The sequence below is a fragment of the Giraffa tippelskirchi genome, chromosome 10, assembly GCF_054371585.1.
Source record: "Giraffa tippelskirchi isolate mGirTip1 chromosome 10, T2T-mGirTip1v1.2.pri, whole genome shotgun sequence".
Taxonomy (NCBI): Eukaryota; Metazoa; Chordata; class Mammalia; order Artiodactyla; family Giraffidae; genus Giraffa; species Giraffa tippelskirchi.
In genome coordinates this window covers 111,090,953-111,235,131 of record NC_137284.1, presented here as the reverse complement: position 1 = coordinate 111,235,131, position 144,179 = coordinate 111,090,953, and the positions used below count along the sequence as shown (strand labels likewise).

The window sequence follows — 144,179 nt, the reverse complement described above, 5'->3', positions numbered from 1 at the left end:
TGCTTTCCTGGGTGTGTTTAGTGAAATGCTGCGATGCATGCTGAAGCCTTCTTGAAGTTTTCTCTTTGAGTCATTTGTCTTGTACCCTTTCTGTGTACCAGTCTTCTACTCTTGGAAGAAGAGTATTTTTAGAAATAGACAGGAAGGATGAATCCTGCTGTCCTAATGGCTGCTGCTGTTGGGATGAGTAGGTTAGGCTGTGCAAGAGGACCAGAAGAGGACCAGTTCCTGGAATACTCTGGATTGCTTCTGGCTGCGTTATGATCTTTGTTAGCAATTGTTAAATTCTGTCATACAGTGCTTTATTTCTATAGTTCTTTCCATATAAATTTATGAATTCAGTGTTTATTATTTTATGAGATTTTGAAAAGTACATGACACAAATAATATTTTCCCAATGAAGTCAGTTTGAGATTTAAATGCTTTTGGATTGTCTTGTTCATTTTGTAGCTGGATAACTAAAAGCAGTTGTAGTTGTACAGTATTAGCAATGTAAATTTGTATTTCAGAAAAATATCAAGTTATTGTATGTCATGAACTTTTCAAAATAAATCATTAATAATTGAAATGTTATTAAATCTGTAAATGTTAAAAGGATTCATGTCCAAGTATTCAGAGGATAGCCATCAATGAAGTTAAATGGCGTATGGTTCAACCGTTGTTAGAGCTCAAACATTGCAAAAGCTAAAGGCCTTGCTGGGGTATTTCGGTATCTAAACTATTACCACTTTAGTGTATAATCAGTGTAAAAACTATCAATGAATTCTTTTTTCAATCTTTGAAATTGGGTATATATTTTATATTTATAGCACATCTGTATTCAGAACTAGCCTTATTTTAAGTGCTCAAGAGCCACATGTGACCATTGGCTACTGTGTTATTTAGACACACAGGTCCAGATGACTAGGAGGTTGTTTTTCTATTCTATCTTTAACGTGAATATTTTTGAAAGCCTTGTAATTCTAACTCTGGAGACCTGAGTTTCTCAAAGTTGATTTAGCTACTATGCATTAGCAGAGCTGGTCTTATTTTGTTACCAAATGGAAATAGAGTTTCCAGCCTTTTTTTTTTTTTTAATGACAAAGGCTAGAAATGTCTTGAAAAGGTTGATGGCCTAATGAGTCCTCTTTGTATGCTCTCATAAATGTCAATTTTTTTTTTGCCACTTTTTTTTTAATTGAAGGATAATTGCTTTACAGAATTTTGTGGTTTTCTATCAGCAAGAATCATCCATAGGTACACCCATGTCCTCTCCCTCCCATCTCCCTCCCCATCCTACCCTTATGGATTGTCACAGAGCCCCTGTTTGAGTTCCCTGGGTCATACAGCAAATTCCCATTGGCTGTCTATTTTACATATAGTATTGTAAGTTTCCATGGTACTCTCTCCATACTCTCAACCCTCTCCCACCTCCCCCACACCCGCCACGTGTCCATAAGTCTGTTCTGTGTGTCTGTTTCTCCATTGTTGTCCTAAAAATAAATTCATCAGTCCCATCTTTCTAGATTCCATATATATGCATCAGTATATGATATTTATATTTCTCTTTCTGACTTACTTCACTCTGTATAATAGGCTCTAGGTTCGTCCACCTCATTAGAACTGACTCAAATGTGATCCTTTTTATGCTTGAGTAGTAGTCCATTGTGTATATGTACCACAGCCTCTTTATCCATTCATCTGTCGATGGACATCTAGGTTGCTTCCATATCCTAGCTATTGTAAATAGTGCTGCAGTGAATATTGGGGTACATGTGTCTTTTTTCAGTTTTGGTTTTCTTGGGGTATATGCCTAATAGTGGGATGGCTGGGTCATATGGTGGTTTTATTCATTGTTTTCTAAGGAATCTCCATACCGTCTTCCATAGTGTCACTGACTTTCGTTGTGATTAGTGTTGTGGTGAGCGCACACAGGCTCTGAGTAACTGGGCCAATTGATAGTGAGGAATGAGTGGTGTTTCAGGCAAATGACCAATAGGAATTGTGAGCAGTGCTGATGAATAGCACTTGTCTGAGTTGTCCCCTGTGTGGAGCTCTGTGGGGACAGTTTTGTGAGTTTCAGGCCTTCTAAGCCAGTGGTTGACTTTTTGTCACATCCATGCTTAAACTTCTAAGCTTGTTCACCTGATTCTCATTCACAAAACTGAATCTTCAAAATCCAGCTTGAAAGTCACCCATAGTTAATTCTAAGCTCTTTCAATAAGATATTCTCTAGTCGGTGTGGGGATTCTGTTCTCTTAGTGAGCTGTTGTGCTTCCCCGGTGGCTCAGCAGTAAAGAATCTGCCTGCAGTGCAGGAGCCATAGGAGACACGGGTTCAATCCCTGGGTGGGGAAGATCCCCTGGAGAAGGGCATGGCAACCCACTCCAGTATTCTTGCCTGGAAAATCCCATGAACAGAGGAGCCTGGCTGTCTACAGTCCATAGGGTCACAAAGAGTCGTTCAGGACTGAAGCGACTTAGCACACACAGCACAGCGTAGTGAGCTGTTGAAAGGAGTCAGGGTGGGATTGTGAGGGAGCTTGTCTACAGGGATGGACCGCATCCAGGGAAGACAGATATTACGCCCTTCTGCTTCGAGATGCCCATAAGCAGTGATTCTCAACACTTGACTAAACATGAGATCAACTCAGAAGGTAGGAAGGGAAGGTGGAGGCAGCTCTTTAAGGGTTCCATTGCAAAGATTCTTGAGTTGATTGTTCTGGTGTGATACTCTTGTGTAGCCAGTGTACACCCCTTATCTAGGGTTTTCTCACACCCCCAAAATAAGGGGTCAGCCCTTGAGGAGGAGAATGCCTAGCATATTGCAGACCTCTGCAACTAAGCTGTAGCTTCATCCCCTCCATTTCTCTTTCATGCTTGACTGAACTCTTGACTCTAACTAGAAAGCTGCTCCTTTATCATGCATTCTTCCCAACTCTGTGGTTCATAGAATAAGCTACCTTTTTCAGCGAGGCTCACATCCTTGATTTGCACAGCAGAGTTTCTGGATTCTTGAAAGCCCTTTCTGCCTCCAGGACATGACTGTGACAGATCCAAACAGGCTCTTGTCTTTTCTTTTGGCTCTTAGAAAGTCGACTTTGACATTCGAAATTGAGCAACAATGTCTTTGTTTTAATCCTTACTGTCTCTCCCTACTGAAGCAGCAGCTGCCAGTGAGTCACTAAGTTGCCATAAGCAACCAGGAACTCAAGGAATGAAAAATGTAGCAGTTAATAATTCAAAAATAGCATTTTATTACACTCGCATCAATCACTGGAAAAACCACTGTGGTAACCTTGTGTGGGCATGTGAGTAGCTGTAGTCTTGTATAGTCTTCATTCTTAATGTTGGTAATCTTCAGTCTTTTCATCATGAAGAAGAATGTGTGGGAGTAAATTGAATGCAGAGTAAATTGAAGTGGTTCATTCATTTAGCACATATTTAGTGAATATTTGATAGATACAAGATACTATGCATATATTGAAATAGTTCCTGCCCTTAGGCAGCTATATGGTTCTGTATTCCTGTTAGAATTTGGTAATCAGCTATGGTGTAACAGATATATGACTATAACATGGATGCTTAAAACCTAGTTCTTTTTCTTTCCAGTTTTATGAAGCACGTGTAAGTTTAACGTGTACAGCATGATAATTTGACTTATATGCATCACAAAATGACTACCACAGTAAGCTCATTAAGTATTTATCATCTCATATAGATACAAAATAAAAAGGATAATTGTGATGAGAACTCAGGATTTACTCTTAACTTTCCTATATAATACATTAATATTAATTATATTTTTCATGTTGTATATAACACCCCTAATACCTATTAATCTTATGACTAAGTTTCTAACCTGGTTCTTGAATAAGCATTTTTGTCAGATCTTTCAAAGCATAAGATTATTAAAGTCATTAGAAAACATTTGTGCATCTGGTAACAGTTTTGTACCATGTGCCTGACCCTGGTGTTTGTCAATGCTGCTAAAACAAAGTGAAAACAGATGAAAGTGCTATAAACTTTATGTTTGCAGTAAAGACAACCAGATAGATTTGTTAACTCATTTCCATTTTTAGAGATCTGTTTCCTCAATGAGGACAGTGTTATATTTCTAATCCATTTTTTTCTTCTCACCTTATTAAAGCAACTAATGTAATGTTACATAGTAACATGTTTTGTACAATCTGATGAGTTTGGACACACATACACCTGTGAAACCATCACTACAACCAACATGAGTATATTTCCATCCCCCGCAAGAGTGTCCCTCCTCAAGCCTCTTTACAGTCAGTTTCCCCCATCCACGCTCAGGCCTGGACAGCTGTTAATCTACTTTATGCTGCTATAGCTTAGACAGAAACGTCCAGCATGTGCTTTATTTGTGCCAGGCTTGCTTGGCTTACTTAGCATATTTGTGAGAGGCATCAGTGTTGTTACCGAAATCAGTTTGTTCTTATTGCTGAGTAGTATTCTATTATATGAATATGACTGTCTCAGTAGTGTGTTATCCATTCTCCTATTGGTGAGAGCTATTTCTAGTTTGGGGCTATTATGAATAAAGTGGCTATGAACATCTATATATAAATCTTTATGTGGACATGTGATTTAATTTCTCTTTAATAAATACCTAGGAGTGGATTTACTGAGTTGTATGGTAAATGTGTAACTTCGTAAGATACCACCAAACCGTTTCCAGAGTCGGCTGTACCATTTCGCATTTCCTCCAGTAACACGTGAGGGTTTGTCATGTCATTGTCAGCACATGCTTTTGTCGGTCTTTTAAATTTAGACCATTTTAGTGGATATGTTGTGGTATCTTGTAGTTTAGTTTGAACTGACCCAACCACTAATAATGTTAAACATCTTTTTATGTGCTCATTTGCCCCTCTTATATTTTTTTGGTGAAAGGTCTGTTCAAATTTTCAAATATTTATCCTGTTTCAATAGTTTTGTTGAAGTGTAATTTACAGAACCATGAAAATCCAACCGTTTGAAGTGTATGAGTCCATGGCTTTTTAGTATATTTATAAAATTGTACAATCCTCGTATCTAATTGTATAATATTTTCATCACCGTAAAGAAAGCTTTATTCCGATTAGCAATCACTCTTCATTTCTCCATCCTCCAGCAGGTGAGCAACCACTAATCTGTATTCTGTCTCCATCATTTCCCTTTTCTAGATAATTCATATAAAAGGGGAATCATACAAAATACAGTCTTTTGCACCTAACTTCTTTCACCTAACATGTTTCTGAGGTTCACTCACGTTTTGCAGATGTGAGTAACTCTGCCTAATTTTGCTGAATAGTATTCTATTGTATGTGTATACCACGTTTGTTCATTTACTAATTGATAAAATTTGCATTGCTCCCATTCCTTTGGCTGTTACGAATAATGCTGTTAGAAACATTCACCATCAGGTCTTTGTGTAAACATACATTTTTCATTTGTCTTAGGTAAGTACTTAGAAGTAAAATTGCTGGATTAGATGCATGCAGCCTTCTGTCCCATCCCAGCCTGAGATATGTTGGAGGCTTACTATTATCTCATCCCCATATCACTATGTTAAGTTTCTGCTGTTCTTTTCACCTGTTGCTTGCCACAGCCAGTATCTCATCATCAGGCTAGCTGTAATGTTGGCCTTCTCTGGTTGCCCCCAAGACGATACTGTTTCAGCAGTACTCCTGAGCATGAGTTTTCTCAGCATGATTTTGCCCCAAATCAGTTCAGTGCCCTCCAGCAGATACAGCCTGCGCCACTCTGGTAGAACTACAGTGCCACCAACTTGGGAGATTTCTGAGAGCATGTGGAGCTCCTGCAGGCCGAAGTGCTGGGCTCCCACTGATTTTGCCAGTATTCAATAGGTTTTCTTAAGTAAATGTCGCTGTTTGTTGCATACCTTGGGTCAGTTTCCAATTTTGAAATGACTCTTTTGATAGTTTCGTCAAATTTTGTTACTTTATGGAGAGAAAGTGTGCCGTACTCCTTACCCACTTACACCTGAGGTCTTACAGGGCTGCTTATTTTTAAGTTGTGAAAGTGTTAAGTTGCTCAGTCGTGTCGGACTCTGCGATCTCCTGGACTATAACCCCCTGGCTCCTCTGTCCATGGGATTTTCCAGACAAGAATTCTGTAGTGGGTTGCCATTCCCTTCTCCAGGGGATCTTCCCGACCCAGGGATTGAACCTGGGTCTCCTGCATTGCAGGCAGATTCTTTATCATCTGAGCCACGAAGAGATTATTTTTAAATTTGGTCATGCATAATCTTATTCTTGAGTTGTCAAAGTTCTTTATATGTTCTGCATATAAGACTTAAATCAGATATATGATTTGCAAATACTTTTAGTCTGTGGTTTGTCTTATTGTTGTCTTAATAGTATTTTTGAAAGAGCAACAGTTTTCACTTTTGATTAAAGTTCAATTAATTTTTTCCTGTTCATGCTTTTTGTGTCATAAGAAATCCTTGCTTAATACAAAGCCACAGAAGTTTTCCATTTAGATCTATGATACAGTTTGAAATGATTTTTGTATATGTTGTGAAGGTAAGTATTGAGGTTTATATTTATCCAGATAACTTTCCAGCTTATTTTTGTTGATTCTCTTTTCCCTGTGGAATTAACTTCCCATTTTGTTGAAAATCAAATGGTATGTGTGGATCTGTTTCTGGAGTCTGTTGCATTGAACTGTATGTCTTTACTTAATGCATTATTGCACTGTCTTGATTATTATAGATTTATATTAAGTCTTATATAACTGCCTTCAGCTTTGAAAAAAATTTTGCTGGTCATAGAATTACACATTGTCCTTTTTTGGTCTTTTTGTTTTGTTTTCCTTCAGTACTTAAAGATACTGCTTCATTACTTTCTGTCTTACATAGCTCAGGCAAGAAGTTTGCATCCTTCTTTTTTTTTAATTTTTTAATTGAGACATAATTTGTATACCATAAAATTCACCATTTTGGAGTATACTATTACGTGTTTTTGGTATATTCACAAGGTTATGTGACCACCACGACTATCTAATTTCAGAACATTTGCATGACTCCAAAAGGAAACCCCATGCCCATTAGTAGTCATACCTCATTGTTCCCTTACCCCTGGCGCCTGATAACTGCTAAACTGCTTTTTCTCTCTGTGGATCTGCCTCTTCTGGACATTTCATTAAATGGAATCATAGAATATGTGTTCTTTGGTATTTGGTTTCTTTCACTTAGCATGGTGTTCTCAAAGTTCATTCTGCTGTAACACATGGTAGTACTTCATTTCTTTTTATGGTTGAATACTATTCTGTTGTGTGAATATACCACATTTTTTGGGTGGACACTGGATTGTTTCCATTTTTCACTATCTTGAATAGTGTCACTGCAAGCATTCATGTACAAGTCTTTTTGTAAAAGTCTGTTTTTAATTATCTTTGGTATGAACTTTGTAGAATTGCTGGGTTGTGTGTCAACATATGGTAACTCTGTGATTAACTTTCTGTCAACTACCAAACTTTTTCCAAAATGGCTGTGTCATTTTACATTCCCACCAAAAATGTATAAAGTTTCCAACTTCTCCACATCCTCACCAACACCTGTTATTGTTCATCTTTATTAATGTAGCCATCCTAATGACTTTGTGAAGTGGTATTTCACTGTGGCTTTGATTTGCATTTCCATATCTGTGTTCATCATCTTTTCATGTGCTTATTGGCCATTTGTTGTAATATATCTTCTTTGGAGAAATATCTTTAGATCATTTCCCCATCTTTAAATTACTTGTCTTTTTATTGTTGAGTTTCAAGAATTCTTTTTAATATGTTCTGGATTCCTAGACCCTTATCAGATATATGATTTGTAAAGTTTTAAATATTTTCTCCTGTTTTTTGAGTTGTCTTTTCACGTTTTTGATAGTGACTTTTGTAGCACAAAAATTTTTAATTTTGATGAAGTTCAGTTTTATCTTTTTCTTTGGCTTCTTGTGTGTAAGGTGTCATCTGTGAAACTATTACCTAATCTAAAGTTAGAAAGATTTACACCTCTGTTTTCTTCTAAGAATTTTACAATTTTAGCCCTTATATTTAGGTCTTTGATCCATTTGGAGTTAACTTTTATGTATACTAGGAGGTGTCAGGGTCCACATTCATTCTTTTGTGTGTATGTATCCAGTTGTCCCAGCACTATTTGTTGAAAAGACTATGCTTTTCTCCATCTTTCTTTTTTTGAAAGTCAATTGACTGTCAATATATGGATTAATTTCTCTGTTTTATTCCATTGATCTATGTCTGTCTTTGTGCCAGTATCACACAGTCCTGATAACTATATGTTTGTAATATGTTTTGAAACTGGGAATTGTTCTTGGTTAAGAAATGTTGAAAGTTTTCCCTGGCACTTGACCTAAAGATAAGGTGATACCAGTGTGTAAGTATTCACATAGCTTTACATTTTTGCACACAGTAAATGATGCTGTAATCCAAATGATAGGAAGATCCTTAATTGGGCATTCTTCCACTATTAAAATTGACGAATCTTCCCTTGATAGTATTTTCATAAATATTGTACTGTACCTTGTCTAGCAAGGTGAGACCTCAATCCGTGTTGAGAATTGCTAGTGTTTGAATTGTTAGTTGACAGTCAAGTCAGAACAACTTCTAAAAAATCTTCCTTGGGAGCTTTTCTGAGAGTTCCACATTTGCAGAGTCTGAAGCCACTGGAGAAGTGGAGTTTCCCTGAATGTAGCTGCCTTCCTCTCTCCTGGGTTCCATCTCTTGTGGGTTGTAGAGGCCCTGGAGGAGTCAAAGGGCCTCAAGGGTCCAGGCCCACTCCAGGGTAAGGTGAGGCCAGGCTGGAGGACCTTTGAAGAGAAGACTCACCCAGCTCCCTGCCCCGCCCAGACCCTAAAGTAACCCAACATGACCTCCACATGAGGGAGCGTGGAGCATTGGCTTGTGACACTTCCCGGGGTCCCCAGGGTGTTGTCTCCTAACTTACTGACCCAGAGGTGCTTGCTGCCATTCTGGGAAACCAGCTCGCTGACATTGCTCCCTCCCAGATCCTTTGTGTGGAGGAGTATTTCTCAGACATCCACGACTTTCATTATAAAAGTCTGGGGAATAGGCACTTCTTTCAAGTTGCTGGAGTGAAATACCAAGGCCTGGTGGTTGTGAAGGTCTTTGCAGTTCAGGATCCCACATTGCCTCTAACCAGCTCTAACAAGAGCTTGAGGAACTGAAAATCGGGCTTCGTTCTGCATAGAACTGTCTGTCTTTCTAGAAAGCAGCAGAAAAAGCATTTGAGAAGACAGCCATGCTCTTCAAGCAGTATGTGCAAGACAACCTCTATGATCGCATCAACACTCGTCCGTTCTTAAATAACATTGAGAACAGGTGGGTGCTGATGGGATCATAGAGGTTGTCTAGATCCTCACAGCTGTATATGAAGCACACAAATCTGGAGTCGGTCATGGGGACATCAAGACTGAGAACGTGATGGGTCCTTCTCACTGGTTTTGCCAGTTTTAAATCCACTTATCTTTCAGAGGACAACCCAGCAGATGTCAACAATTTTTTTGATACTTTACAGAGGAGAATTGTTACATTGCTTAACCCACGATGTTGCTACAATTGTTAGACTAGCCTATGCTGGTTAGAGCTTGTGTGTGTGCTCAGTAGCTTCAGTTGTGTTCGGCTCTTTGCAGTCCCATGGACTGTAGCCCACCAGACTCCTCTGTCCATGGAATTCTCCAGGCAAGAATGCTAAAGTGGGTTGCCATGCCCTCCTCCAGAGGATCTTCCCGACCCAGGAATTGAACCCATGTCTCTTGCATTGCAGGCAGATTCTTTACCCTCTGAGCCACCTTATTGTCCATGTAATAACAATGCATATTTTTGAAGTTAGTGACTATAATATCCCTTATTTTTCTGATATCTTTGAGAATTCCAAGGGCGAACTTTGTTCCTTGAACTATTTGCGTATATTTTAATAATATTTATAGCTGATCTGTTCCTGGGACTCAAGCTTTGTGGGTACCTTCATTCTTGAAGTGATCAGAATTAAAGGGAAAGTATATAATACAAGAATCTATGGTTTTACTGAGTGTTTACTTTGGAGTAAGACATGTTTACAAGTATGTGTTTCTGTTTCTCTGAACAAATAACTACATTTGTGTGAATATCAGTGTATAAGTCTATTGCCGTTGACAAAAATAATATTGCTGGTAGTTTGATGTTGAAAGAAACTAGCCTCTTAGGTTACTTAATTTTCAGGTCCTTTCAGCTACTATGATGCTTAGGATATGTGGCTGCTTTGTGATGAGGTAGGTGTGTTATAGGACACACCCACCTGTTTTATTTGTAATTCTCACTCAAAATCAATTGATACAGATTCATATTTTTAGCTTCCAAAATTAATTTGAATGCTTAATTCTGCATGGAAAATCTCATTGAAATATTTACATTATTTCTAAAATGTAATTTGTTGAGGATCACAGATTCTGAAGTCTGTAAATAGTGCATATATGTGGTGATGATATTGTCACCTTTCTTGAAAGATACTGGCTTATTAGTTCATTATTGTATGATTTACTTGTCATCATTTTAATGGAGTGTGAAAAATGCTCTTTGAACTGTGTGTTTATGGCTAGGCACATCCACAAAGTGATTGATGGTTGACTTTCTTAAAAATACATATTTTTTATATTAAAAACTTTCTTTGAAGATATCCCATGCTCTTGGATTGGAAAAATTATATTGTTAAAACGGTCATACTGCCCACAGCAATCTCAGATATAATGTAATCTCTATCGAATCACCCATGTCATTTTTCACAGAACTAGGACAAGTAATCCTTATATGGCACCATAAAAGAACCAGAATTGCCAAAGAAATCCTGAGGAAAAAGAACAAGGCTGAAGGCATATCCCTCCCAGACTTAAGAAAATACTACACAGTTACAGTAATCAAAATAGCATGGTATAAAAACAGACATATGGATTAATAAAGTAGAATAGAGAACCCAGAAATAAACCCACACACCCAAGGTCAATTAATTTTTGACAAAGGCAAGAATATACAATGGAGAAAAGACAGTCTCATCAGCAAGTGGTGCTGGGAAAGCTGGAGAGCCACATGTAAATCAATGAAGCTAGAAGACTCCCTTACACCCTCAAAAACAATCTCAAAATGGCTTAAAGACTTAAATGTAATTCACAACATTATAAAGCTCCTAGAAGAGAACATAGGCAAAACATTCTCTGGAATAAATAGTAGCAATGTTTTCTTAGGTCAGTCTCCCCAGACAGTAGAAATCAAGCAAGAAAAAGGAGGGGGGGGGACCTAATCAAACTTACAGTCTTCCTTTGCACAGCAAAAGAAATCATAAAATGAAAAGACAACCTATAGACTGAGACAGTTGCCAAAGTAAATATGGAAAACCACTGTTAATATCTGGTGAATACATCACTTACTGTCCACTATTGTTCTGTATCCTTTTCCCTGTTTAACTTTCTTTGTTAAGATGTGTGAAAGCAGTTGACTTATCCACCAGTATCTCTTGATATTATAAATTGAAAAGAAGGTAACTGAAGAATATAATTTAGTATATAGTGAAACTGTGGCATCATCTCATGCCAGGGCATAGGTTAGCCACACCTGATGATGGTAAAAATAAGACTATTAATTAAGCTATTGACATCAGCCCATTGATAATTCTTTTATCAAGCTTTTGTGTAATGAGCTTATGCTAATAAAAGCCATATCTTGTATTTTGTAGCACTCACTGTCTGCCACCCATAATGCTAAGTACAGATATCTCATTTAATCTGTACAACAGCCTTTCAGAAAGGAATTTTCAGCCTCATCTTCACTGACAGGAAACTTGAGGAAGCTAAGTGATTTGACCAAGGGAAAACCACTGGTAGTTGACTGAACCAAAATTGAGTATGAATATCAGGGTTCCTGGCTCCAGAAATTTGATAGTGTACCACCAGAAGTTTATAGAGAGGATATAAAAGCAGAGCTTGATAAGATGTTAGTCTAGGATTTCCTAGTATCAGAAATAGCAAACCCTTTTTGTCTCAACGCAGCTGATCACTGAAGCTATCATGGTAAGTAGGTTGCTTGGTTAGTCATGGAATGCCTCGGTAGAGGTTAAAACAGAGAGGACAGATGTGTAAAGACCTTGGGGATCCTCTGTCTCCAAAGGCAGATTGAGTGGAAACCTCAAAGTCCAGATAAGGGGGAGTAGAACTTAAGCTGTAGGGCTAAATGTTGACACATTTATTTAGGCTCTTAATTTGTAGTTGAGCATAAGTCCCCCTCTTAAACCTCACCCAAGTGTGCCTGGGAGCTTTTAACACCTCATATTTGAAACACAGTACTTCAACTCTGTAACGAAATTCTATCTTTTCAACCACATACACTATTTTTTCCATGTACCTTAGTTCAGTTCAGTCGTTCAGTCATGTCCGACTCTTTGTGACCCCATGAACCGCAGCATGCCAGGCCTCCCTGTCCATCACCAACTCCCGGAGTCCACCCAAACTCATGACCATTGAATCAGTGATCCCATCCAACCATCTCATCCTCTGTCGTCCCCTTCTCCTCCTGCCCTCAATCTTTCCCAGCATCAGGGTCTTTTCCAATGAGTCAGCTCTTCGCATCAGGTGGCCAAAGGATTGGAGTTTCAGCTTCAACATTAGTCCTTCAATGAATACCCAGGGCTGATCTCCTTTAGGATGGACCAGTTGGATCTCATTGCAGTCCAAGGGACTCTCAACAGTCCACCACAGTTCAAAAGCATCAGTTCTTTGGTGCTCAGCTTTCTTTATGGTCCAACTCTCACATCCGTACATGACTACTGGCAAAACCATAGCCTTGACTAGACGGACCTTTGTTGACTAAGTAATGTTTCTGCTTTTTAATATGCTGTCTAGATTGGTCATAACTTTCCTTCCAAGTAGTAAGCGTCTTTTAATTTCATGGCTGCAGTCACCATCTGCAGTGATTTTGCAGCCCCCCAAAATAAAGTCAGCCACTGTTTCCCCATCTATTTGCCATGAAGTGATGGGACCAGATGCCATGATCTTAGTTTTCTGAATGTTGAGCTTTAAGCCAACTTTTTACTCTTGTACTTTCACCAAGAGGCTCTTTAGTTCTTCTTCACTTTCTGCCATAAGGGTGGTATCATCTGCATATCTGAGGTTATTGATATTTCTCCCGGCAATCTTGATTCCACCTTGTGCTTCTTCCAGTCCAGTGTTTCTCATGATGTACTCTGCATATAAGTTAAATAAGCAGGGTGACAATATACAACCTTGATGTACTCCTTTTTCTATTTGGAGCCAGTCTGTTGTTCCATGTCCAGTTCTAACTGTTGCTTCCTGACCTGCATACAGATTTCTCAAGAGGCAGGTCAGGTGGTCTGGTATTCCCATCTCTTTCAGAATTTTCCATAGTTTATTGTGATCCACACAGTCAAAGGCTTTAGCATAGTCAGTAGAGCAGAAATAGATGTTTTTCTGGAATTCTCTTGCTTTTTTGATGATCCAGCAGATGTTGACAATTTGACCTCTGGTTCCTCTGCCTTTTCTAAAACCAGCTTGAACATCTGCAAGTTCACGGTTCACGTATTCCTTAAGCCCCAGTTAAAATCATTTGCTGCATCTTCAGTAGACCTCTGTGACAATCCAAAGGAATGGATGTCTAGGTTACTTTTTCCTTACATCCTTGCTTATGAATATTCTACCATTCTATAAGACCTTTCAAAATGCCCTTTCTTAGAGAAAGCTGCCTTTGATTGTGCTAACCTATTACGAACCACATCCTGTAATTTGTAAACACTTCATCACACTTCGCCTAATGCCTTTTATCGGTTATTTATTTTCTTATCTGATTCCATCTAGTAGACTTTAGGACAAAGGGTGGACTTAGTTTTAAATCATGTCCACAAATTCTTTGGTGTTTCCCCAATCAAGAGGTAAAAATCAACTTCATTTGTCTTGAGTATGGGCTGGTCCTACTAATTCTAACTACTACAGCAGGAGTGATGTTGAATGCCTTCCGAGTCTTGGTTAGAAAAGGGAATACTGTTTCTCTCTGGCTCTGTCAGGAAGTTTCCATGCTCTGAGGAAGCCCAGGCCACATCAGTTGCCAGAAATGTGAGTGAGGAAGCCTTCGAGATGATCCCAGCCCCAGCTACTATCAGACTACAACTATAGGAGGGACCCTGGGTGAGAACAACCTAGCTGAGTTCTTTCAGCCCTCAGAATTGTTTTATGCCACTAAATTTGGGACGGTTTTTTACACAGCAGTCACTAACTAGAACAGAAACTCAGAAACTAGAGAGTCAAGGACCATCCCAATAGATGGGATGGCTACTTCTCTCAAGCAGTGCCGTGGCATGTGTTTGCTCTAAGTCTTCTGTTGAGCAGGGCTTCTTGCCAAAGCTTCTCTTTGTCTCAGCATGCTGATGCTTTGGAAATCCTTGCAGTTATGAGAAATGTACAGACAGCTTTCCAAAACTTGGCAAGCGAAGTTAATAAAGTCACTACTAAATTTAAGCAAGAAGGAAAGTAGTTCGAGTTAAGAGAGTTGTTCGAGACAGTTAACTGTATTCTCTTTAAGCCCTTTCTGAATGCAGCTGACATTTGTTAGCCATATACATGCTGCTTAGTTAATACTCGTTTTTGCTTACCATCATAGTTGAAATGGGCTGTGTATGTTTATTTTGAGCTTAACATAAAACAAAGAAAAAGGTCACTTTAGTTGATGGTTCTAATAATTCCTCCTTTAGATGTTTTAAAATAAAAAAATTTCAAGAAAATAATGGATATTTGTTGTAGAAATTTTCAAAAATCCAATTGTAACACAAAGGAGAAAACATCATGTTTTTCCTTTCCCCATTTCCCTAGGGATTTTAACCCCCTTAATTTATTGGTATATGTCATTCCAGACTCTTATTCTATGTCTGTGTATTCATAAGATGCCATAATACATCAGATCATATCATTCCTCTGCTTAAAATCCTCCATGGATCCCATCTTACACAGACACAGCCGGAGTCTTTACCGTGACCTCAGAGACCCTACAACATCTGGGGGTGTTGTGTGCATTCCAGTGGCTCTTTCTAAGTCATTCCCCCCACCTTTCCTCCTGTTCCCTTGTAGCCACACTGGTCATCTGATGTTCCTGAAATACAGCGGGTAAGCCCCTGCACCAGGGCCTTTGCACCTGATCTTCCCTCTGCCTGTGACCTTTCAGGTCTCAAGTATCTTCTTTCACTTTTTTGTTGCTTTGGCTCAGCTGTTGCCTTCCCTATCAGAGATACCTTCCTTAACCATGCAATACAAAGTGGGAATACCTTATGAGCCCACTAATCTCCCCTCACCCTCACATCTCCTGTTTTCCTTACCCCAACTTGCTCTTTTTCTATATCACATATTTGGCAAACTTGGCCCATGAACCTTAGATTGCTGAGTCATGTTCTGAAAGATTTAGTGTTATGTTTATTCTGTGATCCTTTTCCTTTTCCCTTTTTCTTTTTTTTTTTTAACTATGGTACAAAGTACAGATTGAGGCTGTTTGGTTTTTTTTTTTTGCATACGAATGTCCAGTTATTCTAGCACCACTTGTTAAAAAGACTGTTCTTACTTTGATTATATTGTGTCAAAAATCAATCATCTGTTCATGTGTGGGTTTTTTTCTGGATTCTGGATTCTGCCTTTATTTCTACCCTTCCCCAGTACACACTGTCTTGATTGCTGTAGCTTTGTGCTTTGTAGCAAGTCTTAAAATGAGGTAGTGTGAGTCCTCCAACTTCTTTTTTTCCCTGCAAATATTTTAGTTTTTAGATTTTTTTCCCCCTCTTTGTCCCTCCCTCCCTAGCCTCTTATTATACAGGCTCAGATCTCCAGTGTGATGTGAATAGAAGCACTAAAAACTGAGAACCTTGCTTGTTCTTGAACATAAAGGGAAAGCTTTCAGTCTCACTACTAAGTTTATGCTAGCTGTAGTGTTTAGTAGATAACCTTTATAAAATTGAGGAAATTGCCCTTTGTTATTATGTCCTAAGACAGTTTATCATGAATGGATATTGAATTTTATAAAATTCTTTTTTCTCCTTTTCTTTTGAGATGATTATAAGGTTTTTCTTCTTTGATCTGCTAAGATGAGTTTCACTGACTTTTGAATGTTGAGCCAACCTTTTATATATTTCTGGATTCCATTTGCTAATATTAGTTAAGATTTTTTTTACACCTATGTCTGTGAGAGATGTTGGTATATAGTTTTCTGACATTGACAGTATCTTTGGTTTTGGTATCAGGGTAATGGAGGGCTCATTAAAAGAGGTGGGAAGTGTTCCTCTCTTGTTTTCTGAGTTTGTATAGAATGTTGTACATTTTCCTTTTTGTTCTACTTTAGCTGTATCCCATGAAACTGTGATATATTGGTTGAAAACAAGGATGGGAGGTAGTAGACTATATTGGGAGCTGACTCATATTAGACTTGAGTCAACTTTTGTCCCTCGAGGCAGGCAGATTTCCTAAGTCAAAGAATTCTTTCAAATCAGGCTGAAGAGTCTCTGAAGAGAATAGATTGACCATGGCCACAAGGATGGGGCCAGTATTTGTTTCCACTCCTAATGAGCTTGTAATGTTTGTACAATAATGATTTCAGCAGAAGTATTCTGTTGACTCGAGGTTAGGTTCCAGTTTTTATAAGACTGAAGGGTTGGGGTTAATAAATGTGAGGGAAATTCAAATATCATAAAAGACCTATTGTCTGAAGTATAACAGTTGTCACTTTAAACTTTTGTCAGTGAGGTCAGGTTGTGGATGAAAATAATCTAGCAGTCAGTTAGATTTAGAGCAGTAACTGGACTGAGACGAACACACCAGAGGTTTCGCCTTTTCTTGTATCGCAGAGAAGGTGGGAGAATGAGAGACAATGGTGAGAATTGTGAAAGTGTTTTGTTAAGCCATTAGGTGATGACTAGAGGGCACTAAAGTATGGTAACAAATAGGGTTAGCAGTAAAGAAGAAACCCCGAGACATCAGGAAATTCATCTGATTCCACCGTATTGGGTAGAAGCTGTCTGCTTTGTCATCATCTGTTCGATCTGAGGGCCTTCAATCTTCATCTGAAGATCATCTGCTCTGAGAAGATCGTTGAGACTCCAGGGCATAAGGTCTCCTGGAAAGGTCTATTTCATCTGGACTCAAAGGTAATTTTTCACTGATACTAAAACACTTTGTAAAATTTCTCTTATAATTTGTCAGTTTTTATTCTCCTAGTCCAAGTTTTGAAAATGAAAACAATCTCTCAAAATTGTTTTCAGTTAAAATGCAAATCACCAGACAAATTCAGTTATTTCTATTTTCTTTCCCTTTATATGGTGAAGAAAAATCACAAATTACCTCGCAGGCATTGCACAATACCCAAAAAACACTGCATTGTAAAAGACACATTGGAAGTTTAAGCATTCTCAAATTGGGAGAGGCAAAAATAAAGAAGGAGACAAGACAGAAACATAGTAAGAAGTATCTAACTGCAAAACATTTTTACAAGTTGATAATGTAAAAATAGTAGCAGTTGCTATTCAAGTCACTCAGTTGTGTCCGACTCTTTGTGACCCCATAGACTGCAGCACGCCAGGCTTCCTTGTCCTTCACTAACTCCTGTAGTTTGCTCAAACTCATGTCCATTGAGTTGGTGATGCCATCCAACCATCTCGTTCTCTGTCATCCCCTTCTCCTCCTGCCTTCAATCTTTCCCAGCATCACAATCTTTTCCAATGTGACAATGGCTCTAAGTGACAATTATACGAAATTTAATTTTTTCAAAAAAAGGAAAGTTTGTTAAAATAATTTGAGTGTGCCAAAGATATATAGATTTCACAATATTTTTATTTTTTAGGAAGAAACTACTGTCTGGGCACAGAGTAAATTGGGTCATTTTACGGCAAGAAAACCCTAATTTTAATTTGACTTTATTGTACATCACCCAAATGGTGATTCACAGTGACGGCTCTGTCTGCCTTTCATCAACACAACTTTCTAAAGCCTTCCTAAATATTTGTTAAGACATATGTAAACATATAATTTTAAGTTTTAATCCTAAAAAAAAAGTTTTAATCCTGCTTTAAAATAGGATTACCTATTATACTGAATTTCCCATCTTAGTAAAATCATTTCCTTGATAAATAGTTAAACCCTATGCTATGCTTAGTCGCTCAGTCCATCAGGGGTCATTGCTTTGCACTTGGACCACTTTATTAAATAAATGTTCCTTGGTGTGTGTGGTCTGTGCTTAATCTCTCAGTCATGTCCAGCTCTTTGCAATCCCATGGACTGTAGCCTGCCAGGCTCCTCTGTCCATGGGGATTCTCCAGGCAAGAATACAGGAGTGGGTTGCCATGCCCTCCTCCAGGGGATCTTCCCAACCCAGGGATCAGACCCAGGTCCCCCACATTGCAGGTGGACCCTATTCATTATCTAATATATATGAGACATATTATTTTGTAACTATATTATAGTTTCAACCATTTTATTAGTTACTGCCTTAACCAAGATAACCCATTTTATTTCCTCCAAACAGAGAACAAGAATACATGAAACCAAAAACTTTAAATTTTTTCTCCATGGTTGGCTGTATGTTTTGTATCTTTTACAGACCTAAAAATTACAAAAATAAATATTTTCCAAGGCATTTACCCTTACTCTTTAGTCATTCTGTAATTTTAAAAATAGGAAACAAAGATAAATTAAAACTAGGTAAGTGACTGACATTTTTTATCTTTTCTGTCGAAGTGTCCAAAGATAGTTTAGCTCAATTTAATATTAAGCTCTTAACAAAGTTAACAATGGATTGGGAAACTGCAATTTGTTTACATATGAAGTCCCTATAGCTCGTAGCATAAGTATTACACATGACTAAATCAACTTGACCTAAAATGCAAGAGATGTAGAAAAGTTCAAATCATAAAAAACATTAAATCCAAGTCTGTACAAGCTAATACTTTGCACTAGTATTATTTTTATGTGATGGTAAATCTGTGAGAAGATTGAAGGCTGGTTTCATCTCCATCCATAAGCCAAAAATGTAGGTTATGTCAAAAGTTTTAACTTTTCTGCTTTTTTTTTAATTTGATAAGATAACATGCAAGGCTGTTATTTAATCTGACAATTAACTTCTTCTCCTATATTAGTTTTAGCAAGCAAAATTTGAAGAGGCAATGTGTGTAAAGCTTGAGACTTAAAAAAATTATTTGCATTTTGTCTGGACTGGAAGAATATGTGAGTAACAACAGATAGCTTTTTGATTAATTTTTACTTTTTAAAATTAACTTCCAGTTTAAGAGGAAGGGAATAGGGGGCAGGGAGCCAGATCTAGGCAGATGAGATCAGGAAGGTTAAGCTACTATCTGGTAAATGTATAATTCTGTAAATTATAATTTAATATTGATAGAGTTGTAGAATTTATAGTACAACCCATGTCAGTTTGAAAGTTTTGTTTCTGTCCTTCCATCAGAGATAATCATCTCGAGCTATGGGCCATCATTGGTATTTGGCCACTACAGTTTCCTTTAGATCTCCTTTATGATGGTCTGGAGGCTTCAAGTTCTTCCTGTTTTCAGCTAGAATGAGAAATTATTCCAGTGGCCTTTTGGTTGACAGTGTCAAGTGTTTGCATCTCCTGGACCCTTCTAAGGAAAGAACTGCTTGAATGCTTGAATGAAGTCAAGAAGGTTTGGGCCAGGACAGAATTGGGAAGTCCTTAACAGTGGCACAAAGATCTGAATGTAACCAGGGTTAGAAGTTGACATATTAGGGACCTCTTCATATAGAGTTTGCAATTTTAAGCTACTTGGAGTTATGGATCATTCCAAAGATAGAAAAGGAGAGAAGAGAAAGGAAAGACAACAAGAAAGTGTGGAACAGGGTTAAGATGAATCTACAAGTGAGGCAGACTTTAAATTTTGTACATTTTTTGGTCTAGGGAGTCTTTTAGGGAAGTTTTGGAGTCTGGACTGTATTTAGGAGTGTCTCCTACTAATTTTTAGCTGTATTTTAAAATAGCTTTACACTCACAAGGAATTGCAAAAAAATAGGACTGAGAACTAATACCTTCACCCAGAATTCCCCAGATGCCCTGGTGATAAGACCTTATATAACCACAGTTCACTATCAAAAATAAGTTGACAGTGGAACAATGCTTTTAACTAAACTACAGATCTTTTTCAGATTTTACCGAGGTTTACATGTGTTCATTTTTTAAATGTGTAGTACTACGACATTTTATCACATATATAAATTCCTACAACTACCACAACAATCAAGATAAAAAACTTTCCCATGCTAACCTTTTTATAATCATACCTTCTCCATAGTTGTAACCGCTGGCCACCACTGATCTGTTCTCTATCACCATAATTTTGTCATTTCAAGAAGAAAATGTATATATAATTTTTAGAAGTGGGATTATACAGTATATAACCTTTTGAAATTGGCTTTTTTGTACTCAGGTTAATAGCCTTGAGATCCTTTCAACCTATTGCACGGATCAGTAGTTCCTTTTTATTGATGAGTAGAGTGACTTCACTTTCACTTTTCACTTTCATGCATTGGGGAAGGAAATGGCAAACCCTCTAGTGTTCTTGCCTGGAGAATCCCAGGGATGGGGGAGCCTGGTGGGCTGCTGTCTATGGGGTCGCACAGAGTTGGACACGACTGAAGCGACTTAGCAGCAGCAACAGCAGCAGTATTCCATTATATGGACATGCCACAGTTTATCCACTTTTTATAGAACACTTTGATTGTTTCCAGATTTCAGCTATTACAAGTAAATCTGCTGTAAACATTCATGTATATTCATGTACAGATTTTTGTGTGGACATGTGTTTTCATTTCTCTAGGATAAATACCCAAGAGTATGATTGTTAATTCCTAAGGTAAGTTTATGTTTAACTTAAACTGCCAAAATTTTTTCCAGAGTAGATGTATCATTTCATATTCCCACCAGCAAAGTATGAGAGATCCAGTTGCTCTATATCCTCACCAGCAGTTGGTATTGTGAACTTTTTCATGCCATTCTTAAAGGTTTCTAATTGAATTTTTTGCTTTCTCACTCTTGCATTTAGAGAATATATATTCTGAAAAATAGGACTCATGAGAATTGTGGATTGCAAATATATCTCCTAGTTCATATATTTTCACCCTTTTAACAGCATCATTCTCATAGCAAAAAGACTTAGTGTTGATAAAATTCAATTTGCAACTATTTTTCTTTTATGATCATGATTTTGGTGTCATAATTAAGAACTGTGCCCAACCCATTAGATTCTCTCCTATGTTGTCTTGTAAAAGATTCATGATTTCACTTTTCACATTGATATTTATGATCCATCTTGAGTTAATTTTGTTTCAGGTGTGATGATGTTTAGTTAAAGCTCATTTTTATAAAAGCCTAAAAAGGTACAGTTATTATAATACCATTTATTGAAAAGCCATTGTTTCTCCTTTGACTTGTTTTGTCCTTTTGTCAAAATCTATACTGGGTGTGTTATTTCTGGCACTATTTTCTTCTGTCCTGTCCCTCTACCAATACTACATTTTCTTAATTACCATATCTATGTAGTAACTATTAGAAAATTGGGTAGTGTGACTCTACCAACTTCTCTTTCTTCCTGAAATTTTTGTTTTTATATTTCCATATAAATTTAGAAAGCTGCTCTATGTCTACCAACAAAAAAGCCTTCTGAGATTTCAAAAAAAATTGCATTAAGCCTGTAGATCAGTTGGGTGATAACTGACACCTTTAATATGTTGAGTCATTCTTCAATCCATAAATACAGTAGGTTTCTCTATTTAATTAAGTCTTTAAAAGTATTTTCATCAGAGTGTTGCAGTTTTCTTCATACCAATCCTGTACATATTTTGTTGAATTTAGACTATAGCATTTACCTCTCTCTCTTTTTTTTTTTTTTGTGAAGCAATTACAAGTGTGTGTGTATTTTTTATGTGGATCATTTTTTAAAGTGTTCTTTGGCTTTGTTGCAGTATTGTTTCTGTTTTATTTATTTATTTTTGACAGCAAGACATGTGGAATCTTAGTTCCCTGACCAGGGATCAAACTCACAGGCCCTGCATTGGAAGGTGAAGTCTTAACCACTGGGCTACCAGGGAATTCCCATGGTTTTGTGTTTTTAATATCATTTTTTATATATTATTGCTAGTATATAGGAATCTAATTGATTTTTGTATGTGGATCTTGTATCTTGCAGCCCTGTAAAATGCAATTGTAAGTGTTCCTCTCTGTTCTGTTTCCTGGAAGAAATGCTATAAAATTGCTGCTATTTTGTCAGTGTTTGATACAATTAAGCAATGAAACCATCTGGCCTAGAGATTTCTTTATCAAAAGGTTTTAAACTGTGGATTCAATTTCTTAAGTATTTACGAAACTTCAGGTTATCTATTCTATTTGGGTAAGTTTTGACAGTTTGAAGCTTTTGAGGAATTGGTTGATTTTATCTAAGTTGTCGAATTTATGGACATAGAGTTGTTTTCCCTTAGTATCTTTTTAATGTTTGCTGAGTCTGTAGTACTTTTCTTTCTTTCATTCATGATGTTGGTAATTTCTTGCAGACAGAAAATTATTATAAGTCGTAGCATCTGAACTTGTAGCATCTTTATTATGTCAAAGTCTTTTAAATCATGTATAGACTATTTACATGTAATGCAATTTTGGTCGGTCAGTTCAGTTGCTCAGTCGTGTCCAACTCTTTGCAACCCTATGAACTGCAGCACACCAGGCCTCCCTGTCCATCGCCAACTCCCAGAGTCTACCCATACTCATGTCCATTGAATCGGTGATACCATCCAACCATCTCATCCTCTGTCATCCCCTTCTCCTCCTGCCCTCAATCTTTCCCAGCATCAGGGTCTTTTCAAATGAGTCAGCTCTTCGCATCAGGTGGCCAAAGTATTGGAGTTTCAGCTTCAACATCAGACCTTCCAATGAACACCCAGGACTGATCTCCTTTAGGATGGACTGGTTGGATCTCCTTGCAGTCCAAGGGACTCTCAAGAGTCTTCTCCAACACCACAGTCCAAAAGCATCAATTCTTTGGTGCTCGGCTTTCTTCACAGTCCAACTCTTACATCCCTACATGACTACTGGAAAAACAATAGCCTTGACTAGATGGACTTTTGTTGACAAAGTAATGTCTCTGCTTTTTAATATGCTGTCTAGTTTGGTCATAACTTTCCTTCCAAGGAGTTAAGTGTCTTTTAATTTCATGGCTGCAATCACCATCTGCAGTGATTTGGGAGCCCCAAAAAATAAAGTCAGCCACTGTTTCCCCATCTATTTGCCATGAAGTGATGGGACCGGATGCCATGATCTTAGTTTCCGAATGTTGAGCTTTAAGCCAGTTTTTTCACTCTCCTCTCACACTTTCACCAAGAGGCTCTTTAGTTCTTCTTCACCTTCTGCCATAAGGGTGGTGTCATCTGCATATCTGAGGTTATTGATATTTCTCCTGGCAATCTTGATTCCAGCTTGTGCTTCTTCCAGCCCAGTGTTTCTCATGATGTACTCTGCATATAAGTTAAATAAGCAGAGTGACAATATGCAGCCTTGATGTACTCCTTTTCCTATTTAGAATCAGTCTGTTGTTCCATGTCCAGTTCTCCCATCCAAGTACTAAGTACTAACCAGGCCCGACCCTGCTTAGCTTCCGAGATCAGACGAGATCGGGCGCGTTCAGGGTGGTATGGCCGTAGACCCATGTCCAGTTCTAACTGTTGCTTCCTGACCTGCATACAGGATTCTCAAGAGGCAGGTCAGGTGGTCTGGTATTTCCATCTCTTTCAGAATTTTCCACAGTTTATTGTGATCCACACAGTCAAAGGCTTTGGCATAGTCAGTAAAGCAGAAGTAGATGTTTTTCTGGAACTCTCTTGCTTTTTCGATGATCCAGTGGACGTTGGCAATTATGTTAAGATTTAAGTCTACTATTTTATTTTCTCTTTGTTCCTTCTGTTTTTTCATTGATCTTTCCTATCTTGTGAGTTATCTGAACATTTTTTTAGTTTCCATTTAAATTTATTTACAGCATTGATCATTTATCTCTTTGTACAATTTTTAAGTGGTTATCCTGTATTTACATATATAATATATATAACAGTTTACCAGTATCAGCATTATGTCACTTCAAATGGAATGTAGAAACAGATCATTGGTTAGTTGGAATTTTGTTCCCTTTTTGTGCTAAAGTGCCTGTCAGATGAACAACATTGCTCATGTCAGATTTCTCCAAAGTGACCACTGCAATACCTAATTGTCTTTGATAAAATTATGCACCTTGAAGAGATGTGTGCATGATTTAGCAATATAACAGATATCATGAAGAAAAGGTATTTGGCCTTATTAGGGAATGCAAACTTAGACTAAAAAATTTTCATGAGGATTATTGCATTGATAATGTGCTTTTGTAACTGTGTCTCCAGTTCGGTCAAAGACCAGATTGCAGGTGAGGACTGTTTGAAAAAAAAGAAAAAACAGCTAAGAAGACACAACTGTAGAAAGTAAGTCTTAAAATACCTTGAAAGGTGACTGTTGTGGGTTGGATCGTCTACCAGAAAGTCATGTTGAAGTCTAAACTCCAGGTACCTGTGAATATGAAATTATTTGGAAATAGGGCAAAGTTAAAATGAGGTCATACTGAATTAGGGTGGGCCCTGAATCCAGTGACTGGTGTCATTATAAGGAGAGGGAGGTCTGGAGATGCATGAAGAGGGAAGTAGGGCATGCAAAAGCAGAGGCAGAGACTGGAGCGCTGAAACTATAAGGTAAGGAAAACCAAAGATTGCAACAACTACCAGAAACTAGAAAGGACTCAAGTAATACAGTGAGCCAAGGCAGAGTTTATTCCAAGGATTCAGGGCTATTGAGATGAGACTTTCTGAACTTAGAAGCTATCAGAACCAGCCTCATTGGCAATCCATCCAGTCTGTCTCCCTCACTATAGGCTTTTCTTTTATAAAGGAGTGATTGTCAAGAAAGGGGACAACTGGGCAGATAAATAGGAATGTGGAGTTAAATGCCTAGCAGCCAAATTTTACCAAAGATACCAAAGATGATCAGAATTCAGAAGTCCTAGGAACCGAGTATAAACCTAATGTTGAAGGGCTCAACAAATTATTTGGAGCTCACATTTCAACAGCAGTCCTCTTGTAAAAGACAACCTGGAGACTGTGGAGATTCAAGGAGTTTGAGATTCGTTCATGATTTACAAGTCAAGCATGGTTTGTGACAGAGAAGGGTCTAAGCTAGATTCAGGAAGCTCCATTCTTGTCATAACTGACCAATCACAGACCCCTGTGACCACAACTGAGATCAAAGTGAGGTTTCTTTAGCTAGGTGAGGACCTGAAGGGCATCTTTGTAAGACAGTTGGAACAAACTTACAGGTTTGGACTTGTGCTGGGTGATTCAAAGAAGGGTTAACAAAATGGAGGCTGGTAGTGATTTGGGTGCTGTCGGGAGCTTGGGGCTACTCAGTAATTGTATGCCTTGGTAATTTTATCTAGAAGGTAATACATTTAAAGCAGAGCTAGAGTTGTTGACAAAAAGAAAAGTCATGTCAGTCTGAAACAGGAGGTGCATAATTACTTTTGTAGTTGCAAAATGTCTTGTCTCTTGTTTGAGACACGCTCGCTGAGTGGTTGTGCCTGTCTGGGTCCACTGTCTTCACCGAGCTGCCTTGTCTGATCATTGGTATATTGTTGTTGATATATTGTGACCATTGTTTATGTTTAGATAGGGCTGTCGCAGCCTTTCTATTACTTGCCAAGATTTTTTCTTTTTTCTGGGAGTCTGGCCTGGAGACCACATTTATCACTTCTGCCTACATTCCATTGGTTAGGACACAGTCATGTGGCTACAGCTAAGAGGATGGGAAGTAGGTTTTAGCTGTGTGCCCAAAGGAAATGTGAAATAAGTTTAGTAATTATGTGACACTCTCTTTTCACTGTTGTTCTTTTTTCTCTTTATCCCCATCTCCACTCCCATAAGACGTACACTGTAGCATTTAATATGTGTCCTTCTGAGGTACCTTCTATATATTTAATTAATTTATATGAATCTTTGAAAGATACATAGGATTGCTTTGAGTGCATTCTTAAAGTGTAAGTAAATGTTCATTGTATATCATTGTGATAATTTTTACTGTATTTTTGAGATCCATTTATGCTGCTACACATAGACCAAATTCATACCTCCTGATTGCTTCAAAATATTATGTTTTATTCATATTCATTTGACATTTTACTTACCATTTCACCACGTACAAAAAGTCAAAAGCCTTACTAATTTGTCATATTTATTCTTCCAGTTATTTTTGCCGAGTGGAGCACCCCTTAGTGGCTTACGATAATGATTTTATTTTATTCACATGTCTGCGGTTGGACTGGGATTGGCAGAGACAGCTCATCTGTGCTCCATGCAGTATTAGCTAGTGCTGGCAGTTTCTCAGCTGACTGGGGCTGGAGTCAACTGAATGCTGTGTCATCTCTGGTGGATGATGTTGACTGTTGGTTGGGGCTTCAGCTGGGGCTATTTGCCAGAGCACCTACACACAGCGTGTCCATGTAGTTACCTGGCTTCCCCACGGTGTGGTGGCTTGGTTAATCTAGTCCTGGAAGAGGTTTCAGTTTAGCAGATCTGTCTTTGATGTTGAGAGTTACAACCTGTCTTTCTATCCTTCTAAATAAACCCTTCTTTCTGTGATAAGACTGCTTAGTTGGACTTTCATGACTTACGCTTGGAACTGTCGTTGACAATCCTACTGCTATCTGGATAGCTTGATGTTACTCTTTATTTCTCTCCATGCTCTTTGATTTCTCACACCACTCAGTTTAGTTATTATAATAATGCCATCAGCTCCCACTTATTGAATGCCTATCATGCACCAGACACTCTACCCAGTACTTGGCATTTAAGCCTCACAACAACCCACTGAAGATGGTAATTTCCCTATTTTTTGGAGGAAGAAATGAAAATTTACATGGATTAGGTCATATGCTCAGGTTATACATAATTAATAAGTATGGAACCCAAACCCTACTCAGATCTTTCTAATTTTCAGTCTGTTTTCAGTCTGCCATGCTGGAACTGACAGGCATGATTTTTATTTCCTAAAAAGCCAACACAGTTCTGTAGCATCAAGCTGTGAGTTGTTCATCAAACCACTTCCTCCTGTTGCTAGGCACACGACTAGACTCCTTCATTGCAGTTAGGCTTAGCCACATGGTTGGGTTCTACCTACAATGTGTGAACAGAAAAGATAGACCCTATTTCATGGCCAGGCCAAATAAAATGTCCCATTTCCTGTCCTTTATGCTCTGCTTCTGCCATCTATTAATAGTTTATGGTGCCTAAAATGACCTTGGAAACCACACATTGATAATGGCAAAAACTGACAGCCCAGGTCCCTGACAGAGGTCCCTGGCACCAATCTCAAACCTCTTTAAACTGTTTATATGAGCAGGAGATAAATTTTTGCGTATTTAAGCCATTATATATTTAGGGGTCTGTTTATTACAGCAGTTAGCCTTCCTTAATTTTTATGGACTGTTTCAATTATGCTTTTCTGGGTAACAAACCACCTCAAAATTTTAGTGGCTTAAAACCACAGTCTTCACTCATGATTCTGTGAATTAGAAACTTAGGCTCTTGCCTATACTTGTTCACACAGCCACAGCCAGAAGTGGGTCAGCTGGGGGCTGACTGGTCTAGCATGGCCTGACTCGTGTCCTGAGATAAGAGCTAGAGCTGGCTGCTGGCTGGACCGCATGTCTCCAGCAGGTTCGCCTGGGGTAATTCACATGGTGGTGGAAGGATTCTCAGCAGCAAGAGGGCAAGCCCCAGTCTGCAAGTACTTTTAAGGCTTCTACTTGCATGTGTTTGCCAACTTACCTGTATCCAATGCAAGCCACATAGGTAGAGGGAAATGTGATTTATTGGGGAGCGCTCAGAGCAAGCACTCTCCAGACATGCTACAGTACTCATGTACAAAGTAGGCAAATCGTTCACATGTATACAACAGCTCAGTCACACATGTGATAATAGATTCCAGCTTTAAGCTATATTCATAACCTCTGAATCAAGTTGTAATAGCAGGGTTGGTTTTAATAAAACTTATAATGATTTTGTTTTAAAATTACATTTCAGGTCCATATGAAAAAATGAAATATTTTCAATACGTGATACATTCAGGTTAGTAGCACTGGCACTATACCAATGATGTTGTAGTTTATGGCCTAAATTTACCTGATGTTCTATGAATTCAGTTTATCAAGAGCCTATGGATTTGTAACTAAATCCATACTGTGAAGTAATGTTTAATTGCTAGATTTTTAATCTAGATCTTAAACTCGAGATCTTTAATCTCTCGATTCACCCTTATTTAGGATCACTTGTAAATAAATAAGTTATAAGTTCAGTACTTCCTCACTTTCTTTTAACTTTTGCTTCATTAGGCCGCACTGAGCCACCTTCAAGGGCAGAATGCTTTCCTCTCTGCTCAGGGTAAAGTACTCTGCATGCTTGGCCTCCGTGATGATACCAATACAGTGGTTAAGGCCCTGAGTTCTGGAGCCAGAATGTCCAGGGGCATATCCTATCATTTCAGCGGGTTGTGTGACCCTGGGTAATTTAACTACACAGTGCTTCAGTTTTTGCACCTATAAAATGGGGATAATTACCACAAAGTAACTCATAGGATTGTTATGAGATTAAATGAGATAAAGTATAAAAAAAAAAAAAAAACACCATTAGTTCAGTGCCTAGCTGGTTAGAAGAAGTCATAATGATTTTTTTTTAATTTTAGGTTTCTTGAGATATAATTGACAATTAATATTTTTAATTACTCTTCAGACCTATATATGAGAATGAAATATTTACCAATACATCAGAAACTCAGGTTTGTAGGAGACTGCCTATTAGGAGATGCATGCTGAAGCCTCGACATAAAAGTTTCATGATGTATATAAGTTACTTCCAAATGCTGTAGCAAATAGAAAAATTATATTGAAAATATATTAAGGTAAAACAAATATGGTAAGATGTTAATACTTGTTAGTATATGTAGGATATGAATGTTCATTTATTATTTCAAGTTTTCTATAGGTTTGAGACCTTTCCCGATAAAATATGGAGGATGGAAATTCTTTCCCCAGTTCTCTCAACATCCCATTTTTCTTTTCATTCCTCCTTCCTCTCATCTTCCCCAGATTCTCTCCCCAGTCTCTCCCATGAGGGCCTCTTGTCTCTGCTCATCTACAGGTCATCTCCTTGTTACGTACTTACTACTAGCAGCAGTGTATTACCAGTATAAGTGGTTAAACGTACAGCTCTGGAGCCAGACTGTCTGTGTTGGAATATCTGCCATCTCTCTTATTGTGTGACCTTGGGCAAATTACTTTTAAACTCTCTGTGGTGCCTCCAAATGGTTGTGAGGAGTGAAGAAACAATGAGTATCTATAAATAATTAGAAGAGGGTCTAGTATCTTGAGAGCTTTCTGTAGGAATTTGCCATAATGATACTATCCTCCTGGTGTCCCTCACTTCTTTTCTGTTCAGCAGTGATGGGCCCTGGAGTCTTCCTCCTGAGGACAGGTATTTGAGGAAAGATTGCAAATGCTTCTTACTTAATATCTTTTTTTTTTCCAACACAAAAGGAATTGCAATGGGCAAAAATCCTCCTGAAAAATGTTTGCACATTTAGAAGAAATATATTCTACTCTGTTTTGCTTTCCTGTTACCCTCTGAATAGATAATTGTTTAACAGTAAAATCTTGCGTTAACCCTGAATGTGGACAGTGGCATCAACACCTTACCCCTAACCTCACAAGCCCACCTTGTCTGCACTGTCTTAACTTACTCTTGAAATGGCACAGCCCTTCTTCCCGTGTGAGGTCAGTCTGTCACCTATGCTTGGAGATCCCAGCCTCCTTGCCTTCTCAGGAGCCACGCATTCTCATTTATTCCTTATTTCTCTAGTACTCACCTTTCCCTCCCATTCTATCTTTTCCATGAACATTTAGCTCCTTCTCATCTTAAGTTGGGCTTCCCTGGTGGCTCAGATGGTAAAGAATCTGCCTGCAATATGGGAAACACGGGTTTGATCCCTGGGTCAGGAAGATCCCCCAGAGAAGGAAATAGCAACACACTCCAGTATTCTTGCCTAGAGAATTCTGTGGACAGAGGAGCCTGGCAGGCTACAGTCCGTGGGGTTGCAAAGAGTCAGACATGACTGAGTGACTAACACTTTCATCTTAAGTCAGACAAGGAACCCTCCCTAGACTCCATGTCCCCTTTGAGCCACTGTCCCATCTTTCTGCTTCACATATTTCTTGAAAGATATTTTCCTCTTCCAATTATTTCTCAGCCCACTCCAGCAGCTTCCCTGTTGCCAGTTTAACAAAACGGCTGTTACTAAGGTGACCCATAACCTCTGTGTCACTAAATCCATGGGCATTTACTTTGACTTACAAAAACATTCGGCAGCAGTATAATCTCCTTATTGAGACCTCTTTATTCATCATTGGCTATCTGTTGTTCTGTCAATAATAAAGTACTGTATCTTTGACCCAGGAGTCTCAGGTCTCATGCTAGCATCCATGAAACAGTGTCTAACTTATAACTTGCGAGTAGGCTAAAATCCAGTCCCAGACATGACACTGACCATTGTATTCCTAGCAGTTCCACAGTGCTTGGCATGAAGTAGGTGTTCAATATTTGTGGGATGGATGGACAGACAGATGGATGGACGGACTTTCTCAGTTCTGCCAAGATACTGCAGGGATCAGACCTGAAAAGCCAACCGTGTTCTGGATTCATTCTGGGATCATGGGGGAGACAGCTGAGAGAATATGAACGTTAATTTGATCTGCAGTTTCTCTGGGCTTACATGTCTCATTGGAGAGTATTTTGAACAGCCAGCTTCTCTTCTGAAATGTAAACAAACCATCTGACAGAGGTAATCCTATTAGTTCCATTTTATTCTGAATTACTTGAATCTGTGTAATGTTCTAATATTTAGCTGAGTTTAGCAGTAGTGCGTGGGGAGGGTTGATGTGGGAGGTCTGCAGCCTGGGGTGGGCAGAGGCCTGGGTTCTCTTTCAAAGGGGGAATTCTGGATATTCCTGGGTTTCTTGAAGAGGATATGAGGGTGGGGGAACCAGAAAGTGAGAATGAGAAGTGGGTAACAGCAAAGGCACATTTGGTTGGCCTCAGGATCTACCCAGAGCCTGCCGGCAGTCACTGGGGACATGCCATAGAAGTCCATCTCTGAAGCTGCTGGTGCCAGAATGCTTCAGACTGTAATTGTCCCTGTTGGGATGGATTGTTCCCCTTTTACAAACAAAGTAACATAAGCATAGTTTTTGCACATAGAATAAAATCAGTTTCATGACAGATAAAAGAGTGAAAAGAATGAATGAGAAAATTAAATTTATACCTATTAAGATTTCTTGAATTAGACACTGAATAATGTGTAGAAAGGCCAATGGCCTTTAGGTTGACAGAGGGGTTCTTGGAGTAGACCAAGGTGACAAGAATTATCTAGAGTTTGACTATCAACAGGAGGAATATCACCCCTAAGGGGGTAAAAGTTGGTTCTTGGGAGGGGGGGAAGAGTTTAGCTATTCAATGGCCTGCAGGGTTGGGGTACCTAAACAGAAATACAGTATATTTGTGGTATTAAGAGTTTTATGGCAGAAGAGAGGATTAGGTAAAAATGTCTTAAAATTCTTTTTACAGGGGTGGTAATGAAAAAAAGGTGAGAAAACTGGACTAGATGATTCAGATGGAAGCATAATGTTGACCACCAATGGGCCCTCCTCTTGGGAATATGTGTTGACTCAGCAGAAGGAAAAAGATCTCACACATTGTCTAGTGAGTACCCACTGGGAGATCTAAAAGCAGCGGTGGGCAGCTGGGCCATTCCCTGGAGCTGCTCAGTAGGTGATGAGCTGCTGGCTCCGTACAAATGCAGTGCCCGAGATGCCAGGCTGATGGGTCCTGACACATATGGCCAGCTCCTGGACAAGACGCAGCAATAGGAGGGTATGAATCAGGGTGGGAGTCAGGATTCCAGTTGCTAACCCACCCACCTTCCACGCTCCTTCTATTCTGTTCTGACCTCCCTCCATCACTACTCTTCTCTCTAGCTAGCTCTCAAGACTGCCATTATTCATTTCTGCTGGAGGCTGGGGGATCAGTAGCAATGTCAACCAAGTGGATGAAAAGAATGCTAGAAACACAGAACCACATGCTGACATCAAAGACAGAAATGACCTTCAGCCATATGATTTTAGTGCAGAACGCCAGATAATTCACTCTAACATCTGTGAAATCAAATTAAAATGCAAACAGACTTTTAGCTTTCTTAATCCTTGCTTCTGAATAGGACCTGGACAGGCAATTCCTTAACAAAATAAAAATGGAGATAGTGTCAAGTATGTCAAGAATGCTTAGTTCTTGCCTGCACGCTAAGTCACTTAAGTCATGTCCAACTCTTTGTGATCCTATAGACCAGAGCCCACCAGGCTCCTCTGTCCATGGGGTTCTTCAGACAAGAAGAGTGGGTTGCTGTGTCCTCCTCCAGGGGATCTTCCCAACCCAGGGATTGAACTGGCATCTCTTAGGTCTGCCTGCATTGGCAGGAGGGTTCTTTATCACTCGTGCCACCTGGGAAGCTTAGCTCTTACCCCATAGGTATTCGGCCTCCAGCTTCTGGTTTCTGAGCTGCTTAGAAGTCTAGACTCTGCTGTCAGTTCGAAAATGGCAGTGTTGTTTCAGAGGGGCTCTCAAGGTGGGGAAGGATGGCTTAGCACTGCTGCCTCTTTTGCCCTCTCTCTGATGCTCATTAAGGTCGTGCTAGAGGGGAAAGGTCTGATTAGATAACAAATGTTGCTACTTCTAGAGCCCTACTACATGTCAGGCACTGTTTTAAGTGCTTTATAAAAATATTTATTAATTTACTACTCATAACCAAACAGCCCTGCAAAGGGAGCAGTACTATTACAGATGGAAAGCTTGAGCACAGAAAAGCTAAGTCATTGTCCAAGGTCACACAAGTCCTGGTAGCCCTGGAATTTGAACCCAGACCCTCAGTACTCACAGAACTGGCTGTAACTCTGCTATTTCTCTCCCTAACTTAACAGTGTCTTTGAAGTCATGGATGAATGCACTGACAATGAAATTGCTCTTAACACCATGTACTTTGGATTTTTATGTAAGTAGAACATTGGATCAGTATCAGCACCCCCTAAACAGTTGAATCTTTCAGGCCACTTATGTAATGGACTAATCGCTGGATACGTACTGCCCTCTTGTGATGGAAATAATCCCAGTACGACCTTCTCCAGCTCTCTGGAATGCACCTACTTCCTTTGGTCCAGTCCCATGGTTGTGGCTGGCAGAGGACGTGTGGGCTTTGAAGAGTCAGACTGGGGTCACCCGACATTCTCCAGGGTGTTCCTCACCTTGAGACTGTCAGTCAGTGAGACTTGAAAACAGGACTCCTGAGTCTTGGAGCTTTTCGCATCATTGGTATATGAAAATAAGACCAGGCTTCCCAGAGGGACACTAAAGACACCCCACCTAAGTCCTTGGGGAGCAGAATTCATTTTGTTTAACTTGTCCTAGTGGATTGGGGTCAGGTTTAATAGGCTTGGCAAAAAAAGGTCAACTGGAGAATTAACTGGAGGTCACAAACTGTCAAAACGGAGGGAAAATAAAGCCAGCCAGAAGGCCTGTGTTCTAGTTCTTGCTCTACAGATAATGTGTGTGACCTTGGGCAAGTCACTTTTGCTCTCTGAGGCCAGTGTCCTCTCTGGCATGGTAAGAAGGCTGAACTAAGTGAGCTCAAAATCTTAGCTATTACCAAGTCCAACCTTCTACATTTGCCAAAATCCCTTTCCTGAAGGGAAATCCGCCTCCTAGCCCCCCATTTTTATACACATTCTCATTAGTAATTTGAGATACATATCCACACTCACTAGTTCTCATTTTCTTCACTCAGGAAGTAATCCCTACTTCATAGGGTTGTTGGGAAGAATTAGTTACCACTTGACCCAGTGCTGATGGAATCAGTCAGACTGGGTTTGTTTAGACAAAGAGACACATGCATACATACACGTTTAAAATCAAGGAGAACTGATTCTGAAGATACATTTACTCAGTTATAAGTGACTGTCTTAGTGCCACTTGAGAACAGATGCCAATGTAAGGGCCACTCATTAGTCCCTGCAGCTGCAGTTATTACCAGGGCCTGTCTGTGGCAGTAACATCCCTGTGTGTGCGGGCAGGGCCAGGGTGCCATCTAGGGTACAGGTCCAGGGCAGGGAGTCTCATTCCTATTCAAAGGAGATAGTACACTGTTCTCTAACTTCCACCTGCTTCCAAACCATTTATTATACTCCTAAACCTGCTGGATTCATGTAGGTTGAGAAAAATAATAAAAATTCACAGCAAGAATCTTTGACTTGCTAATCCCACTCCAAAGAAATAATCCTAAAGAAATTTTTTACTTCCATAGAAATGTCTATAATAATCATCCCTACAGCCAGTCTGGACACCTGAATGTCTAACACTTGGGACATAATTAAAGCAAATTAACATACCAATAGAATACAAATGATAAAGATTAATAACTGGGAAAATTAATTATAAATGTTCACTGTGATTATAACTATATAAAAAGATGTCAAAATAGTCAACCCTAAAAAAGGAAATTCTGACATGGATGAGCTTTGAGGACATCATGCTAAGTGAAACAGAGAGTCATATAAAGACATTGTATGGCTTCACTTATGTGAGGGAACTAGAGTAGTCAAAATCATAGAGAAAGAAAGTAGTAGGTGGTTGCCAGGAGCCGGGGCAGGGGGAATTATTGTTTAATGAGCATAGAGTTTCAGTTTTACAAGAAGAGTAATTCTGGAGATGGGCATTGGTGACGGTTACACAACATATGTATGTGTTTATACCACTGAAATGTATAAAAATGATTAAGATGATAAATTGTATATTACATGTATTTTACCATAATAAAAGTCTCCACGTAGGCAAAATATGGAAAAATGACATGCAAAAATTAAGTTGCTATTAGCATTATTATAAGCATTATTTTAAAATTTTTAATAGTGATACTGCTTTTGTAATACAAATGTGACAGAGAGGAAACTGTCAAGGAAAAAAAAAATCAAGTTATTTTGATATTTGTTATTTGCCCCAAAAAGCACCTAAGTAGGCATGGGGAAAATCAGAAACTTGTTTAGCATCCTTGAACTCATTTTATAATTTACTGTGGTTTAAAATCTTTTTTTTTTTTTTTTAATTCATTCATTCATTTCATTACAGATCACTGGGGGCCTACAATCTTTTTAGTGCTTAGTGCTTCCAAAAGAGTTTTAAGCTGGTCTGGGTGCAGTAAATTCAGCTTTAAGTCTGAGAATCCCGCTGGGATGGCCCCTGGGCCCTGTAGCTCTGCGGCCAGCCCATCTGTGCGGCAACATGAGCTTTGGCCTCCTTACCAGCTAATTCCGCTTTTCATTAAAATTCCTCTCTATGGACCTGAGATGATGGTCATGCTTTTGCCTTTCAGCTCCAGAGCAAGGATTTTTATTCCTGTAAGTGTGCAATTAGTTACTGGAAATAGACGTGTGTCACCCCTGGAAGTGGACCAAAACACCGAGCCAAATGTGCCTTCCCAGTTGGGGAGCTGAAAGGGACACCTGGCAAAGGCTGGCGGGCCTGGCTTTGTGCCGTGGTGCCAGCTTCGCTCTGTTCTTACTGTGAAGACAAGGATGCGCCTCCCTCTGTTCAGTGAGTGACATGTAATGGTAAGAATGATGACAACTCATGGCTGTGCTTTTCACTGAAGGAGTCAGGATACCGCAGCAAGCTCAGTGTTGAATGTTTCTAGACTTGAATTTGAGAACTTCTAGTCCTATATTTGACCTTGTTGGGAAGTTTCCTAAGCCTAAGAGTGTCAAGGGGATGCCACTGTGAGCAGAATGAGAAACATTGGTTTTATAATTGTTGTTTAGTCACTAAGTCATGTCCGACACTTTGGGACCCCATGGACTATAGCCCTCCAGGGTCCTCTGTCCGTGGGATTTCCCAGGCATGAATACTGGAGTGGGTTACCATTCCTTCTCTAGGGGATCTTCCTGATCTAGTGATTGAACCCGAGTTATCATACTGTGTATTGAGCATTGGGGGCTTCCCTGATAGCTCAGTTGGTAAAGAATCCACCTGCAGTGCAGGAGACCCCGGTTTGATTCCTGGGTCGGGAAGATCCACTGGAGAAGGGATAGGCTACCCACTCCAGTATTCTTCGGCTTCTCTTGTGGCTCAGCTGGTAAAGAGTCCGTCTGCAATGCAGGAGACCTGGGTTTGATCCCTGGTTTGGGAAGATGCCCTGGAGAAGGGAAAGGCTACCCATTCCAGTATTCTGGCCTGGAGAATTGGGTCGCAAAGCGTCAGACACGACTGAGCGACTTTCACTTTCATTGAGCATTGACCCTGCACCAGCATTGTGCTGATCTCCATGCGGCAGCTCACTTAATCCTCACAACTTTGTAAGTCAACACTCTGGGATTTCTATTTTCAAGGTAGAAATTGAAATTCTGACAGTCTTAAGATGTGGCCCAAAGCCCCACAGTGATTTGACATGGCTTATTTTATAAGTTCCAAGTCAACATGGACATGTAGGTTGAAACACGGAAGCTGTGGTTTCTTTCCTGAAATCAACTAACATATCCTGTGGAAACAGTTGTATCCTAAGTTTTGGAATTCCCTTTTTCCCCCAATTTCCTATTATCTTTTTCTTGATTAGGACAAGTCTCCATTTCTCTGCAGAGAAGTTCACCTATGAGCAGTGGAGAACCTTTCCAACAAATTAGGAGTCTAATTTCACTTTTGTAAGAAAATCCATCATTCGCCATCTGGAAGACCAAAGTATTTCCAGGTTAGAATTTAACCTAATACCACACAAATTCAGTTTCCCTTAGAGGCAACAGTTTTAATTTTCCTAGTCTCTAAAAGTAGTAATATTTGGTAGTTTCTGGGTTCATTTTAGACTCTCAAAAGTTTAGTCTTAGCAGTTTATAATAAAATATGAATCTGTCAGCTGGGAAGTGTGGTTCTCTGACTCGACAAGTCTGAAGTCTGTTCTAAGCACCCTTGGCCTTCAGCTCACCAAGCACTCATTCCTTTATGTGATCTGGGCATATCTGCTGCTCAGATATTCTGGAAGAGAGGTCCTCCCTTGGGTGGGGGTGAGGGTGGTGACTGTTAGGCAGATACCCAAATCTGGAGTGGCCAGGACCTTAGGGGAACAGCTCCCATGTGACCAAGTGACTGTACAGGATTTTCCCCTAACTTTCAGGGCTAACTTGTGGAATTATACCCTTCTTAACTGGGGCTGCAGTATAAAGCCAGGCTGGACTTCTGACAACTCCAAGGTACTGTTGAATGGCCCCCCACTTACCCCTGTCAGTTCAGTGCCTCTTGCCACAGTGGGTACAAGCCCACCCTGGTCCTCTACTTGGCAGTGAACAGCCGAGGAGGGTAGGGGGCGGTCCATCAGGAAACAGTGGTGAGGGCCATGAAATCTGGCCATGCCAGCATACCCTGGCCCCAGCCACCAGGGACTCAGGTATTCCCTCCAAGAAGCCGCTTGTGTGGACTGGGAGGTCAGATGGAGAGGCCTCAGATGCTTTCTCTGCCTTCTTCCTTCACTTGGTAGGTGGAGGGACTTGTGAAGGATCACACTGAGGATGCCTCTGACTGTCCCTTGTCTGCTTCTCATCACAGCACGTCACCCCGGGGCCCCACCCAATGCAGTAAGTGCCTCTGAAGGGGTCACAGCATGCTTGCCAGGCTGAGTTCCTTTTTAAAAACCCCTGACTCATACAATTGGAAGGACCGATGTTGAAGCTGAAACTCCAATCCTTTGGCCACCTGATTCGAAGAGCTGACCCATTTGAAAAGACCCTGATGCTGGGAAAAATTGAGGGCAGGAGGAGAAGGGGGCGACAGAAGATGATGGTTGGATGGCATCACCGACTCAATGGACATGAGTTTGGGTAAACTTCGGGAGTTGGTAATGGACAGGGAGGCCTGGCGTGCTGCGGTTCATGGGGTCGCAAAGAGTTGGACACGACTGAGTGAACTGAACTCAATTAGAAATAATGAGTGTTTCAGTATTTTACTAACAAATGAATTGGCAAACGAACAAGTTATCTGGTAAAACCTCCTCCTTCCCCCCATTTAGCATCCACTGCATGCCTGCCATGGTGGCAGGGGTCTAACATGCTCTCCCAGCTGAGTTCTCAGCGACTCTGAGCCTTGTCTCCAACACAGCCACCCTCACAACTGCTCAGGGGCAGGAGCAGACTTCCCTTTCTCCACAGGGTAAGAGAGAAGCTCCAGTTTGGATGCCACAGCTACAAGGGCATGCCAGGCCTTTATTCCTTTTGGAGGACGGTACTGATTCTTCTTCCTGGGGCAGAGCCCATAGCATCAGCCTTCCGGAGGTCAGCCCCATCCCACGAAAGCCCTGAGTGGAGCCTCAGTATTATGAAGACGTTGTCCTGTCCCTCAGACTGGTGAAGAGGGCATCCTGCCATCTTTGTCAGCAGACGGTGAGACTCCAGGACTAAGACAAAAGCCCATGGTGGGTCCTTCCTTTGGCACCAACTCCCTACAGAGCCTTGGAGGAGTCAGACCCCCACACTGCACCCCTTCAGTGTCTACAGTGTGAGGTGGGAATAGTATCAACACTTGGGGGAGGTACTGAGGAGGAAGACAATATTTCAGGTAAAATACTCTCCTTTGTTGAGCACCTTTGCCCCCCAAGAAACATGGTACCAACTTTGCACCGTGTCCTCAGCTTTTCAGTGAACATGGCAGTGACTGACTAGCTCCCCCTACCCTTTGGGCAGGCATTTGTATGAGCTCTAAGTCTCATTCCTCTAGTTGCAGATTTAAATAATCATGGCTATGCATTAACATCTCTTCATAGAATGTTTACAGTCACTAAAATGGCTCATGCTTTTCCTACAGAATTGTAACAGCTACTCAGGGACTCTGCCAGTCAGAGGGCCCACGTGATCTGCATCATGAAGGCAGGATTCCTAGAAGTCCCCCCTCAGCAGACCCTGGATGCCGCCATCCAAGACAGGCGACTGCACAGAGTTGCCCCCAGGGCCAAGACCCACCCACGGGAAAACATCCCCTCAGAAACAGACAATCCGCTTCTCATCTTCAAAGACCTTGACCTCCTCTGGCTTTATCAAGTTTCCATTTAAGCTGTTGGAGAAAAAGAACACAAGTAAGTGAGGGACTACTGTATATGCCTTCCCAACACATGCTCCTAACACACTGTCATGCTTCACACAAGCCTGAAATTAAGGAACACAATCTGTCAGACACTTTTTTCTTTTTTAAATTTGCAGTATTGTGTTAATTTTAGGTGTACAGCATGGTGATTCAGTATTTCTGCACGTTATTTTTCCATTCCAGGTTATTACAAGATAGTGGGTATAATTTCCTGTGCTACACAGTATATTCTTATTATTTTATAATATAGTAATTTGTATATATGTTAATCTCATACCCCTGATTTGTTCCTCACCCTTTTGGTAACCACAAGTTCATTTTCTATATCTGTGAGTCTGTTTCTGTTTTGCATACAGACAGGCATGTGTATTTTTTAGATTCCATATATACCTGATATAATAGTCTTTCTCTCTGACTTATTTCATTTAGCATAATATTCTCTAGGTCCATCCACTTGTAAACAGCAGTATTTCATTCTTTTTATGGCTGAGTAATATTCCATTGTACATGTGTGTATACATATATATTATGCATATATTATATGTACATATATGTGTACATGTACATATATATGTGTGTGTTTATCACATATTAATCCAGTCATCTGCTGATGAGCACTTGGGTTGCTTCCATGTCCTGGCTATTGTAAACAGTGCTGCTGTGAACACTGGGGTGCATATATCTTTTCAAATTAGTGTTTTATCTTTTTCTGGATATATACCCAGTCCTACTGTTTTAAGGAGAATGAAATGGCAACCCACTCCAGTACTCTTGCCTGGAAAATCCCATGGATGGAGGAGCCTGGTAGGCTACACTCCATGGGGTCACAAAGAGTTGGACATGACTGAGAGACTTCACTTTCTTTCTTTCTATAGTTCCTTTTGGAGAAGGAAATGGCAACCCACTCCAGTGTTCTTGCCTGGAGAATCCCGTGGACAGAGGGGCCTGGTGGGCTACAGTCTGTGGGGTTGCAGAGAGTCGGGCACAACTAAGCAACTAACACATACACACACACTGTTAGTTTAAGAATCCTCCATATTGTTTTCCATAGTGGCTGCACCAATTTACATTCCCACCAACAGTGTACGAGGGTTCCCATTTCTCTATATCCTCTCCAGCATTTATTATTTGTAGACTTTGATGGTGGCCATTCTGACAGGTGTGAAGTGATGCCTCATTGGGTTTAGATTTGCATTTTCTAATGATTAGTAATGTTGAGCACCTTTTCATGTGCCTGTTGGGAATCCATAAATTGTCTTTGGAAAAAATGTCTGTTCAGGTCTTCTACTCATTTTTTTAATTGGGCTGTTCTTTTGATGTTGAGTTGTATGAGCTGTTTGTATATTTTAGACATTAACCCCTCATTAGTTTCATCATTTGCAAATATTTTATCCCATTCTGTAAATTGTCTTTTCATTTTTTTCAGGGGTTTCCTTTGCTAGCAAAAGCTTTTAAGTTTAATCAGGTCCCATTTGTTTATTTCTGCTTTTATCCATTTTGCCTTAGAGCTACATTTTTAATTCCTAATGTCATATTTTATATCTCCCTGCTTATCCCTTTATTGTTGTTACAGTCACTTTTGCAATTTTTTTGTTTTTAATCCATATACTGGTTTAAGCAATCTTCAATCCTCAATATATATTTGCCTTTCCTATTGGTATTTTCCCTTTCCTATAGATTCTTTTCCATTTAGAGAAGATTCTTCAACATTTCTTTTAGAGTAGGTTTTGTAATGGTGAATTCTTTGCTTTTTGCTTCTCTGCAAATTCTTATATTCTAAATGATAATCTTCCTGGGATTAAGTATCCTAGGTTGATAGTTTTCCCTTCCAGGACTTTGAATATATCATGCTATTAATACTTCCTCTGGCATGCAAGGTTTCTGCAGAAAAATCAGCTGATAGCCTGATGGGGATTTCCTTGTAAAGGACTGTTTTTTCTCTTGCTGTGGTTCTCTTTGGGTTCATCTTATTTGGGACCTTCTGTGCTTCCTGTTTCTGGATATTTGTTTCCTTCTTTAGGTTTGGGAAGTTTTCAGCCATAATTTCTTCAAATACATGTTTTATTCCCTTCTCTTTTCTCCTCCTGGAATTATTATAAAGCAGATATTGGCACATTTTATATTATTCATCTTTCAGATCATTTGCATTTGTGTCATTTAGTCTGCTATTGCTTTTAGAGTGAGTTTTATCTCAGAAATTGAATTACCTATTTTTGATTAGGTCTTTTTATAGTTTTTGTTAAAATGATCTGTGCTTAGGTCAGTTTTCTTTCTTCATTCAGTTAGCATTTTTATTACCAGCTTTTTGGTAATAAAAATTACCAAAAAGACCAATTACCTGTTTTATTACTTTTTCCAGGGGGTTTCTCTTGCTCTTTCAATTGGGAATAGTTCCTCTGCTTTTTCCTTTTCCTTAACTGTTTCACCTAAATTCACTGAAGAAGAGAAAAGTAATCTATTGTGGTCTTGAGAGGTCTTGGAGAGGTGTTTTTATGTGAGTGTCCCTATGTAGACTGTGTGTGCCCAGTGTCTTTGGTGTGAGGACTGGATTTGATTGTGGATGCCAGCCATGTATTCTTCAGGGTGTGCTGGCCACTATCACCTTGATGGAGTGTGGCTACAACGGAAAGAGCAAGAACCTGCACAGGATGTGATGTGGGACCTCCTCTCTCCTCTGCCCATCACACAGGGCAGATGCTGCTCGGGAGTTGCTGGAGCAAATGCCCTGAGCGTTGGGCTCTAGAGTTGGCTCCATTCCCTGTAAGCGTATGTTTTCCCTTCTCCCTGCCCTGGGGCCTATGCATTTACAGAGGCCTGATGCGCCACCCGTGTAGGCGTCTCACATGCAGCCTGAGGTCATGCTTCTTCCCCATTGTGGTCATGCCAGATCTAGTGCAAGGCTGTGGCATGGAGAGGCTGCAGCATCTGCTTGGCTAGTAGTGGGGGTCCTGGCATTATGGCTGAAGCGGCTGTGTTGCCATCGGACATCTGGGCTGCTTCGTTAGTGCTGTTTTAGCAACAATGGCTGCCACTGCCACTACCCAGCAGGCTCCTGGGGGCCACGTCTGTGTCCCTAGATCAGGTCTTCTGCCAGGACTTGGCTTCTCTAGATCTAGTGCCAAACTGTGGTGTGGAGTGAGTGGGCCTGGGGTGTTTGCTCAGCTCGTCTTCGGGAGCATGGTGAGGTGGCAGCCACTAGGGCAAACCTCTTTCTGCCCTGTCTGGTGGCAAGCAAGCACCCACACACTCCTCCCAAGGGGAGTCTAGGCTCTCCAGCCTTTCTCTCTGTCATACTGGTTCGCCAAGCAGCCAAGGGGGCTTGTCTCCTCTGCACAGGAGCCCAGGCCTGGGACACCCAGTCTGTGGTTCAACCCGCTCTCTTCCCAGGGCAAGTATCCATGTAGTGGTCTTCCTTTTCCTCTTAGTCCCTTCCCAGGGGTGCCCTCCTCACCTGATTCTTTTTTTTTTTTCCCATCCTACCTGATTACATGGGAATCTTTCTTGTAGCCTTGGTTGTATAGGCGTTCTCCTGCCAGTTTTCAGTTTTCCATGAGACTTGTTCTACACTTAGACGTATTTTCAATGTGTTTGTGGAGGGAGGTGAGCTCCACATCCTCTTACTTGGCCATCTTGATGACTTGTTTGATATTAATCCTTTCCAGATGGCCAACACACACATGGAAAGATGCTCAACATCACTCATTATTAGAGAAATGCAAATCAAAACTTCAATGAGGTATCACCTCACACCAGTCAGAATGGCCATCATCAAAACAAATCTACAAATAGTAAATGCTGGAGAGGATGTGGAGAAAAGGGAACCCTCCTGCACTGCTGGTTGGGAATGTAAATTGATACAACTACTATGGAGAACAGTATGGAGGTTCCTTAAAAAACTAAAAATAAAACTATCATAGGACCCAGTAATCCTACACCTAGGCATATACTCTGAGAAAACAATAATTCAAAAAGATACATGTGCTCCAGTATTCACTGCAGCACTACTTAAAATAGCCAGGACCTGAAAACAGCCTAAATGTCCATGGACAGACAAATGGATAAAGAAGATGTGGTATACACACAGAATGAAATATTACTCAAACGCAAAAAGGAACAAAATTTGGTCATTTGTAACAACGTGGATGAACCTAGAGTCTGTCATACAGAAGTGAAGTAAGTCAGAAAAATATATTAATGTATATATATATATGGAATCTAGAAAAATAGTACTGGTGAACCTATTTGCAGGGCAGGAATAGAGATGCAGACAAACAACTGACTTATGGACACAGGGAGGGAAGGAGAGGGTGGGCAAATGGAGAGAGTAGCATTGACATATATGCACTACCATGTAAAACAGATAGCTATGGGAAGCTGCTGTGTAGCACAGGGAGCTCATCTCACTGCTCTGTGATGACCTAGAGGGATGCTCAAGAGGGAGGAGATATATGTATACACATATCTGATTCACGCTGTCGTACAGCAGAAACTAACAATGTTGTAAAGCAATTATAATCCAATTTTTTAAAAACTCCCTTCATGGAGCTACTGTCGCTCCATGGAATGGGTCTGAGGTCACCAATAGCCTCTATAAAACTGAATTTAAATGACATTTTTCAGGCCTTATCTTTCTTGACCTTCACAGGCATTTCTTCCTCCTCCTTGAAACACTACCCATCCATTTCTTGGCTTGATATTTACACTCTCCGGTTTCTTTCCTACATCTGACCACTCCATCTCCTTTTTTATATTCTCCCTCCATATGACCTCTAAATAATGGATTTCCTCCAGGCTTGGGGCCCGGCCCTCTTCCCCAGAACCTCATCTATCCCTGGCCTCATCCGTAAGTCAGTGACCTAGGCGAGACCTCTCTACTCCGGAGCCTCTTAGCTGCTTGACATCTTCATCTGGATGCCTCCGGGCACCTCCGCCCAGGGTTCCCTAGCTCCATGAATGGCACTCTTCCTCCAGGTGTGCAAGTTAGGAACCTGGAGGTTAACCTTGACACCTTCCCCACCTTCATATTCTGTCACGAAGTTTTGTTTTGTTTCCTAAATATCCCTAGCGTGGCTCCCTGAAACCTCTCCATATGTTCCCCACCACTGTTCTGATCTGAGTACCTATCACCTCTTCTCTGGCCTTTCCCAGTCCACTTTCCTACAGGAACCAGGGTGGTGTTTTTTTGTTTGTTTGTTTTTGTTTTTTTTTACAGTGCAGCTCTGAGCACATCCCTCTTTGCTTGAAACCCTTCAGTGACTTTCTACTGCTTTTAGGATAAACACCAAAAATATGCAATAGGACCCATGGATCTTTCATGGTCTAGTCTCCGCCCATCACCTCCACCTCCTGTGGCCCTTCTTCTACACTGTTCTTCAAGGGTACCATGTTCCTACCTGCCTCAGAACTTTTGCACATGATGTTCTCCTTCCTAGGACACTTTCTTCCCACCTCAGCTGATGATCTCCTATTCGTCCTTCATGGCTTAGTTTAAATGCCACTTCCTTCAGGAGACCTTCCCTGAAACCTCCTTTGTATTAGGTCCCCTTCTCAGCTTTCCCCCTCCACCACTCATCATGATTGTCATTAAATAATTACTTGAATAATTTTTTCCTTTACTATGTCTTCCTCACTAGATGTAAACCCATGAGAGCAGGTCCATCTTGCTCACCACTGGATTCTCGGAATCAGCACAGCACCTGGCACTCAAGCACTTGTTATTCAACAAATTAAGATGCAGTGCTTTCCCTGGGGACTCTGCAGTGACCATGACACAGGCCCTACCCTCCAGGAGCTCACAGTCTGGAGGAGACAGCTTCACAGAAAGCTCTTACAACGGAGTGTGGTTAAGTGCTATAATTTATGACACGGGGTCATTGAACACTGCTAATTTCTGTCTTTGAAGGCATAACTCACGGAGGGACTTCAGATCTCAAGTTCTTTTTGAACGGGGCTGAGGCAGACATAAATGTCATTACAGATAAAGAGTCCAAAGAGATGGCCCAAGGTAATCTCTGCCAGGGGTGACCCTGGGCAGAGCCTGACCCCAGCCCTGGCAGCTCATGAAGTGAGACTTCTGGGATAAGCCAGGGACTGGAGTGAAGATACTCCTGGGCCAGCGCCCGAGACTTCCTCCTTGTCCTCTTTTCTAATCCTTCCTGACACCAATGCCTCGTTCAGGTTCTACACAGCATGCCTTAAAGACTGATAATTAGTCCTATACAAATAGTTCTTTGTGTAGGAACAATGGTCTTTGTTAGGCCATTTCAAGCTAGTCAGAATTAAAGCAGCTGCATGTCCTTAAACCATCCTAACCAGTCACTGAGCAGAGTGGAAGCCAGCTGTGGTCCACAGATTGTCCTTCAGCCTGGTCTCCCCACCTCTATCTGCTGTCTTCAAACAACAGCTGCTGCTGCTGCTAAGTCGCTTCAGTCGTGTCCGACTCTGTGCTACCCCACAGACGGCAGCCCACCAGGCTCCCTTGTCCCTGGGATTCTCCAGGCAAGAACACTGGAGTGGGTTGCCATTTCCTTCTCCAAGGCATGAAAGTAAAAGTGAAAGTGAAGTCACTTAGTCATGTCCGACTCTTCGAGACCCCATGGACTGCAGCCTACCAGGCTCTTCAGTCCATGGGATTTTCCAGGCAAGAGTACTGGAGTGGGTTGCCATTGCCTTCTCTGTCAAACAACAGAGTCAGCAGTAAATGGGGTGCTTCTAGGAAAGGATTCCTGGCTGAGGAGTAGGCTTGGCTTTGAAGATGACTTGCCACAGCCCCTCCATCAGTCTGTCTGGAGCTTGGGCTCTCTTCTCAAGCATAATATATTCAAATGTTTTTTTGGCTTTGCCTCCAAATAAGAGCATTTTACATTGTGAACCAGCGTCTATGCTGGTACACATCTATACATACACACCCACATCTGAAATTAGATTACGAAGTATCTCATAGTGTGCACACAGCATTCTGGTGTTCTACTCCATTTCATTCTTTAAATAATGCTAGTTACAACCTACCAAACCACTTTATGATCCTCTAAGGAGTTCTAAAGTTTAAAAAACACTGTTCTAGCAGCCAAGGTCAGGGAGCAAGCTGTACCTTGACTTATATTTTTTGGGCTATGAAATTCTTCTCCCTGGTATGAAGAAAGTACTATAGTTAATGAGTAACTACCCCCTGCACTGAGGGTTTGAGTCATGGCAAGGCTGCTCCATGGATCTCAGGGCCCTGGATGGAGCATGAACTCCTGTGGTCTCTGTCCTCCAGGGGAACCCGGCTCTGGCCCCTGCCAGGCTTTCCATGTAGGTCTGAGCCTCACACTCTGCTGGGCTGTCTCAGGCCAGGCCTGGGGCAGAGAGAAAATTCCAGAGCTCTTGGGGGTCTAGGGTTCAAGGACACAGGGGCCCTCTGTTCTCAACTCAGTTACATCAGTACTGAGGCAGTCAGGGCCCTTTCTGTTACTAGTGGGACACACACATTCCCTCACCCCATTGAATATACTCCAGGCCCAGTCCTACCTGTGGGGGGAGGGGGGGGCTGCATGTGTCCCGTGGGGGGCACGAGAAATGGAAAGGGGTACCACATTGCCATAAAGCAGACCATGGGCTTTCCTTCTGCTGGCAAAAGCGAGTCCTCAGAAGAGAAACAGGAAGTTGGAAAAGAGTACAGTCAGCTCAAATACAGTCTGGAAGCCCAGAGAGGAAAAGAACATGCTTCAGACTCCAGGCATCTCTCAGTGGGAATCATTTCTCAGTCTGTCTGCCCCTGTACAATCTAGGACAGGGGGACTGCAGAAGAGAGTCCTGACTATGAAGTCACAGCCTTGGCTGAATTTCAGCTTCTCCTCTTTGGTGTGACCTGGGTCTGGGCCTCAGTTTCTACATCTGTGAAATGGAAACAGTACTACCTACTTTACAGATTGGTGGAAAGATGAGAAATAAATGCACATTGCCTTACATTGTCCATAGTACATAGTCAATGGTGCTAAGTAAATAATCACTGTTGTTATCACTACAAAAAGTGGTAGATCAGTCTTACCAAATCTCCATTATGCCAGTGTTCTTCTGTAATGCCTCTGCCAACTGGGCAATCCCCTTGGCTGTGATCTGGTTCTGGATAAGCCTGAAAGAAAAACATACCTTTTGTATCAAGTCATACTGGATGAACTCTGTCCACGTCATTAGGGGGTTGGAAGGGTATGATGGAATGAGAGGCACGGTCAGGAAGAACTGAGTCCATTCAACTTTCAGTCTAGCAAAGATTGTCTAGATCAGACTCATGAGAATAAATGACATGTTTTAAAATGTGTAACTTTTCTGATGGGCAGAAGACCTAAATAGGCATTTCTCCAAAGACATACATATGGCCAACAGGCACATGAAAAGATGCTCAGTGTCGCTAATTATCGGAGAGGTGAAAATCAAACCCACAATGAGGTACCACTTCATACCAGTCAGAATGGCCATCATTAAAAAGTCTAAAAATAATAAATACTGGAGGGGACTTGAAGAAAAGGAAATCCTCCTACACTGTTGGTGGGAATGTAAATTGGTGCAGCCACTATTGAAAACGGTATGGAGGTTCCTTAAAAAAACTAAACAACAGAGTTGCCATAAGATCCAACAATCCCACTCCTGGGCATATATCCAGACAAAACTATAAAAAGATATATGTGCTCGTATGTTCATACAGCACTATATACAATAGCAAACACATAAAAACAACCTAAATAGCCATCAGATGAATGGATACAGAAGATGTGGTGTATATATATATACATATATATACACACACACAATGAACTATTACTCAGCCATTAAGAAGAATATCATACTAAGCAGAGAAGGATAAATACCATATGATAGCACTTATATGTGGAATCTAAAATATTACACAAATGAACCTATCTACAAAATAAACTGCAAAACAAATATAGACTACAAAACAAATATAGAGAGAATAGACTTTGTGGTTGGCAATGAGGAGCAAGGGTGGGGAGGGAAGGATTAGGAATTTGGGATTCGTAGATGCAAATTGTTATATACAGGATGGATAAACAACAAGGTCCTACTATATAACACAGGAAACTATAGTCAAAATCCTGTGATAAACCATAATGGAAAAGAATATGAAAAACAATACGCAGGAGACTTCCCTGGGAGTCCAGTGATTTAAGACTTTGCCTTCCAATGAAGGGGATGCAGGTTTGATCCCTGGGTGGGGAGCTAAAAATCCAAATGCCTTGTGGCCAAAAAACCAGAACATAAACAAGAGAAGCAACATTATAACAAATTCAGTAAAGACTTAAAAAATTTTTTTAAATATATAACTGAGTTACTGTGCTGTACAGCAGAAATTAAACATTGTATTAATATATAAATTATACATCAATAAATTTTTTTAATGTTTAACTTTTCTGTATATTTTTAGCATGAGCATAATAGATCTGTATATTCACATGTAGGTACTTTACTACATGAACATATATATGCATGTGTGCTTGACACTTTTCATTGCTTGGAGACTACCAGTCTGAACAACAAATTCTAAGGAACATATCTGGGAACAGGCAGTCTGATATCTCCTTCATATCAGGAAGGAGAAAAGCAAGGCAGCTTTTAAAGCTAAGTATTTTTAAAGAGCTAGGCATTCCCTTCTTTGGGGGGGGAAAGGCTTCCAAAATGGTGCCATGTCCTATCCAACATCTGAGAGGGAGGGAGGGGGAACTATTCATGGGTCCCAGTGGAAAAGCATCCATATTGGCGCCTCTAGGAGTACACCCCATTATGTAGGGTAACAGTGACTCAATGAAACGGTTTCCAATAGAGCTGAGAAGCCTGAGCAATTCCTGAATTGCTCCCCTGAGAGGCTGTGCCTCTAGCCCACCCAGGAAAAAAATGCAGCACAAGTCAGTGATATGTCTACTTTTTTTTTTTTTTTTTATCACAGGTTCACTCCTCTCCTCTGGCTTTTTGTAGATAACGGCTACAAATGCACTTGACCTTTAGAAATTTTGGGCACTGATCCAAGAAGGCAGCTGTATGAGGAAGATGAAGGCCTGTATTACCATGACTGATGAGATTTTAGAAATTAAGCCAATCCCTTAGAAGGAAGCAGTATGGCATGGTTAAAAGTTCTCCTCATATACAATTACACCTACTCCCCACCTTCCAGCTATAGATCCGTGAAGGAGCTCTCTGTTCTTTGGTTGCCTGACCTATAACATGAGAATAACTTTAAGAGAACCCCACAACCCTGAGTGTGTTGAGTTTCAATAGGAGGATGGGTGTGAAGCAGTTCTCAGTCTCTACCACAGTGCCCAGTACAAGTTCTTGTCACCACTCCTGCCCAGGCACACAGGACTAGGCAGCCATGCTGTAGCCAGGATCCAGTGATTGCTGCCACATCTCCCACAAACTGGGGCCCCGGTCTTGGGGCAGAGGTGGTAACCTTCTGGTAAGCATGACCACAGTGTGACTTGGACTTTTTGCAAAAGGAGCAAAAATAGAACCTGGAAGTGGGCACAGAGTTCTGCATTCAGTTAAATTCTGCTATTTCCTAATGACCCCTTCCATGGTTGCGACCACTGGCACCACCTATGCCTTGCTGGAGGTAGGCTGAGCTGCCTACAGCCTAGACGTGGCAAGAGGCTGGGTAGGAGGAGAGGTTAAAAAGCCTGGCAGTGTTCAGGCCCACTGGCTACCTTCACCCTGGCCAGTGTGGTCTGTGCTCACACAAAGAGCAAAGACTCACTCTCTAGCCCTCTCCTAGCTGTGTTCTCCCTGGAGAGGCTGGCGTGACACCTAGGGAAGGGCATAAAAGAAAGTCTACGGGTCAGAAAGAAAAGGGAAAAAAACAGATGTAAAAGTAACACACTGGGTTCATATATACATATAGAAACTGACATGGTGATCTAAAATTCACGTGGAAATGCAAGGGACCCAGAATAGTCAAAACAATATTAAGAAAGAAGAACAAAGTTGGAAACACACACTTCCTGGTTTCAAAAACTTATTACAAAGTTACAATAAGCAGGACAGTATGGTCCTGGCATAAGGATAAACATATGGCTCAACCAGAATAGAAAGTACAGAAATAAACTCACACATTTATGGTCAACTGATTTGACAGAAGTGTCAGGGCCATTCAAAAGGGAAGAGTCTTTTCAACACATGCTGGGACAACTGATTATCTAGATGCAATGAAATAAAGCTGGACCCCAAACCTCGTACCATACACAGAAATGAACTCCAAATGGATCAAAGACCTAAATGTAAGAGCAAAACTGTAACACTTAAAGGAAATCTTTGTGACCTTGGATTAGGCAATGATTTCTTAGTAAGACACCTAAAGTACAAGCAACTAAAAAAATAAATTGGACTTCGTCAAAATTAAAAATTTTGGTGCTTCAAAGGTCACTGAAGAAACTGAAAAGAAATATTTGCAAAATTGAAAAACTCTACAGAAAGGGAGGAAATATTTGCAAATCATCTATCTAGTAAATGTCTAGCACCTAGAATCTTTAAAGAATCCTAACACAACTCAGCAATTAAAAGGCACATAACCCAACCTAGGGCTTCCCAGGCGGCACTAGTGGTAAAGAACCCACGTGCCAATGCAGGAGATATAAGAGACAAAAGAATTTGATCCCTGGGTGGGGAAGATCCCCTGGAGGAGGGCTCAGCAACCCATTCCAGTATTCTTGCCTGGAGAATCCCCATGGACAGAGGAGCCTGGTGGGCTACAGTTCAAAGGGTTGCAAAGAGTCAGACACGACTGAAGCAACTTACCACAGCACAACCCAATTTACAAATGAACAAAGAATGTGGAGCCAGTTCTCCAAAGAAGATATACAAATGGCCAATATGTACATGAAAAGACACCCAACATTGTTAGTGTCAGGGAAATGCAAATCAAAACCATGATGAGATAGCACTTTATATCCCCTAGGATAGTATGACCCCAAAAGACTAATAACCTGTGTTGGTGAGGACGTGAAGAAATGGTGACCCTCATACATGACTGGTGAGAATGTAAATCGCATAATCACTTTGGAAAACAGTTTAGCAGTTAACAAAATAACCATATAACCCTGAAATTCTATTCCTAAGTATATACCCAAAAGAAATGAAAACATATGGTTACACAAACATGCATGAATGTTCACAGTAGCATTATTCATAACGGTCATAAAGTAGAAACAATCCAAATGTCCACCAACTGATGAATGGACAAACAAAACATGGACTATCCATACAATGGAATATTCAGCCATAAAAAGCAATGGAGTACCGATACATGCTACAGTGTAGAGGAAGCGTGAAAACTTATGCTACTGAAATAACAGAAACAAAAGGTCCCATATCGTATGACTGCATCTCCATGAAATGCCCAGAAAAGGCAAATCCACAGAGACTGAAAATAAGATTAGTAGATGCTAAATCCCACGGACAGAGGAGCCTGTTGGGCTATGACGGTCCATAGAGTCACAAAGTCAGATACAACTGAGGTGACTTAGCACGCATGCAGGAACCAAGGGAGGAGAAGGAAGGGGAGTGATTGCTTAATGCAAACGGGTTTTGGGGGAGTAGGGGAGGTGGTTAGGTAAAATGTTCTAGAGTTAGAGAGTAGTGTTGGCTGCACAACCTATAAATATGCTAAGAATCACTGAATTGTACACTTCAAAAGAATGACTTTTATGGTATGTTAATTTTATGTCAGTTTTTTTTTTTTTAAAGCACAGTGTTGAAATCTGAATTACCATAAATGTTTCAATGTCTGGTTGACTTTCAACATCTCTGCAAAGCTCTCTGCCACTTCATCATCAAGTTCATTTTTGGTGAGCCTGTAAGAAAAAGGAAGAGTGGACTCAGAGCAGTCAGTCCTACCTGGTACCCTTTCTTCATCGTGTTCCTGGCCCAGGCGTCTCCAGCTTACACTGCTAAATAACAGCCAGGCTCCAAACCCAGCCTCTGAGCCCCAAAGACAATAAATGGAGGTTCATTTTTAGTGCAAATCCTTCACCCAAGCTCCTACTTCTTAGCCCTGCTGTTGTTGGGGAGCCCATACTCCCTTCCATCCTTGCTGAGCTCTTGGATTTCACAGAAGACAGGGGCCCACAGAAAGCAGGGGACCAATGCTTGCTTCTCTGGTCTCCTGCAGCCTTTAAGATCCCTTGAACACCACAGACAGTCTGTTACTAAATTCAGTCTGATAAAGACCTAGAAAAGCCTGCCAAATGCACGTTAAAATGTGATCATCACTGTGCCAGTTATGAAGGACCTAAGGACTGTGACTGAAAGTTCCAGTAGTCTCGCAGTTGTTCTTAAAAGCAGAAAGTGACCTAGATAAAGCACAGAGGGCGAGAAGCTCCTGGTTGTAAAGAGGATTAAGCCCTGTTGTGCCAGTGGATGAAAGAATAAATGAAGGAGAACAGAATAGAAAAAAAAATTAAAAAATCATTCCTTGAAGGGCAATTTGGTAGTGTCTATCCAAATTTTAAATGTTTCACTTTGGACCAATGATTAGACTTCTAGAAATTGACCTTACGGTGTGCAAAGACATTACACACAGGTTTCTATACATGCAGTATTGATTGCAGTCTTTTTTGGTCATAATGTAAGATGTGAACAAATTTCAGTATCAATAGAGGCAACTGGGAAAATAAGTTGTGAGTGTGCAGCCTTTAGAGAGACTGAGGTAGGATGAAGAAAGAGGCTGAAGAGCACAGCACTTAAGACACTGAGCCAGATAGGCCAGCTGGGAATTGCTTACTAGCAGAGTGACCGCAGCAGGAGGTTGAACTTCTCTGGGCCTGAGTTTTCCCATCAGTAAATGTTAACAGTAATGGTACAATGCTCCTTGCATGGTTGTGAGGATGAGTTACTGTACAAAAAAGACTGAGAACAAGGCATGATGTTTGTATGGTCAGTACTCAAGAGATTCTGGGGATGGACATTATTATCCACCTAAAGCTGTGAGTCTCAACCAGGGTGAGTTTCCATCCAGAGACACTTGCCAATGTCTAGAGACAATTTTGATTGTCACAATTAGGGGTCACTACAGAGTATCTAATGGGCAAAGACCAGGGATTCTGTTGAATATCTTATAATGCACAGGACAGCCTCTCAACAAAAAAGAAATATTTGGACCAAAATGTCAAAACAGTGTTGAGACTGAGAAACCTTGACATAAAAGGACATATAAAATATGTACAATATATGGTTGATATGTTTTTTAAGCCACTTGCTAAATTCTGTTTTGTAAGAAAAGGGATATTTATTTGAATATACATTCAAATGCTAGAAATAGAAGATTATATTTAGGAAACACAAAGGGGGAGGTACTTTCACTTCCTACTTTCCAGACTTCAGTGTCATATTTTTTTTTTCAAAAAGCATGTTTTTTACTTTTCAAAATCTTTTAAGAGATTTTTTGAAGAGAAAAGGAGAATGAACTTACTGGGCAGCAGGTCTAGTGTCAGAATTCTCACAATGATGACATTTACATTAACTAATTTAGCCAATATCTCATGAGGAGGATATGGAGACATGTAATATGACTTCCTCATCTGGAAGCAATTTATGATACAGGCAAGTAAGTAAAATACAGTAAAATAAAAACCAAAAAGAAGAACCAAAAAAAAAAGGAGCACTATCAGAAGGGAACACCCACTTAATTAGTGGCCCTGGAATGCAGAGAGGAGTGAGGACTGTGGACTTCCCGTGACAGATGAGCGGGAGCATGAAGGTCAACTCCTGATGTGACCAGCTGGGAAGGAGGGGGCTGCATGGGAGAAAGGCAGTGTAAGAGGAAGAAGCGAGAGCACTGAAACAAGTATGTGAAAGTTGGACCCTTCAAGGCATATCTGGGGGTGTTCCAGAAATATCCTGACAGAATGGCTAGCCTTCTGCTTACCTAAGGCCCGCAGTGGCCAAGAAGGCTAAGGTCTCAAACTCAGGCTCCTAGGGCCCATTCCACCCATTCTTACTTGTCTGTGCTTCTGGGAATGACTATCATCTTCTCCAGGAGGAAATTAAGTTATAAACTCTCCTTTGAGGAAAGGCCTAGAGCCTTTTCAATTTTCAGGCTTCCCTGGTGACTCAGATGGTAAAGAATCTGCCTGTAATGCGGGAGACCTGGGTTTGATCCTGGGTTGGGAAGATGCCCTGGGGGAGGGCATGGCAACCCACTCCAGTATTCTTGCCTGGACAATCCCATAGACAGAGGAGCCTGGTGAACTACAGCCCATGCGGTCGCAAAGAGTTGGACATGACTGAGCGACTAAGCACAGCGCAGAACCTTCTCAATTCAGAGGCAGCCTTTCAGTTAAGATTCTAGGCTGTGCACAATCTTTGGAAAAATTCCCAAGACCCAACCTTTCAAAATGACTCTGGTTATTACCAGAATATTCTCAGAGATGCATTCTGCTGCAGGGCCCATGCGAGGCTCTTTCCTCCTTCTGTAGAGATGCCGTTGAATGCAAGACTAGGAAGGAAAAACATTTGGGGAAGGTTATTAAAAACACGTCTACATTTGCCTTTGGCCTGGTAGCTCAGATGGTAAAGAATTTGCCTGAAATGCGGGAGAGCCAGGTTCAATACCTGGGTGGGGAAGATCCCCTGGAGGAAGGCATGGCAACCCACTCCAGTTTTCTTGCCTGGAGAATTCCATGGACAGAGGAGCCTGGCGGGCTACAGTCCATGGGGTCACAAAGAGTCGGACACAACTGAGAGACTAATACACTCAGCAACTAAAGCAGCTGGAGTATAGGAATGCGAGGGATTTCTGTGTGTTAATTTTATATCCTGCAACTTTACTATATTCATTGATTAGCTCTAGTAATTTTCTGGTAGAATCTTTAGGGTTTTCTATGTAGAGGATCATGTCATCTGCAAACAGTGAGAGTTTTACTTCTTCTTTTCCTATCTGTATTCCTTTTATCTGTTTTTCCGCTCTGATTGCTGTGGCCAAAACTTCCAAAACTATGTTGAATAATAGTGGTGAAAGTGGGCATCCTTGCCTTGTTCCTGACTTTAGGGGAAATGCTTTCAATTTTTCACCATTGAGGATAATGTTTGCTGTGGGTTTGTCATATATAGCTTTTATTATGTTGAGGTATGTTCCTTCTATTCCTGCTTTCTGGAGGGTTTTTATCATAAATGGATGTTGAATTTTGAATCGGTTCTATTGAGATGGATGAAACTGGAGCCCATAATACAGAGTGAGGTAAGCCAGAAAGAAAAACACCATTACAGTATATTAATGCATATATATGGAATTTGAAAAATGGTAACGATAACCCTATATGCGAGACAGAATAAGAGACACAGATGCATAGAACAGTCTTATGGACTCTGAGGGAGAAGGTGAGGGCAGGACGTTCTGGGAGAATAGCATTGAAACATGTATATTATCAGAACACCATTCCAGGTTCAATGCATGAGACAAATGCTCAGGGCTGGGGCAATGGGATGGCCCAGAGGGATGGGATGGGGAGGGATGTGGGAGAGGGGTTCAGGGTGGGGAACACATGTAAACCCATGGCTGATTCATGTCAATGTATGGCAAAAACCACTACAATATTGTAAAGTAATTAGCCCCCAACTAAAATAAATAAATTTATTTGAAAAAAAAAACAAAGCAGCTGGAAAGACTCGCCAGGAGGTGGCCCCTGCCTGGGCTGACTCAAAGCAAAAAGCAGAAGTGCTCAGCTGTGCTAGCAGCCGCTCAAGCTTTGTTGCTCCAGAGCCCAGGTGTCCAGAGCCCAGGTGTCCAGAGCCCAGGTTCAGACCATGAGGACGGGCCAGAAGGGAAAGGAAACAGGGGCCAGATCTGGTCGCAGTGCCCACAGCGGCGGGCTGAGGAGACTTGGCAAGCTCTGCTTCGGATGCGGATGCCTTACAGGCACACATCAGTGAGGCCTAGGGAAATCCCTGTTCTCATAAGGGAGGAACTCTGCTACTCCCCCTACCCTAGAAGGAGACTCTCTGTAAGTGACAGCAAGAACACAGGCAACCAAGAGACACCCAGGTCTCAGGGATTCAGCCGCAGGTCTAAAGGAGGGCTGGGGAGGACCAGGTCTGTTTACGGAGATGAAAGGTCCCCTCTTGTCCCAGCACCATCCTGAGAATGAAGAAGGGGTAGAAATAAGCTTCCCAGTGTCCCTTTCAGTTTTATTTGGACTGAAGAATTCCTCGCCAACCCCCAAGGGGCACATACAGACTGCCAAGGGGCTGGCAGTGTCCCATGTCTGATATGATGGGTGTGTGCACATGTCACATTACGGAGCTGAAAACTTAACCATGATGTACTTGACTGTATGCCTATCCTCTATGTCAATAAAAACGTTCTTAAAAAGAAAAAGTAAAACCATACACACATACCTTCCCTGTTAGGAATGCCAGCCACCCTCTTCCCCTTGGTTCCTCCCCTGGTAAAACAAGAGGTGCACCAAGTGACCAGGTTGGCCCTGAACACAGTGGGTCTCAGAAAGCAGCAGTTACCTCAGGTTGGTCAAGCTGGGGTGGTTCCTCAGAGCCTCTGCGAAGGCCTTTGCTCCTTCATCACCAATTTGATTGCCCCACATCCTGAGGGCAGAGGCGAGACAGTAAAAGTTACCTCATGCTTATCCCCTTATTTTCTGCTCGTGGCCACAGGAGATGGCGTGTAATCTCAACAGGCAGATGTCTCTGCTCCATCTCCGGAGCTGCGGCCTGGAGATGAGTCCCTCCACCAGCCCCTTAGTGAGCTGCTCTGGAGGAACAAAAGCAGTGGAAGCCTTGTGAACATAAGTCAGATAGTGGCACAATTAGAAACCAAGTCTGACCCCTGAGTTTTTGGAGAGCTGTCAGATAGAGCCTAAGCTCACGACTGTCCCTGAAATGTCACTCACAGGATATTCAGGTTGACAAGAGCTTGAAAGGAAGGCCTGGGGAGGTGCCAGGTCCCAATATCCGTTTGACTCTGAGCAGGGGTGACACGTGTTCCTGAAAGCATAGTCAGTCTTGCATAAAGCAAATATCAAGAAACACACTGAGAAACTTAATCAGCAACTTTCCTGGTATGTAAAGAGGACATGACCAAACCATGCTGTTCAGATTGTTGTAGTTTGGGTGGGGAGTTGCAATGACAAACCATATTCCCTTCCCCACAGCAGAAAACCTTAAGAGGATCTGGCTAAATCAAGGGTCTGTATGGTAAGACATTGGGTTCTCAACCTGGCCCTGCCCCCCACCACCTAGGTGTGCTTGGGTAGTGTGTAGTCTCTTAGGTCTTAGTCTCCTTGTCTGAAAGCAGGCATAAGGAGAGCATTTCCTCACAGAGTTGTGAGGATGAAGTGAGTTAATATATGCAAAGCATTCAGAACAGTGCGAGCTTATAATAAGAGTCAGCTATTTCTAAAAGGCTGAGGGCCACTGCCTACAGAAAGCAAGTCTGCTGGGCCCACCACAACACAACCAAAGCTGCCTCAGCCACACGCTTTCACCAGGCAAGCGGCCTGCTGATGTCTCTGGCAGTATGGCCTGTAAAACCCCAGAATGAGAGTTTTCAGCATTTTGCATGAAAAGTGTGTGAATACAACCGCAAAGTATCAAACTTTTAATAAAGTGGAAAACTACTCATGACATGAGATTAAGTGAAGAAAGGTAGAGTAAAATTCTGTACAGATAGTTTGATGTCCACAATATTAAAATAAAACAGCATAGAGAGGGCACACACTGCATGAGAGAGACCAAGAAAGCTTAACTGACATCTAGAGTTGATAACAATTATTTTTGAGAAGATGATCTCTATTATACTTTTAATATTTTCCACAGTTTACAAATAAAATTATCTATGTTTCTTTTAAAATCAGGGGAAAATTGTAACTATGAAAAGCTTTAGTCTCCTGAATCAAAACCATAATGAGGTATCACCTCACACCCATATGAATGGTTACTATCAAAACACCAGGAAATAACAGGTGTTGGTGAGGATGTGGAGAAATTGGAACCCTTATGGACTGTTAGGCGGAATGTAAAATGCTAAAGGTGCTGTAGAAAACAATACGGTGGTTCCTCAAAAAAGTAAAAGTAGAACTGCCATGTGATTCAGCAATTTCACTTCTGGGTATATACCCAGAAGAATTGAAAGCACGGCTTCAAAGAGATATATGTACACCCATGTCAATAGCAGCATTATTCACAAGAGCTAAAAGGTAGAAATAACCGAAGTGTCCACTGACAGATTAATGGATAAACAAAATGTGATATGTACATAGAATGGACTATTATACAGCCTTAAAAAAGAAGTAAAGTCTGATACATGCTACAACATGGATAAACCTTGAGAACATGATGCTAAGTAAAAGAAGCCAGTCAGAAAAGGACAAATACTGTATGACTCCACTTACATGACTACCTACAGTAGTTGAATGCACAGGCACAAACAGTAGAAAGTGGTTGCCAAGGGCTGAGGGGAGGGGAGAATAGGGAATTATTGTTTCATGGGTTTAGGGTTTCTGTTTTACAAGATAAAGAGAGTTCTGGGAATGGATAATGATAATGGTTGCACAACTATATGAATATTCTTAATTTTTAAGTGTATCAAACTGTACACTTAAAACGGTTAAGATGGTAAATTTTATGTTACATGTTTCAATAAAAAATTGAATTAGAAAAGCCTCCAGAGAGGGGAGGCAGAGACAAGATGGTGGACTAGAAGAATGTGAACTTACCTCTTCTTATGAAAACACCAAAATCACAACTAAGTGCTGAACAACTATCAGCAAAAAATGCTGGAACCTACCAAAAAAGATATCCTACATACAAAGACAAAGAAGACATAACGAGACAGTATGAGGGGCGTAATCATGATAAAATCAAATTCCATACCTCCCAAGTGAGTGACCCACAAACTGAAAAATTTTATCACAGAAGTTCTCCCACAAAAGTGAAAGTTCTGAGCACCATATCAGGCTCCAGGGGTCTCGCAACAGGAGGAGGAGGTCCCAGAGAATCTGCCTTTGAAAGCCAGTGGGGTTTGATCACAAGAATTCCACAGAACTGGGGGAAACAGAAACTCTACTCTTGGAGGGCACACACAAGGTCTTGTGTGCACCAACCCAGGGGAAAAGCAGTGACCTCATAAGAGCCTAGGCCAGACCTACCTGCTCGTATTGGAGCATCTCCTGCAAAGGCAGGGTGACTGTGGCTTTCCGTGGGGACAAAGACACTGATGATGGCAGTTCTTGGGAGTACTCACTGGCATGAGCCTTCCTGGAGGCTGCCATTTTTTCACCAAAATCTGGCCCCACACAATAGCCTGTAGGCTCTAGTGCTGAGTCACCCACCAACCAACAAGGTGGGAACACAGCCCCACCCTTAGCAGACAGGCTACCTAAAGTCTTCCTGACCACACAACTGCCCACTAAACACACCTCTTGACACAGCTCTGCCTACCACAGGGACAAGATCCAGCTCCACTGACCAGTGGATGGGAACTAGTCTCACCCTCCAGAAGCCTGCACAAGCCTCTCAGACAGCTTCATCCATGAGGAGGCAGACAGAAGCAAAAAGAACTAGAACCCTGCAGCCTGTGGAATAGAAACTGCAGTCACAGAAGGTTAGACAAAATGAAGACTGCCACAAAACAGAATAAAGAAAAAAGAATGAAAAGAAATGAGGACAGTCCAAGAGGCCTCTGGCATAACATAAAATGCAACAACATTTGCATTGTGGGGGTCCCAGAAGTAGGAGAGACAGAGATAGGACCTGAGAACATATTTGAAGAGATAATAGCTGAAAATTTCCCTAATACAGGGAAGGAAATAGTCACCCAAGTCCAGGAAGCACAAAGTCCCAGGCTGGATAAATTCAAGAAGGAACATACTGAGAGACACAGTAATCAAACTAACAAATATTAAAGACAAAAAAACGTTAAAAGCAACAAGAGAAAAACAACATACAAGGGAACTCTCATAAGGTTAGCTGATTTCTCAGCAGAATCTCTGCAGGCCAGAAGGGATTGGCATGATATATTTAAGGTGATGAGTGGGAAGAACCTACAACCAAGAATCTCTACCCAGCAAGGCTCTTGTTCAGATTTGATGGAGAAATCAAAAGCTTTACAGACAAAGCAGAAGCTAAGAGAATTCATCCTCACTAAAGCAGCTCTACGACAAATGCTAAAGGAACTTCTCTAGGTGGAAAAAAAAAAGGCCACACTAGAAACAACAAAATCATGAATGGAAAAGCTTACCAGTATAATCAAACATACATAAAGATTGGATATCATCCACACACAAATATGATATCAAAATCAGCAACCATGAGGAGACTATAAATGCAGAATACTGGATATGCATTTGAAATTAAGAGATCAGAAACTTAAAACAGTCTTGTTTATATACAGACTGCTGTATCAAAACCTCATGGTAATGACAAACTGAAAATCTACAATTGATACATACACAAAAAAGAAAGAGGAATCCAAACACAACACTACACTTAGTCATCAAGTCACAAGAGAACAAAAGAGGAAGTAAAGAAAAAAGACCTACAAAAACAAATTCAAAACAATTAACAAAATGGCAATAAAAAATATATATTGATCATTACCTTAAATGTGAATGGATTAAATGCCCCAACCAAAAGACACAGACTGGCTAAATAGGGTACAAGACACACACACACACACACACACACACACACACACACACACACAGTCTACAATGGACCCATTTTAGATCTAGGACACATACAGACTGAAAGTGAGGGGATGGAAAAAGGTATTGCATGCAAACACAAATTAAAAGAAAGCTGGAGTAGCAATACTCCTATCAGACAAAATAGACTTTAAAGACTGTTATAAGAAACAAAGAAGGACACTGCATAACAATCAAGGGATCAATTCAAGAAAATATAACAACGGTAAATATATATGTACCCAAAATAAAATATAGGAGCACCACAGTATATAAGGCAAATATTAACAGCCAGAAAAGGAGAAATTAACAGTACCACAATAATGGTAGGGGACTTTAATACCCCACTTACATCAACGGACAGATCATCGAGAAAGAAAATGAGGAAACATAGGCCTTAAATGACGTATTAGACCAGATGGAGTTAATTTATAGAGCATTCAATCCAAAAGCAACAGGATATACATTCTTCTCAAGAGCACACGGAACATTCTCCAGGATTGATCACATGCTGGGCCGTAAAGCAAGCCTCAGTAAATTTAAGAAAACTGAAATCTTGTCAAGCATCTTTTCCAACCATAATGCTATGAGATTAGAAACCACCTAAAGAAAATAACTGTAAAAAAACACAAAATGTGGAGGCTAAACAATATGCTGGGCTTTCCAGGCGGCTCAGTGATAAAGAATCTGCCTGCCAATGCAAGAGACATGGGTTTGATCCCTGGGTTGGGACGGTCCCCTGGAGAAGTAAATGGCAAAATGGCAAACCCACTCCAGTAATCTTGCCTGTGAAATCCCATAGACAGAGAAGCCTGATGGGCTACAGTCCATAGGGACGCAAAAGAGCTGGACACAACTTAGAGACCAAACAACAACAAACCCTATGCTACTAAAACAACAATGGATCCCTGAAGAAATCAGAGAGGAAATAAAAAAAATACCTAGAGACAAATGGAAACAAAAAGCACAACAATCGAAAGCCTATGGGATGCAGCAAACGTCGTTCCAAGAAGGAAGTTTACAGCAACAGAATCTCACCTCAGGGAATTAGAAACATCTCAAATAAACAACCTAAACTTACACCTAAAGCAATCAGAGAAACAACAAACAAAGCCCAAAGTTAGTAGACAGGAAAAAAATCATAGAGATCAGAGCAGAAATCAAGACAAAGCAATAGCAAAGGTCAATGAGACTAAAAGCTAGTTCTTTGAAAAGATAAACAAAATTGATGAACCTTTAGCCAGAGTCATCAAGAAATATAAAGAAGATACAATGAACACTACAGAAATACAAGGGATCATAAGAGACTACTACTAGCAACTATATGCCAATAAAATGGACAATCTAGAAGAAATGGACAAATTCTTAGAAAGGTACAAGCTCCCAAGACTAAACCAGGAAGAAATAGAAAATATGAACAGACCAGTTGCAAGCACTGAAAAACTCTTCAGCAAACAAAAGGCCAGGACCTGATAGCTTCATAGGCAAATTATACCAAACATTTAGAGAATAGTAAACACCTATCCTTCTGAAACTGTTCCAAAATATTGTAGAGGAAGGAAAACTCCCAAACTTATTCTGTGAGGCCACCATCACCTTGATACCAAAACCAGACAAAAATACCACAAAAAAGGAAAATTACAGGCCAGCAAGCAATCCTATACACAGAGCAGGTCGTATACAAACACCCACGTGCATTCGCCTCTACTCACCCAACTTCAAAGATGGATTTGCTGTTCTTCACAGCCAGAGCAAGACACTTGCCTCCTTCGCTTGTTATTTTGTTTTTTCCCAGTCTGCAGAGAGAGTCATGCACACATCAGCTCCAGCTGTGAGGGAACTCCAGCATCAGCCACCCTCATCCTTGGCACAGAGCCCCCTGGGGCCCTCTTACGATGGATGGTCTTTCTCCTGGGACCCACAGCAGCCTTCCCTGGGCTTCCCCTCAGGAAGGGGCCTGAAGCTCTGAGGAAAGTGAGTCAGCATTCCTCTCCAGGAGACACAATCTCTGCAGAAACCAAGGGACCTGAGTTCTCCCTGAGATTCTTTAAATGACCTCCGAGCATCACTCCTTAACATCAGCAGACCAGATGGTTCCCACTTCAACTGCAAATGGTCAAGGGGTAGGGTCCCATCACCAGAGCAGCACCAGGGGCTCCTCCAAGCCTGGTGCTCTGACATCTTTAGCAGGACATTTCCTATGACACAGCCAAGGTTCAAACTGTCGCCTGCAACTAGATGGCTGTGGCCTGAATGTTTGTCTCCCTCACCCCACCAGAATCTATATGTTGAAATCCTAACCCCTAGATATTAGGATACTAGGAGATGGGGTCTTTGGGAAGTGATAAGGTCATGCATCACAGCCCTCACCAATGGGATTAGTGACTTCTAAGTGAAGTCCAAGAATGCTCCCTCTCCCCCTTTTCCACCACCACGTGAGGACGCAGCAAGAAGGCACTATCTAAGAACCAGGAATCGGGCCCTCACCAGGCACCTAATCTTCTGGCACATTAATCTTAGACTCTCCAGCCCCCAGAACTGTGAGAAAGAAATCCCCAGTGTTTATGCATGCATGCTAAGTTGCCTCAATTGTGTCTGACTCTTTGAGACCCTATGGTCTGTAGCCCACCAGGCTCCCCTGTCCATGAGATTCGGAGGCAAAAATACTGGAGTGGGTCGCCATGCCCTCCTGCAAGGGATCTTTCCAACCCAGGGATCAAACCTGAGTCTCTTTTGTCTCCTGCATTGGCAGGCAGGTTCTTTACCACTAGTGCCACCTGGGAATGTTATTCTGTTACAAAAGCGAGATGGACTAAGATAATGAGAAACTTCCTCAGGGGAAAAAGACCTCCAGAAAGGGTGACAGTTGTGGCCTTTCTCCTGTCAGGAGTTAATGAAATCAAAATGCCAGGCTCTCCCCCTGCCCACGGTAGGGCTTTCCCCTCAGGATCTCCCCACACCCTTCCAAATTCTGAGCCCCACTCACAGTTCACCTCACAGATGTCCTGATTTGAACTATATGGCCCTGGGGCAAGCAGAAGGCAGCTCTAGGGTGACATTTATTCTTTGCTTGAACAACAACGGGTGACCAAGAGAAGCTGCTGAAGACCCCGTTTTATCCACCCCACTTACTTCAGATGTGTGAGGCCTTTGCACTCATCCAGGATTCTGGCGATGTACCTGGCTCCGACATCGGTGATTTGGTTGTTGTATAAGCTTCGAGAGAAAGCACGGCCATGAGAATTTATGACCTCATTTTCTTAAAATGAGTAAGTGCTGTCTGCTGAAGTCCAGAGTCTGGGTCAAAAGGAGAAAGGAAGGGCATGTGGAGAGTTTGGGGCTCAGGGGTCTCACAGGCCGGGGTCAAGGCCAACACTGCCACTTTCCCCAGTTTTATGACCCGGGACAATGTACCCAGCCTCTCTGTGCCTTAGTTTCTTCATCTGTAATACAGGGGTTAAGATTTACAGCTCCTCACAGGATTGTTATGAGGATCATATGAGATCATTCCAAGCTCTTGCATGTAGGTGCTCAATAAATGGTAGGCAGGGGGGCACTTTGAGATTAAGGGATAATCTTGAGGGTTAACATTTTCTGACCATTAGAACCACCTCAGTGTCTACCTTTTAGTCAGTTTACCACTTGATACCAATTCAACAATACAGTTGAAAGTGGTAAGCAGACAGGTTTCCAGTGTTCCACGGTCACCCAGAACTCCAGAGCCAAAAGGCAACCTGGGACTGAGTGCTTCAGTGTCCTCATGTGACGGCTGAGAAAACAGCCCCAGGAAGCTGACGGGCTGGCTCCAGCTCACAGAGTCCACGGCCGCCACGGGGTTGGCCAGGCTGGCCCACAACCCCTCGTCTCAAATTCCAAGATCCCAAAGGCTCGCCAAACCCAAACTTCTCCATAACTATTTTGACAACCAATGTGGTACTGTTCATGGTCTTTATCTCAACTGGTTTGACTGTTTCTACATTTTACTGCAGAAATATTAAAGTATCTGAAAATGGGGTACTGCCCTAGAGCCCACTGGTCATGACACTGCTAGGTAGTAGGAACACTGATTTCTGATTCGTGTCATGCTCCAAGGGTTCTGGACAACAGATCATGGACCCATAGTAGTGAAATCTACCACATAAACAGTATTCTAATGTTCATAAAACATATCCCCAGGTATGCAGCCATTCCATCTCTCAATCACCACCTGTAAAACTATATGCCTATATTAGGATCCCAATTACACAAGGGGGATGAGAGGGCTGGGCTCAGTGAGATTTCCTGACTCGCTCAAAGACTGAGCTGCTGGCCAAGCCAAAAGCAGAACCCAGGATTCCTGGCCCCCAGTCCAGTGCTTTTCCTGGTGTCCGGGGCCATCAGTCTCAACCATCCAGTGATCCATAGGAAGGACAATTTCCTGCTACTCTCCATTCTTACTACATAGCTGTCCCAGTGTTCTTGAGAAATACATACCCTAAAAATGTCAGAATTTTGTATTTGGTCAGCTCTTCATATAGCACCTTCACCCCACTGTCAGTGATCTGGTTCACACTGAGTCTGAAAAAAACAGTGAAGAAATTTAAGAATCAGAGCAGCTTCTCACTGTGAAAGAACATTAATTCCACAAGGTTCCAAAGCTTATAGGTCCTGGAGTTTTCCCAGCTATAAATGCCCCCAGAGAGAATGGCCATAGTAGCCAGTCAAATGGCCCCTATAGGACCTGGTCTTCATGGGGGCTAAGAGACCTACCAGAATCAGCCCATTGGCAAGGCTACAGCACAGCTCCGATACAACACAAGGGCTATGAGGGACACCTGAAGGACACATGTGGCCAGCCCCTCTGATATCCTGCATTTACCAGGGGCCTCTGTGTCAATGTGGCTCTCACTGTTCACAAGGGGGCTATGGGATTTGGAAGCATGTGGAGCTGCATTTAGTGGTTACGAGGTTGGGGGAGAGGATGTTCCATCATCTCGCAAGCGGGGCCAGAGTTGTTAGGGGTCCTGCAAAAGGCAGGATAGCCCCCACGTGGACTGTCCCACCCAAAATGCCAAGAGCTTTTCCATCTGGAAATGCATGTGCTACACCTGCCTTGCCACCTGAAAAGGCTAGTCAAGGGAGACAGCTCTTGTGGTGTGGTTCTGTGTGGGAAGTTCAATGGCAAGGTAGAAACAGTCGAACAAGGCAGGCCTCGGCAGGCACACTCTCCCACTCCTCTTTAATGCCAGTGCTGCTTGGAGCAGACCAAGCTTTGAGAGGGGGCAGGAAAAGAGGGCCTTGGGATGATGGATAACTCCTGGACAAGGGCCAGCTGCACACTGAAATTGCTCTTCAAAAGTGCTATACTAGCCAGATATTATGATTTGGCCAAAATGCAGAATTTTTTGTTTTACTACCAAGGAATCTCTATAACAAACTGCCCTGATCTTCTCAATCCTCCACCCCTTCATTTAGATGAGTCCGAGGGATGGAATGGAGAAAAGAAGAAAAGGAAAGATATACCCATTTGAATGCAGAGTTCCAAAGAATAGCAAGGAGAGATAAGAAAGCCTTCCTCAGTGATCAATGCAAAGAAATAGAGGAAAACAATAGAATGGGAAGGACTAGAGATCTCTTCAAGAAAATTAGAGATACCAAGGGAACATTTCATGCAAAGATGGGCTCAATAATGGACAGAAATGGTATGGACCTAACAGAAGCAGAAGATATTAAGAAGAGGTGGCAAGAATACACAGAAGAACTGTACAAAAAAGATCTTCATGACCCAGATAATTGCAATGGGCTGATCACTCACCTAGAGCCAGACATCCTGGAATGTGAAGTCAAGTGGGCCTCAGGAAGTATCACTATGAACAAAGCTAGTGGAGGTGATGGAATTCCAGTTGAGCTATTTCAAATCCTGAAAGATGATGCTGTGAAGGTGCTGTACTCATTATGTCATCAAATTTGGAAAACTCAGCAGTGGCTGCAGGACTGGAAAAGGTCAGTTTTCATTCCAATCCCAAAGAAAGGCAATGCCAAAGAATGCTCAAACTACTGCACAATTGCACTCGTCTCACACGATAGGAAAGTAAAGCTCAAAATTCTCCAAGCCAAGCTTCAACAGCACGTGAACCATGAACTTCCAGATGTTCAAGCTGGTTTTAGAAAAGGCAGAGGAACCAGATATCAAATTGCCAACATCCGCTGAATCCTCAAAAAAGCAAGAGAATTCCAGAAAAATTTCTGCTTTATTGACTATGCCAAAGCCTTTGACTGTGTGGATCACAATAAACTGTGGAAAATTCTGAAAGAGATGGGAATACCAGACCACCTGACCTGCCTCTTGAGAATCCTGTATGCAGGTCAGTAAGCAACAGTTACAACTGGACATGGAACAACAGACTGGTTCCAAATAGGAAAAGGAGTATGTCAAGGCTGTATATTGTCACCCTGCTTATTTAACTTATATGCAGAGTACATCATGAGAAACACTGGACTGGAAGAAGAACAAGGTGGAATCAAGATTGCCAGGAGAAATATCAATAACCTCAGATATGCAGATGACACCACCCTTATGGCAGAAAGTGAAGAAGAACTAAAGAGCCTCTTGAAGAAAGTGCAAGAGAGTAAAAATGCTGGCTTAAAGCTCAACATTCAGAAAACTAAGATCATGGCATCCGGTCCCATCAATTCACAGCAAATAGATGGGGAAACAGTGAAAAGAGTGGCTGAGTTTATTTTTCCAGGCTCCAAAATCACCGCAGATGGTGACTGCGGCCATGAAATTAAAAGACGCTTACTCCTTGAAAAGAAAGTTATGACCAACCTAGACAGCATATTGAAAAGCAGAGACATTACTTTGTCAACAAAGGTCCATCTAGTCAAGGCTATGGTTTTTCTAGTGGTCATGTACGGATGTGAGAGCTGGATTGTAAAGAAAGCTGAGCACTGAAGTATTGATGCTTTTGAACTGTGGTGTTGGAGAAGACTCTTGAGAGTCCCTTGGACTGCAAAGAGATCCAACCAGTCCATCCTAAAGGATATCAGTCCTGGGTGTTCATTGGAAGGACTGATGTTGAAGCTGAAACTCCAATACTTTGGCCATCTCATGCGAAGAGCTGACTCATTTGAAAAGACCCTGATGCTGGGAAAGATTGAGGGCAGGAGGAGAAGGGGATGACAGCGGATGAGATGGTTGAATGCCATCACCAACTCAACGGACATGAGTCTGGGTAAACTCCGGGAGTTGGTGATGGACAGGGAGGCCTGGCGTGCTGCAGTTCATGGGGTCGCAAAGAGTCAGACATGACTGAGCGACTGAACTGATGGATGGATGGAGGAGTGTGAGGGATGAGGTGAGGGTCAGGAGTGGGTGAGATAACAGACCAGAGCTCAGCAATTTTTTTCTATAAAGGGTCATATAGTAAATTTTTAGGCTCTGAGAGCCATCTGATCTGTATTGTAACCACTCAGCTCTGCAGAATGTAGCAGTCAATATGTAAATAAATGAGTGTGACTCTGTTCCAGTAAGACTTTATCTAAAACACAAGCCTTGTGCCAAACTGCGCCACAAGCTGTCCTCTGTAATCAACAAGAGGCTAAAGTGGTAAAAACTTGATTTTTAGGCCAATCAGAATGATCATGTCAGACACTCTGGATCCTTCCCACTCATGGTACTCATCTTGGTGATGGGGCACAGTGAGTACAAACACTGCAGGACTATCCCAGAGCCCACTAGTCACTCCCAATATTCATGCTTACTTAGAAACAGAATCCCCCATTTTTTAGCTGGGCACACATGATTAACTTCAGCTCAGTGAAATCGAAGCAGAATTCTCATTAGAAGTGGCTGAGAAGTTTTCTTAAAAGAATGGGATGTGTCCTAAACTGTAATTAGAAATATGCCCCTATGTTCAGAGCAGCACTATTCACAATAGTCAAGACATGAAAACAACCTAAATGTTCATCAACAGATGCATGAATAAAGAAGATGTGGTATGCATATACAATGGAATACTATTCAGCCATAAAAATGAATGAAATAAAGCCATTTGCAGCAACATGGATGCAACTAGAGATTATCACACTAAATGAAATGTCAGAAAGAGACAAATACCATATATCACTTATGTGTGGGATCTAAAACATGATACAAATGAACCTATCTGTGAAACAGACTCAAAGACAGAGAAGAGACTTATGGTTGCCAAGGGGAAGGGCAGAGTGGGGTAGGGATGGATTGGGAATTTGGGATTAGCAGATGCACACTATTATATTAATATATATAATGGATAAACAACAAGGTCCTATTGTATAGCACAGGGAGCTATATTCAACATCCTGTGATAAACCATAATGGAAACAAGAAAATGAAAAAAATATAAAACTGAATCACTCTGAATCAATGAATCACTTTGCTATACAGCAGAAATGAATACAACATTGTAAATCAACTATACTTCAATAAAATAAATTTACCAAAAGAAGAATGGGGTTTGTCCTTTGCCTTTTGTTCCTCTTGGTGACTAGAATGTCAACTGAATGGCTGGAGCTTAAGCAGCCATTTTGGGCCAGGAGTTGGCAGTCAGATAGGGAGGACAACAGAGTAGTAAGGCAAAAGACAGCCAAGGCTGGTGGTCATGGAGATATCATAGCAGCCCTAAACTGCCCTCCTTTAGACTTTTTCATGAGAAACAAATAAGCTTATAACTTATCTAAGCCATCAGTGTTTTGATGGTGCTTAGTGCTCAGTCATGCTCAACTCTGCAGCCCCAAGGACTGTAGTCCGCCAGACTCCTCTGTCCATGGGATTTTCCAGGCGTGAATACTGGAGTGGGTTGCCATTTCCTACTCCAAGGGATCTTCCCAACCCAGGGATGGAAACTGTGTCTCTTGTGTCTCCTGCATTGACAGAAGCATTCTTCACCACTAGCACCACCTGGAAAGTCCACCAGTATTGTGAGTTTTCTCTCTCAGCCAAAACTAACCCTCACTGATGCTCTCAGGGAGCTCAAAATGCTTCCTTAGGGTGGTCCATTTCTTCCTGTTTTGTCTTTTGCTGTCTGGAGGCAAACTACGGGACCATCATACTGCTGCAGCATTTCCATCTTATGAAATGGGCACAGGGAGGTACTGAGTGTGAGGTTGCCTGAGGCTGCATACAGAAAGTTGCTGGCTGAGAGCCCAGAGAACAGATTCCAAACTTTCCAATTCCCAGGCCAACACAGACTTGGGCTCCCTACATCCACCCATCCCTGCACAATGTACACTCTGGTGCTGGTGTAACTGGAATCAGTTTCAAATCCCTTCTGCTCTTCAGGAATGCATGAGCCAAGTAGAAGAGAACTGAAACCCCCCGTAGAGATTTACAAGGCGTATTTAACACAAGATGCTAATAGAAGAAAGAAGACTGACTGGCTTTTCTTTCCTCTAAACCATGGGGTCGCACAGAGTCAGACATGACTGAGCAACTTCACTTTCACTTTTCACTTTCATGCATTGGAGAAGGAAATGGCAACCCACTCCAGTGTTCTTGCCTGGAGAATCCCAGGGATGGGGGAGCCTGGTGGGCTGCCGTCTATGGGGTCGCACAGAGTCGGACACGACTGAAGCGACTTAGCAGCAGCAGCAAACCATCAAACAGGAAACTAAGAGTCAGCATTCTTTACTGAGATCCTTTGCTGCTCAGGGCTGCCAGCTTTTTTGGTAGAAATTAACGCTAATAAGCACAAAGTCTTCTTTTTCTGCCTTTAAAAAATTTTTCCTGTGTCAGAAACTTTTCAAGGGTTATCTCTGAGCCTCACATGAATCTCAAAAGGTAGGTTCTTTATGATTCTGGCTCCCCCATGGCCCCCATGTGTGACCTTGAGCAACTTCTCTGTGCCTCTGCTTCCTCATTTCCCAAAATAGAGATCTGGTGTGCTGCAGTCCATGGGGTCGCAGAGTTGGACACAACTGAGCGACTGAACAACAACTCTTACAGAGATGTTAAGAGGATTAAGCCAGGTAATATTTGTAAAGCCCTTTACTCATTCTCAATAAATGCTGATTGTTATTACTGTAATTGCTAGGATATAAGAAACTCCTCTTTCTGAATGAGGACACTGAAACCTCAAAGAAGTTAAGCAACTTGCTCAAGGACACCCAGTTAGGGCCGATTCACATCCATTTAACTTGGAAGCTTTGCGCATTACCCTCTGCCATCCTGAGACAGAGTGGGCTTGCCTTGTGGCTTAGTTGGTAAAGAATCCGCCTGCAATGCGGGAGACTTGGGTTCAATCCCTATGTTGGGAAGATCCCCCGGAGAAGGGAAAGGCTACCCACTCCAGTATTCTTGCCTGGAGAATTCCATGGACTATATAGTCCATGGCGTCCCAAAGAGTTGGACAGGACTGAACGACTTTCACATTCACCCTGAGACAGAGAAGGTCCGGATGCTCCCAGATCCATGGTCATGAGTCCCAGGATAATCCAGGAAATCCAGCTCCAGGATCCTAGTCCTGGGGTCTATCACCTGAGCCCTGGCCCTGCCAACCGCTCCCTGAACCTGGTGGTTTCACCTGATGACAGTGAGGCGGCTGAAGCATGGCTGCAGTTCGCGCACACCGAAGTCATTGAGGTTGTTGTTGTCCAGGTCGAGTGCCAGCCGCTTGCGAAAGTGGTGCAGGACAAAGGAGAGGGCACTGCAGTCAGCAGAGCAGGCGTTGCAGAAGGTCAGTTTGAGGTAGTTCGCACAGATGCCCCTGGCCGCCAGCTGCCCCACCTTCTCACTCTGCGTCTCGTAGATGCAGCGCAGCATCCAGATGAAGGTGGGCAGGGCCTGCACCTGGTTGAAGCCCCCAGACTGAACCCGGGGCAGGTTCTTCAGGTGGGAGCGCAGGCTGGCAAACAGGTGAGTCCACAGGGCCTTGCGCTTTCGCCGCAGAGCAGCGGCAGGCACCAGGTGCCGCAGGAGTTTCTGTTTGCCTTTGGACAACAGCCCGCACAGGAAGAGGTTGGTGAAATGAAAGTGATCCTTGTTTTTGAAGGGGTCTTCCCCGTGCAGGCTGTGGCCCCCCAGGCACTGGACGGGGAGAAAGGGAGGATAGCAGGTCGACGTGGCCACAGCCTCCCCGGGAGGAGTCCACTCCTGGAAGAACCTGAGCAGCTCCCGAGTGCCCACCTTGTCGTCCACCACTAGAAAGAGGGCAGCAAAGAAGGCCTGGAGGGTTAGGTGGAAGAACTCATAGGACTGCTGGTCCCCTCCGAGGCCCACCTCCGGCACGGACCGCAGGAAGCCCAGTTGCAGGTCCCCCTCCCGCACCTCGGACGCCTGCACCTCGTCCTGGTTGAAGACAAAGAGGCTCTTCTCCATGCCCCTGTGAGCCACCCGGCTCAGCGAGCACAGGGTGTCCCGGCCGGCGCGGAAGGTCTCTGTCTGGCTCCGCGTGTTCTGCTGCACCAGGCTGGTGGGCTGCGTCCTGTTCAGGTGGACCTCGGTGACCAACAGGAAGACATCCGTCAGCGTCACCGTGAGATCAGGCAGCTGTGGGGAGCTCTCAAAGGTGTCGTGGAAGTGCTGGAAGCACCGGAAGATGATCCAGCAGAAGAGGGGCACCGCGCACAGGCTGCAGAGGTTGGGGTTGGCCTCCAGTTGATCCAGCAGGCGCTGGCGCACGGCGCGCTCGGGGAACATCCTCCCGGTGTAGGCGCGCAGGTGGCTGGGGGAGAAGCCGCGCAGGAGCACCTTCTTCCAGAGCAGATGCCGTGGAACCTCGACGCCTGTGCGGGCCGTGAGCACCTTGCGCGCCCCCTTGAGCAGCTTCCCACTGAGCAGACTGGCCAGCAGGGCCAGCGGGTGGGCAGGCTCCCAAGGGGAGGAGGTGTCGGGCTCGCTGCTCAGATCGAAGTCTGAGTGCAGCTCGTCCAGGCCGTCAAAGGTGAAGAGGGCCGTGTGGGGAAAGCGCAGCAGGAAGGCGAAAACCTCCCCAGGGTCCTGCTCCGGGTAGCAGTAATGCTTGAAGAGCAGGTCCTGCAGACACAGTGCCGAGCTCTCCTTGAAGCAGCTGAGGGTGCGGCAGCGGAAGTGGAAGAAGAACTTGATCCCTGCGTCCAGCTGGCCCACTGCCCAGAGGCTCTGCAGCCGCTGCAGCAGCATGGACTTGCCCATGCCCGCATCGCCAAACACGAAGATGGTCTCACCCTGCTCGTTGAGGACGCCAGTGGATGCATCCAGCAGGCAGGCCAGGCTGTCCAGGCTGCCCAGGCTCTCGTTGCTGAAGTTGACCAGCTCCACCACCGTGTCCGAGTACATCTGCTCCAACAGCAGCTCCTCTTTCTGAGCGTAGCACAGAATGAACTTGGAGTCCCGGCCCAGTTGCTGTCGCAGCTTCTGGGTATATCTGCTCACTGCAGGGAGAGCCAGTGGGTGAGAGGTGGAAGAATGTTGAGAGACACAGGTGGAAAGGGTATCCAATAGGGAGGTCTCAGGTGAAGAAGCAAGCACACAGACAAACCCACAGCCTGGACACTGAGTCCAGGTGCAAGGACTCCTCAAATACCAAGAGTTAGCATTCCAGAATCCCCTGGTCCTCTGGCCTCCACCCCTCTGCCTGACCTCAAATTTAGCCAGCCAGCAGGGACAGAATCCAACTGGGATCAGTGTCTGAATCAGGCTCCCTACTCCTCTGCACAAGTTGTCATTGAACACCAGCTAAAAGCTGAAGCCCTTTCAAAACAGAGGGCTAGGCTACATGGCTCTGCCGCTCCAGCCCACCCCAAGCGTTCCACTCAAACAGCTCAGGTCAATCTGCACTGAAACTTGTACTGTGAGGAAGAAACTGTCCTAAAACTTCTTGTGCTTATTACACTGCTCTTAAATAGTCTCATAAAACCTAATGCCAAACTTTTTGTGATGACACATTTGATATTAATATGGACTACAAAGGGGCTGTGCCTCACTATAACTGAGTAAATAAAGGACTCCACAGAGCACAGCAGTCCTGGTTCCAAAGCTGAGGCCTGGGGAATCACTGATGCTTAGCACATGCCCTAGGGGGAGCCCTGGGATTGCCCATAGGCGGGTACATGGTTTAACATGCGGATATGGGTGCCGCACTCTGCAGAACCAAGCTACAAAATGACCTTACTCCAGGCAAAAAAAAGAGTATTCCATAAATCCCTTTAAAATACTTTTTGGGTTTTAATGACAACAATAAAAATTGGACACATGTGCATATTTCCAGATTCATCTACAACCCTCTCCTATCAACTTGGTTCTCTGCTTAACATTTGTGAAGTAATTCTATTTTTCTAAGTTTTAGTAAGGAAAAATGTACAGACTATAAATTCACCTATTTTACAACAGGTTTACAATGATTTTTAGTAAATTTTCAGATTTACGCAAACATCGCTATAATCCAGGGGTACAATATGCATTATAGGTGAATTTGCCGACTATCTCTGTCTCACCCTGGCCCTAGGAAACTGTTGGTCTGCTTTCTGTCTCCATGAATTTGCCTTTTCTAGACATTTCCTATAAATGGATTCATACAATATGCAGCCTTTTGCATCTGGCTTCTTATAGAGTGAATTATACTTTAAAATCTGTTACAGTAGCTAGGTAAAGGGCCCAATGGAAAAGTCCTTTTAGAGAACTCTTCATTAAAGGAATATTTTCCTTTTTTCATAGAGAAGATAACAAACCTAGACAGCATATTAAAAAGCAGAGACATCATTTTGCTGACAAACGTCTGTATAGTCAAAGCTATGGTTTTTTCAGTAGTCATGTACAGATCCAACTGGATGTGAGAGTTGGCCCATATAGAAGGCTGAGCGCCAAAGAATTGATGCTTTTGAACCGTGGTATTGGAGAGGACTCTTGAGAGTCCCTTGGAGAGCAAGGAAATCAAACCAGTAAATCTAAAGGAAATCAACCCTGAATATTCATTGAAAGGACTGATGCTGAAGCTCCAATACTTTGGCCACCTGATGTGAAGATCTGACTCACTGGAAAAGATCCTGATGCTGGGGAAGATTGAAGGCAGGAGGAGAAGGGGGCCACAGAGGACGAGATGATTGGATGCCATCACTGACACAATGGACATGAATTTGAGCAAACTATGGGAGAGAATGGAGGACAGAGGAGCCTGGCGTGCTGCAGTCCATGGGGTCACAGAGTAGGACACGACTTAGCAACTGAACAACAACAAAAATAACAAAAGTGAGGTCAGCAGGAGCAGTGAGAGTGAGAAGCTAGCAATGGCCGGTGCTCAAGTTTCAGGACCTCAGAAGCAAAAGCTTGGCCCTGACACTGTCTCTGGGTCTAGTTTCTCCCAAATACACACCTGACAGTCTGGAATATTATCCTATGCTTCTTTTTTCAAGGTCAAACTGGATTCTTTGAAACTCAAGAGTTTGGAAGCTCGGTGCTGCTATGTTGCCAACAACTGTCTTAAAGTGGAGCGACCACAGGCATGGAAAGAAGATTCCCTGGTCCTCAGACCAGACTGTGGCTCCATTATGTTCTCTCTCAGCACCTTGGACTGCTGTGCTCCTTATCAGTATTTGCAAATATACATTCATGTTACTACCAGTTTCCTGTATTAACCTTTGAGCTCTCTGAAGGCAGGAACCATATCTGGGTCTGCTCCCCACAGTACCCCTGGCATCCAATGCCCCCAGCCTTAGCACATGGTGAGCACATCATAAATACCTACCGAACTAACCATTTAACTAAAGGGCAAGGTGGGGGGGTGGGCATGATGTTTTGGAAATAAGGACTGGCAGTAAGGAGTGATAGAAGAATTCTTCGCCTAGAATCAAATTTGGAAAGATTTTTAAGAAGGAAAAAAATACAACCTTGAATTTGTACAACCACTAAAATGTCTAGATATGTCAGAATAGGAAGCCAGCAAGGGGTTCAAACAGAAGTCATCCCGATACCTCCATAGGCCCTTACATAAACCAGACCAGCTACATGTGGGCAGTTCAATCATAGTCCCCTGGGCTGCACAAGGGTGACAGGGACCCAGCTCTCTTTTTCTAAAAGGAACACAGCAGCAGAGCCTGCTGCCTGGGGTGGAAGGCAGGGCTGGCCAAGGTGGACCCCACCTTTACCCCTGCTGGGCCTGCACAGAGAGCATTTCAAAGCCCCAGGGGCCTTGCCTCCTGAGCGGCTAGCGGCTACCTCGTACCTGGGTCCGTGTTGACAACAGCTTTGCTCTGAATGAGCGGGGAGGGGGAGAAGCCAATCTCTGACAGCCAAGGCCTGAGATCCACATAAGCGTCTGTGAGTTGCTGGAGCACGTGGAGGAAGAACTCGGACACCTCCTCACCTTTGCTCTGTACCAGATCCAGAATTCTGCGGACCTAGTGGGGGACAAGCAGGAGGGTGAGGGCCAGTGCTAGGGTTGTCCACCCCCCAGAGGGGCCCACATGCAGGGCTCTGAGCTCTTACAGCCTCGAGCTTGACTATCCACCCAACCAGTGTGAGATGCTACAGCCTGAAGGCCCAGGATCTGTGAAATGGACCTCCTGAGCAAGAAACAAACTGCATGGCTCTAGGAAAACAGAGGCTTCCACGAGCCTAAAAATAAAAAGGTCAGACTCACAACTGGAGTCAGGCCCACCCCTGGAATTTCCTTTACCCACCTCTTCTTTTCCCTCTTAACCTAACACTACTGCTCTCTGGGAATGAGAGCTGAGGGCGGAAAATCAGCCATTAGGTATAATGAGGTGGGTGCTGGGCCACAGAGCAAACAGACAGCAGACTCCTGTGTAAGGTGTACCTTAAGAAAGTTTTCTGTTGTATTAAAAATTCAAGGGAAAAAATCACAACAGTGTCTTTTGTGCTTTTCTCAGAAACCTTCCTGGTCTTTTCTGAGCCCAACAGGTGCTGTTGGTGGTTTAGTCACTAAGTCATGTCCGACCCTTGCAACCCTATGGACTACAGCCCACCAGGCTCCTCTGTCCTCTGTCCATGGGATTTCCCAGGCAAGAATACTGGAGTGGGTTGCCATTTCCTTCTCCAGGGGATGTTCTTGACCCAGGGATGGAACCGGGATCTCCTGCATTGCAGGAAGATTCTTTACCAACTGAGCCACTAGGGAAGCCCCAGCAGGATCATGTTACAAATGAATTCTGTCACTCCTCTCCCCAAGAAGGAGGTTTTGGTCCCTCCATTCTATTTTTCTGAAGATGACACAAAGTTAAAGTGAAACCAAGGGCTGTGAAGACTTCCCACAGTGAAGTGTAAGAAATTCTTTACTGTGGACCTGGGCTACAATGCAGCTATTCCTCAATCAGAAGTGAGGGCCATTCTCAGAGCCATACCCAGCAGTGAGCAGCTCTCCAGGGTTTAACAGGCACGGAAGGGGGTAGCATGGCCAGTGTTTCATGCTCACTGTCTTTCTAAAGAATTCACTAATTTAAAGTGAATTAGAAAATGAGTTGTTTGAGAACCAGTACACACAGCAAGGAGAATGGAGTTTGCTGTGTCATGATCACAGAAATGAAATATGTAATTTCTGTTCTGTAAATAACCACCCAATGTACTGAACTCTCAAAGCTCTTCACCCTGTCTGGCCACCAGAGCTGGCATCCCCATCACCAGCACCTTGTCGGGCTGCGTGGGGCAGGCGCACACGATCTCTGCATCTTCAGTGGAGAAGTAGTCATTCTTCAGCAAGTTGTCCAGCAGACACTGAGTGTTTCGGATGTGAGTGACCAGATGCTCCCGGTTGACTTTCAACAACTTGATGAAGGAGTAAGACTCTGATGGGACTATTTCCATCTCACTGCAGCCCTGCTTTTCCATGGTTAAAGAAGCAAGCAGCTGCTTTCCCCAAATTCATCTTTGGCTGCATGTGTCTTTCTGGCAGAAGGGCAAACAGGATCCAGGGCCAGCCTCTCAGTGCAGCCCCTGAAGAGACAAATGAAATCACCAACAAAGCCAAAGCCATGAGAAAGATTTCCCCACCCCACCATCCCACCTTTCTTTGGTCCTGGAATTTCCCTATTTAGAGCAGGAACAGCATATTAAAAAACAGAGACATTACTTTGTCAACAAAGGTCCATCTAGTCAAGGCTATGGTTTTTCCAGTAGTCATGTATGGATGTGAGAGTTGGACCATAAAGAAGGCTGAGCACCAAAGAATTGATACTTTTGAATTGTGGTATTGGAGAAGACTCTTGATAGTTTCTTGGACTGCAAGGAGATCAAACTAGTCCATCCTAAAGGAAATCAACCCTGAATATTCACTGGAAAGACTGATGCTGAAGCTCCAATACTTTGGCCAGTTGGTGCAAAGAGCCAATTCATTGGGAAAGACCCTGATTCTGGGAATTATTGAGGGCAGGAAGAGAAGGGAACGACAGAGGATGAGATGGTTGGATGGCATCATTGACTCAATGGATATGAGTTCGAGCAAATTTTGGGAGATAGTGAAAGACAGGGAAGCCCGGTGTGCTGTAGGCCATGGTGTCGCAAAGAGTTGGACATGACTAAGCAACTGAACAAGAGCAGAAGGAGTCATGCTTAAGATATTGATCTGAGATGTATTACAGTAAAAATTCATAATTTAGTTGTGTCTGCTTGTGGGTTACATCACCAGAGGCAGACAATGCTTTTGTTTAGCAAAACTTAATTATTATTACTTTTTTAAAAGTGTGCCTCCATGAAACTCTATTCAATGTTATGTGCCAACCTGGATGGGAGGGGGGCTTGGGGGAGAATGGATACATATATATATGTATGGCTGAATCCCTTCACTGTTCACCCCAAACTACCACAACATTGTTAATCAGCTATACCCCAATACAAAATAAAAAGTTTAAAGTTTGGAGGGGAAAAATGTATGTCTCAATTCTAGACTGGAATAAGGATGCAAATATATGTTTTCCAAATTAGCTGACAGGGATCAGAAGTTTCTACACGCCCTGTGAGAGGACAGGGCCCAGAATTTGGAGCCGAGGAGTTGTGGGAGTTGATGGGAGACAGCAAAATGCCCTGAGGAGAGAGCGAGCTGGGATGAGGCACTCATGGTAGCCGTGGATCTCCTGTGGTAGTCAGAGCCCAGGAACCTGGGAACAGCGGCATGTGCGTCATCACTGCCTGATCTGGGTTGTGCTGTAGTCCTCTCCACAGCCCCGCCCCAGCTCTCCTTATATCTCCAGCCAAATCGGTTACATATGAGCACCTGAAGGAATGAAGGAGTGGCAATGGCCATGCTGTAGTGAAGTGAGACAGGAGGGCGAGAAAGAGGTAATGAGGAATTCCAAGCAGTGGATGACCAGGAGACATCATCTCCCTGGAAATCCTCAAAAACCTCATATAGGTGCTGAACTTCCTGTCTTGGTAGGGCCCAAGCTTTTTTATTTGGGTTTTAAGAAAATACCTTGGGTTTATCCGTGCAACCCCAGAATTGTACTGATTGCTTTTTTGTCCCCCCAGAATAAGATCTCTCAGCCATTTAATTTTCCAAACATCCTGTGGATATAAAATGGATCACACTCTTGAAAGCAGAAAGGCCTTGAGCTAGTCTTTCATCTAACCCCACATATCCCAGAGAGATAGGTTTAAATATTTTTTGTTGATTTAAAAAAAAAAAAATTCATAAGAGTTCCAAACATGTATGTTTCACAAACCCACCTATGTTAACATTCAGGTCTCATGGTTCTCACATTTTTTCCCCACAACTAGTCTCCTGCTCTTTGACACATTTTTTTTTTCTTACATTTTTGCATTTTATCATCTTTTACCTTCAAGTTGTGAAATGCAAGCCTTCCAGAGATTCTCAACAGGACCCCACACAATACCCTTCCCTTTTATAACCTGACTGAGCAAAACACAGTACATTCTAACATTCTAAACAACATGCTAAACAAGAAAGGCAAGAGATTCTTATCAAAAGGAATTTGAAGGAATAAAAATGAGTGATTAGCTACTATTCCACTAAAAGTATGCTGATTGATTAGACTCTAATTCAGCTTTTTCTACTGTTGTCAATTCTATGACTCACTTAAGGATTCAAAGCTTTAGAAAATTAGTTCCCTTAAGGATACCAGTTGATGATGTTAAAAGTATATTTAAACTAGTGGTTAGTAATACCTTTTAAGTTTCTGGCATGTGTTCTTTGAAGTAAGTGAGAATACTGTAAAACAACATTCTATCCTTAAATCTTCAACTTCAATTTCTTTCCGGAATCTGCAAAGTCAAAAAAAAAAAAAGAGAGAAAGAAATGTTTCTTTGAAAACACTCTTGTGCTGCATGGTGAACAAATAAATGAATGAATGAATGAATCAAATTGGAGAAAGTAATTTTTAATATAGAACTGTAGGCTCTCAGAGTACTCTTCATTACCTTCTTCCTTTAGGACACTGTTTTTCAAGTCTTAGTCATTCAGGCACAACAGTCACATTTTTTGGCTATAATTGAGTCTCAAAAGCAAAGTTATGTGCTTAACTTTTTCCTTTAAATTGACTTTATTTTACAACTCTAACAGACTAATTTTAAAGGAAATTTTTTTTTCTTTATAAATTTATTTATTTTAGTTGGGGGCTAATTACTTTACAATATTGTAATAGTTTTTGCCATACATTGACATGAATCAGCCATGGGTTTACATGTGTTCCCCTTCCTGGGCCCCCCACCCACCTCCCTCCCCATCCCATCCCTCTGGGTCATCCCATTGCCCCGGCCCTGAGCCCTTGTCTCATGCATCGAACATAGAATGGTGTTCTGTTTCACATATGATAATATACATGTTTCAATGCTATTCTCCCAGAACGTCCCACCCTCACCTTCTCCCTCAGAGTCCATAAAATTGTTCCATGCATCTGTGTCTCTTATTCTGTCTCGCATATAGGAAATTTTATATTACCATTATAACCAAAACACTCACTTGCAATAAATAAAAAAGTAACACAAAAATAAATTCACTAAAGGATAAAACCGTGCTATGGAATTCCAGCTTAATAATGTTGCCCAGAAAGGCTCTTGGTCTGAGCCCTGTTTTCTCTTAGAAGCATTTGAGAGGTGTTAAAGACACAGTAGCATAAGAATGGCATTTTCTCTTTGAGATCATGGTAAATCAGCGAGCTGGAAAGGGAACTGCCTTGTCACTTGGTGAATCAGGGTTTTTTCACACCATGATGCTGGGAAAGATTGAAGGCAGGAGAAGGGGACGACAGAGGATGACATAGCTGGATGGCATCAACCGACTCAATGGACAGGAGTTTGAGTAAACTCTGGGAGCTGGCGATGGACAGGGAGGCCTGGCGTGCTGCAGTCCATGGGGTCGCAAAGAGTCAGACATGACTGAGCAACTGAACTGAACTCAATTCTTATCAGGGCTTGGAATGGGTGTTACACAAGGGCCTTCATTTCTCCGCTCCCAATCCTCATACATCTTCACTGTGGGTCTCATTTCACTCCTGGCTTCTAACTCTTCCAAGCCTGTGATTCCCACAAAACCACTGACGTGCCATCCCAGCCCTTCCCCAGAGTATCGCCCATAGTCATCACCTACGTTTTACTGCCTAAGGCAGAAACTAAGGAAAACCTGATTTATGGCCACCTAAGCAAAGCAACAAATTACACGTGAGCCAGCTGGCAAGGAGACTAGTTTGAAATTTAATCAGATTTGCAAAGATCTGTCAACTCAGCAGGAACTTAACAAGGTGTGGATGGTGAAAGAGGAAACAAAGAAAGCCGATCTGCCCTGTTAAATAGAATCCAAGGGTAGACCAAATCTAAACCATGAAACACTCCAGAGAAATGCAATTGATGGACATTTGGTTACCAGAAATACTGATGCCAGAAAAGATTATGAACCGGCTTTTCAGATTAGAGTTTCTCAGAAAGTCAGTGAGATGGGGGTTAAAGAAGTAAGGTCACTATAAATCCTATAAACTCAGAGACAAAGTAACTACAGGACCTAGTGGTTTAGACTGAATTCCTTTCAACAATTACACTCAATTTTCATGCTTAAAAAGATCAGAAAATAAGCCACAAAAATGGTTTTGGTAGTATGGTGAGGCAAGAACTCTCATACCAGGAATGTAAATTGATGGAAACCTTCTGGAAACACATTTGAAATACATATCAAGAGCCTGTGATAAGTTTCAGTTTAGTAACTTCTCATTCTACATCTCAGCCTTCTGAAAAGGTTCAGCGGGCCTGACAGTTTTGTGGGTTTTCTTTTTAAACACAAGGGGCTTCCACTGCCAGTTCTGATAGCATAGCTTGCTGTTCCCACAAAGGCCAACTACAGGTGAGTGGATGAGCAGATTGGGGTGCTACATGTACTAGTGCACTATTGAAAAATAAGTATGAATGAAACATTAATATGACATGAATGAGTATCAAAGGTGTTATACTGAGAGAAACAAGATTCAAAAGAGTATGGAGTGTATGATTCCATTCATATCATTCTAGAAATCTGAACTAGAAATCAGAGCAGTGGTTTCCTGGGTAGGGGGAATAGGAGTAAGCGAGAAATTAAATGCAAAGAGGAATAAGAGAAATTCCTGGGGTGATAGAAGTGTTCTTTATTTTGCAGTGCCACAAATTCATGTATATCTCACCGATAGTTGTCAATCTTTTTGCCTTTTCATACTGTTCATGGGGTTCTCAAGGCAAGAATACTGAAGTGGTTTGCTATTCCCTTCTCCAGCAGACCATGTTCTGTCGGGCCCTGACCAGCAGGGACATGCCCTTCAGCTGCTCCACGGAGCTAGAGGGCATGCCTGGTGCTCTGGTTGTCCCATTGCCAGTCCTCGTTGAGGGTGAAAACCATCACTGGCCATCGGGTGGCAGTCAGTGTGCCACCTGGGGGCTAGAGAAGTAAAATGGATGAGAACGGGTGAATTTAATTCAGATGACCATTATATCTACTACTGTGGGCAACAATCCCTTAGAAGAAATGGAGTAGCTCTCATAGTCAACAGAAGAGTCTTAAATGCAGTACTTGGATGCAATCTCAAAAATGACAGAATGATCTCGGTTCATTTCCAAGGCAAACCTTTTGGTATCACAGTAATCCAAGTCTATGCCCCAACCACTGATGCCAAGAAGCTAAAGTTGGATGGTTCTATGAAGATCTACAAGACCTTTTAGAATTAACACCAAAAGAAGATGTCCTTTCATCATAGGAGACTGGAATGCAAAAGTAGGAAGTCAAGAGATACCTGGAGTAACAGCCAAGTTTGGCCTTGGAGTACAAAATGAACAGGGCAAAGGCTAACAGAGTTGTGCCAAGAGAACACACTGGTCATAGCAAACACCTTCTTCTGACAACACAAGAGATGACTCTACACATGGACATCACCAGATGGTCAACACCGGAATCAGGTTGATTACATTCTTTGAAGCTGAAGATGGAGAAACTCTATACATTCAGCAAAAACAAGTCCAGGAGCTGACTGTGGCTCAGATCATCAGCTTCTTATTGCAAAATTCAAGCTGAAATTAAATAAAGTTGGGCAAACCATCAGACCATTCAGGTATGACCTAAATCAAATTCCTTATGATTATAAAGTGGAGGTGACAAACAGATTCAAGAGACTACATCTGGTAGACAGAGTGCCTGAAAAAACATGGATAGAGGTTTGTAACACTGTACAGGAGGTGGTGACTGAAACCATCCCTAAGAAAAAGAAATGCAAGAAGGCAAAAGTGGTCGTCTGAGGAGCCCGTACAAATAGCTGAGAAAAGAAGAGAAGCAAAAGGCAAAGGAGAAAAGGAAAGATATACCCAAATGAATGCAGAGTTCCAGAAAACAGCAAGGAGAGACAGGAAAGCCTTAAGTGAACAATGCAAAGAAATAGACAAAAACAATAGAATGGGAAAGACTAGAAATCTCTTCAAGAAAATGGGAGATACCAAGGGAACATTTCATGCAAAGATGGGCACAATAAAGGACAGAAATGGCAACAACAGAAGGAGAAGATGTTAAGAAGCGGCAAGAATACACAGTTCAGTTCAGTCACTTGGTCGTGTCTGACTCTAGCCAGGCCTCCCTGTCCATCAACACCTCCCGGAGTTTACCCAAACTCATGTCCATTGAGTTGGTGATGCCATCCAGCCATCTCATCCTCTGTCATCCCCTTCTCCTCCTGCCCTCAATCTTTCCCAGTATCAGGGTCTTTTCAAATGAGTCGGTTCTTCACATCAAGTGGCCAAAGTATTGTAGTTTCAGCTTCAACATCAGTCCTTCCAATGAACAACCAGGACTGATCTCCTTTAGGATGGACTGGTTGGATCTCCTTGAAGTCCAAGGGACTCTCAACAGTCTTTTCCAACATCACAGTGCAAAAGCATCAATTCTTCGGTGCTCAGCTTTCTTCACCGTCCGACTCTCACATCCATACATGACTACTGGAAAAACCATAGCCTTGACTAGATGGACCTTTGTTGACAAAGTAATGTCTCTGCTTTTTAATATGCTGTCTAGGTTGGTCATAACTTTCCTTCCAAGGAGTAAGCATCTTTTAATTTCATGGCTGCAAATCACCATCTGCAGTGATTTTGGAGCCCAAAAAAATAAAGTCAACCACGGTTTCCATTGTTTCCCCACCTATTTGCCATGAAGTGAATACATTCTATTTGTCAGAATACACAGAAGAACTGAGAAAAAAAAAAGTCTTAATGTCCCAGATACCCATGATGGTGTGGTCAGTCACTTATAGCCAGACATCCTGGAATGTGAAGTCCAGTGGGCCTTAGGAAGTATTACTACAAACAAAGCTAGTGGAGGTGATGGCATTCCAGTTGAGCTATTTCAAATCCTAAAAGATGATGCTGTGAAAGTGCTGCAACTCAATATGTCATCAAATTTGGAAAACTCAGCAGTGGCCACAGGATTGGAAAAGGTCGGTTTTCATTCCAATCCCAAAGAAAGGCAATGCCAAAGAATTATGCAGAAACTATAGCACAATTACATTCATTTCACATGCTGGTAAGATTAGGCTCAAAATCCTTCAAGCTAGGCTTATGCAGTACAAGAACTGAGAACTTCCAGATGTACAAGCTGGATTTATAAAGGCAGGGGAACTACAGATCAAATTGCCAACATCCACTGAATCATAGAAAAAGCAAAGGAATTCCCCCCAAAAAATCTACTTCTGCTTCATTGACTACATTAAAGCCTTTGACTGTGTGGGTCACAACAAACTGTGGAAAATTCTTTGATAGATGGGAATACCAGATCACCTTATCTGCCTCCTGAGAAATCTGCATGCAGGTAAAGAAGCAAGTTAGAACTGGACATGAAACAACAAATTGGTTCAAAATTGGGAAAGGTGTACGTCAAGGGTGTATATTGTCACCCTGCTTATTTAATGCATATGCAGAGTACACCATGCAAAATGCTGGGCTGAATGAGGCTCAAGCTACAATCAAGATTGCCAGGAGAAATATCAATAACCTTAGATATAAAGATGACACCACCCTAATGGCAGAAAGTGAAGAGGAACTCTAGAGCCTCTTGATGAAGGTGAAAAAGGAGAGTGAAAAAGCTGCCTTAAAACTCAACATTCAAAAAACTAAGATCATGGCATCTGGTTCCATCACTTCATGGCAAATAGATTGGGAAAAATAATGGAAACAGTGACAGATTTTATTTTCTTGGGGTCCAAAATCACTGTGGATAGTCACTGCAGCGGCGAAATTAAAAGATGCTTGCTCTTTGGAAGAAAAGCTATGACAAATCTAGACAGAGTATTAAAAAGCCAAGACATCACTTTGCCTACAAAGGTTCATATAGTCAAAACTATGGTGTTTTCAGTAGTCATATATGGATGTGAGAGTTGGACCATAAAGAAGGCTGAGCACCGAATAATTGATGCTTTTGAACTGTGGTGTAAGAGAAGACTCTTGAGAGTCCCTTGGACTGCAAGATCAAACCAGTCAATCCTAAAGGAAATCAGTCCTGAATGTTCATTTGAAGGACTGATGCTGAAGCTGAAACTCTAATACTTTGACTACCTGATGGGAAGAAATGACTCATTGGAAAAGACCCTGATACTGGGAAAAATTGAAGGCAGGAGGAGAAGGGGATGACAGAGGATGAGATGGTTGGATGGCAACACTGACTCGATGGACTTGAGTTTGAGTAAACTCTGGGCGATAGTGAAGGACAAGGGAGCCTGTGGTGCTGCAGTCCATGGGGTTGCAAAAAGTCAGACATGACTTAGCAAATGAACAACAGCACATATATATGAATGTATGTATCACTATGCATAGATATATATTTATATGCATACATCACATATGTGTTGGAGTAGAAAATGGCAACCCACTCCAGTGGGAAGGTTTGAAAATTCCATGGACAGAAGAGCCTGGCAGGATACAGTCCATGGGACTGCAAAGAGTCAGACATGACTGAGCAGGCACACACATCACATGTGTATGCATATGTAACATGTGTGTATGTATATTATGTACGCACACATATATACACATATACCATTAATATCATTAGTGTTAGTCGCTTAGTCATGTCCAACTCTTTGTGACCCCATGGGCTGTAGCCCGTCAGGCCCCTGTGTCCATGGATTTCTCTAGGCAAGAATACTGGAGTGGGTTGCCGTTCCCTTCTCCAGGGGATAGTCCCAACACAGGGATTATATATACACATATGGTTTGTCAGAAGTCTACCTGTATACTTAAAATCTGTGAATGTTACTTATGAAATAATACTTCACTGAAGTTTATTTTCTTTAAAGTCAAAATATATTTCCAGATAAATAAAAACTGAAAGATCGTGTGGCCAGTGTAGCTGCACTAAAAGAAGTACTGAATAGCTTTTTTTAGGTAGAAGAAAAATGATTTTAAACTCATACAAAATTAGAGCAACAGAAAATTTTAATACAAGGTTAAATATCAATGTGTATTGACTGAACAAAACAATACTATCTTGTGGGGTTTAAAATATATGTAGAATTAACATTTAAACAAGGGAAACACTGCAAGAGGGCAGAATGGGAAAGACCCTGAATTTACCTCCTCTTACAGGCACACCAAAATCACAACTATGTGTGGAACAACCATTGTTGAAAATGACTAGAACCTACCAGAGGATTTCTACAACTAGAGATATAAAAATGGAAGCACAGAGAGGCAGGCAGGAGGGGCAGAGTTGCCATATAGTCAAGTCCCACATCCCCCTGTGGGCGATCCACCAAAAGGAGAATAATTAGGACTGCATGGTTCTCCCAAAGAGGTGAGAGATCCAAACCCCATGTCAGGCTCCCCAACCTGGGAGTCCTACACAGGAAGATGAGCCCCCAGAACATCTGGCTTTGAAGGCCTGCTGCTGTTGCTAAGTCACTTCAGTCGTGTCCGACTCTGTGCAACCCCATAGACAGCGGCCCACCAGGCTCCGCCATCCCTGGGATTCTCCAGGCAAGAATACTGGAGTGGGTTGCCATTTCCTTCTCCAATGCATGAAAGTGAAAAGTGAAAGTGAAGTTGCCCAGTTGGCCAGTGGGGCTTATTTTTGAGAGTCCCATAGGGCTGGGAGAAATAGAGACCTCACTTTTAAAGGGCACATACAAAATCTCACGTGCTCTAGAACCCAAGGCAGAAGCAGTAACCTGATAGGTGCCTGGGTCAAACCTACCTGCTATTCCTAGAGAGTCTCCCAGAGTGGCAGAAGGCAATTATAGCTCGCCCTGGGAACACCAACACTGGCAACAGCCATTTTGGGGGGCTCTTGTACCCCATGGACACTGATGCTGGCAAGTGTCATTCTGGAATCCTCCCTTTAGCTTATCAGCCCCAGGCCCCAGCCGCACATGGGGCTACAGGCACTGAGTGGTCTGCAGGGACTAGTGCCGGCACAGCTCAGGCCAAGCAACTAACTGGGCATGGACACAGCCCCACCTACCAACAGAGAGGCTGCTCTAACACCCTTAGATCCACAGCTATCTCTGGACACAGCCCTGCCCAGCAGAGGGCCCGGAATCCAGCTCCATGCACCAGTACATAAGCAGTAGAACCAAGACCATCAGGGCCCTCCAGCCAGAGACCCTGGGACCCAGCTCTACCCAGAGCAGTCTGGAACCAGCCCCAGAATCCCCAAGGCACCAGCCCCGCTCACCAGTGAGCCTGCTCTAGCCTCTCATCCAGCTCCACCCACCAGGAGGCAGACACGAGTCACAAGAAAACTACAGTCCTGCCATCTCCAGACCTGGCCCACTCACTAGCTGTCCAGATCCTGCCCTGGGCCAGTTGGGCCCAGGACCTTCCCATTAACAGGCCAATACAAGATTCAAGACACCCCAGGCCCTGCAGTCAATTGTGTCAGGAACTGGCCCCACCCACCAGTGATCTGACACCTGCTCTGGGACCCTTCGACCCTGAAACCACGGCGCAGCTCTATTCACTAGTGGATGAGCAATGGCCCCTGAGGTCTCCTGAATCCTGACTCCACCCATCAGGACCCCAGCACAAGTATAGACCCCTGGGGGTTCTGCAGGCAACTGCCTCATGAACCAGTCCCACCAATGAGTGGCTAGCAGCCTCTGCACAATGCACGAACTGGCAGCCAAAGAAACCAGGGGTCTACCAAGCTCACTAGACTATTCACATAGTCAGTGCACCACAACAGAAAGACCCATGCATCCCTCATGGGGGAACCCCTAGAGCATATAACTCTGGTGGTGAAAGGGGAAGTATCCTGGGACACATAGGATGCCTATGAAAAGCATCTTCTTCAAGGTTGGGAAATGTAAACAACCCATCTGCTACATAAAAATTAAAAAAAGCAACTTAGACAAAATGAGGCAACATAAGAACATGTTGCAAATTAAGAAACAAGATAAAACCCCAGAAGAAGAACTAAGTAGACACAGACAATCTACCTGAGAAAGAGTTCAACGTAGTGATCATAAAGATGATCAAAGAACTTGGAAGAATCGATGCACAGAACAAGAATTTAGGAGTTTTTAACACACAGAAAATATAAAAAATAACCAAAATAGCATGAAGAATGCAATAACTAAAATGAAATATACACTAGAAGAACCACAACAGACCAAGTGATACAGAGGCCTGGATCAATGAGCCAGAAGATAGTAGCAAAAAGCACTGATGCTTAACATAAAAAAGAAAAAAGAATGAAGACCTCTGGGAAAACACACTAATATTTGCATTACAGGGGGTCCCAGAAGGAGAAGAAAGAGAAAATAAGGCTGAAAACAGCATTGAAGGCATACGGACTGAGAACCTTCCTAACTTGGGAAAGGAAACAGACATCCAGGTCCAGGAAGTGCAAAGAATCCCCAACAGAATCAACCCAAAGGAAACACACCAACACACCTTATATTAAAATGGCAAAACATTGACGATGAAGAGAGAATATTAAGAGCAGCAATGGAAAAGCAACACATTATGTATATGGGAACTCCCATAAGGCTATCAGCTGACTTTTTAGCAGAAACTCTGCAGGTCAGAAGGGAATGGCATAACATATTTAAAATGATGAGAGGGAAAAACCTACAACCAAGAATACTCTACCCAGAAAGTAATCAGGACAATCCCTGTGCTGCTGGAAGGAAGCTGTGAGAGACGAACGTTTCTTGCACCATGGGAAGATCCCTCCCTGGTGGGAGAGCTACAGGGAGAGAAAGGGAGCTTTAGAGCCTTGGAGGAGAGTGCTGCAGCCAGTGTGCAGCAGCTGGAGCAGAGGGAGAACTGCACAGATGATCAGGGCCTCTGCCCTGTGTTCCCCAGTTTGAGACATGCATCTACTGGGGAGGGTGGGAGCTGGGTGCTGGCACTTGGGCTTCGGAGATCAGAACCAGGGAGAGGATTGGGGTAGGCTGTGTGGAAACAGCCTGGGCTGGGGATGGGGCTGGAATCCCAGAGGAAGCCTGGGCCACCTTAAAAGCCAGTTGCCACGGTCTGGAAAGTGTGCAGTGGGAGGGGAGGGACCTGAATTGTAGCCTTTTTTCCTGTGCATGAGCTCACAGACGACAAGACAGTGCCTGCCCAGGCTCTAGGAGCAGTCATGAGCTATCACCACTCCAGGAGTGGTCAGGAACCACCGTTGCCACCTGCCCAGACACCAGTCATGGTTGCAAGCTGCTACCATCCACCTTCACAGATTCCAGGAGTGGTCAAGAATAGCCGCTGCTCCCATCACATTCTCTGGAGGCACACCTGAGCCACCACTGCTGCCAAGAACCCCAAAACAAAGCACCAGACACCACATCTGCATACCCTCTATCAAGGGGATAACAACACACACACACTACGAAAATAGACAACAGGCACCCATACTAAAATTCAACCCTCGCACCAAATATATTAAACCCACACAAGTTACACAGGGATGTCTCCACATAGAAATAGCCCTCCCAGACCACAGTAGATAATTGTTTCTCCTAAACTCACAGAGTAAGAGAAATATAAGCAAAATGAAGAAGCAAAGGAATCCAGGTAGAAAACTAAGAGCATTCCCCTGAAAGGACAAACAATCAAGCAGACCTCTTCAGTCTAATAGACACTGATTTCAAAAAAGAGATAATGAAAGTATGAAGGAATTAAGAAAGGCTATCAACAAAAATGCAGAGTACTGTAACAAGGAACTAGTAACTATAAAGAGGAACCAAGAAAAATTACATAAATCAACAGCAGGGAATCCCCTGGTGGTCCAGTGGTTAGGGTTTGCTGGGGCCTGGTTCAATTCCTGGTTGGGGAACTGAGATCCCACAAGCCACATATTGTGATCAAAAAAGAATAAGGGAAACTCACGTGCAGAGATGAAAGCTGCATAAAGGCAATGAATAGCACAATGAATAATGCATAAAAATAAGTAAGTGACCTGGAAAATAGAATAATGGAAATCACCCGATCAGAACAGCAGACAGAAAGCCAAATGAAAAAAAAAAACAAAAAAATCTATATAAGAGACTATGGGATAACATAAAGCATGCCAATCTATGCACGATAGGGATTCCAGAAGGGAAAGAAAGAGAAAAGGGGGTCAAAAATGTATTTGAAAAATTATCGTTGAAAACTTCCCAGTCCTAGAGAAGGAAACAGATATCCAGGTACAGAAAGCACAAAGGGTCCACAACAAGATAAACAGACTTACACCAAGACATAATAAAAAGGGACAAAGTTAAAGAGAGGATTCTAAAGACAGCAAAAGAAAAACAAAGTTAATTACAAGAGAATCCCCAATAAGGCTAACAGATGATTTTTCTACAGAAGCATTGCAGGCCAGAAAGGAGTGGCAAAGTACATTCAAAGTTCTAAAGGGGAAAAATCTGCAACCTAGGATACTCTACCCAGCAAGATTATCATTTAGAATATAAGGAAAGATAACGAGTTTCTCAAACAAGCAAAAACTAAAAGAGTACAGCAATACTAAACCTATCCTAAAGGAAACATTGAAAGATATTCTCTAAATAGAAAAGAAGAATCTATAATAGAAAAGAAAAAATCACAAATGGAAAATAAATCACTTAAACCAGATTAATACATTTTCTGTGAAAGTGATGATAACCACAATGAACAGCAAAAGGATGAACATGAAGATGTAAAAGAGACCTCAAAATCATAAAATGTGGGGGCAGAAAGTCAGAAAATGTAGATTTCCCCACCCCCCAAGAATGTGTTTGAGCCTATGTGACTACCAATCTAAGGCAAGTAGATATAGGAAGTGGTTAACACATTTAAAAACAGGTTAATCACATATCAAAAACACCCAATAGATTCACAAAAACCAAAAAGAAGAGAACATAAATATAATACAAGAGAAGATCAAACTACAAAAGGATAAACAAAAACAGAAAGGGACAAAGAAGAAATATAAAATCAATGGGAAAATAAGGTTTAAAATGGAAATAAATACATATCTATCAATAATTACCTTAAATGTCAGTGGACTAAATGTTCCAATCAAAAGACATTTAGAGTGGCAGACTGGAAATAAGAGAAAAACAAGAGTCTGCAATATGTTGCCTACAAGAGGTCCATTTTAGGGCAAAGGACACACATAGACTGAAACTGAAGGGGTGGAAAAAGATAATTTGTAAAAAAGAAAATGACAACAAAGTAGGGATTGCAATATTCATGAGACAAAATAGACCCTAAAACAAAGACTATAAAGAAAGATAAAGGACATTATAAAATGATAAAAAGATAAAGAAGATAATTTTGTACTCATCAACATATATGCACCTAATATAGGAGCACCCAAATACATAAAACCATACTAAAACATAAAGTGAGAAATTGACAGGAATATAGTAATAACAGGAGGCTCACGTCGATGGACAGATCTTCCAGACAGATAATCAATAAGGCAACAGAGATCCTAAATGATACAATAGAACAAGTAGACCTAATTGACATTTTTAGGACATTACATTCAAAAAATAGAATACACGTTCTTTTCAAGTGCACACAGAACATTCTCTAGGACTAACCACATAGAAGGGCCTGAAACAAGCCTCAAAAAATTTATGAGTACAGAAATTATTTCAAACATCTTTTCTGACCACAATGAAACTAAAAACTAACCACAGAAAAAGAAATGAATGAAGACTAAACAACATGGTACTAAAAAAAAAAAAAAATCGAGTCAACAATGAAAACAAAATGGTAACTAAAATATACCTTGAGACAAATGACAATGAAAACACAACCATACAAAATCTATGGGATGCAGCATAAGTAGTTCTTAGAGGGAAGTTCATAGTGACACAGGCCTTTCTCAAAAAAGAAGAAAAATCTCAAATAATCCACCTAAGTTACCACATAAGAGATTTAGGAAAAGAAGAACAAAACCTAAAGTCAGCAGAAAGAAGCAAATAATAATAAGATCAGAGAGGAAATAAAATAGAGATTAAAAAAACCAACAGCTGGTTCTTTGAAAGGATAAACAAAATTGACAAACTTCTGGCAAAGCTTACCAAGGAGAAAAGAGAGAGAACTGAAAGAAACAAATTAAGAAATAAAAAAGAGACATAATAACTGATACCACATGCTGGGAAAACTGGTCAACCACTTGTAAAAGAATGAAACTAGAACACTTCCTAACACCGTACACAAAAATAAACTCAAAATGGATTAAAGATCTAAACGTAAGACCAGAAACTATAAAACTCCTAGAGGAAAACATAGGCAAAACACTCTCTGACATAAATCACAGCAGGATCCTCCATGACCCACCTCCCAGAATATTGGAAATAAAAGCAAAAATAAACAAATGGGACCTAATTAAAATTAAAAGCTTTTGCACAACAAAGGAAACTATAAGCAAGGTGAAAAGACAGCCTTCAGAATGGGAGAAAATAATAGCAAATGAAGCAACAGACAAACAATTAATCTCAAAAATATACAAGCAACTTCTGCAGCTGAATTCCAGAAAAATAAACGACCCAATCAAAAAATGGGCCAAAGAACTAAACAGACATTTCTCCAAAGAAGACATACAGATGGCTAACAAACACATGAAAAGATGCTCAACATCACTCATTATTAGAGAAATGCAAATCAAAACCTCAATGAGGTATCATTTCACACCAGTCAGAATGGCTGCTATCCAAAAGTCTACAAGCAATAAATGCTGGAGAGGGTGTGGAGAAAAGGGAACCCTCTTACACTGTTGGTGGGAATGCAAACTAGTACAGCCACTATGGAGAACAGTGTGGAGATTCCTTAAAAAACTGGGAATAGAACTGCCATATGACCCAGCAATCCCACTGCTGGGCATATACACCGAGGAAACCAGAATTGAAAGAGACGCGTGTACCCCAATGTTCATCGCAGCACTGTTTACAATAGCCAGGACATGGAAGCAACCAAGATGTCCAACAGCAGACGAATGGATAAGGAAGCTGTGGTACATATACACAATGGAATATTACTCAGCCATTAAAAAAAATACATTTGAATCGGTTCTACTGAGATGGATGAAACTGGAGCCCATTATACAGAGTGAAGTAAGCCAGAAAGAAAAACAACAATACAGTATACTAATGCATATATATGGAATTTGAAAGATGGTAACGATAACCCTATATGCGAGCCAGAATAAGAGACACTGATGCATGGAACAATTTTATGGACTCTGAGGGAGAAGGTGAGGGTGGGACGTTCTGGGGGAATAGCATTGAAACATGTATATTATCGTATGTGAAACAGAACACCATTCCATGTTCGATGCATGAGACAAGGGCTCAGGGCCGGGGCAATGGGATGACCCAGAGGGATGGGATGGGGAGGGAGGTGGGTGGGGGGTCCAGGAAAGGGAACACATGTAAACCCATGGCTGATTCATGTCAATGTATGGCAAAAACTATTACAATATTGTAAAGTAATTAGCCCCCAAATAAAATAAATAAATTTATTAAAAAAAAAAAAATAACTGATACCACAGAAATACAAAAAACCATAAAGGAATACTATGAGCAATTATATCCCAACAAATTTGACAACTTAGAAGAAATGGACAAGTTTCTAGAAACATGCAGCCCACTAAAACTGAATCGAGAAGAAATAGATAATTTGAAGAAACCAATTACTAGAAGTAAAAAAGAATCTGTAATTTAAAAATTCCCTATGAAGTCCAGGACCAGATGGCTTCACAGATGAATTCTACCAAACATAAGAAGAACTTGTACCAATCTTTCTCAAACTCTTCCAAAAACCTAAAGAGGAGGGAACACTCCTAAGGGCATTCAATGAAGCCACGATCACTCTGATACCAAAACCAGACAAAGAACCCAGAAAAACAGAAAATTACAGGCCAATATCTTTGAAGAATACAGATGCAAAAATTTTCAGTAAAATATTGGGAAACAAAATCCAACAATACATAAAAAGGATCATACTCCATGACAAGTGGGATTCATTCCAGGTTCACAAGGATAGTTCAATATATGCAAATCAATCAATATGATACACCACAGAAACAAACAAAAAAAAGACAAAAAACAGATGCTCATCTCAATAGATGCTGAAAAAGCATTTGATGAAATCCACCATCCATTCATGATAAAAAATCTTATCAAAGTGGGTATTAGTTCCGTTCAGTCGCTCAGTCGTGTCCGACTCTTTGCAACCCCATGGACTGCACCACGCCAGGCCTCCCTGGCCATCACCAACTCCCGGAGCTTGCTCAAACTCATGTCCATTGAGTTGGTGATGCCATCCAACCATCTCATCCTCTGTCGTCCCCAAAGTGGGTATAAGAGAACCTATCTCAAGCTAGCAAAAGTTATTTATGACAAGCCCACAGCCAATATAACACTCAATGATGAAGAGCTGAAAACTTTCCTGCTAAAATCTGGAACAAAACAGTTCAGTTCAGTCACTCAGTCGTGTCCAACACCAACACCCAGAGTTTACTGAAATTCATGTCTATTGAGTCGGTGATGCCATACAACCATCTCATCCTCTGTTCTCCCCTTCTCCTTCTGCCCTCAATCTTTCCCAGCATCAGGGTCTTTTCAAATGAGTAAGCTCTTTGCATCAGGTGGCCAAAGGATTGGAGTTTCAGCTTCAACATCAGTCCTTCCAATGAACACCCAGGACTGATCTCCTTTAGGATGGACTGGTTGGATCTCCTTGCAGTCCAAGGGACTCTCAAGAGTCTTCTCCAACACCACAGTTCAAAAGCATCAATTCTGCGGTGCTCAGCTTTCTTTAGAGTCCAACTCTCACATCCATACATGACTAATGGAAAAACCATAGCCTTGCCTAGATGAATCTTTGTTGACAAAGTAATGTCTCTGATTTTTAATATGCTGTCTAGGTTGGTCATAACTTTCCTTCCAAGGAGTGTCTTTTAATTTCATGGCTGTAGTCACCATCTGCAGTGATTTGGAGCCCCCCCCCCCCGAAAAAATAAAGTCTGTTTTCACTGTTTCCCCATCTATTTGCCATGAAGTGATGGGACCAAATGCCATGATGTTAGTTTTTTGAATGTTGAGCTTTAAGCTAACTTTTTCACTCTCCTCTTGCACTTTCATCAAGAGGCTCTTTAGTTCTTCTTCACTTTCTGCCATAAGGATGGTGTCATCTGCATATTTCTGAGGTCACTGATATTTCTCCCGGCAATCTTGATTCCAGCTCGTGCTTCTTCCAGCCCAGCGTTTCTCATTATGTACTCTGCATATAAGCTAAATAAGCAGGGTGACAATATACAGCCTTGACATACTCCTTTTCCTATTTGGAACCAGTCTGTTGTTCCATGTCCAGTTCTAACTGTTGCTTCCTGATCTGCACATAGGTTTCTCAAGAGGCAGGTCAGGTGGTCTGGTATTCCCATCTCTTGAAGAATTTTCCACAGTTTATTGTGATCCACACAGTCAAAGGCTTTGGCATAGTCAATAAAGCAGAAATAGATGTTTTTCTGGAACTCTCTCGCTTTTTCAATGATTCAGCAGATGTTGGCAATTTGATCTCTGGTTCCTCTGTCTTTCCTAAAACCAGCTTGAACATATGGAAGTTCATGGTTCACATATTGCTGAAGCCTGGCTTGGAGAATTTTGAGCATTACTTTCCTAGCGTGTGAGATGAGTGCAATTTTGTGGTAGTTTGAGCATTCTTACCTTTTCCAGTCCTGTGGCCACTGCAGAGTCTTCCAAATTTGCTGACATATTGAGTGCAGCACTTTCACAGCATCATCTTTTAGGATTTGAAATAGATCAACTGGAATTCCATCACCTCCACTAGCTTTGTTCATAGTGATGCTTCCTAAGGCCCACTTGACTTCACATTCCACGATGTCTGGCTCTAGGTGAGTGATCACACCATCGTGATTATCTGGGTCGTGAAGATCTTTTTTTGTACAATTCTTCTGTGTATTCTTGCCACCTGTTCTTAATATCTTCTGTTTCTGTTAAGTTCATACCATTTCTGTCCTTTATCTAGCCCATCCTTGCATGAAATGTTCCCTTGGTATATCTGATTTTCTTGAAGAGATCTCTAGTCTTTCCCGTTCTGTTGTTTTTCTCTATTTCTTTGCACTGATCACTGAGGAAGGCTTTCTTATCTCTCCTTGCTATTCTTTGGAACTCCACATTCAAATGGGTATAACTTTTCTTTTCGCTTCTCTTCTTTTCACAGCTATTTGTAAGGCCTCCTCAGACAGTCATTTTGCTTTTTTGCATTTCTTTTTCTTGGGGATGTTCTTGATCCCTGTCTCCTATACAATGTCACAAACTTCTGTCTATAGTTCATCAGGCGCTCTATCAGATCTAGTCCCTTAAATCTATTTCTCACTTCCACTGTATAATCATAAAGGATTTGATTTAGGTCATACCTGAATGGTCTAGTGGTTTTCCCCACTTTCTTCAATTTAAGTCTGAATTTGGCAATAAGGAGTTCATGATCTGAGCCACAGTCAGCTCCCAGTCTTGTTTTTGCTGACTGTATAGAGCTTCTCCATCTTTGGCTGCAAAGAATATAATCAATCTGATTTTGGTGTTAGCCATCTGGTGACGTCCATTGATGCCTATTATCACCTCTTCTATTCAACATAGTATTGGAAGACCTAGCCACAGCAATCACACAAGAAAAAGAAATAAAAGGTATCCAAACTGGAAGGGAAGAGATAAAATCATCATTATCTGTAAATGATATGATACTATATATAGAAAACTTGAGAGACTCCACAGAAAAACCATTACAACTGATAAATTTAGCAAAGTGTCAAGATAACAAGATTAACATATAGAAATCAGTTGCATTTCTTTACACCAACAATGAAATATCAGAAAGACAATGTAAAAAAAAAGTATCTTTAAAACTGAAACCCCCAAAATAAAATATTTAGGAATAAACCTAACCAAGAAGGTGGAAGACTTACATGCTGAGAACCATAAAACATTAATAAAGGAAATTCAAGATGATTCAAAGAAAAGACATCCCATGTTCTTGGAAGAATATTGTTAAAATGGCCATACCACCCAAAGCAATCTACAGATTTAATGTGAGCCATATCAAATTACCCACAACATTTTCCACAGAACTAGAATAATCCTTAAAATTTATATGGAACCATAAAAGACCCAGAATTGCCAGAGCAATTGTAAGGAAAAAGAAAAAAAGCAGGAAGCATAACCATCCCAGATTTAAGACAATACTACAAAGCTATAGTAATCAAAACAGCATGGTATTAGCACAAAAACAGACATATGGATCAATGGAACAGAATCGAAAGCCAGAAATAAACCTGAACACCCACAGTCAATTAATCTTCAACAAAGGAGGCAAGACTATACAATGGGGAAAAGACAGTCTCTTCAGGAAGTGGTGTTGGGAAAGTTAGCAGCTGCTTGTAAATTAATGAAGATACAACACACCCTCTCACCATACACAAAAAGAAACACAAAATGGCTTAAACACTTAAACATAAGACATGATACCATAAAACTCCTAGCAGAGAACACAGGCAAAACATTCTCTGATACAGATCATACCAATGTTTTCTTAGATCAGTCTCCAAAGGAATAGAAATAAAAACAAAAAGGAACAAATGGGACCTAATCAAACTTACAAGCTTTTGCACAGCAAAGGAAACCATAAACAAAATGAAAAGACAGTATACAGAATGGGAGAAAATACTTGCAAATGATGGGACAGACAAGGGTTTAGTTTTCAAAATATACAAATAGCTTATACAACTCAACAACAAAAGCAAACAACCCAATTGAAAAATGTGCAGAAGACCTAAATAGATGTTTCTCTGAAGAAGAAATATAGATGGTCAAGACACATGAAAAGATGCTCAACATTGCTAATTATTAAGAGAAATGCAAATCAAAACTACAATGAGGTACCACCTCACACCAGTCAGAATGGCCATCATTAAAAAGTCTACAAAAAACAGAACAATGGATAGAGTATGGAGAAAAGGGAACCCTCCTATACTGTTGGCGGGAAGGTAAGTTGGTGCAGCCACTGTGGAGAACAATATGGAGGCTCCTCAGAAAACTAAAAATAGAATTACCATATGATCCAGCAATCCCACTCCTAGGCATATAACCAAACAATGCTATATAATTCAAAAAGATACATACACCCCTATGTTCATACCAGCACTACTCACAAAAGCCAAAACATGGAAACAACCTAAATGTCCATCAACAGATAGATGGATAAAGAAAATGTGATATGTATATACAATGGAACACTAGTCAGCCATAAAAAAGAGTGAAATAATGCCATTTGCAGCAACATGGATGCAACTAGAGATTATCATACAAAGTAAGTCAGACAGACAAATATTATATGATATTACTTATATGTGGAATCTAAAATATGACTCAAATGAATCTATGAAACACAAAAGAATCATGGACACAGAGAACAGACTGGGGGCTGCCAAGGAGAGGGAGTAGGGTAAGGATGGATTGAGAATTTGGAATCAGCAGAGGTAAGCTTTTATATATAGAATGGATAAACAACAAGGCCCTACTGTATAGCGTAGACAACTATGTTTGATATCCTATGATAAGCCATAATGGAAAATATAAAAAAGAATGCATATATATGTATAAATAAATCACTTTGCTATACAATAGTAATCAATACAATATTGTAAATCAATTATGTTTCATTTTTTTTTAAAAGGAAAAATACTGATGTCATTCTTCATGGAACTAGAACATATACTTCTGAAATTTGTATGGAAAAACAAAATACCCTGAATAGCGAAAACAACCTTGAAAAAGGACAGAACTGAACGAATCCCACTCCCTGACTTCAGACAACAAGGCTACAGTAATCAAAATTAATCAAAAGAGCATGGTACTGGCACACAAATATATAAATCAATGGAACAGAATAGAGAGCCTAGAAATAAACCCATACACTTACAGTCAATTATTTTATGACAAAGGAGGCAAGAATACACAATGGATAAAAGACAAGTCTCTTCAATAACTGGTTCTGGGAAAACTGGACAGCTACACACAAAAGAATGAAATTTAGAACATTCTCTAACACCATATGGGACTTTCCAGGTGGCTCTGTGATAAGGAATTCACCTGCCATGTAGGAGGCCACAGGAGATGCAGGTTCCATCCCTGGGTCAGGAAGATCCCCTGGAGGAGAAAATGACACTCCAACATTCTTGCCAGGGTAATCCCATGGACAGAGGAGCTTGGCAGGCTACAGTCCATGGGGTTGCAAAGAGTCAGACACAACTGAGTGACTGAGCACACACACACTATCACCATATAGAAACATAAATTTTAAATGAAGTAAAGATCTAAATGTAAGACCAGAAACCATACAACTCCTAGGAGAAAACACAGATGGAATACTCTTTGACATAAATCATAGCAATATTTTTTTTGGATCTGTCTCCTAAAGCAAAGGAAATAAAAGCAGAAATAAACAAATGGGACACACTTAAAACTTAAGAGCTTTTGCACAGCAAAGGAAACCATCAACAAAACAAAAAGACAATCTACTGAATTGGGGGAAAACATTTACAAATAATAATAGGCTGGCCAAAAAGTTCATTTGGGTTCTATAAGATGTTATAGAAAAATCTGAACAGACTTCTTGGCCAACCCAATCTAACTCATAAGGTGTTAATATACAAAATGTACAATAGCTCATGCAACTCTACATCAAAAACCAAACAAATCAGACTTCTCTGGCAGTCCAGTGGTTAAGGCCCTGTGCTTCCATTGCAGGGGATACAGGTTCTACCCCTGGTTGGGGAACTAAGATCCCAAAAGCTGCAAGGCATGGCCAAAATAACAAACAAAAAACCCCCAAACAATCCATATTTAAAATGAGCAGAAGAGTTGAATAGACATTTTTTCCAAAGAAGACATGGATGGCCCACAGGCATATGAAAAGATGCTCAATATCATTAATCAGAGAAATGTATATTAAAACCACAAAGAGATATCACCTCCTACCTGGCAGAATGGTTATCATCACACAGAACACAAATAACAAATGTTGGCAAGGATGTGGTGAAAGAGAACCCTTGTAAAAGCTATACCTTGAAGAAAATGACAGGATTTAATTCACCCAAGTAAGAAATGATACACTAGATACAAACGAATCAAAAGATGGGCAAACAGTGGAAACAATGAGAAAGTTTATTTTGGGGGGCTCCAAAATCACTGCAGATGGTGACTACAGCCATAAAATTAAAAGATGCTTACTCCTTGGAAGGAAGGTTACAACCAACCTAGACAGCATATTAAAAAGCAGAGACATTACTTTGTCAACAAAGGCCCGTCTAGTCAAGGCTATGGCTTTTCCAGTAGTCATGTATGGATGTAAGAGTGGAACTAGAAAGAAAGCTGAGCACCGCAGAATTGATGCTTTTGAACTGTGGTGTTGGAGAAGACTCTTGAGAGTCCCTTGGACTGCAAGGAGATCCAACCAGTCCATCCTAAAGGAGATCAGTCCTGGGTGTTCATTGGAAGGACTGATGTTGAAGCTGAAACTCCAGTACTTTGGCCACCTGATGTGAAGAGCTGACTCATTTGAAAAGACCCTGATGCTGGGAAAGATTGAAGGCAGGAGGCGGCAGGGACGACAGAGGATGCGATGGTTGGATGGCATCACCGACTCAATGGACGTGAGTTTGGGTGGGCTCCAGAAGTTGGTGTTGGACAGGGAGGCCTGGGGTGCTGCAGCTCATGGGGGCGCAAAGAGATGGACACAACTGAGCGACTGAACTGAACTGAAGAAATGATATACTAGATACAAACTAATCAAAAGAGATCTGGTAGAGCTATATTAAAATTAAGGTAGAATTTAAGGGAAGAAATGTTATTAGAGGTAAAGGAACATTTTATAATGGTAAAATAATTAATTCTAAAATTTCACAGAAACTTAATTTTGTATACACATGGTAACTTATTTTCAAAATATATAAAGCAAAAATCGACAAACATAAAAAGGAAGGATATACAAATCCACAATCAATGAGGATTTTCCAACAGTGAAAGTGAAAGTCGCTCAGTCTTGTCTGACTCTATAGTCCATGGAATTCTCCAGGCCAGAATACTGGAGTGGGTAGCCTTTCCCTTCTCCAGGGGATCTTCCCAACCCAGGGATTGAACCCAGGTCTCCTGCATTGCAGCCATATTCTTTACCAGCTGAGCCACAAGGGAAGCCCTTTGAAACAGTGAAGGACTTTAATACATTTCTCAGAATAACTGAAAGAATAGACCAAAAAAATGAAACAGTAAGAATATGGAGAATATGAACAAAATGATCAACAAGTCTGTCTAAACTGATATCTATAGAACACCACAGCCAACGGTAACAGAATGTCCAGCATCTAGAATGTATGTTGAGTATTCAAAGTTGACCAATATACAGGACCATAAAGCACGTTCTGAACTAATTTTAAAGAACTGAAATAATTCAGAACATGTTCTTTGACCACAGCGGAATAAAGCTAGAAATAAAAAATATTTAGAAAATTTCCAAAATCATAAGTCAAGGAAGAAACAAAAGCAGAAATTAGAAAATACTTTGAATTGCATAATAATGAAAATACAACTTATCAAAATTTGTGGGGTATGATTTAAAAACTCATAGAAATGCATAGCCTTATATGCATATATTAGAAAAGAAAACAAAAAACTGTCATATTATTTATACTGTGCTTTTAATTTATTATTATACCAGGCATATTTACTCTTGTTTATAAATATTCCCTGCAAAGATTTTTAAAAAATAAATGAAATTTCATAAGGATGGTATTCTAATTTGTTCAGGCAGTTTCTTATATACATATATATGTATGTATACATTACACATATTATAAATAGCCATATACACTAAGAAGAAAACTCAGAAATCTATCCAAACATTGTCATTATTTTTGGGTGACAAGATTACAGGTGATTTTTATTACTTAGATTTTGGGAGGCATATTCCAAATTATCTTTGATAGGGAGCATCTCATTTTTTAAATGAGAAAAAAATAAGTATTTAGCCCATCCCAAGTACTTAGGTTTAACTCTCAGGAACATTGGTGCAGACTTTTGACAGGTTTTTGAGCTTGCTGTCGACCAGTACTCTGCACCAGTTCTGTGTCCTAGTAACTTGTCTTTTTAGAACAGCAAGCAGGTAAGGACAAGCCCACAGCCAATGCAGGTGCCTGTGTTCTCTGGATGCCACCATCCATGTTCTCCTTTGCTGGCCAGTCACCAGGAGAAACGGAGGGGAAGGGGTCTGAAGGGGTAGAAAGAAAGCCACACCTCCCAGGAGAGGGTGATCCTAAGGCAGTCTTATCACAGAAGGGTCAGTTGTGATGCCTTCCCAACTGAAGACGTGGACTGTGAAGGTGAGCAGGCCTCCCAGAGAGGGAGGCCCTCGGGTTCACTCTTTTCCCTGTTTTCACTCATCATGTATTTATGGAACATATAGGACACATATGTGAATAAAATCAACTACCCCTGCCCTCAGGGGGCTTACAGAGAAGACAGTGTAACCAACACAAACCAACCAGACCACCAAATACAAAGAAAACAGACTAACAGCTGAAACAGCTGATAAGAGGCTGAAAACGGTGGAAACAAAGCAAAGATTTTGGAATGTGGTGAACATGGATCCGCAGAATGGAAGGAGGGCTGTGTCAGCCAAAAGTCTGGGAAGGTAGGTGAGGCCCGGGGTTTAGAGGGCCCCTGGGCTGACACGCCATCAGGTCACCAGGACGCTTCACAGAAAGAACTCACTTAAAAAGGAGTCCCACGTCTAAAGAACAACCAGGAGTCATGGGTAGAGACTGACTTCTACCAGTTTGTCCTGGCATCACAGGGAGTCCCCAGAGAAACCACAAACATAGGCATATGCATACATACACACATACACACACACATTCGGTTTTGCTTTCCAAAGAGGGATTTATCCTAGGTCTGCTCCTTTCTGCCCTTTCTACTACCCAGAGGATCCAGAAAGGAAATGTGTGTTCTCTGGTAACTGAGATGCTAAGATAAAAAACATTTCATAAAAATTTTCATCCATCTCTGATGTTTCATTCTATGTTTTAATAATTTTTCTCAAATATAAAAAGCAATACCTGCTCACTGTGGAAAATTTGGAAATAACGTTTAGAGAAACAAAGTTGCCCATCACCCACTGTTAACATTTTGTAGTATTTTCCCTTTCTGCTTTCCTCTGTATTCACTTATACTGATCTTTCTGCATATTTGGCATCACACTATATGTAGTTGTTGTACCTCTGCCAAGACCCCCTTCTGAGCTGCAGAAGCTCATTTCTGACAGTTGCTTTGCTTTCCCTGGTTTTTATTTTATAAAGAGTAAGAACCACCTGCCACTCTTTGCTGTTTTCAAGCCTCACACCTGAGAAATTCCATGTGCCAAACCGAGGATCAAAATTGATGCTAAATGGTAGCCCCTTCCTAGGCTCAGCCCTGCCTGCCTGAACTGCCAGGGCAAATCTGGACGCTGTACCTGGCAGCCTCCACCAGCTGCCAGTCACACAACAACAAGCTATCCATCACAGACAGGCCTGCGGAAGGGCTGCAGGGGGCAGGCGGTGGCGGGGGACGGTGGATGCTGGGCAGACTCTGGGATGCTGCATCCTCAGGCATCCTTCTCGGGAAACCCAATATCAAACCTGTGCTGCTCAGAGGCCCCAGCAGGGCACTGACAATCATTACTAACACTGCAGAAGCACTTCACTATGGGCCCAATATTGACTGAACACTTCCACTCACTGCCGGAGGCCGGATAATGTAAGGGTTCAAAGTGGTCTCCGGAGCCAGAGGGCTGAGTTCAGATGTGCGTCCACTGCTCATGAGCATGTCAGCCATCCTCTTGTGTCTTGGTTTCCTCCAAGTCTCTGACAACCAAGTGTTGCAGTAGGATTGAGTTCATGGTCACTAAGTGCCTAGACCTCATTTAACCCTCTCTGTTCTCTCACTCAATCCTTAGAACAGCCAGAGGCAGCAGAAGTCACTGTTACCCCCCATTTACGATGAGGACACTGAGGCATGCAGAGGGTAAGCAGCTCTCCCCTTCACAGAGGTTACAACACGATTGGGCAGATGGACACAGAACAAGGGACTACAGGAGTGACTGAGAAATGACCAGAGAGTCAAGTCTGTCTGTAGTTCTCCCAAAGGCTTCCTTGGCCCCACTGGAGCCCTCTGTAGTGGCAGGTGACGGAGAGAAGTGACAAGAGCCTCTGTCTAGTATGCAGTTTGGATCCCAGACACTAGAGAGATGCCAAGCCCTGACAACTCACAGCACACAAGCAGCAGGGGAAGAACTGCCCAGCTGCTGAGGGTCACTCAAGTGTGCCACCCCATCCTTAGAATAAGGCCCAAACAGAGATCATTTCAGCGTTCCCTGGAGATACTGGCAAACACGTCCACTCAGCAGCAGTTTTGTTCTGTGCACAATCATCTGGCAGAGCCCGAGTACAGAGGTCACCCTGCGCACAGTGTGGTATGAATGCTGACTCCCAGGAGGAGCAGACACTTTGGCCCCCATCCCAACTGAAGAGGGTGTGGGGGCTAGAGTGAGCACAGAAACCTTGAGGAAATCATTTCCCAATATCCACATGATTTCATTCTTTTCTTACATACCCAAGTGTTGGGAGTCATCATTCACATATATACGTATTTCAAAATAAATGGCACAGCTTTCTGAAAATTAATATTTGTTGTAATACCAGCAGATAAGATTCCCAACAGCAGACAAGACCTCTAGGCCTTAAAACATTCTTTAGCAGTGTGGAAGATGCTAACATAGAGTCAGGCCACCCTGCAACTATTTCTGCTGCTGACTTTTTCTACTTTTTCTGTGTTCAGGATGGAAACAAATACAAACAGAAGCAAAATCAAGGCCAGCCTTGCTGGCCTCCAGGTGCTGTGGCATTTGGCTCAGGGCCATCCGCCTCTGTTCCTATTCTGACTGCCACCTCCCTAAACTCTAGTCATTTCTGGAAATGTGAGTCCTCACACGGACTGCTGTTCGCTATGCTCTGGAACCTTGGAGGCCACAGTAAAACATCGAAGATTACTGACCACAGGACAGTTTCACAGACTCTCCTACCCACTCCTCGACAAAGAACACTGCAAGAGAAGAGTGTTGCTCATCAAGTAGTTTGGATTCTCCTCCCAGGTACCAGGTAGGATTACACATTATTGAAGTTACCTGCTCTGACTCACGATACACGAGCAGAAGTGGAACAAGTTACTCAGCATGGTTGCAAATTTGTCAGCATACAACTCTCCTTTTCCTCTGGCACTAGGACCAGCGACATTCCAGCCGGTGGTTGCTCCATCCACCTGGCCCATAGGTAACCACAGTAAGGAGAGCCTCTGCTAACTTGTGATGGGCATAGTGTGTGAACAAGAAACAAACTTTTGTTCTTTTGAGCTGCTGAGATTTTGGAATTACCCATTACTGCAGCACAACCTAGTCTGGCCTGAAGATACCATTATTTTGGGTAAGAAAAGCATTTAGCACATTAAGAAGCTGAGGCCCAGAGGGGTGAAGTGAGTTATCAAGGGTCAGACCGCTGGCTGGAGGCAGAACAGAAGGCTTGGAATGGTCTCTGCAGCCCTCTCCCTGCCTTCACACAACACCAGTATCTACAGGACAGAGAGCCAGGACACTAAAGAACCACTCGCAATAAAGATAAAGCCACGGGTTTCCCTGGTGGTTCACAGTTAAGGATCTGCCTGCCAATGCCGGGGACACAGGTTTGATTCCTGGGTGGGGAAGATCCCACATGCCACGGGGTGGCTGGGCCTGTGCTCTACAACCACCGAGCCTAAGTGCCACAGCTATGGAAGCCCACTCATCTGGAGCTCGTGCTCTGCAACAGAGGCCACTGCAATGAGAAGCCTGCACACCACAACTAGAGAATATCCCCTGCTTGCCACAACTAGAGAAAGCCTGTGTGCAGCCACAAAGACCCAGCACAGCCAGAAATAAGTATTGTTTAAAAAAAAAAGATAAAACCACCAGCTCTTTTCTTCAGATGCCATAAAACCAACTTTAGAATTAAGTTAAATTAAAATTCAGCATCATTTCCCACTACCTCAGAATTAGAAGTAATCTCTACAAGAAAATAGTAATTTATTTAAAGAGGTTGGGGGAAGGCATACAGTAAGCCACACATTCCCTTCTTTTGTACTGGACTAGCTGTGTCTGCTTGTTGGGGTCCTGCATCCACCTCACTCCACGCAGCTACTTGCCCCACATCAGAAAAACCTCAGCCACTCAACCCAGTCCACCACCACCACTTCTGTCCGAGTCATTGGCTAGGAACCATAAAAGATAAAAAAGACATGATCAGTGACAAAAAAAAAAAAAAAAAAGAGAATGTGGTGGAGCTCCATGTATTGAAAGAAAGATCTTCAAGACATACTGTCATTTGAAAAATGCAAGTTGCAGAAAGAGTACAATAACATAATTTGCCCATATTGTCTGCCGTATAAACATGCAAAACATTATATATTTTCTACAAGTATACCTCTGTAAACATAAATGCAAAGAAAAACACCTGGAGAAAGACATACTTTATGAGAAGAGATAGTACTTCCAGATAGGCAAGGGCAGAAAGGATTGGTATAGTACGTTTATTCATAACATTTTACTTTTTTATAAGAATATATACTTGCATAATTTAAAGTTATTTAAACTTTAAATAAGCCTTTTTAATCATCGGGGTATCTTAGGAAACCTTGAGGCAGGTTAACGCAACACTCCCAGCAATCACCATACTTTTAATGAACTTTGAGTTTCAGCTCACCTTTTTAGGCAAAAATGCTCAGTCTCCATTAAACTAAATGACAATCCACTAAAAATCAAACACACTCAGATGGAATGGTATGCCTCCGTCTGTGCAGCTGTCAATAAACAGAATTCTCCTCTTGCTTTGGTGAAATATCATAGTCAGACTTGATGGGTTTGTGGATGGGAACATTTTTATTTTGTTTTCAATTTAGTAGGAGCCTGTCAACTTATGTTATTGCTACTGAACCTGGTTTGAGATACAGCATGTAAGATGAAAACTCAAGCCCTACAAAAACAACATAGAGCAAAAGAGTCAACAGAACTGACTTTCAAGTAGATATTTTTAAACCTTAAAACTGTTTAACCTTAAGCAACACATTGAAAAAAATGATCCATAATTACCACAAGTCTCTTCATTTCCTTTGTCTTATTTTTCCTTTCATGTAATCCAAGCCACTGAACACTTTAAAATAACATGGACTCAGCTTCCTTCTTTGTAACATTCTGACCCTGAGTGATGTTTTCATTTTGATGGATGACGTCAAAGTACCTTATACTTTCCACCAATATCGCCTCCCCACCTAAATGGCTATCATTACTAAGGAAACCTCTTTAGATTTTCCCTTTCTTTCTGCTAAAAAAAAAAAAAAAAATCCTATTGCTAGGATCTATCCAGAAAATGCCATCTCTGGCAGAGCCACATTAGCCATGCATGATGTGAACATATAAAACATTCTGCCTACACATTCCTGGACAATAGGAATTGATCACTGCTGTTTACTTACTGAACTCAGATTTAAGATAATGTAAAATAAAGCCATCCTTCTCTGCTTACGTCAAATGGATACCTGCCTACTTCAGAGATGACATTCCCCAGATTACAAAAAGGCAACAAAAATGGGCTCTGCTGGGGCTTCCCCCTGGTGGCTCAGCGGTAAAGAATCCAGTGGCCAACACAGGAGATAAAGGTTCAATTCCTAATTTTGGAAGATCCCACATGCCACGAAGCAACTAGGCCTGTGCACCACAACTACTAAGTCTGTGCTCTAGAGTCTGTGAGCCACAACTGCTGAAGCCCAAGAGCCACAGAGCCTGGGCTCCACGGCAGGAGAAGCCAACGCAATGAGGCAACTAGAGAGTAGCCCACACTCGCCGCAACTAGAGAAAAGCCCACACTGCAACAAAGACCCAGCACAGCCAAAAATAAAATAATTTTTTAAAAAAGGTTTTGCCAGAAGGCCACACCTGAGGCAAGCAATGGGGTCGGTGTGCTCAAGGTCTGCCCAGAGAAGGCCTTCATGTGAGGGGTCTGCTTGCTCAATCAGTAATGTGACACTGAGTGCCACTGAGTGCAAGCTCCTGAAGAGATCAAGCCCTGAGCCTTTGGAGTGGGAACACTGACTCCAAGACCCTAGACTACCAGAGAACTAACCATAGGGAGAATCAAATAGTGAGAACTCACACAAAGGAAACCACTTGAATACAAGACCCTGCATCACCCAACCACCAGTAGCACCCTGTGTGGGACATCTCATCTAAATAACAAAACCAAAATACAAACCCAATCATCAGCAGACAGCATTACCACCTCACTCAGCCTTGCCCATCAGAGGAAAAACAAAAACTCAGCACAAATCTCACCCTATACGAAGCTCACACAAACCACTGGACCAACCTTAGGAGGGCAGAAACCAAAAGGAAGAAAGAATTCAACCTTCTTCAAGGAAAGAAATCAACTTTCCTTCAAGCCTGGGAAAAGGAGAACTCAAACACAGTAAGTTAAAAAAAAATAATGAAAAGGCAGAGACATACTGCACAAATGAAGGAACAAACCAGAAACAGAGAAGTCCAAATAAATGAAGAGGAAATAAGTAAACTACCTGAAAAAGAATTCAGAATAGTGATAGTAAAGATGATCAAAAACCTTGAAAAGAAAATGGGAAAAATGCAAGAATCAATTAACAAAGACCTAGAAGAATTAAAGAATAAACATACAGACACAAACAACAGAATTACTGAAATTAAAAATACTCTAGAAGAAATCAATAGCACAATATCTGAAGCAGAAGAACTAATCAGTAAGTTGGAAGATAAAATGGTGGAAATAACTTCTGAAGAGCAGAGTAAAGTAAAAAGAATGAAAAGAACTGAAGACAGTCTCAGAGACCTCTGGGACCATATCAAATGCACCAACATTCTAATTATAGGGGTCCCAGAAGAAGAAGAGAAAAAGAAAGGGTATGAGAAAATTTTTGAAGAGATTATAGTTGAAAATTTCCTCAACATGTAAAAGGAAACAGTCAATCAAGTCTAAGAGGCACAAAGAGTCCCATACAGGATAAACTCAAGGAGAAACATGCCAAGACACACACTAGTCAAATTAGCAAAGACTAAACACAAAGAAAGAATATTAAAAGCAGCAAGGGAGAAGACACAAATAACATACAAAGGAAACCCCATACACTCAACAGCTGATCTTTCAGCAGAAACTGCAGGCCAGAAGGGAATGGCAGGATATATTTAAGTACTGAAAGGAAAAAATCTACAACCAAGATTACTGTACCCAACAAGGATCTCATTCAAAATTGATGGAGAAATAAACAGCTTTCGGACAAGCAAAAGAGAATTCAGTATGACCAAAACAGCTTTACAACAAATGTTAAAGGGACTTATATAGCTAAGAAATACAAGACAAGAAAAAAGATCTACAAAATCAACCCCAAACAATTAAGAAAATGGCAATAGGAACATATATATCAATAATTACTTTAAATGTAAATAGTTTAAATGCTCCAACCAAAAGACACAGACTGGCTGAATGGATACAAAAACAAGACCCATATATATGCTGTCTACAAGAAACCCACTTCAGACCTCAAGACACATATAGACTGAAAGTGAGAGGATAGAAAAATATAACTCCATGCAAATGGGAAGCAAAAGAAAGCTGGAGTAGCAATCCTCATATCAGACAAAATAGACCTTCAAATAAAAAAGAGTACAAGAGATAAGGAAGGACACTACATAATGATCAAGGGATCAATACAAGAGGAAGACATAACAATTGTAAATATCTATGCATCCAACATAGGAGCACCTCAATATATAAGACAAACACTAACAGACATAAAAGGAGAAATGGACAGTAACACAATAATAGTAGGAGACTTTAACACCCCACTCACACCAACGGACAGATCATCAAATCAGAAAATTAATAAGGAAATACAAGTCTTAAATGATACATTAGATGAGATGGATCTCGTTGATATCTTCAGGACATTCCATCCAAATGCAGAAGAATACACCTTCTTCTCAAGTCACATGGAACATTCTCCAGGATAGACCACATCTTGGGTCCCAAATCAAACCTCAGTAAATTTAAGAAAATTGAAATTGTATCAAGCATCTTCTCTGACCACAAGGCTGTAAGACTAGATATCAATTACAAGAAAAAAACTGTAAGAAACACAAACACATGGAGATTAAACAACACATTTCTAAGTAACCAACAGGTTACTGAATAAATCAAGAGGGAAATCAAAAGATTTCTAGAAACAAATGACAATGAAAACATGACAACTCAAAACCTATGGGATGCAGCAAAAGCAGTTCTAAGAGGGAAGTTTATAGCAATACAATCCTACCTCGAGAAACAAGAAAAACATCAAATAGACAACCTAACTTTACACCTAAAACAACTGGAAAAAGAAGAACAAAAAAAACCCAAAATTAGTATAAGGAAAGAAATCATAAAGATCCAAGCAGAAATAAATTAAAAAGAAATGAAAGAAACAATAGTAAAGATGAATAAAACTAAAAGCCGGTTCTTTGAGAAGACAAATTGACAAACCTTTAGCCAGACTCATCAAGAAAAAAGAGAGAAGAATCAAATCAACAAAATTAGAAAGGAAAAAGGAGAGGTCACAACAAACAATGCAGAAATACAAAGGATTATAAGAGAGTATTATGAATAACTATATGGCAATAAAATAGATAACCTGGAAGAGATGGACAGATTCCTAGAAAAGTTCAATCTTCCAAGAATGAACCTGGAAGAAACAGAAATTATGAACAACCTAATCACAAGCACTGAAATTGAAGCTGTGATCAAACATCTCCCAGGAAACAAAAGCCCAGGACCAGATGGCTTCACAGGAGAATTCTATCAAACATTTAGAGAAGAGCTAATGCCTATCCTTCTAAAACTCTTTCAAAAAACTGCAGAGGAAGGAACACTTCCAAACTCATTCTACAAGGCCACCATCACCCTGATACCAAAATGAAAGACAGCACACACACACACACACAAACTACAGGCCAATATTACTGATGAACATAGATGCAAAAATCCTCAACAAAATTTTAGCAAACAGAATTCAGCAACACATCAAAAAGCTCATACACCATGATCAAGTTGGGTTTTATTTCAGCAATGCAAGGATTTTTCAATATACACAAATCAATCAATGTGACACACCATATTAACAAATTGAAAGATAAAAACTGTACGATAGTCTCAATAGATGCAGAAAAAGCCTTTGACAAAATTCAGCCACCCATTTATGATTAAAACTCTTCAAAAAATGGGCATAGAAGGAACCTATCTCAACATAGTAAAGGCTATATATGATAAGTCTACAGCAAACATTATTCTCAATGGTGGAAAACTAAAAGCATTCCTCCTAAGATCAGGAACAAGACAAGGGGTGTCCACTTTCACCACTATTATTCAGCATAGTTCTGGAGGCTCTAGCTACAGCAATCAGAGAAGAAAAAGAAATAAAAGGAATCCAGATCAGAAAAGAAACAAAGCTCTCACTGTTTGCAGATGACATGATACTGCACATAGAAAACCCTAAAGATAGTATCAGAAAATTACTAGAGCTAATCAGTGAATCTGGCAAAGCTGCAGGATACAAAATCAATACACTGAAATCACTTGTGTTTCTATATACTAACCACGAAAAATCAGAAAGCGAAATTAAGGAATCAATACCATTCACCATTGCAACAAAAAGAATTAAATACCTAGGAATAAACTTACCTAAGGAGAAAAAAGAATTGTACAGAAAAAATTATAAGACACTAATGAAAGAAATCAAAGACGACAAAAACAGATTGAGAGATATTCCATGTTCCTGGGTAGGAAGAATCAATATTGTGAAAATGACTATACTACCAAATGCAATCTACAGATTCAATGCAATCCTTATCAAATTACCAATGGCATTTTTCACAGAACTAGAACAAAAAATTTCACAATTCATATGGAAACACAAAAGACCCTGAATAGCCAAAGCAGTCTTGAGAAAGAAGAATAGAGCTGGAGGAATCAACCTTCCTGACTTCAGATTACACTACAAAGCTACAATCAGCAAGATAGTATAGTACTGGTGCAAAAATGGAAATGTAGACCAATAGAACAAGATAGAAAGCCCAGAAATAAACCCATGCACCTATGGGTACCTTATTTTTGACAAAGGAGGCAGGAATATACAATGGGGCAAAGACAGCCTCTTCAATAAATGGCGCTGGGAAAACTGGACAGCTACACATAAAAGAATGAAATTAGAACACCTCCTAACACCATACACAAAGATAAACTCAAAATGGACTAAAGACCTAAATGTAAGACCAGAAACTATAAAACTCTTAGAGGAAAACAGGCAGAACACTCAAAGACATAAATCAAAGCAAGATCCTCTATGACCTACCTCCTAAAGTAATGGAAATAAAAACAAAAGTAAACAAGTGGGATCTGATTAAACTTAAAAGTTTTTGCATATCAAAGGAAACTATAAGCAAAGTGAAAAGACAATCCTCAGAATGGGAGAAAATAATAGCAAATGAAGCAACTGACAAAGGATTAATTTCCAAAATATACAAGCAGCCCATACAACAATACTAGAAAAAACAAACCCAATCAAAAAGTGGGGAAAAGATCTAAACAGACATTTCTTCAAAGATGACATACAGATGGCTAACAAACACATGAAAAGATGCTCAACATCGTTCATTATTAGAGAAATGCAAATCAAAACTACAATGAAGTATCACCTCACACGTGTCAGAATGGCCATCATCAAAAAGTCTACAAACAATAAATGCTGGAGAGTGTGTGGAGAAAAGGGAACACTCTCGCACTGTTGGTGGGACTGTAAATTGATACAGCCACTATGGAAGATGGTATGGAGATTCCTTAAAAAACTAGGAATAAAACCACTATATGACCCAGCAATCCCACTCCTAGGCATATACCCTGAGGAAAGCAAAACTGAAAGAGACACATGTATCCCATTGTTCATTGCAGCACTATTTACAATAGCTAGAACATGGAAGCAACCTAGATGTCCATCGACAGATGAATGGATAAAGAAGTTGTGGTACATGTACACAATGGAATATTACTCAGCTATAAAAATGAATGCATTTGAGTCAGTTCTAATGCGGTGGATGAACCTAGAACTATTATACAGAGTGAAGTGAGTCAGAAAGAGAAAGATAAATATTGTATTCTAATGCATATATACAGAATCTAGAAAAATGGTACTGAAGAATTTATTTACAGGGCAACAGTGGAGAAACAGACATAGAGAATAGACTTATGGACATGAGGGGGGGAGGAGAGGGTGAGATGTATGGAAAGAGTAAAATGGAAACTTACATTACCATATGTAAAATAGATAGCCAATGCGAATTTGCTGTATGGCTCAGGAAATTCAAACAGTTCTGTATCAATCTGGAGGGGTGGGATGGGGAGGGAGATGGGAGGGAGGTTCAAAAGGGAGGGGATACATGTATACCAATGGCTGATCCATGTTGAGGTTTGACAGAAAACGGCAAAGTTCTATAAAGCAATTATCTTTCAATAAAAAAAAATAAATTAAAAAGTTCTGCCAACCTGATCGTAAACCCCTGTACAACCTGAAGACACACAACCATGAACACTGAGGATCACAAGCTGGATTCTTCTCAAGGAAACGACTTCTCTCTGGAGTGTGGTTCATTTGAACAGGACCCAGGACCCCCTCAGCCCAGTCTCACAGTGCGAAAGACAATTATACTCTGTGTGCTGACATGGATGCTGTGAACAGTAAGGCTCCACCATACTTCAAGCCGCCCAACAATGAGGTGGGTGGACCAACACCTCCCATCAGCAATTGAACAGCAAGCTAACTGCTGCTGCTGCTAAGTCGCGTCAGTTGTGTCCAACTCTGTGCGACCCCATAGACGGCAGCCCACCAGGCTCCTCCGTCCCTGGGATTCTCCAGGCAAGAGTACTGGAGTGGGGTGCCATTGCCTTCTCCAACAGCAAGCTAAGACCAAGCACAATTTTACACAATACTGATACAACTGCACAGAGAACACACAATATGGGTCAACTCAAACAGAGTCCTACTTTCTCTGCTGCATAAACCACAGAAACACCAGCTCAATTATGCTTCTAGAAACTAGACAAACTCAAGCTGCCACTCTTCACTGGGTCTACACAGAACTCTCTCTCATGAGTGTGGGGTTTTGGGGGGAGTTATTCATTTTCCTTGTTTTGTTTCCAATTTATTAACCTGGAAAACCTGCCTAGTACTGTATGCCTCTGCCATACCTGAAAACTACTAACAGCCCCCTCCAGAGAAAATTTAGCAGACAGATGAGGCTACAGTCATTATTTGAAGCTTTTAAGTTCCATTAACATTCATTTACTTTAAGTATCTGAAAGCACATAATCTCTCAGAACTTCAGATATAGAAAAAGTCAGTCTCTCTCAGTCTCCTGTCTCGTTCTCCATCTCTCCTTCCCTCTCTCAGTCTCCCTTTCTCTCTCTCACGTGAAAGCATCACTTAGACTGAACTCTAGGCACAGACACTGCCACCCTGCCACCACAAAGGCAGGAATGCAGACACAGTGCACTTGAGCACTTGGGGTGGATGCTCATGGGATACCAACCACCTTTCACAGTTACCTGGGCCTCTGGGGAACTTGAATGTCTGACTCCACATTCCTCAGAGCCAAGCATCTCCTTCTGGTCAAGAACCTGTGCTCAGAGTGCAGAGCCAGCCCCTCCCTTCCCTGCTAGAACCGTGGACTTCTGGAGTGGAGCAGAATACTGTCCAACACCCTCATTTTAGAGATGAGGAAACTGAAGCTCTAGGCAAGGCCAAGACTTGTCTAGACCAATCAGAACTGGAGCCCTGGCACTGAGGCCTCCAGGCACTGAGGCTAATTCTCTTTTATTTATTTCTGGTTAGAGTAACCCCCTCCCGGAGAAGGCAATGGCAACCCACTCCAGTATTCTTGCCTGGAGAATCCCAGGGACGGGGGAGCCTGGTGGGCTGCCATCTATGGGGTCGCACAGAGTCGGACACGACTGAAGCAACTTAGCAGCAGCAGCAGAGTAACCCCCTCAGCAGCCAAGAGTTTCACCCCACCCCACCCCCAGCAGGGACTGGTGCCCATCAGATGTGGAAAGCACAGGGGCCCCACCTCACCATGTCTTCCCCTAAGCTCCTCTCTCCCCTCACTGGGAATTCCCATGGTACTTTATCCCCACCTCTGTCACAGGATGGGGTACATCACTTTTTTCTTCTCCTGAATTCTTTCTCCATATCAATTGATGGTGGCAGTGAAGGGGCAAGACTCGAAAACCAGGCTGAAAGTGAAAGTGGCTCGGTCGTGTCCGACTCTTTGCAACCCCATGGACTATATAGTCCATGGAATTCTCCAGGCCAGAATACTGGAGTGAGTAGCCTTTCCTTTCTCCAGGGGATCTTCCCAACCCAGGGATTGAACCCAGGTCTCCAACATTGCAGGTGGATTCTTTACCAGCTGAGCCACAAGGGAAGCCCAGAACCAGGCTACCTAGTTCCAATTACTAGCTGTGTGATTTGGACAAATACATAGCATTCTGTGTTTCAATGTTCTAATGTTCTTGTCTACAAAATGGAGACTATAACAGCACCTACTTTCTAGGATTGGTGTGAGGATTCAGTGAGTGAATACTTAGGCAGCATTTAGCACAACACTGGCCACATTGCAAGCATTTATCATGACCAAGGAGAAGGTGGTATAAGTTGGAGCTTTGGACTGGTTCATCTTTGAGGCCCAGCATTTGACTATGAGGGATGGTGTCCATATGGTTAGTCCCTATATCTCCAGTACAGAGAGGATGCTGGGTTAAAAAAAAATGTTGAATGAATGAACCGAGCACAGCGTACTGCTAATAATAGTGCTCCATTAACGATCATTGAACAAGTATGTAGATTTCCAGAATTCACAGGCTCACTTAGGAGTGGCACCGGGAAAGTTCATTAGTATATAAATTCAGGTCTGCAGGCACCAAAATTTTCTATTGCTCTAAGACTTTTCCATGAGCAACTGCCTTAAAAAGTTTAACCAAAGTACAGCTCTCAATTTCTATGCATTCTCTTGGCACACAATCACCCATTGTTTTGTGACAATGTCCTCCATTGTGCTTTATGGGTGTGCTGTGCTAAGTAGCTTCAATAGTATCTGACTCTTTGTGACCCCATGGACTGTAGCCTGCCAGGCTCCTCTGTCCATGGGATTCTCCAGGCAAGAATACTGGAGTGGGTTGCCATGCCCTCCTCCAGGGGATCTTGCCAATCAAGGGACTGAACCCATTTCTCTTATGTCTCCTGCATTGGCAGGTGGGTTCTTTACCGCTAGCGCCACCTGGGAAGCCCATGCCTTATGGGGCTGATATACAATCGTTAGTGGACATTTTCCTGTTTTTATCTAAGCTTTGAAAAACAAAGTTCCCAAAAACCCCTGCTGGTACTTACCTCTGAGGGCCCAGTGAATTAAAATATCTTAATAAAAGAAGCCAACAAAAGATAACAGAGTCTTGAATCAGAAACCCAGATCTGGAACCCTAAAAGTGGGTTTAGGTGATTATACCAAAGAAAGTTCTACAGAAGGGGCAGGTCTGGAAGCCAGAGAACATCAGGAGATGGTGTTGAGGATGACACAGAATGTAGCTGGAGCTTCTCAAATAAAAGGCATTTTTTAAGAACAAAATATGTTAGTCACCTCAGAGGCTTGAGGCGAAACCTGGTGTTTAACAAACACACACTCAGCTGACTATTGGCCAAAATGCTTAGCTGGAGACTTTTACTGTCTGGGACACAAATCTACCTGGAGCTTAGCTAGACAGTACCTGGGAGGTGTGGGAGGGGACCCCAAGGGCCATCGAGAGGTCAAAGAGATGCCAGGTTCTTCTGAGAGGTGGCACACCCTGGGCCCCTGCCCAGCGAGGGCCTATCTCAGGAAGCAGGTCCTCCTTGCCAGCCCAGATACACCTGACCTGCTGTGACCTCTCACTCCATGACCTCACGACAGCTACACAGGGGTGAGGAGAAAGGGGGTAACGCAGATGCCCCAAAACAAGAGGCTTTTCCTGTACCTGAAAGCTCCACGTAAAGAATTTGTTTTTCTAAACACTCCAGTTTTTTAAGTATATGCAAATTCCCTAGTAGATGAACAGAGTGAAGAAAGTACCTCTTTCAGGTCTTTGGTGCTAAAGCCAGAGAGAGACAGACTAGCATGGACCACCATTCAAAGCTTCTCCCCTGAGCCAGGGGGCTCCCAGAATTTTTACCCACAGACTCTTGACACTCTGGCACCCACACTGCCATCCTGCCTCCCCTTTTGGGAACCTTTTATTCCTGTTCCTAAGGAGCTAGGGGGTACTGGACCCCACCCATGTGCATCCACAGAGGCTCCTGCTGAAGGATGCTGGCACCTGGCTGGCCGGCATGCATTTACACACATCTGCTCCCGAAAAACACAGAGCAGATGCTGTGGGCCAGGCAGACCAGTCTCTGAGTCCTGGTTCTGCCATCTTTTCTCTGTTCTGAGACTCAGTTCCTTCATTAGAAACTGAAAACCACAGGGACTTCCGTGGTGGTCCAGTGGTTAAGATCTGCCTTGCAATGCAAGGGACATGGGTTCGATCCCTGGTCAGGGAACTATTATTCACATGCCAAGGAGCAGCTAAGCCCGCACACCAAAACGAGAGTCCGGGACTGCAACAAAAGAGATCCTGCATGATGCAATGAAGATTCCACGTGCCGCAGCTAAGACCCAGTGCACTCAAATAAAGATTAAAAAAAAAAGTGAAAAATCATAATTTGTCTCCATAGTTGTCTCGCATATTAAGACAAGGTTTGTTGTCTGCTGTTGTTGTTTAGTTGCTAAGTCGTGTCCGATTCTTTGTGACCCTATGGACTGTAGCCTGCCAAGTTCTCTGTCCGTGAGATTTCCCAGGCAAAAATACTGGAGCGGGTTGCCCTTTCCTTCTCTAGATCATCTTCCTGACCCAGGGGTTGAACTCACGTCTCCTGCATTGGCAGGTGGATTCTTTACCACTGAGCCACCAGGGAAGCCCAAGACAAGGTTTATAAAGCTTAACAAGTAAAGGTCATTAATCATATTTTTCTTATAGATTACTAACACTGAGAAAAGGTATGGGTGGGAACTCCTCAAAGCCTCCTAGTGCCCTCTACAATAAATTTCCAAATCCTTTCCAGCCCAGGAGGCCTTCCTCATTGCACTCTCCTCAATACACTCCATTCTTTCCACCTCTGAGTCTTCAAACATGCTCTTGCTTGCATCTGGTGTGGCCTTAACTCTCTTCAACCCCAAGAACTAGTTGAAAAGGCTCATTCTTGGAGGGGCAGATCTCAGACTCCCTTAATCCCAGTACATGTGTCATGCCATACTATTGTCTTCACTTACAGCACTTAGCCCATTTATAACTACGTACTTGTGTTTACCACCCCTTCCCCTTCCAATAGCTGGCAAATTCCCTTTGGCCAGGTGCTGGGCCCTGGGATTCAGTCACTGCTGTATCCCCAAAACTTGGTAGATTCCTGGCACCAGCAAGGTCTTCTGATAATATCTGTTGAGTCAATGTGTTGCAGAATTGAAACCCAAATAGCCAGGAGGAACCAGGAGCTATAAGCAGTTCTCTGACAGCCCTCAACACCAGGCTGGGAAGCCAGCAAAGAACTTCATACCCATGAAGTTTCTTTTCTATTCAGAAAGCCAGAAAAACAAGTGCCAGCTCATTATCAGAAATGTTAAATCATCCCCAAGTCACTCAATGGAGAATTCCCTTTTCTAGGCTCTGAGTTCCACTGGCCCAGGCCTCTTGGAAGGCTGCCAGAGCTCCAAACGATGCAAATGCTAGTACGGTGCAGAAGAAGGGCGATGAGTAAGGAATTTCTTAAAAGGTAGTGGACCTGGCACAGGCCACTGTATTTTTGATGGAATGCCCTTTAAACATTGTCATGTCCACCTGGGTCCCCATCCTGGGAAATTCCAGGCCTGGTTTCTGTTTTCTCAAATACCCAGCATACCTGTCTGGGTGAATGTTTTAGAATATGTTTAGAAACACTGAATGTCTATGTTTTATTACAGCGAGGTTAACAATTTCAGTACTCTGAGATGACCAACACTTATCCCAAAATGAGCATCATAATTCACTCTAACAACGTCAGTCAATACCAGTATCACCGCCCTCAGTGCATATTAGATCATCCAGTGAAAGCAACTGTTGAGGTTTAAAGGTTATAAATGGAGGTGGAGGGGGGTTCCCATGTTCACTCCATCAGCAGGCAGAAGCAGGCAGTTCTTTGCAAGGGCCTTGTATCCAGCAGCACCACTCTACAAAGAGCACAAGCACATCTGTGGGTCAATTCCAGGAGCTGGGCATGGGGGTGGGGAGGTGGGCAGAGAGGGAGGGGCACTCACTGAGTCCTGAGTGGTTAGAACCTGGATTTCTGCTTTAAATCCTAAGTGCAGCACTAACAATCTGTTGACTTTGGGCTGGTTATTTAGTCTCATTGAGCCTTAGCTGTCTCTTCCATAAATTAGGAGAAACAATAACTACAATATGAGGTTGTTGGGAAGATTAAATAAGCTAAAAAACAAAACAGAAACCTAAAGTCCTTCGACCAGTGTTGCAGAGAGTAAACCTACGTAAGTGTTTGTTATCATTATTTAGGGTTTACAAGATCAGACACATCTTTATTTCACTTCATTTCATCAAAGCCTCAAGCCAATCCTTCCAGATTGATAGAGTTATCCCCTTTTCACAAATGTAAAAACTGAGGCTTGAGGATTAAGTAGCTAATTCAAAGCCAGACAACTAGGAGATGGCAAGACCAGCACTTGAACCCAATCATCACACTCATTATTATCATCTTAACCACCATTTCCTGGAAGCCAGGCGGTACACTGAGCACTTCGCAGCAACTATCTTATCAAATACTCAAAACCACTCTCTAAGGAAAGAACTATAACTATTTCATACAAACGAGGACACAAGGTTGGAAGAGTTAAATGTTGGGCGAGGTAACACTGTTAGTTAAGGAATGAAGTGGGAGTTTGATCCTAGTTCTGACACCAAAGCTCACAGTCTCTTCAAGTCCTGACTGTCTAGTATTTTTCATAGATCTCGTAACTTCACTTGAAATCATCAATGTGCCTGAATTCATGTTAAATGTAAACGACACTAGCCTTGTTAAGTGAAGTACAGGAATGGCCCACTCCATGAAGGGGCCTGCTGTCCTGAATAACAAGGAGTTAGGATATCCCCAAAGAAAAGCCTAGCTTTCCACCTGGTTCCTCCTAGAAGGCTTGGTTTGGGGTCACTGATAGCAATTCGGGAATGTGTTAAAATGAAGCATGAGGAGTTCTCAGTCATTAGACTTTTACCTTTTGGGAATTAGAACACAAATATTTTCTCATGTAAATCATCATCTGCTCCAAGGTCTTCTACCATGGAAAGGCTTTCCTTTCCTTAGCAGTGTGTGACTGCCCTACTCAGCTAAGCATGACTCTGAAAATATCTACCAAGTCGCTCCATCCCCCCAACTATTTTCTGTCCCTAATCTGTATCATGGAGATGACATAGAGAAGGGCCAATAGCAACAAAGATATAGTGAGATATACAAAGATGTAGTGACAGTGACTTTTCATGTTTCATTAAAATAGTAACCAACCAACACCTGGCGCTAACATGGTGCTCACTTTGCAAATTACCTAGACCCTCATGTTGACCCATTCATTAGTTCAATAGGAAACTATGCTGTTGCTTGCATTATTGATTATGTCAAAGCCTTTGACTGTGTAGATCACAACAAACTGGAGAATTCTTCAATAGATGGGAATACCAGACCACCTTACCTGCCTCCTGAGAAATCTGTATGCAGGTCAAGAAGCAACAGTTAGAACTGGACATAGAACAACAGACTGGTTCCAAATTGAGAAAGGAGTATGTCAAGGCTGTATATTGTCACTCTGCTTATTTAACTTATATGCAGAGTACATCATGCAAAATGCCCGGCTGAATGAAGCATAAGCTGGAATCAAGATTGCTGGGAGAAATATCAATAACCTCAGATGTGCAGATCACACCACCCTTATGGCAGGAAGTGATGAAAAACTAAAGAGCCTCTTGATAAAAGTGAAAGAGGAGAGTAAAAAAAAATTGGCTTAAAACTCAACATTCAAAAAACTAAGATCATGGCATCCGATTCCATCACTTCATGGCAAATAGATGGAGAAACAATGGAAACAGTGAGAGATTTTATTTTGGGGGGCTCCAAAATCACTGCAGATGGTGACTGCAACCATGAAATTAAAAGAACGCATGTTCCTTGGAAGAAAAACTATTACCAACCTCTACAGTATTTTAAAAAGCAGAGACATTACTTGGCCGACAAAGGTCTGTCTAGTCAAAGCTATGGTTTTTCCAGTAGTCATGTATGGATGTGAGAGTTGGACCAGAAAGAAAGCTGAGCACCGAAGAATTGATGCTTTTGAACTGTGGTGTTGGAGAAGACTTTTGAGAGTCCCTTGGACTGCAAGGAGATCAAACCAGTCAATCCTAAAGGAAATCAGTCCTGAATATTCATTGGAAGGACTGATGCTGAAGCTCCAACACTTTAGCCACCTGATGCGAAGAACTGACTTATTGGAAAAGACCCTGATGCTGGGAAAGACTGAAGGCAGGAGAAGGGGACAACAGAAAATGAGATGGTTGGACGGCATCACCGAGTCAATGGACATGAGTTTGAGCAAGCTCCAGGAGTTGGTGATGGACAGGGAAGCCTGGCGTGCTGCAGTCCACGAGGTCACAAAGAGTCAGTCATGACTGAGCAACTGAACTGATGTTGTTGTTCAGTTGCTAAGTCGTATCCAACTCTTTGTGACCCCATGGACTGCAGCACACCAGGCTTTCCTGTCCTCCACTATCTCCTGGAGTTTGCTCAAACTCATGTCCATTGAGTTGGTGATTCTATCTGACCATTTCATCCTCTGCTGCCCTCCTCTTCCCTTGCCTTCAATCTTTCCCAGCATCAGGGTCTTTCTCAATGAGACCGCTGGGCCAGTGGAACTCAGAGCCACTGAAATTGAATTGAAACCCCAAACTATAGTTTAATTTAAAGGAAAATGATTACTCAGCAAAACAAATAACAAAGCAAACAGATTACTAGAGAGCACTCTAAGTGAAGTATAACACAAAATTGCCTTGCTGGTTCTATAGAAGCAGATCCCTTGTTAGGGCACTGTGCCCCTTCAGAGGGCCAAGGAAAGATCGCCACAGAGTAACATCACCCCAGACTCAACAGCTCCAGAGGCAGGAAGGATGACTAAGGGGAGGAGGGAAGGTGGCAAGCTTGTCCTGGCCAACTTTGCATTAAAATCTCTGCCCACAGTTTGGTCTGTGGAGGGTTTTAGATAAAACACAACAAGAAGAATTCAACCCATAAGGTCTTGCTTTGACAAACTTTCCAGCACTGGGTAAAGAACATTAATTAATTGAAATGGCAGTGATTACTCACCTCTTACTACAAGAGTCAAGTTTGGGGGTTGGGGGGAAACACTTGTCACTGAGTATTTGACGCACCAAAGAGTTCTCCTTGAAACAACCTTCCTTCCTTCCAACTTTGGACTCTATAGATGGATGAAAGGAAGCCCTTTGTATGAGACTCAACTGACTTTGCCCAAAAGATAAAAGAAAACAGGACTTTCAGAAACCTGCACGATACCTAAAAGCTTCTACGTGACAAAAATTCAGCAAAAGTATAAACCTTATCTTTTTAAATTTCATCTTGCCTCAACCCCCTCAAAAAAGAATCATAGAAGGAACTGGTAATTTAAACTTCAAATCCTAAATTTAAATCTTAGATACTGAATAAATATTGAACTTTTTTTTTTTTTTACAAAAGGAGACAAGAATTTAAGATTCTCATTAGGCAAGTATCAGGGATAGTGCTGTAAAAGCACTTGATTTTTATATCAACATTAAATCACTACTTATAGTACTTCTACTGTTCAATCTAAAATCAACAGTGCTGCTGTTACTGTCAGAGGATCACCAGTGACACACACAGTGGAACCAAAGTAAAACATTCAGGATGCCCCCACTGACAACTGCAGGATGTAGGTTTTCCCTTCCCCAAATTCCTGACTTCTTGGTCATCTAAGAAGGATTCATTGTCCCTAGGCCAAGAGTCAGTAGCAAAACAGGTACAACTGGGGCACAGCCCAAGGATGCTGACAGCACGAAAGTCACATATGTGTGCCCACGTCAATTCCAAAACCCTGTAAACAGCCCAGCTACAGGGGAGCTCATATGTATATATGTGTATACACATATGCATGTGTGTGTGTGTGTGTATATATATATATATATATATTGCAGTGGAATAGAGGAAGTCTCAAACCTAAGGACCACTTTGTCATTCCTATCACGTGGAGTAAAACTGTATTCCAGAGCCATTAATAAGCCCTACTGAGTGACAGGCTGGTGGCCTGAAATTCCAGACCTCAAAGTACTCAGTGACTGAGGAGAAGGAGTACAAACCCCTCTCCTGAGCAGGGCAGGAAAAGAAAAAGGGAGTGGAGTTTTAAGGGAGACAACTGTTGGACACTCTCTTCACTGTGGCTGTACTAAACAAACAACTGTGGAACACAAATCACCACTGCAGTGGCTAATAACTGCTACTGATGGAGCAGCAACCAGGCCTGCCAGGCATTTGATACACATTATGTCCTTCAGGACAGAGCTACTATTTTCCCATTTCACAAGAAAGAAAACAGGGGTTCAGGGAGATCATGCAAGTATCACAGAAGTGACAGAATCTGAATTTGGGCCCAGGTTTGATGGGCTCCAAAGCTTGAACTTAAATTTCTTCATTTCGCAAAACCACAATGCACTCTTCTTGGACCCTCTGGAAGCCCTCTCTTCTCCTAGGCTGTTGTTTGTTTCAAATCCACCTTTCTTAAATGCCCCAAACATGCAAGAGAAATCTGTGTCTTGTTCAAGGGCCCTGGTTGCTGAGATTAGAGCTATCTGCCCCCAGCATATACCCTAGGGTGAGAAGAGGGTAAATTCTGCGCACTTGCTCTACCTTGGATATGAGAAATCTCAGATAAGGGGCTTTTAGCAGGAAAAAACCCGACCCTGCGGCAAGCACACCTAGCTTCACCCTTAAAGCAGAAATCCCAGAAGTTATCAATGGGTTTACTGGCTTCCCTTCACTTAACTTTAAATGACAGTAACAGAGGCATTTCCCAGAAAGCAGAACCAACGAGGCATCATGATCTGGCAAGGCTTCTGTGTTTCACAATGTGCCAAACGACTGTGTGCATAGCTGAGGCAATATTCCGGCGACGCTGCCAAGTCGTGTCTCATTTCCCTTCTCTGCGTCTCGGGAAACCGGAGGGGGGCCACTGCCCCTTCCCCAGGGCCACGCGGGACACTGGGTACAGCCGGATCTGTCTGCAGTCTGGACTCTTATCAAAGCCCCTGCCCGCCTTTCCACCCTCTCTTGGCAACCACTCTTTGGTCGTTGGTGCTCAACCCTGCCCACACAGTGGAATCAGCAGAGAAGTGTAAACGATACAGACCCCCGCCCCCTCTACTCCCCCAGGGGTTCTGATCGATCCAGCCTGGGCATCTGAATTTTACAAGCACCCCCAGGTGATTCTACGGTGCAGGCAGGACTGAGACGCTCTGTCTGGACCACCGTGGGATAAACGATTCCCCTAACGGTGAAGTTCACCCCCCTGAACTTTCGTGGCGTTCCACAAACTCTGGGTTTCTCCTCCTTGCTCCACCCGGAGCTCTTCCAGCGAAGCTTTGAATTCCGCCCGCTCGCAGGACGCCGCCTCTCTGCGCCTCCTCCGCAGCGGCGCCCAGGACCCCCAGAAAACGTTTGCCCAGCGCGACCCACCCCTGCCGCTGGGACTTACTTGGTCGCCAGGTGTGCAGACCTCGCGGTACTGGGGAGTCCGGTGCGCCGGGAGCGCGCGGGCGGGAACTCGGAGGTTGGGGAGCGCCGGGCCCGGAGCGCGCGGCGCCCGCAACTTCACCGGCTGCAGGGAAGGTACAGCCGCCGCGCGGGCCGGGAAGACGAACTATCACGACCGTAGCGACGGCCGCACCCCTCTGGCAGCGCCCCGAACCTCCGCGGCCTGCGCGAAAAGGCCGAGGCGCGGCCCGGGCGAGCAAGGCGGACGCGGGCGGCCGGGAGAGGCTGCGCGCAGAAAGTGGCCCTGGGCAGCAGGGAGGGGCAGTCTCTGCCCCAGCAGAGTGGCCAGGCCACCGCGCGGACAGGCCTGAGAGCTCGCCTAGAGGTGACCCATTGCCTACTGGTGGTGCCAGCTCGGTCCCGGCCGCTGCGAGCTCAGGCCCGTCCCGCTAGAAGTGCCAGCCCAGCGTCCGCAACCAGAGGCAGCTGCTTCAAAACACGAAGGTGGAAACGCCTGGTAGAACACGTGCTCCCCCGTGAAACTCCGGTTAACACGTGACACGTGCTCCCCGATGAAAAGCAGCTCAAAACAAACCTTTTAGAACAGAGTATATACTTCAATATAGACTTTTTTAAAAATCTAAGGTTTTCTTCCTGCCCTTAAATCTTTTCTTGGCGGTGTACATTGTACACTGTTAAAGCTGTGATGACCTGTCAGGGTGTTTGAAACATGCTAGCTAATACATTTCCCAGTAAAATGTTTTTTTTTTTAACGTTTTAAATGGAGAATGTCTACATAAGGCATAGCGATGCTATAAATAAGTTTCACACTGAATAAAGTACATTCAATCATGTGACCCCATATGCTCATGAATATTTAGATTCCCAGCAAAGGCTGCCTTTTGAGAAGTTTGTTCATAACTCAAAAGTGAAACTTTGCCAATGTAACACTGGTGGGAGACGTGCAAACTTGTCAAATCTAATATAGAGACGCTAAAGATACCAATTCTCCTTCATGTAAGTTTATCCTTACATGAACTTCTGATAGAAAAACTGCAAAATTTGTCCTTTCTTCTAGGATTCTGGATTTTATCTTCCATATCTTTAAATACTCACATTTTCTATATCCTGTTTCTCTGGCTGCACTTTCAGTTAAATTCTTCAGGTCTTTCATCAATTATTTTTGTGGTTATTTAAATCTGCTGTGTTACTGGTCTTTGCTAGGTGGAATAGTCCCTCCAGACCCCCTGTAATGTTCAGGTCCTACACCTGGAACCTGTGAATATGGCAAAGGAGAATTAAAGTAGCAGATGGAATTAAGGGGGCAAATCAGCTGACCTTGAGATGGAAAGATTAATCATGGTCTATTGGTATGGGCTGGATGCAGTCACAAGGGTCCTTATAAATGGAAGAGGGAGGCAGAAGAAGGAGAGCTAAAAGAGACAGCAACTTGAGAAGGACTGGGCCTGATGTTGCTGGTTTTGAAGAGGAGGAATGGAGCTATGAGCCAAGAAATTGAGGGTGGCTTCTAGAAGCTGCAGAAAACAAGGAAATGGGTTCTCTAGCTGAGCTCCAGAAGGAATACAGTCCTGCTGACTGCATTCATTTTGATTTCAATTCACTTTGATTTCAGCCCAGTGAGACCCATTTTAGACTACTGAACTCCAGAACCATAATAAAAACTGTGTTGCTTTAAGCCACTAAATTTGTGGTAACTCATTACAACAGCAATAGGGAACCAATACACCATCACTTAAGTTCTTAATTTCAACAATAATATATTTATTTTCTAAGAGTATTTTGGTCTTATTTCTAATTTTATTGGGCATGTTTAATAGTCTCCTTTTCTCTGCTGATTCCACTACTTCAAAAATTCATACATAGTTATTTTTACTTTTAATTAAACTTTTTATTTTGGGATAGTTGTAAATTTGCTACAGTGAAAAAGTTGGCTTAAAACTCACCATTCAAAAAACTAAGATCATGGCATCCCATCCCATCTCTTCATGGCAAATAGATGGGGAAACAGTGAGAGACTTTATTTTGGGGGGCTCCGAAATCACTGCAGATGGTGACGGCAGCCAGGAAATTAAAAGACGCCTGCTCCTTGGAAGAAAAGCTATGACCAATCTAGACAGCATATTAAAAAAAGCAGAGACATTACTTTGCCAACAAAGTTCCGTCTAGTCAAGTGAAAGTGAAGTCGCTCAGTCGTGTCCGACTCTTTGTGACCCATGGACTGTAGCCTGCCAGGTTCCTCCGTCCATGGGATTTTCCAGGCAAGAATACTGGAGTGGGTTGCCATTTCCTTCTCCAAGAGATCTTCCTGACTCAGGGATTGAATCTGGGTCTACTGCATGGTAGGCAGACGCTTAACCATCTGAGCCACCAGGGAAGTCCTAGTCAAAGCCATGGTTTTTCCAGTAGTCATGTATGGATGTGAGAGTTGGACCAGAAAGAAAGCTGAGCGCCGAATTGATGCTTTTGAACTGTGGTGTTGGAGAAGATTCTTGAGAGTCCCTTGGATTGCAAGGAGATTAAACCAGTCAATCCTAAAGGAAATCAGTCCTGAATATTCTTTGGAAGGACTGATGTTGAAGCTGAAGCTCCAATACTTGGCCACCTTATGCGAAGAACTGACTCACTGGAAAAGACCCTGATGCTGGGAAAGAATGAAGGCAAGAAAAGGGGATGACAAAGGATGAGATGATTGGATGGCATCACTAAGTCGATGGACATGAGTTTGAGCAAACTCCGGGAGCTGGCTCTTTATTATGTTGAGCCTTCCAAACTATGAACCTAGTATACCTCTCCCTTTATTTAGATCTTTGATATCTTTCATCAGTGTTTTGTAGTTTTCAGTATACAAGTCTTAAAACTTTGGTTAAATTTTCACTTAAGTATTTCCTTTAAAAAATTATATACATTGTTGGTAAGAATGTAAAATTGTTCAGCCAATGTGAGAAACAGGTTGGTCATTCCTCAAAAACTTAAACCTAGAAATACCATATGACCCCATCAATTCTGTTCCTAGGTACTTAAAAATATATATGCATACACATGTTCATAGGAGCATTGTTCACAATAGTCAAAAGGTGAAAACAGTCCAAATGTCCATCAATGGATGGATGGATAAACAAATTGTTGTAAACATATAGAAGAGTATTATATGCTTTTAATCCACTCCACCAATTTTTAATTGGTGTCTTGAGATCATTTCATTGAATATACTTATTGATCTGTTAGGGTATAAATGTGCCATTTTGTTATTTCTGTTCTTTCATTTCCCAGTTCTGTTCTGTTTTCTCTTCTTTCATTTCCCATTTTCTTTTTCTTGCCTTCCTGTGGGTTACGTGAACATTTTTTAGAATTCTGTTTTTATTTACCTGTGGTGTTTTTAAGTGTAGCTCTTTGTATACTTTTTTTTTTTTGGTATACTTTTTAAGTAGGTAACATGAAAGTGAAAGTGAAGTTGCTCAGTCATATCCGACTCTTTGCGACCCCATGGACTATAGCCTGCCAGGTTCCACCATCCATGGCATTTTCCAGGCAAGAATACTGGAGTGGGTTGCCATTTCTTTCTCCAGGAGATCTTCCCAACCCAGGGATTGAACCTGGGTCTCCTGCATTGTAGGCAGACACTTTACCGTCTGAGCCACCAGGGAAGTCCCATAGGTAACATACTCCTATATAATACATATTATACATACATAAATTTTTTAGTCTACTGGTGTCATTTTACTTGTTCAAATGAAGTGTAAAAACCTTACTTCACTTTACTTTTCACCTTTTATAGTTGTTAATAACATTACCTCTACATATATTATACTTCCCATTACTGTCTAGCCTTTTAGCTCATTTTATCTTTTTTCTAGTTGTTTTCAAGGTAGTACTGGCAAATGTCATATGTAAGGAATTTCCATCAGTGATTTTGGCCCTCTCACAATACAACCAGCTCCTGGTGACACTATAGCCAACATAGTCTTTGAAAAGCATTTCTGGGCTTGAAAGAAAATAAGGAAAATCTTCAATTTGTACTCCACTCTGGGAGATAGTGAAGCCTCACTACAGAATTACAGCTGTAGCTGAAAAGTTCTTTGGGCCTTCTTCCCAAGAGTAAAAACCAAATCTTTATTTTATGCTCCTGGGGTTTCTTCTCTTTCATTCTAATAACCCATTTTGAAGGTCCAGCTCACTGGATTCCACAGAGACATGAGAGATTGCATGATAACCAGTGTTGTTTTATTCATGACTCTCTTCCATTTATTCAGTAAATAAATTTAAGAACATGACCATTTCTTAATAAGCCAAGAAATCAAATTTTAGCTTCCAGGAAATACTTTTCCCTCATGAACTTGATTCTTCTACTTTAAAATCCTGTTCCAAAGATGGCTCAGTACAAACTTAATCCTTCAATAAGAACAATAATGATTACCAATCTTATTATATGCCAGGCTGTGTTCCAAGTTTATACATATACTCCTCAAAATGATCCTAAGATATTTAGGATCCTAGATATTTGGGCTGTCCTCAGTCTGCAGGCGAGGAAGTTGAGTCAAATAACCCACAGTTTCCCAGGTAGAAAGTGGTGGAACTGACAGCCGATCCCTAATACACTGGTTCCAGAGTCTGTGCAATAATCCTTTAGTATAGACTGGATATGGCCAAGACCAGACCCAGTATGTGTGATGACGTGAGTCTTTCTCATAAAATGAAATGTAGTATTTTCACAGGGAATACAGGTTAAACCACAAATACATTTATTCCTCTAAGAACATTATGCCATCTTTTAAATTGTAAAATAATTTTAAAAATTTTAAATAGTTTTAAAATAATTTAAAACTTTATAATCAATTGTCTCTTCAGTTTGCTTGCTCTTATTAAGCTGATTTTAAAAAATCCCAGAGCAGAGCGATTTACCAGCACCATCATTAAGTTGCAAATTTACCTTCAGTCACAGAGCAAAAATACACTTCAGATCAACTCAATAAAATAACTTTAAGGGTTCACAGGAGTACTCACATCTAACTGTCATGCATTCCAACACCTCTCACAGCCCCCCTTTCAACTGTCTAACTCCTATATCTCGGTCTGTTTACAGTCTGAAAACAAGGAATCACCCAAGTGAGATAACCCTCCGGAACACTGTTAAAATATATTAAACAGAGATACATCCCAGATCCCTGTTCTAAATGTTAAAAATGTATTAGCATATAGAGAAAATATATGTAGATATATTCCATTAAGTCCTAATGAGTCTTTGCTTCCCCCTTTTTGATAATGTCTTCAATTTCTTCTGAGACCTTTCCTTTGTAGTCATTTGGTTCTATTGCATTTAACTTCTTTTGGTACTCCAGTGGCAAACCATTCTCTTTTGCACCCATGCAAATGACCTAGAAAATGGTTAAACAACAACAACAAAACCCTCTTTTAGTTAGGAACATAATTTAGTTTAGTATACCACAGCTTTATTTGTACTATCAAAGTATGAAATATTAGCTTTCAGATAACTCTAAAATAAACAACTGTAGAACAAAATGAAAAGCCATTCCTTCCATGATGAGCATGAATGTACAGGGAGTTTTCATAGCCACACAATCCATCCCTATGTGATAGCAACTGTACTCAATACTATGGTTTAAAATATTTTTAATATAAAACTTATTGTATAGAATTTGCATGAAACGACAAAATCTTCTAAGAAACAAACACCATTCTTCAAAGAAATTTAAAGCTTATAGGGAGCAGTTTTTAGTTGAATCCTGGAGTCTACTCTACCTCTGAATTACACATGGGGGAATAAACAGCAAGTGTATTCAATGGTACTCCCCATATCCATACCAGGCTAATTCCTCTAGGCTCCATTCTAGAAAATTCCAGATTAGGCCCAGGCTAATCTGGCTGGGCCTAATTAGGCTCCAAGTATCATGTCCTGATTGGACCTGCCAATAAGTACCTAAGTTTGGGTTTCTGAAGAAGGATGTCAGCCTCTCTCTCCTTAATTCTTTTCCTGTGTGTGCATGCTGGAAAGGAGTCCCTGATTTTGACAGGGGCATGTCTTATCCCTCCATCTAGAAATGGAAAACATTTCAGCAGTAGGAAATAGATTTTTTCCGTATAAAAATGAATCTTGGGGTTTATGAAATACTATTTTGTGGGGAAGAAAAAAATGATTAAAAAAGCATAGGTATAGAATAACTATAAAAAATACACTCATACATGTTTTTAAAGAAAAATATGTCTAGGATTATGATTCAAGTACATTACTGACAGTTTTTTTTTAATAAACAAAGCTTTAGGGACATAGTTCTATCATTTCAAATAAATCGGAATGTTTACTCAGTAAATAACTATCATTTTTGTATTAAAAACATTTTGATTGAAATGAATTGTTCATATAGAATTTAAAACACAAAGCTTTTTAAAAACAAGATATTCTGTCATTTAACTCTGTGAAAATTAACAAGCAATCACCAAAAGTCTTTGTAAGTTTAAAAGGATACCTTTTTATACTGGGGTGATGGGGAAACATGTTCATAATTTGTCATCTGATAACTTCGACAGGTTATTTCTTTTCCTTCTTGAGTTGAAACAGTAACTTCTATTGGGACATACATTCCACTTTTAACCCCTTCTTGCCTGGAATCAGAACAGCCACATTTTAATCATACGTTGACTCTGCCAAGTTAGTTTATTGGATTAAAAATTTTAACTATTTATGGATGTATGTGTTCTCTATGTATTTGGGGATAGAGTAGAACATACTATAAATACCACCACATCAAAAGTAAGCTTAGCATTTCAGTTAGAAAGCCAGAGGCTTACTATTACTGGATATACTTCTAACAGATCTTTATATTAGTTATCGCAAGCTTTATAACCCTGAAACATTGCTCTCTATCTACGAAAACTGCACTATGTGTTCTGACAAGAGAATATCCACCCTGCAAAAGTAGACAGGACAGCTCATTCCTGTTTGCAAGTGAAGTAAAGTGGTAAGCATTTCAGATGTTTATCTGCTCTTCTCAAATCCTACTCTTTTCTGTCAACTTTCTTTGTATTAAATGCTCTGCCACACAACTCTTGAGTTCTAAAAAGCATCAAAGCATTTCTAATATGTTTTGAAGTATTTACAAATTATTATCACTTTTTTTACTGATTCAACTGCTACCTTAAAGAATTATTTTTTAAAAATCTGACTCTTACAAAAACTGAGTTGTTTTTGAAATCAGTAAAAGAATGTAATAATTACAGAAACCTTCGTGCTTTCTCACAATATGAAACTACAAAGATATTTTTATTAAAAAAACAAGTAGAAAATAAGGACTTCATCAATCATAGAAGAGATTACAAAAGTCTCCTCAAATCTTAGAGTGTGTAACCCTTCCAGGCTTTTCTTTTTAGGAAATGAACATTATACCTTTTAGGTTAACTCTCAAGTGTAAAGAATATGTCCATAAGAGATGGTTTTAAAAAAAACCCAACATATATATATGTGTGTGTGTGTGTATATATATATATGTATATATATATATATACACACACACACATTCTTACATATGATCCACCTTCTAAATTACTAATGATTTAACTTATAATTAGAAGCCACCTACTTATCCAGAGAACTTAAATTGCTTTTGTTCATTTTCCATACTACTCCCCATACTTCATCGCCAGGACTTTCAAAAATGGTGGCTATACCTCCATGCCAAGTTTCACTTGTTTTGCCTTGGGGATTGCCAAAGTCAAGTTTAAAATCCTGCAAAGGAAACCAAAGTGATATGATCAATATCCACATGAACCAAAATTTCCCTTCTCAAAATAAAAACAATTTACCTTCAACACCATGTAATTAAAACATAAGTTTTGAGTTCCTTCTATAAAAAACACAAAGATAAACAACCAAGGACCCAGATTTCAAGGACTATATTTTTCTTAAAAATGAACTGTATACTGAATATGTACATGTATCTTACCATAAATAAGAGGTTAAGGGGGACAATAAATCCCATAATCCTGATGCCTTAACACAGCTATCTTTATTTTTGAAACATGCTTCCCAATCCACTTACTTACACATACATTTTAACTTAGAGGCAATCATAGCGTGGGCTTCCCTGGTGGCTCAGTGGTAAAGAATCTGCCTGTAATGCAGGAGACAAGGGTTTGATCCCTGGGTCTCAGGAAGATCCCCTGGAGAAGGAAATGGCAACCCACTCCAGTATTCTTGCCTGGGAAATCCCATGGACAGAGGAGTCTGGTGGTTGCAAAAGAATCAGACACAACTCAGCAGCTAAACAACAGTAATCATAGTGTACATAATTGTTGAAGCTGGGTGATGGTTGCATAAGGGTTATAACATTATTTCTACTTTCATGTATGCTAAGAGTATCCTATTAGCATATTTTTTTTGCCCTAAGGGAGCTGTCATTTGAGGGTGATTTGTATACTTATAAATTTTAATATTCATGAATTATATTAACATATCTATAATAATCATAAGAGCAGCTAACAATTATTGGGTTCTGTACACTGCTATGGGCTTCATACAGACTTTGCAAAATCCTGTCAACAACTTTTTATACACATTTAACAGAAAGAAAAACGGTGGCTCAAAAAAGATTAATCAACTTGCCTAAAGTCTCACAACTAATGTAATGGAGTCAAGGTTTCAAGTTGTTAGTTTCTTCCCTCACAGAGAGGAGTAATCAAAGGACAGAGTGAGGGAGATTAAGAATCCTTACTCAGCTGTTTGGTCTAGGAAGATTTCTTTCCATTTTTACAGAGTTTAGTTTCCTAATGATAAAAAAAAAGTTGCATTAGATAATAAATCTAAAGTTTATATTTTATCTGTTACCTTTATTTTCTTAAAAACCTTTAGAATTTCATTAAAAAGGTGGGTTTGAGTGACCAGTACCTTCGATTGGTATGTTAGATGTTCTAGGTCCAGGTATCCTTGGCAAGACATCAGGAGATCTGATAAAAGATACAACCACACTAGGACCTGTCTATACAAAAAAGATCTTCATGACCCAGATAATCACGATGGTGTGATCACTCACCTAGAGCCAGACATCCTGGAATGTGAAGTCAAGTGGGCATCAGGAAGCATCACTAAAAACAAAGCTAGTGGAGGTGATAGAATTCCAGTTGAGCTATTTCAAACCCTAAAAGATGATGCTGTGAAAGTGCTGCACTCAATATGGCAGGAAATTTGGAAGACCCAGCAGTGGCCACAGGACTGGAAAAGGTCAGTTTTCATTCCAATCCCAAAGAAAGATGATGCCAAAGAATGCTCAAACTACCACACAATTGCACTCATCTCACACATTAGTAAAGTAATGCTCAAAATTCTCCAAGCCAGGCTTCAACAGCACGTGAACCGTGAACTTCCAGATGTTCAAGCTAGATTTAGAAAAGGCAGAGGAACCAGAGATCAAATTGCCAACATCTGCTGGATCATCGAAAAAGCAAGAGAGTTCCAGAAAAACATCTATTTCTGCTTTATTGACTATGCCAAAGCCTTTGACTGTGTGAATCACCACAAACTGTGGAAAATTCTGAAAGAGATGGGAATACCAGACCACCTGACCTGCCTCTTGAGAAATCTGTATGTAAGCCAGGAAACAACAGTTAGAACTAGACATGAACAACAGACTGGTACCAACTCGGGAAAGGAGTATGTCAAGGCTGTATATTGTCACCCTGCTTATTTAACTTATATGCAGAGTACGTCATGAGAAACACTGGGCTGGATGAAGCACAAGCTGGAATCAAGATTGCCGGGAGAAATATCAATAACCTCAGATATACAGATGACACCACCCTTATGGCAGAAAGCGAAGAACCAAAGAGCCTCTTGATGAAAGTGAAAGAGGAGAGTGAAAAAGTTGGCTTAAAGCTTAACATTCAGAAAATTAAGATCATGGCATCTGGTCCCATCACTTCATGGCAAATAGATGGGGAAACAGTGGAAACAGTGACAGACTTTATTTTGGGGGGCTCCAAAATTACTGCAGATGGTGACTGCAGCCATGGAATTAAAAGATGCTTGCTCACTCCTTGGAAGGAAAGTTATGACCAACCTAGACAGCATATTAAAAAGCAGAGACATTATATTGCCAACAAAGGTCCACCTAGTCAAGGCTATGGTTCTTCCAGTAGTCGTGTGTGGATGTAAGAGTTGGACTAGAAAGAAAGCTGAGTGATGAAGAATTGATGCTTTTGAACTGTGGTATTGGAGAAGACTTTTGAGAGTCCCTTGGACTGCAAGAAGATCCAACCAGTCCATCCTAAAGGAAACCAGTCCTGAATATTTATTGGAAGGACTGATGTTGAAGCTGAAACATCAATCCTTTGGCCACCTGATGCGAAGAGCTGACTCATTTGAAAATACCTTGATGCTGGGAAAGATTGAAGGCGGTAGGAGAAGGGGACAACAGAGGATGAGATGGTTGGATGGCATCACCGACTCAATGGACAGGAGTTTGAGTAAACTCTGGGAGTTAGTGATAGACAGGGAGGCCTGGCGTGCTACGGTCCATGGGGTCACAAAGAGTCGGACATGACTGAGCAACTGAACTGAACTGAACTGATGTACTGTTAAATCCCACACACAATTTTCATTGCTCATCTTGCTCTACTTCTCAGATGTTTCTGACATAGTTATCCGCACTGTCTTGATCTGCCTCCTTTCTTTTCAGCTGTTCCTTGATCTCAATTCCCTTTGCCAACTCCTCCTCCACTACCTGGTTTTTAAACGTTTGAGTTTCTAAAAATCTCATTTTAGGCCCTTTTCTCAGCAGTTTGCTCAAGACAAAATCATACCCTCCAAAGGCTTCAAATACCATCCAATATTCCAACTGTCTTTTGTCCAGCCTCAGGTCTCTCTTTTCAACTTTTAAAGTGCTTAGAACATAGTAAGTACTTCATGTGCTGTGTTGTGCTTAGTAGCTCAGTCATGTCTGACTCTTTGTGACCCCATGGATTGCAGCCTGCCAGGCTCCTCTGTCCATGGGGATTCTCCAGGCAAGAATACTAGAATGGGTTGCCATGTCCTCCTCCAGGAGATTTTCCCAACCCAGGGATCAAACCCAGGTCTCCCGCAATGCGGACAGATTCTTTACTGACTGGGCCACCAGGGAAGCCCAAGAATACTGGAGTGGGTAGCCTAATCTGTCTCCAGGGGATCTTCCCCGCCCAGGAATCAAACCATGGTCCCCTGCATTGCAGGCAGATTCTTTACCAGCTGAGCTACCAGGGAAGCCCAAGTACTTCATTAATGTTCACTAATATTTTTCTGCTCACTTAGGTATACAACAAGCATCTCAAACTCAGTACAGCTGACCCTTGAACAACATGGGTTTGAACTGCACAGGTCTACTTATCTGTGAATTTTTTTCAATTTACAGATCATCAAAGTAACTAAGTATGGGGGAAAGTTTGTGTTCGATTAGAGACTGAAATAGAGAATATGTGTCAAAGGAACTAGGGTCCGAGTCCTGATTCTATCCAAACCTCTTCAGCTTCCTGCCCTTGGGTGAGTCATTTATCAATTCCTCTGTTTTTGAGGCAGAGATGGCAGTTCTCTGATTTTCAGCTCAGCAAAGGGTGGGAACCACTAACCCTGGCATTTTGCAAGGGCAAACTGTATGCCCAAACTGAGCTTGATGTTCCCTCCCAAACTAATCCTCTTTTTTTTTCTTTTTAACAAATATCACTACCATCCATTCTGTTGCATCAAAAAACATTATCTACTCTTCATTTCATAATCAATCACCAAAGCCTAACAGTGTTCTCTCCTCAACACCCCAAAAAACCATCTACCTGCCCTGGCTACCACTCCCAGGTACCATCAGCTTCAGTAGTAACCGCGACAAAAGCTTTCTAACTGCGCTCCCACATCCACTTCCAAAAGCCCTTTTGGTAGGTTGCCCCTACCCTTCCAAAGCACTTTCCACAGCAACCAGAACAAGCTTTCAAAGATGTAAACCTGATATTTCATTTGCTTAAATTTGGCAGAGGTCTTGTCACTGTTGTTCTCAAGATAAAGATCCAAGTCTTCATTGGCCTCTGGGGTCCTGTAACATGTGACCTTTCCCTACCTCTCTACGCTTCACGCTACATCCTCCTTACACACTAAATTCTAGCCACACTAGCTAGAAGACCCAGCTTTTTTCTCTCCTGAAATCTTTTGTCTCTGCTGTTCCGTTTGCTTCTCCCCTCGCCAGTCATTCAGATCTCAGCTTAAGTCACATTTTCAGGTATGGCTTTACTGAACATTCCAGTTAGGTCAGATCCCTAAGTCACATACTCCCATAGGACCTTCAATGCTTCCTTAAAACAATTTTTTTTTTCACTCTTTTTAGAGCAGTTTTAGGTTCAGAGAAAAACTGAGAGCAAGGTACGATTCATCTCCTTTTAAGACTGACCATACCTGTGACTGAATAATCATTTGTTAGATAGTTCTTCGCTGCATCCCAACTATAAACATCTAAGCTTCTTTACCATGTTTGGGAAATTCCCTATCTTATGAGTTTGATGGGTAGATAGTGCTGAGAGCCCAACTCCCGTTTTTGAAGTTTCAAATGCCAGAAACTGGTTCTCCTAGCTTTGCTTGAAGTCAGGGCATGGGCATATGGCCAAGATTTAGCCTAGGACACCCACCTAGGGTTTTGAATTAGAAGTCAGTGACACAGAAGAGCAAAAACTCCACTCTGGGGGTGGGAACTGTATTTGGGTTTCAGGAGCTTCCAGATACAGTGACATTAGAGGCAGGGTCCAGAACGGGTGATGCATGATGTAATGTCCGTGTTTACCAAGCTCAGAGGTGAGTCAACAGTGGCCTCCCGGGCTGTTTCCATCTGTAATACTGGCCATTTTATAGCTTCCCTTCTATGCCTGCCAGTTTTGTCAGTTCTGTGGTCCTACCTTCCTGGTCATTCTGTGAGCTGTTCAACAGCCTTTCAACACATTCTTTTTCTGCTTAAATCAGCTACTTCTGTTGCTTGCAACTAAGAACCCGACCAATGATAGCAGAGACCATGTCTGTCTGGTCCAACGATGTCAAAAGGCTCTGTAGGTAATTTGTTTGCCTGTCTCTCTTACAGATGGGGAGGTCCTGAAAGCAGCTAGCTTTACTCAGTCATCCTTGTATCTCCAGGTAAGTGCTGGAAGAATATGAACTAAATGAATAAATGTACTGTACTAAGAGCTATGATTCTTACCAAGGCAAGGGAGGTTCATCCAGCCATTAGACTTAAGTGAGCACAGCCCTTACTATGAATGAGATACAGTTCCAGCTTTCAGGACCCATCAGGTCGAGAGCAAAAGTTTTGGCAAACGGATTTTTACAAAACTAGGTGACAAGTCCTGGAGCAAAGGTAGAACAGAAAGCAACTGATTCCCTGGCTTGGGTCAGAGAAGACTTTTCAGAGGGGCCAACCGAGTGGATTCTGTGATGATGTCCCTAAGTCAGCGGCCAAGGGAGAGGCACCGGGAGCTGGGCAGAATGAGCAGCTGGTGGGAACGTCAGGAGGGCGAGCTCAGGGCAGCCTGGGAGGCACAGGAGCCAGAGTAGCACAGCTTAGCCGGGGTCAAGCAGAGGGCTGAGAGCGGCCGAGAGGGACCCGCGGGGGAAGGGGGTGGGGGGAGGGTCGTGCAGGGAACCCTGATGTACTTTAAGCAGAGAGAGCTGCATTCCCAGACCAATGCTGACGCCGAGCGGCCCTGAGAAAGTGAGTTCTCAACATCCTGCCCCGTTTGTCTGCAGAGAGGGCAGAGGACATCTCGGGGGCCAGGCGGAGAGCACTGACCTGCAAGCGGGCCACGCTGTAAAACACGGCGGAGGGGTTTCGGAGGTGGATCCGCTCCGTCAGCAGGTTGCTGCCATAGGCGAAGTAGAGAAAACTCTCCCCCCCTTCCTGACTCCGGAGGGCCTCGCAGCCCAAGTTCTCCATGTCCCACCAGACGCCTGCACAGGCCTGGGATCGGTAGTACAAGCTTAAAGAGAGGACGAGAAATACAGCTCCGTGGCGGAAAAACCTAACCCAGGAACCGCGGGGCCCCCGCTTTAGAGGTTAGGGGAAAGGCGGGAAGCTGCGGCCGGGCGAGTCACCTGCGAGCACTCTTCTGACTGGCTGCCAGTACCCAACGCTGTGAGTTACTCGCTCTGATTGGCCAACCCACCGCCCCTTCTAGGCTCTCAGCTTGGACTTTGTAATATTCTGTTCTGAGGCGACCGGGGGCTGATTCCTCATTGGACCTGCTCTTCTTTTGTCCCGCCCCCTGCTCAAGGCTCCCTCTGATTGGCGGGTGGGAGGGGCTCTATGCAGGGGCGAGTCAGGTCCTCTGCTGAGCTGTAGCAGCTTACAGGTCCCAGCCGGATTTTCTCCAACTTCGGTGATGTGTGCGTGGTTCCCTGACAGTGTGTACTCTTTAGGGAGCTTTGGGATTCATTTAAAGTGAAACATTGGCTCAGACCATGCACCCGACGGTCCCTCTGCCGGCAGCTCGCCCGGTCCCGCCCTCTGGGTTTGGAGGAATGAGGAGGGGGGTCTGTTCACACCATTCGCTGGTTCCCGCGCCTAGCCCTGATCAGGGGGCTTAGTGGATAAGACCTCTCACTAGAGCAAACCCCGGGAGATAGTGAAGGACAGGGAAGCCTGGCGTGCTGCAGTCCATAGGGTCGCAAAGAATCGGACGCGCGAGTTTGAACAACAGCCCTGATTATCTACCTGATTACCTTTTCTAAGGACCCTTGGCCTCCTGGGAAAGCTCCTCTGAGAGTCAGGGTCTCCCTTTCCTGATGGAAGTAGCATGAGGGCCTCAAAGCCCGACGCTGCTGTTTACTGGACGTGTAACCTCGGACGTGTAACGTTTACTTGCTGATTACTTGGATGTGTTGTTTACTGGACGTGTAACGATGGACATGTGTTTGAGCAGGCTCGGGGAGTTGGTGATGGACAGGGAAGCCTGGCATGCTGCAGTCCACGGGGTCGCAAAGAGTCAGAGACGACTGAGCGACTGAACTGAACCTCGGACACCTCTTGTCTCTGGTGTCTCCTTTTAAAATAGAGATTGTAACATAAATTATGATCACAAGTTATAAACGTAAAATATGATCCCCTATCTCATAGGGTTGATATAAATATTAAATGTAATTTTGTTACTGTTTTCAGGGTAAAAGCTCCCATGTAAAGAGGTATAATAACAATGACATAAAAACTCTATATTGTTAACTTTGAAATGAAAATTAATATGAACTCAGAGCCTTGAAGCAATGAGTATCCTTGGCACCCAGATTTTGATTTTTAAATACCACTTTTCCACTAAAAGGTACCAGGGTTCCTTGGAGAAATGGCTGATGCCAGGTTAAGAGGAGCACTCAGAACATCTTGTGACAGAAAATCAGGAGGTATTAAAAAATGAAGTCCTTTGAAAAGGACACAGAAGCCAACTTGAAGGAATGCCCACTGGCCAAAGTTAGAATGATTTAAGCATCGCAAATAACTGCAGTTGATTTAAAATGTCAAACATAAAATTAATTTCCCCACGAGAGTAAACAAATCTGAAAAAAAAAAAACTTTAAAAAACTTAATCTGCCATACTGCTGATAGTGACTTTTACACCAACTCTTTACTCTGAAAATGGTAATTTAAGAAAATAAATATTTAGCCTGCTTTTCTAGTTGCAGATGTATTTCAGGTTAACCAAATGGCCCCAGTTGGTGAGGAAACAGTTACCTTTACAAAAGTATGCCAGCTAAATAATGTAAAATGAAGTATAGAATTAGAAATTCACCATTTTCCAGTCCCTAATGAAATGATTAATTCATATCAGGATCATGAGACCAACAGGTAAAAGTGCAGTAGGGAACAGGATATTCACATAGAGCCAGGGATTATGTGCCAGTCATCAGGGGAAATCCAAAAAGACAGTGGAGAAATCCGCTCCCTTCCCACCTTAACCTAGGTCAATTTTATCATCACTAAAATTAGACCAACCTGACATTATGCATCTCCTGATGTGATACAATATGAAGCACCAGCATCATTTTGAAGCACTGTTTCCAAAAATCTTTAACTTCAGAGTAATCAAGCAGGAACTAACTACAAGGATAGAAGCAAACAATCGGAAAAAATTCAGAACAAGTGGTGAGACATCCTATAGAACAAATGGCTCAGTCTCTTAACTCAGTGCCTTAAAACAAATAAATAAATAAAAAGAAAGAAAAGAAAAAAGAAGAGAGGCAATACTGAGGCAGGGCTGTTTTAGATAAAAAGAAGCCTAAGAAACATAATACAATGGCTTGTCCTTGGTTCTGGTATAAAAGATATTTTGTGACAATTGGAGAATTTGAATAGAGACTAAAGCATTAGATAATACTAGACAGTTTTGTTGTTTGTTTTGTTTTGTTTTTTAACAGTACTGTGGACTTCCCAGGTGGCTCAGTGGTAAAGAATCTGCCTGCCAATGCAGGAAATGCAGGAGACACAGGTTCAATCCCTGTGTGGGAAAGATCCCCAGGAGGAGGAAATGGCAATCCACTCCAGTGTTCTTGCCTGGAAAAATCCTGTGGACAGAGGAGCCTTGCAGGCTATAGTCTATAGGGTCGAAAAGAGTCACCACGACTGAGCATGCACGTGTACAACGGCATTGTGCTTATTTAGAAAAAATTCTTTTTTTAGATAATATATTGGTGTATTCAGGAGTAAAATGTTTGCTATCTATATTGAAAATAATTCAGAAAAATTAAAATGTGGAAACTGTTAAATGTTAAACTGTGTGTATATGGACGCTTATTTTATTATTTTCTATATATTTGAATATTTTCATGTTAAAAAGTAAAAAAAAAAAATGGTGATGTACGTAAAGCACTTGACATAGTGAGCATTCAATAATAAACTTTATTGTTATATAATCTGCAAATAGGAAGGTTCATGCTCTCTCCTGCCCCCCCAAACATTAAGGCAGCAGAACTTGACATACATATTCGGTCATTTCAGTCAGCAAGTTGCTTTTCTTGGCAAGATAGTGCTCTACTGGACCATGAATTCCCAAGGTCTCTGCTGCAGAGCACTACCATTTAAAACATCCTTCTGCATTTTAAACTGCTTTTAAACATTTGAAATATATTTATTATTTAAGTATTTTTTAAAGTATTTTGACTTCTTTTCTCTTTCTATACTTCTAAGTGCTTAATTTTATGGTGACTAATTTTTCTCAACACCAGTTTGTGAAAATTTTCTGAAATTAAACATGGATGTTTCCTCAGACACTGAAGATCTTTTCTTGCCCCAGTGAAGCATTTTATTTAGTTTCCCCATGTAGATTGCCACGTACTGACCCCTGTTGGCCAACAAGAAGCAGGTAGCCAGGGGGTTTGTTTTCCCCAATTTATTTATTTATTTTGTGGCCGTGCAGCACAGGGGATCTTAGTTCTCCACCCAGGGATGGGACCTGTGCCCCCTGCATTAGAAACAAATCCCTGGGCTGCCAGGGAAGTCCCTCAGATTTAACCAAAATAGATAACCAATAAGAAGACACTGTATATCACAGACAACTATACTCAATATTTTATAATAACCTATAAGAATCTGAAAAAGAATCAGTGACTGAATTACTTTGCTGTACACCTAAAACTAACCCAGCATTGTAAATTAACCATACTTCATTAAAAACTTTAAAATAATTTTTTAAAGTAAAAAAGGTAATTTTTAAAACACTTTTTAAAAAAGCAAAGCACACTTTAAAAACCCCAAATTTAACCAAAGCCTGGTTAATATTAGTTAACATTCACTGAGTGCTTATTGTATGCCAGTTTAAACTTTTACATATATTAGCTCATTTAATCCTGAAAAGGGCCCTTTGCAGAAATTACTATGTCTCATTTTATAGTCAAGGAAACTGAGGTGTGGTCGGTTAAATAACTTGCCCCAGGAAGCAATGACTGAAGAGACTAAGTGATCTGATTCTGCAGTCATTACTTGGTATTGCTTCCCAAATTTCTCAAATTGTAAAGCCCTCATGGTCTAAATATAACTGGTTATTAATAACTCATTTTCAAGTATAATCTCTATCATATCTATAAGAATATTATGAAATAGTAGTACTAGTATTCAATTACTTGATAATAAAGATAATGAAGACAGATT

At 41.8% G+C, this 144,179-nt stretch overlaps 2 protein-coding genes, 1 long non-coding RNA gene and 1 other non-coding gene across 7 annotated transcripts; 1 reads left to right on the top strand and 3 right to left on the bottom strand.

The window, feature by feature from the left end:
• Positions 1-24,380: 24,380 nt before the first annotated feature.
• LOC145523816 (uncharacterized) lies at positions 24,381-45,285 on the top strand. Its single transcript, XR_014066900.1, has 12 exons — positions 24,381-28,237; positions 28,501-28,549; positions 30,722-31,001; positions 31,784-31,918; positions 33,190-33,260; positions 35,631-35,868; positions 36,867-36,998; positions 37,419-37,494; positions 37,847-38,118; positions 38,446-38,676; positions 39,098-39,365; positions 45,007-45,285. It is a non-coding gene; the product is annotated as an uncharacterized LOC145523816 (long non-coding RNA).
• NOD1 (nucleotide binding oligomerization domain containing 1) lies at positions 38,225-126,524 on the bottom strand. 4 transcript variants are annotated; one of them, XR_014066898.1, is made up of 13 exons: positions 126,026-126,524; positions 80,120-80,215; positions 77,627-77,932; positions 76,206-76,380; positions 71,592-73,419; positions 65,524-65,607; positions 64,183-64,347; positions 62,763-62,846; positions 56,870-56,953; positions 54,768-54,851; positions 52,126-52,209; positions 47,403-47,486; positions 38,225-39,343 (listed from the first exon to the last, which is right to left on the bottom strand). XR_014066898.1 is itself a non-coding variant. In XM_081534826.1 (13 exons), the coding sequence occupies exons 3-13, from the start codon at positions 77,825-77,827 to the stop codon at positions 39,271-39,273; spliced, it is 2,865 nt and encodes a 954-aa protein (XP_081390952.1). In that variant the 5' UTR covers positions 77,828-77,932; positions 80,120-80,215; positions 126,026-126,524; the 3' UTR covers positions 38,225-39,270. The 4 variants fall into 4 exon arrangements, 2 of the variants coding, with proteins under 2 accessions (XP_081390952.1, XP_081390953.1); XR_014066899.1 differs by having other exon boundaries at positions 125,318-126,035; XM_081534826.1 differs by having other exon boundaries at positions 64,183-64,266.
• Positions 126,525-129,617: 3,093 nt separating this feature from the next.
• Positions 129,618-129,689, bottom strand: TRNAC-ACA (transfer RNA cysteine (anticodon ACA)). Its single transcript has one exon. It is a non-coding gene; the product is annotated as a tRNA-Cys (tRNA).
• Positions 129,690-130,244: 555 nt separating this feature from the next.
• GGCT (gamma-glutamylcyclotransferase) lies at positions 130,245-140,220 on the bottom strand. The gene is made up of 4 exons (XM_081534825.1): positions 139,839-140,220; positions 133,638-133,783; positions 132,528-132,663; positions 130,245-131,417 (listed from the first exon to the last, which is right to left on the bottom strand). The coding sequence occupies exons 1-4, from the start codon at positions 139,980-139,982 to the stop codon at positions 131,274-131,276; spliced, it is 570 nt and encodes a 189-aa protein (XP_081390951.1). The 5' UTR covers positions 139,983-140,220; the 3' UTR covers positions 130,245-131,273.
• Between the last annotated feature and the right edge of the window lie 3,959 nt (positions 140,221-144,179).

Bases quoted from the DNA above. Each gene is read 5' to 3' on its own strand.
- NOD1 (XM_081534826.1), bottom strand. From the start codon at position 77,827: ATGGAAAAGCAGGGCTGCAGTGAGATGGAAATAGTCCCATCAGAGTCT. The intron at 54,852-56,869 runs GTAACTGCTGCT...TTTCCTTCCTAG, and splicing joins CCCAGCTTGACCAACCTGAG to TCTTGCATTCAACGGCATCT. The intron at 47,487-52,125 runs GTAATTCAGATT...TTTTTCTTTCAG, and splicing joins CAGACATTGAAACATTTATG to GCTTATCCAGAACCAGATCA.
- GGCT (XM_081534825.1), bottom strand. From the start codon at position 139,982: ATGGAGAACTTGGGCTGCGAGGCCCTCCGGAGTCAGGAAGGGGGGGAG. The intron at 133,784-139,838 runs GTCAGTGCTCTC...TTTCCTTTGCAG, and splicing joins ACAGCGTGGCCCGCTTGCAG to GATTTTAAACTTGACTTTGG. The intron at 131,418-132,527 runs GTATCCTTTTAA...ACCATTTTCTAG, and splicing joins CATCACCCCAGTATAAAAAG to GTCATTTGCATGGGTGCAAA.